We start from the raw sequence: 129943 nt of genomic DNA on the forward strand, positions 1-129943 counted from the left end.
CTTAAACGCTGTATTGCTTTCACAAACTTTCCGAAGCATAATTGAATTTGTAAACGCGGAATTACCAGAATACGTTATGTATCTCAATTCTGAAAATACACCATCCAACATGACATGGTCGATCCTATCAAGGGCAAGCTACTATTTCAATTCAAATGAATGATATAATATTTGTTTAACAGAGAAACTACGCAGAATAAATGCTAACAAATCATCGCTGTAAAGTAAGCGTTCTGTTAGTCGAAAGAGAACAAAGTTGACCTGTCCCTCTTTTGAAGGTCATTTTCGATCATTCGTCTCACTTTAATATCGCTGGCGAATTTTAATAACATTTCGATCGATAAGGCTCGATTAAACTGAAGCATTTAAAACACGATACTTTATTATCGATGGCTTTATGTCAAATTTTGTGTTATTCTAGCGACGCGTAAGGAATAAAAAATCCTTTCCAAAAATAGTTTCAAAACTTTTCAATTCCAATAACATGTACATATGTTACGGAGATAGTTTATCCCACACAAAGGTTAATGAACCTAGCGGTCATTGATACCAGTAAAACTATCAATTAAAACAACAAGATCTCAATTATAAGTCGATTTCCGTACAAACCATATTTGAGACAAACGCACAATAACGCTAATTACGTTTTACGAAGTTGTGTGTACGGAAGTCTTAAATATATATTAATTATATTAAGAATCATGAAGGTAGTCAATTACCTTTGCATATTAATGGTAACATGTCAATTTAAGGAAAAGACCTGTATTGATGTTTATGATTGGATGTATCATTTTATCTGTAATTTATCTATCCTTAACGTTGAAAATCCCATAAACAATACAACGAAGGGAGTTGCTCGAAAATAGTTGTTGGAAGATGGTTGCTCAACTGTCAAGCTTGTCTACAGAGAAATAAAGTCTCTGTCGTATCAACGAACACTGAATGTCTCGTGTAGTAAATGCACTGAGGATCCCCAGGTACCTCTCAGCAGGCCAAGGCGAGTCAACGAGACAAACACTTCCCCCTTTGAATGAACGAATAGTAACATGGTGGAAGAATCCTACGGGTATACAGAGCAAACAAAATGATCTTTGGAATTCGACTGGCTTAGTAAACTGTAATATGAACCAATACGATATATCTTTGAAGAAACTGACACCTTAAGCTGTAAAATCACGTCAACCGATCAACGTACACCGCACGACGAAGAACAATTCAGCAAGTTGCGAAAATCACCGGCCTCTGCAGTGAAGCAGCCTGTGAGTATTGTAATGAAGTCTGAAGCATCAATAACTCTGCGAACTCTGATTACCAATGAACTTTCGATGAACTCAAAATATGTCCTAACAATGAACATTTAATATAGTTCGTATTACGATGTTTAAACATTTTGTTGAATTATTTTACGGTGATAGGGTATTTTTTGAAGTCGAAATCAATTGGTTTTGGCTAAATATGGTATAGAGATTAAGATAGGGATTATTATTTTGGATGCTCAGCTAATTGTAACGGAATAATAGGAATTCGACGAAGAATTATATTTCTCAAAATCTTACAATCCAATCAAGAAAGAGTTGACTGTTCACTTCAGACTCCTTTTGATCACACAGCTAGCGACTGAGCAAAAATCACAGACAAAACAACTGAGAAATTCATATTTTAATTCACCACGGTATGGATTTACGGTATGAATTTACATGACTAATTGAGAGTGAGCATTGCAGCCGGCGCAGTGTAACTCACAGCGCGTGACGTACTCCTACCAGTTGAATTAATTAGAAACATTTTTACACAAGCCGACTGATGTCATATGGTATTACGAACAGAAATTAACCTCCGTTTCATGTTAACTACTTCTATCATTTACCATTTATGCTACTCATTTGTTTATGAAATTATTCTAGATTTGAATCGCACTTTAGCGATTGATACATTGCCTGTGTCTTGAAAAATAGAAAAATGTCTTGTTTTATTTTTGTATAATGTAGAAGACGAGTTTTCAAGAGATTTAAGTGCTTTACGATAATTTCTATAGTCACGATAAGTAAAGGTGACTTTTAAATACTAAGTTATAGGAAAAATCATATCGTACAGATGATTTTATATAAGTTATAGAGACGATGCATTTGTTGGAGCATCGGTGTGACGAAACTGAGATATTTTTGGATTAAGCATTATTTATACAGAAAGTGAATGCATATTACGATGCTGTGATTCAAGTTGCCTATTCTTTTTGCACAATTAAGCTCAAGAAATTGTTTTGTGATATTGTTCTATTCTTTGTTTCTTTAGAAGTTCAACAAAAAGGAAGAGAAACGAAAAAATGAGAATTTATGATTATTATGCCCCCTGAAAGGGAGCCACACGAGGTGAAAAGGACGGGAATATTTAAGCCGTCAATCTCTGAAACTGATATGAGAAATCGGCGATTATCCAACTCTGCCTCTTATAAGGATGAAATGCGCAATTAAGTTGTAGACAATATTTAAGTTCAATATAAGAATAGATGGTATTGTCATAATGAGAAGACGATGTGATGATGACGAATTAAATAAAAAATTAAACAAAGTGCACTTATTTTCTTCAGAGTTTGCGAGGATGGCCACCTTTACGCCGTTTAAAACTCGGTGTAAAAAGGAATTTCAATATGTAATTTTTCGCTTTTTTTAAAAAGATTTTACAACTTATTGTAAATGTACGACTTCTCACTGTCTTTACACTTTAAAATGTCAATGGATTATGAATTACAATACAGGACGCATTGCTTGAAAGACAGAGAGTCTTACGGAGATGGTGTATCTCACATAAAGGTTAATACGCATGGCGGTCATCGATACCAGCAGAATTATCAATTAAAACAGCAAGATCTCAATTATAAGTCGATTTCCGTTTTTCTAATTACGTTTACGAGGTTGTTTACGGAAGTCTGCAATATATTATATTAAGAATCATTAAGGTAGTCAATTACATTTGCATATTAATGGTAACATGTCAATTTAAGAAAAAGACCTGTATTGATGTTTATGAGTGGATGTATTATTTTATCTGTAATTTATGTCTATCGTATGATCAAAGCCACGCCTTAAAGGTAACGTTAACAATCCCGTAAACAATACAACGAATGAGTTGCTCGAGGATAGTTGTTGGAAGATGGTTGCTCGAATATAGTCACTCGAATCACAGACAAATAGAAGAAACAGACTAGCAACGCGGCATGGCTTTTGTTCCATGGTCGTCTTGGTTGACTATGGCCTTTCCATATTAAAATGAGCTTCACAGGTGTTAGATTTTTGAGACCTTTGTTTGTGGTTGATAATTACACGAGATTATGCGAAAAGTACGACGAGATAGCATCGTGCTGCCAGTCGTGTAGCAACCAGACTTACTTTTTGAGCTCTCAGGGCAGAAACACTGCTTCACGCCAATCAAACATAACATAACACGCCCGCAGTTTCATAAACACGTCCTTCAATGACCAACTTTTAATAGACGATATGACTGATTGTAAACAATTGAGTAAAACCAGACAGTATCGATAGAAGATTTTCAAATTTGGTTGAAACACACTCATTATATATTTATAAAAATGTGAGAGGAATTTTTGAAATGGTAAAACTCACTTTCCCGAGGCTCAAACCTTTTCCGTTTTCGCCAGCATGCCGATTCCACTCAGCACCACATGACAACAATAACACAAACTTTGCCGAGCATACTTTCGCTTAAAAATTGGTGAAAATCCGGAAACTACCGACAGGTGCATGGTCGGCACTCTTCGGAAAAGTGAGGCGAGAGCTACCTGAGGCGAGGCGAACATGGATGACTTACGTAACCACTTCACGGCCTTGAACAATACCCGTTGCCAATCTGTTTCTATTTGTCTGTGCTCGAATACAGTTGTTTGAAGATAGTTGTTTGGGAGAGGAGCACAGCGGACCCAAGACATTTAGACTATGGGAGAAGCGTATCATGGGCGATGGAAACTTTCAAGCTTGTCTACAGAGAAATAAAGTCTCTGTCATATCAACAAGTTCTGAATGTCTCGTGTAGTCAATACACTGAAAATCCCAAGGTACCTCTCAGCAGGCCAAGGCGAGTCAACGAGACAACACCCCCCCCCCTGAAAGAACGAATAGTAACACATGAATAACACCAGAATAAACATGTCTGATAAAACTGTTATGAAATTTTGGAAATTTTAAAAGAATGTGCTTACCTTTTATATCCTTAATTTACCTACCATATATATGCGCTTCATCAACGTCCTTCGATGAAAAAATGCTGTCGATTATATCTCCCGTTTTATATCCTTATGCCTATTTTCTCTGGTTTCCTCATGATAGCCAATGTTATTGGTTGGTTTAAATTGATGTATAAATGTTGCTCGATAAAGTTAATAAAATGGCCTGACCACCCTCGGAATGCGGATGTCTACAGTTTGTTCCAAGAAGTAGCATTATCAAGCTGTGCGGACTCAGGCTTATCACTCCCACTGCCACTGAAACTTTGAATCAATGCAAAACCATAGGAGATCGAAAAGTTTATAATGGCATAGACCCTCTAGGGGGGTTTATGATAAAAGGACGAATACCGAGAACAGTGATTGGATGAAAAAACGCTTCAATAACATTATTCACTTATATAATTATTCAACAAGTCGGATTGTGTGATTACTGACTACGGAGGAACACAAGGTATGCCAGTCTGGTCCCCTGTCCTATTTTTTGTGCGCAGCGCAGCCAGCGGTAGAAATGGGGCAGATGATCAGACTAAAGGTATAACACGATAAATTTGTTTGGCGTAAGCCCGTACGGTAAGTGAATAGCTTGGTCTATATTTCAAATTTCTGACAGCATTGTTTTGATAATCATTTGTTTCTTATTCTCCACTTTGAATGCAGTTATGATGCTCAGTTTAGGTCGATGAATAATGGACTCATCAAACGTTTATTTGCATAATGAAAAGATAGAATTTACTCTATTTGCATAAATAAATACTAATTTAGAAGTGTAGAAGTTCACGGCTTTGTATTTGTAATGCACCGTGTTGCGGTCCTTGTAGGCGTCATCATCAGTTTTTTCTCCTCATCTTTTGTTTTTATTCTCTCTCTCTCTCTCATCTCCTCTCATCTCTCTCTCTCTCTCTCTCTCTCTCTCTCTCTCCTCACACACACACACACACACACACACACACAACACACACACACACACTCTCTCTCAATCGGAAATGTAACATTGTGGAGTTGCTGTTCTGTTCGATATATAATAAAATGAAGCCATAGTATAAAACGCTAAAGGGGGATACCGTCGTCAGAACTGCGCTCAAAGGTCGTATGGGACCCATACGACCATTATAAACACTGTATCCAAGGTACGATGGTGATTGATGAAAGTTAAAACATGTCTGTCATAATCTACATCGTATAATGTAAATGTTGCAGCTATGATGATGAGGTGCATCTAGATATCGTGCACGAAATACATTGTTTGTAGAAAAGAAACTCGCACAGGGGCAGTTCCGACGACTGTTTCCCTTTCATTGATGGCAATATTGCACCGTTAAATGAAACTGGCTTTTCTGACCATAAACTGCAACGAGAGAAAGATTACTGTCAATGGTTTGACCTGTGAATACCGTAAACACGCTGAGAACGCAATCGTTGGTTGACCTCTACACTCCTCATTTTGAACCGAATGACCTACGTTGAGGGAGACTTACATTTATGTTCTCCATTTCTAGTACCATTGTAACATTTCGCAGAAGTCAAATATAAGTCAGAAGGACTTCATTTTCTCCAATAAATATACCACCACTCACAAGAGTATTTAGGCATTTCACACCATCGTTTTCAATGTTTTCGTTTTGAACTGTGAGTTTCGTTTATCTGTTTTGAACAATTTATAGGGCGGTTCATTCCTCGTTTGCCCTTTTTATTATCATTTTCTAAATTCCTTCCATTTTGTCAACTCCAACTTTCCCCATGGCCAAAGCGGTTAACGCAACAATGTAATTTGCCTAAAATATGATCCATACATCAATTTTACGTCGTTATATAGTCATCTCAACACCGGATTAAATTAATTACAAATTACATGCTTGACAGAAATTGTGTACACATATGTAAATCGCAAAAGATCAGTAAACCAATCCCCGTCAATCGAGTCAAGGTAGCATTCTGTGAGGGAAATGAATTCATCCGCGGAAAACCAAAGTACACAAAGAGTTGCTCCAGATATGGAGGTTCCCTTTACCAATGCAATGCTGTAAGTCATGGTCGTTCTATACCTGTAGCATCGTGAACCGATAGTGTAAGAGTATGTGCATGTGATGCACGGTGAGCGACATGATGTGCCCATTATTCATTTGAACTCTTCTAACATGAATGCACCTCATTTTTTGATGCAAGGCGGAAATGATTGAGGCAGTGAACGTCCCTGTGATCGGATGTAGCTGCACGCTGTTGTAGATCGACGTTTTGCCTAGGTATATGAGTCGACCCATAATACCCAGGCAAATCTCGAGCTACAGCACTGCTAGACTGAAAGATTCCGTGGCGTGCGTGCGCTCCGGCGCACAGCGACCTGCGACCCTTTTCGCTGTGCGCCGGAGCGCCCGCACGCGACGGAATCTTTCAGTCTACACTGCAGCTAGGTCCAGTAGGTCGGATGTATTCCCGGGATGTATTTTCCTGCAATTATGTACGTACAGGATAATGTTGCTCTAGGTTTTGCAAAAAGCAGGTCATGTCACTACCCCAAGGGAACGATCACACTTGTAGCTCAGTGTGCATGCAGGCATGGAGGAATAAGCACCTACGACCAACCACACTTTAGGTGATGCTGCAGATACATATCCTTAGAAAATAAAGGGTACCTTCTTTTATCGGTGTTGTATTTACCTCTGTGTGTTATCGGCTTTAAACATATATTTTCTTCGGTTGTTCTTTACTGTACATGTGGAAAAGATGCTTCGACACTGCTGACTTTGTACCATCATCATTCCATAGGCGTAGCCCAGTAGCGCAAGGACCAGTATGCAGAGTTTGAATACATTCTTTTCTAATTACTATGGTGAGTAGGTAATATGTATGTGAACTTAACGCCTATATTGAAAATTACTGAACACACAGACTATTTGCAGAATTGTAGCTCAACGTTTTTTGCCAAGAGCAAAGTTGGCTTTGCGGAGCAACCAACAAATGCCCTGATAAACTTTAAACTACTACAGTTCAAAGTTGCTTCTAGGATAGGTTCAAGACGGCGGATAGTCCCTCTTCATCAGATGGGCCGTCAGCCGTGCATCAAACCAAAAGTGATTACTACACTTCTGCAGCTGATAGCCGGAAGTGTGACTTGCCAAAAACTGCATTTACATCAAACTCTTGGCGAACTAGGTTTGTCACTGCTTGGTTCTTTGAAATTTATTCATTATTGGCAATCATTTGGATTGATCTGAAAACATATCTGAGTTTTTGGTAGCTCTCGAGGAAACTCCAGTTATACCTTTGAAGAAATTCGATATCATCTCATGTCAGCATCACACAAGTCACTCACAAGTACAGCACGAAGAGTAGCATCTGCCAATTAACGCGTGCAAGTAAGTAGTGGCCACTGCTTTCAGACCACAAGCCATTTATTCATAATGAGTATTAGTTAGTGAGATATCCAGTGTCATACTCATGCAATCACTGTTTGACATTCAGCTTTGTGCCTTCTTTTCAGTATTTTTCTAGCATGTTCGAGCTCTTAACTTATGGTTTGAAGTTTTCTGGTTTGATTACACAACATCACTCAGCCCTTGGTGCATGTTCCATCATGTTGTTTTTGTTTGAAAGGGCGCCCTCGCCGATCAACGTTTACATTTTCAGACGTGTTCAAAGGTTTATCGCATTGGAGAAGGACATTTGGTCCATGACAGTTGATCCGACGACTCCGATGATGAAAAATTTTAGTTCCAGTGTTTGCCTCTGAATGAGATTTACCAAAATAGCCTTACCCTAGTGTTATTTCATTGAATTAGATGTGCTTCTACGGAACTACAAGCAGACATTTGAATTAAACCCAGAGATAGATTTAAGATGCATAGATTTAATTTCTTGGTTGTGGCGATACTTTCAGTAAATCAAAAGATGGAATCATCATTCAATCGTTCTAACACATGTACACGTACATGTACATCTTCTACCACTTGGTTTCCAGTACTTTCTTGCAGCTTTGCTAGTTTCTTCATACTATGAAAATGAATCAGTCACAGGACCCCTGCTTCATCTAGTGTAATCCACAAGTCTCTTGACTAGATGAAGCAGGGGTCATGTGACTGATTAACCTATGTTTCTACTCAGAACACCACCTTTAAGGTTTAGCAGGTAGAAGAAAGTTTTGGTTCAATGTCACTGCAATGACTTTGAAGTTTTCTGTTTTTATTAGTAAACATCACTCAGCCCTTGGTACATGTTCCATCATTTTTTTCATACGTTGTTTTGATTTGAAATGGCGCCCTCACCGACCAGATAGGTTTATCTCACTGCAGAACGGTACTTAGTCCATGACACTTCATCCGACGACTCCGATGATGAAGAATTTCAGTTCAAGTGTTTGCCTCTGTACAAGATTTTTTTCCAAAAAGCCTTACCCAAGTGTTATTCCATTGGATTAGATTTGCTTCTACAGAACTACAAGCTGATATTTGAATTAGACCCAGAGACAAAAATTTACTATACATAGATTTAATTTCTTGGTTGTAGCGACACTTTGAGTAAATCAAAAGATGAAATTAACATAAAATCGTTCTGTCAATAATACATGTACATCTGCTGCCACTTTCCAGTACTTTCTTGCAGCTTTGCTATTGTCTTCATATTACGAAAATGAATCAGTCACATGACCCCATGCAGAATGTATATAAATTTTCGTAAATCCGACAAACAAAGGAAAGCATCGCATATGGCAAAATGTATGTTTAATGAGGATACTTGTGTTTCATTCTGATATGTTTGTATTTTTACAGAAGTCTTTTCCTTGTTTATTTGATATGATTGATTGATTGTTCGATCATTCACAATGTTTCCGCGAATTGAGATAATGCCTTGATGAGAATGGACCACTCGGGAGAGTTTAAACAACACTGGATATCCCTGCAGCTGTGGACGAAAGAGAAGATAATGCATACTGAGACATGAATAATGTCAAAAGGTACGATACATAGCAAACAGTGCATGTCACAATTAAACTATGAGGTATTGAATTACAAAGCACATCACAGATTTAAAAACAATACATACTGTTATGCTTGAATGTCATCTGTCAGTCATAGAATATCATTATGACATGTTGATATGGTAATACACTGTAATTTGATTTAACTATTTTGCAGTTTGATTATGAAATAATGTTCCATAACTAGCATTTTGATTTTAAACTTTGAATGATGTTTCCATGTTGATGAAATCTATGTGTGAGATCTTTTTAATGAATGATTTGATTTTACATGGTTGTACAATAACACGTGGTAATGCAGACATGCAATGATAGGATGATGACACAGTGACTAGATAATGACTTGCAAAAAATTGTGAGAATTAAGATATAAGTAACCTAAAAAGTGACATCTCAGCTGAACGAATTTGTAGATATGCAACACTAACATTTGGAAAGTGTCAGTGCATTATAGAGATGTTGTCCGCACCTCTGTGATGTATGATGTGTTTTATTATTGATAAGTCTACTTCTAGTTTTACTGAAGAGCTTTGGTGGTGAAGTCTGAATGTAGACTTCAGGACAGGTGCCATTTGCAGTATTTTATACCGTACACATTGTCTTTAATGGCCAGTCACATCCATAGGCATCTCAGACAGAGCATAACCACATTAAAACTCTACAAATCCATCTCAGTAGACTCCAAAAACAGTAGACATTAAGACTCTACATATCTACTATTTGGTAACTGACACACTGTTACCTGTATACTACATCTCAGAAGGTACTTTCGTAAATAGAAAAAAAAACTTTCATGTCTATACACAACATATATTTTGTAGAATTTTGATTAGGTTTTGCATGGCTTCTAATTACAGATAAAGACAGCGCATCACAGGTCATACTATTCTGTATTTATGATCAACACTGACATAATCATAATCATGAAAGCTGAGGCGCGTTCGATTAATACGATCATGAACGTGATTAGCCAATCATGATTGTGATCGTGCGTTAGAATACGCCCAATAACAATCATGATGGACAATCACAGCAATCATGCCCCTGGGCGTGATTGGTGTGATTACAAGATGGCAGACAACACAGCTGTCGGTGTTGAAAGCAGAAACGGCGGTAATTTTAAAGTTTCAGGTAAAATTTGATTTTTAAAGCAAGATTTTTAAGCGAATTTAATCGCAAGATGCCGGTTTAAATGCCTGTGTTATTAAAATGTAGAATACTTTGATTTACAACGAAACTTGAAAAAAAAATTTTGTTAATTTGTTCCGAACACAGTGCAGGCTAGCTATAGTCGCACTCTCAAATATAGGAGTGCATGCAGTACGTACAATAACTATTCTACATTAAGATTTGATGGATACGTTTACCGACAAACTTATAGGCGTCGCTACGTATGCTGCAGCTCTGCAGAAATGCGTCAACACTGAGGGCAGCCATGTCAACTGAAAACATGATCGTGATAGCCAGTTTTGTTTACAACCTCGATTTCGAAAATGATGTCACATATATCATAATCATGATCGTGCAAATCGAACGCGCCCCTCGTATATTTATCACTGATAGAATGGGCCATTGAAAATTAGCTGACATGTTATGAAAAGCCTATTTGATGCGGTATAATGAAAATTAAAAGGGTTAACGTATATCTTTGTGACGTGTTTAGGAATGTATTTACCCATTGAATACACACATCAAAGACAAACAGTGTTGTATGTTTTGAAATATGAACATTTTGCTACCAAATATGCACAAGTGACAACACTAATACTCCAATATTTGTGTGATTTAACGATCAAGGTGAGTATTTTGCAGACACATTGACACTGACTTAGTAAGCTTTGCATAGAAATTGTGCTGCGATGTGATTTGAATATTACTACAATACTTGGGGAAAAAAGAAAACTATAAACTGTTTACATGTCAGGTGCTCTGAGATCCTGCGAAAGTGAAAGCGAAAGAAATCAATTGACAATAGATTTACAGCATTTGAAGTTTGAAAGTCTTGTTCACAGAAAGTAATTCATAATATGGTCAATATGTTTACTCATATGAATTCTTGATTGGATAAAATGTGTTGTTAAATTTATCAAACTCAATGGAACATGAAAAGTGGTGTCTTTCACAGAAAATTGCACAGGGACAAACCAAAGAAACTTCAACCCACTCTGTAGCTAGTGAATCAGTTATGAACAACAAAGCAGACATCACAGGGGTCACAGGGTCACAACTTGTGTTGTCCTGACATACATGCCCTGGATATAAACACGACACACTCTGATACAAGCACCTAGATGCATACATTACTGTAGCTGCAAATGAAGAAATTCATCTCTTGCACTTTGTGTAAATATTCTGAAAGCCATAATATTAATTTCAGGTAATGTCATGAAACTTATTAAATTTGGAGTATGGATAATAATTCCCACACAGCCCATCATATTGTACTTAACAGTACCTGTTTCCTTTCTCTTGTTTATGAATTTTATGTCATGTGATTAAAAAAGTGTTGAGGCACTTTTTCAAGAGAACGCTTAAAATTCCTTGAGGTGTGCAACATTTCTGTTACCATGTTCTCAAATGAGGCTGCGTATCTTAAAAAGTATGAAAGTATTCCATTTACCATACATACATGTATTATACATGTACATGCATGTACGTGCACATACACACTTCATATGTACATATATACATACATAAAAATACACATGTATTTATAAGTAAATATATATAAATATCTAGGTACACATGTATATATACAAGTACACATGACATGATTTTATCATTGATATACACATTGTGTTATACCAACAGATATAAGTGTTAGCTGCTTGGCCATTTGTCATCTGCTGCCATATCTCTAACCGAGGAAGACCGTGAATTAAGTGCATTTCAGCATCAAATCGTTTTAAGACATAGGAAATGCCATAGAGTTTATTAAGGCAATTAAAGTCAATAGTACAAGGATCGTGAAACAAATTATAATGTACATGTGTGACTGCATAAAGGTAAAAACTTTATCTTAGTCACGGCATATACAATAACAATGTTTAGTAAGGTACATGTGTATGTAGATGAAGCATATGCAATTGGAATGGTTGCCATGTCTGTGTTACCTAGCTGCATATGCTTTTGGTTTACCTTGGAATTCCATATACCGCCATTGTATACCATTTCCAATCCATTTTGCAATTTGCAGTTTACTCATGCTTAAAAGCCGTATTTTCATCTCATTAGTGCAAATCATAAAACACAAGCCTACATTTGCAAACCACAGGCATTTCCATGGGCACAAACTGTATACTACTTCTTGCTAGCTTATTCTCGTTTCATATAAGGCTGAGTTTATACAGTGTCTTCACAATCGAGCTGTAAAGAGCTTTCCAAATGCTTTAATAACACTCGTGATCTCATAAGTTTCGACAATCCTAGTAAATCCAATTCTCTCCAACACATCTACCCAGATAGCATAGAAATCAAAGAAACAACTGAAAGTGCAGACCCAGCAACATATCAAGACAATATTTCTAATATTATACAAAACATTTTGACATCAAAACAATTTAAATTTTGAAATCATAAACGTTCTCTTTTTGTCAAATAATTCGCCAATTTCAGCTTATGGTGTAAACATTTCAAAACTCCTCAGACACGGTACGGTTAGTAACTCATGTGAAGACGTTTTGAGTGAAACACAGCCTACTAGCACACAAGCTGGTGAGACAGGGATTCTCAGCATGTAGACTGTTTAGATCATTCCAGAAGTTCTGTTGAAGATATGAAAATATGGCAAATCTGTTTCTTAAATGATGAGTGACAGCATTCCAGGCTTAGACTCACATTAGGTATTTGGTAGTTTTACTGAATAACACAGAATTTGTCAATTTGTGTCAATCTTGATTGGTGTAGCATGCCAAATCCAGGCACCTGGTACCACTAGGGGACCTCATTGCTATTACCATTTTCTTTTTGTTCCCTTGACCTGGTGGAGTTATTTATTTGCCTTAAATGATATTATTGAACATGTTATGATGTCGTATTGTATTGGCTGAGTGTGATCATGTTGAATTTGTATACAGCTCATTCTGATGAGAAATATCCTTGGCATTTAGAGAGAAAAAGGAAAGAGCTTTAAAAAGAAAGCCCCTCTTATCGCAATTTTGGATCACAGCTAACTTAACTGTGTAAAACATATCAAAATAGCAACAGGCTTGACATTGTTACCAGATTTATGAGTAGCATTTTAATGTACATGGACATGGCGTTTTTTGAATGACAAGATTTTGAAAAATTATGTTGTAAATATGCATGTAACCTACTACGAATTGTGTAACATGATGTGCAATTCGTGTACAATGTTTAGCCGAGGTCAACTCAATGGTAGAAAGAAAACAGGCATTAAGCTTTCCTTTCAAGCAGTATGTATGCTGGTAATTTTGCATTTGTGTCATTTTTTGCAATTTTTTATGCGAGTGTACATACCACCTTACATTTCTGTCCGGAACAAATTTTAGTGAGCACTCTAGTCTTGGTGAAGTCATGACACTGTTGTTATGCTAATGCAGAAAAATTAGTATGTGGCCATATGATATCGACTAAATGTCATGTGAAATTTAGATAGATTAAACCTTGCACTTACAGAACCAAGTACTGAAGTCAAGTTTCACATCATCAGAACAAACTGACTCCTTTTCTGAATGTATGTTTCATTTCAAATAAAAAAATAAGTCTTCTTCTGATTGGTCTAGGAGAAGGCAGCGGACTGGCTACATTCATTCACATTCACCAACATTTTCCAGAGGTAACATGTGTTACAAACAAATTGTAACCAGAAACAGAATTCATTTACTTGAGTAGTCCATGACACAGCATTCCAAAAAATACAAAATATCCTAATAATCTTTTAGCCCTTGAGTGCTATAATTTATCCCCTTGAAATTTAGAGGAAATTTTTGCCAATTTTAATTACATTTTGCTGTAATACTTCAATGATTTTGGACCAAATGGACATCATACTTTATTGGCTATAGCTTTTTCAAAATCTTAGAAAAAAAATTACTGGGTATATTTTATAAGGCAACAAAAATTGCCTTTGGCACTCAAAGGGTTAATTTAATTCTGGCCAATGAGGCAAAGGTTTAAGCAACGTAATCCATGCGCAGTACATGTAAGTATACACTGAGATACTTTTTGAGTAATTTTGTGACCGTGAAAACATGTTTAGCTCAGCTGGTACAGGATCATTGAAATTTATTTCCTTTTAGTGCATACTGCAGTATCATTTTAACTGTGATTCTGTGAAATCATGTTTGATCGTACACATTAAAATTGTGACATGATAAATTATGTAACTATATAAAATCTCATTATGACCTTATTGTTCTAGGGGTTGTCATGTCAAAGGTTTGAGCACATAATCGCCAAATTACATGTACATATCATTTGTATGTTAGTTTCAAAACAATGACTTTTCTCACTCTACACTTCATTTACAACATAGATTCTAGTACATACATAAAATGCACTTTTATTTCTAATCTATATAGGTGCATACTACAGCTGTAAAACTGGATCAATAAATCGTAGATGTCTCCATTAAATGGTTTGGATTTCTTGAAGATGATAGAATGAAAGTGTTTGTAGAATGGTCTGAAATTCATCGAAGAACAGGCAACTGAATCTAATCATATATTACTTTCAGCACTGAGATTAATGGCAAATTCAGTTACGCATTGATTGCACCCTGAAGACACATAAATATGCTTAATTACTAAAATAAAGTATTTCATTTCAAAGCCCTACCCAATGGATTATTTTCCCCTTCTGTTTTCAAATTTTACTCTCAATGTCAAATTACACCATTGATCCTTATCCTGGCAAGCTCATACATCACCTGGTGAAGTTGGTTAAAACAAGTGTTGCCAAACATCTCCCAAATTTTCCATTTGAACAGAGACCTTAACCTCGCCCGTAAGAACCAAAACACTGTAAACGTAATTTTTGAAAACTGTCCCATCGTGTAAAGAAGTGAAGATACTCCAGATTTTGGCTTAATGATTTTTAACTGACTGTACAGACGGGGAAGTGATATTGCCTGGTGGGGGGATAAGGGTTAAAACAAAAGAAGCTGACAGCATTGGCATGCTCCTCTTTGTGACCCTGAACAAGTTCAGTTTTATCTACGATACTTGCAATTGTCCAAGCGTAACGCTCTTGTTAACAATACAAAGCTGCGATTATACAGGGGGGGGGGAGGGGGAGGGCTTACACTTACGCAACCTGATGTTTTCTGCCACACAAGCATATATACATATATACATGAGCTGGGGTCATACTCAATCATATGTACGCTACGTGTATGATGTTAAAACAAAGATATCACAAGTACTATATTCAATGGTCACATGGCAGCCTTGTAAAGCAAACCAGTATGCTTAAAATGTAGGGTCAGTGTGCCATTCCAGAGTTTGTATTCTCTTAACTTAGCATGGTGTGGGTTGAAATTAATACTTTCTGCTGGCGACAACATTCTGTTGGCATTTCAATGACCTTTGATGATGTTGCAATCCATTCTTCACACGATGTCAGTCTACATGCAGCATGAGTATTACCTTGTCATATTCACCTTGGACACAAATGAGAAATCTAGTACAGGTTGCATTACATGTAGATATCTGCACTGTGTACACAGTACCCTTGATACAATATATGTATTTGATCATTATATTTAGTAAACAATGTTCTCAGCCCATTCAAAGAGATCCTCCACCATAGAAGCTATGGTTCAGATACAGCAATGGATGTAGTCCACAGAAATAGATAAATGTAGTTTACAGGACACGTCCTTTAGGCCTTGATTAATCCCTGTCTTTTTGTGCGTTTGATAACCCCTGTTACATCGTTATGTAATATTGATATGATTACAAAGCTGTTGCTTACTTACTTTTTCTCTGTATAATGCAGTGAAGGCAGTTGCTGTTAAACTGAGACATGAATCTTTCTTACTTTTCTTTTTTAGTTTCAAATTCAGGAATATTTATTGTGAACCTAGTAGGCCGTGACGCCACTCTCAAATCAAGTTTTCCATGATTTGAAATCAGTGTTTCCCACGATTTAATGCAAGAAGATTGAAGATCAAGTAAATGGATTTGTGTTTGCTTCCAAAGACGGGACTGACGACAAATCTGAACAGTTAGCTGTCATTAATAAACTGTGTAGAGAGAAGCTGGCAAGCTACAGACTGTTGACTCATGGGATAGCTCAATGAACTTGGCAGAGATTATTGACAATTTGCAGATAATTATTGAGTCTGGGTCAACTTGTCAGCTTGAACACAATGGCAGATTACCACACAGTGTAAATAAACTGGCTGCATCAAAAATGCAGGAATTTTTAATGAATATATCTGAAACATAGTAACATCATGGATCAGGTTTCCGAATACAATCACCATTTCTTGTGATACACCAAAAGGTTGATTAGGTGCCTTTGACAGAACAATTCTGCCAAATTCATGTAAGAAGTAATATAACTAATACTATAGTATTATAAAGCAAATCTTCACAGGTTCTCCAGGGGTAAGGTAGTATATGCCTCAAAAGTGAAAGGTTTAAACTCTTGCTGAAATTTTCCTTAATGAAACTTTCAACCATACTCTTACCAAATCAAGAATGTAAACAAGGAGTCACCATGCAAAATTTGGAAGTAGAAATACAAATTACTTAACATTAATTTTCGCATATCTGAAATTAAAAATGGCCACCATCCCTGTCTTATGAGGAAAATAGAAAAAAAGTTTTTAGAAAAACAATTATAGTTGAACATTTTCTAATCTCAGAAGCTTTAAACTAGGTCCCACAAGTGGTAGACCAGAAAAGTATCAGACAATTTATGTCTAAGTATCTGTCCCCTTTGTGTGTTTTACCTTACAGAGAGATACTTAAGTCCAATTCTGCATCTTTTATCATTCAACAAGAGAAATGCAGTTTCTAACTAGGTGGTCACAGCCACTGGTTTGTCTTTAAATACAAGTACACTATTCTGATTCACGTAGTCTAACCAAAGTGTAATCAGATTGCAATATTCAAATTGACGGTTGAACAATGCACGCAGTGTCTCAATCATTGATGCACTCAGGTTTATGATGTCAGAGTCACAACAAACTCATAATTTGTGAAAGATGTTTTTGAGCTGAGTCAAGTGATTTGCCTTTTCTGTTGAAAATTGAACAATATCCAACAAGATAGATAAAATGGCAAGTTAGATGAAGTGGCTGATATAGGTGATGAACTTATTCACAACTAAATATTACGAGTGTTTTCAGAATTATGTGTACATTTATTGCATGAAAGGGTCCACTCAATGACAGATCACCTAAATGCTAGTATTTATGTTTTGTGTGTATCCTGAAACAACAATCAACAAAGACTGTCATGATTTTGGATACAAAGAAACTTTTTATTTCTTCTTCTGGCTGTGTCCATTTACTGTCAAACTACATGTCTGATAAAACTACCTCTACAATAATGCCTTCAACGAAGAAGTGACTGCAAAAGCTCCCGTGAACTTGTGAAATGCAAGTTTTAGAAGGTTAGGAAAATACATGAAGACATAGGGTTTTTGCGCTGGTTTATGTATATATATTTCTAGCAACTCAGCACGTTGCTGTCGCAATGTCTGGTGGATGAGGTTGTACCACTTTAATGTACATAACTTTAGAGTCAAGCATAATGAATGTGCCCTTGATCACTCATTGACACGAAAGCTTATTACGCTTGAGTAATATGCACTGATAATGCATTTCAGTACTTTTTGCACCCAGTCTCAAAATAATGCTGGCGACTCTTAAATGAAATGCTGTATAGTCATTGAAAGGGACAAGGTTTTCATATCTTTACAATAATTTTGCAGAGTTATATTATTATTATTATTATTATTATTATTATTATTATTATTGTACTTGGGCCTCAGCCCAAGTACATTTGTTTTCATTCCGTGGGAAAAAACTCTGTAAGGTATAACCATTCCTGGCTGAGACCAGGGAGGGCAATGTCTTGGCTTCATCTTTCTTGGCATAATAAATGGCGTAATGATGTTAACTGAATGGAAGTGCTGCTCTCAGCCAGTCTTGAATAAGTGAGATGTGAATATTAATGCTTCTCTATCTGAGTTTTTGCCACAAAATCTTCTGAATATAATCAAAATGTGCATCGAAATGCAACAATTAATGCACCCTCCGTTTCCTAGTCGATGGCACGACCCTTGCTACACCCACTGGACGAGCCAAAGTGGGAGGGGTAATTTCAGTTTGGTCGAACAAGAGGGCTCGAGACCAGAATTTAACATTTAAACTTGAAACATGTTTAATCGCTGACAAGATGTGGACTAGTGTTAATCAAAGTAAAATTGTGAAAAGGAAATGTTTTATATCCAGGACACAATGAAAACCATTACGACTGGAAACTGTACCCCCAGTTGAGAATAGTAATGCCCACAGCGATGGAGAACACTTATCCTTGAGCTGAGAAAACCAGACCATCATTTCGAAATAGAGCTGCAGATTCGAGAAGCTCGCTCAAAATAGCTAGGTACACCCCATAAGGGGTGGTTTCGAGTTTGAGGGCAAATTTCGCCTCCTTCATATAGAAATCGTACGTTTGTTTTTCCAGGAGAACACACCATTTGACACAAAATTTGCATGTAAAGGGGTCGCCAGTAAGCACGTGGTCAAATCTGGCACAAGAAACAATATGAAATGTTGGGTAAAGCCAGTCCAAAATAAACTGATTTGAACTTTTGTGTTTTGTAATTTATACCACAGCAGTAACATTACCTTTTTTGACAACATCACACAATGTAATACGTTTTGAAACTGAATACTCCGACGTATTCTGTGTCTCCTTTGCTAAAAATACGGTATGCCGATTACCATGTAAGGAGATGATGACGTCAAGACAGATTTGTAGTGCGTTTGGTCCTGGATGGTGCACGAAGTTTTGTCAAGGTAGCTTGTGTATTTATTTCCTAAATGGGAGAGATTAGGGTCGATCTAAACGAAGGCCGAAGAATATTATGATACTCTAAGCGAGCTGAACTCTAACGCGAATGGTTGGATAATTTGGAGGATGTCTTGGGGTCAACTAGCCCTGCGTACGATGCTGTGTGTTCCGCTACAGCTAATCGCCCCGCTCACCACAGTCCTGCAAAGACCCGTACGTAGGGTCGGTGACTTCAAATCCATTTTGGGACTTGACGTAAAAAGCCAAATTACTGCCGAAATTCAGCGTTCTTGGGCCCAAGTCGTATCCCAGCCCACCTCAGCTACTCGATCGCTTCAAAAATGACAGTCTTTTATTCACTTCTCGTAAATAACCGTCGATGTCGGCAACTCTATCGCTAGCCCTGCGTACGATGCTGTGTGTTAGCTGTAGCACATAGCATCGTACGCGGGGCTAGGGGTCAACAACATGGGGTCGCAGCCAGCCATGCCATGTTGCCTCAAAACTTATTTCTGTCTGCACTCAAAACTCAAAAATGTCGGATATGAACCTGAAAAATCGATGCAATTTTGTCAAACTTCGGCGAAATTTCAGCCTATAGACAAAATTTCATCCAGGTAAGGTAAATTTACTGAAATTTGATCGACAAATAATCCTGAGCTTGAACTTGACAGCTCGCCTTCCTTCTCCGGGAAGTCACGCATCCAGCTGCCCATACACAGTTGCCCATATGGCCAGGTTTATGAGATTGTTTTCAAGCGACGGCGGCAGTCGACCGTACGTGGCTCTGGATATGAACCTACCGCCGGTGTAGCTGTAATAACTGTTGCGTTGTTTTTAGTGCCCACGGACGAAGTCCTGGGGAGTTATAGGTTTGGTCATGTCAGTCCGTCCGTCCGTCCGTTCACGCAGATATCTCAGACATGCCCTGGTCAATTTCTTTCAAACTTTGCACAAGAATAGTACCCAACCTCATACAGATGCACGTCGATTTGTTTCACAATGCGATCGAATTTGGCCGTGTTAGAGGACTTTTTAGTTTACACCTCCATAGACTCCCATGTATAAGGCAGTTCTCCATAGACTCCCATGTATAAGGCCAAGAAAAATAAAAATTTAGTTTCTCATCGTATTCATATTGCCTAAAGGATGCAGTGACACAGTCTTTTGTCCCCACGGATAAAGTCCAGGGGGCTTATAGATTGGGTCATATCCGTCCGTGAGTCCATCAGTTCACGCAGATATCTCAGACATTTTGACAAAATATCATGTGACCTTGGTGACCTTTGACCTCAAATATACATTATTGTCCATAACTCAGTAACCCAAGTGCTAAACCTTTCATATTTGGTATGATGGGACACCTTATAACGCCACATATTGTACTCATTAATTATGCGCATATCTAATTTTGAGCGAGCCAATAGAGCTAGAGGTCTGATTTTTGGTATATAGGGATAAGTTAACAATATAATTTGTTAAACAAAACGTCACATGACCTTTGACCTCAAATATACATATTTGTCCACAACTCAGTAACCACAAGTGCTACAACCCTTCATATTTGGTATGATAGGACACCTTATGACACCATATATTGTACCTCATTAATTATGCACATATCTTATTTTGAGCGAGCCAATAGAGCTAGAGGTCTGATTTTTGGTATATAGGAATAACTTAGCAATACAATTATTATGACAAAATGTGACGTGACCTCAATGACCTTTGACCTCAAATATATATATTTGTCCACAACTCAGTAACCACAAGTGCTACATCCTTCATATTTGGTATGATAAGACACCTTATGACACCACATATTGTACCTCATTAATTATGCGCATATCTAATTTTGAGCGAGCCAATAGAGCTAGAGGTCTGATTTTTGGTATATAGGAATAACTTAGCAATACAATTAGTTTGACAAAATGTCACGTGACCTCAATGACCTTTGACCTCAAATATATATATTTGTCCACAACTCAGTAACCACAAGTGCTACACCCTTCATATTTGGTATGATGGGACACCTTATGACACCACATATTGTACCTCATTAATTATGTGCATATCTAATTCTGAGCAAGCCAATAGAGCTGGATGTCCGATTTTTGGTATATAGGGATAACTATAGGGTAGAAATCTAAATATGCCCATCTAAATATTAGACACCAACCATCGAGAACAAAATAAATCTGCTGTAATTTGAATATTTAAGGAGTTAAAGCAATTTCCACTATAAATAAAGAACCCCTGCCTCAAACTCCACAAAAGTTGCTAGACATATTTGTCCGTTGTCATGCCATTGCTTCGTTTAATAACCAGTTAATCAAATGCCTAATTGACAGGAGGAAATTCCAGACCATATTTGAATAGTAGTATATATTGTCCTCAAAATTACTCTATCACGGCCCAAGTACTCATTGCCTTCAGCAATACTGCCTTGTTATTATTATTATTATTATTATTATTAAACAGATTCATCTTCCAGCGAAAATGCTGAATTTAGGTCTCACCAAACTAGTATAGGATTTTAAAAATTGTAATACCTTCATCGGGATTTTGAAATAGGTGGGAATAATTAGAAGCTAATACAAAAAACAATGGGATGTGCTTTCCGGTACTTCAAAAATAAAAGTCGCTATTAAAGAAACTAAACTTCGTTAAACTTAAAATCTCGGCTTAGAGTACAGTCAGTTAACAAAATATCCATTTTACTTGCATTTATGACAGAGACCATACACATTTGCTCGAAGATATCAAGAAGACTCGACAGACAATTGGCCAAAAGATGTCCGGATCACACAATCCAATGGCGGTCCTGAACAAAATATGACAGGGATAGAGACTGCAAAGCAATGTCATATGACCTAAGATTATTTGACACTCAGATTTTTTAAGAAATCCTTTTTATTTCGCAAACAAAGGCGTGTCCACTAATCCTAAGTTTTCCCCGCCATATTTGCTACTGTATTCTGCCTGTATTTTTTATCCCGTTTAAAGTATCCTTGGAAACCCCATGATGAAGGATAAGCGTACATACAACTTGATTGTCATATTAGGATACATTGACGTCTAAAGACCGGGTTACCTTGTAGGAATACAGAATCAATTATGAAAACAAATTTCCTGTAAAACTAAGACATAATTTATTGTTATACGACATTTCACGTTTTCGTTCCTTTACATTTTTATGTTAAACTTTTTAAATGTTAAATCCCAAAGATAATTCAGTTTGTGTGTATTTGTACGTGTGTGTGTGGTCATCGATAAACGATTTAAGTCATTTTGCTTTCGTAATATTTCCATATATTTCAACTTTCCCACTAACAATAAATCTCTGTTTGGGCTAATATATTTACTCACCGAGACAAAACAGGATGATCACGTTTAAAATACTATTATGAAAATAATGTTCACACTAAGCTTTCTATGTCAATCTACAGGCAGTGGTGAGACGGGAAGTCAGAAAGTAAAGGGACTCATTGCCACACACTATCAATATTTGTATAACCTAAAGGAATATGGAACCCTGCCAGAATCCCCCTCAGTTATACGAAGTACAACAATAACCCGACCCCAAAATTTATCCTAGAATTAGTCCCTCTAATCGGTCCGATGTTTTTGATACTACAAATTATTCTTCTCTCTCCGTGCCATCAATTGGTCAATCCAGAATCTGTTGAGGTTCCTTTCACTAGAATCTGATGTACTCTCCTGTAAAATTACAAAAGAAGATAAACGCACTTCTCTTTAATAGCAGTAACCTGTTGACTTTGTGTGGTCCTGTTGATATCATCAGTTGGTGAGATACATGTGGATCAATGGTGTAATGTAACCGTCATATTGGAATTTACAAAACTTACAAAAAACTCAAATAATATTCAAAATCTTCGCTTTAAATACCAACGAACCTTTTAAGCTCAAGCTTTGGAATTATCAACAACTATATAGTGTGACTATTTTGTGAGTGTATATTTAGTGTCAGGAAGTTAAGCCTGTCATGTAAAAGAACACCTTACAGGAAAGTAATAGCTCAACACATCGACTGCCGAGATGCATGCATTCACAGCAACGGTGACACGCTCCACATATTTCTGAGAACGACTTTTTCATTCTTGACAGGCCCTCATTTTGATTCTAGCGAGTCCGCTCGTATGCTTTAAGCATAACTCCTTTGATTATGATTATATGGATATTTACTATCATCTCTATCTTACCTGCGCTATAGGTGTCATGGAGATGACATCATTTTGTTGCACATCTACCAAGGGTGAACTACCAACATGACTCTGTGAATAGAGGTATTGCATGTAAATGTTGAGTATAAGATATCGGATTGGCTTACATGTTTGTAAAGGCACAATACATACATACAATGATACATACAATGATACATACATACAATGATACATACAATGATACATACATACAATGATACATACAATGATACATACAATGATACATACAATGATACATACAATGATACATACAATGATACATACACAATGATACATACAATGATACATACAATGATACATACATACAATGATACATACAATGATACATACATACAATGATACATACAATGATACATACATACAATGATACATACAATGATACATACATACAATGATACAACAATGATACATACAATGATACATACAATGATACATACAATGATACATACATACAATGATACATACAATGATACATACAATGATACAATGATACATACAACGATACATACATACAATGATACATACAATGATACATACATACATACATACATACATACATACATACATACATACATACATACATACATACATACATACATACATACATACATACATACATACATACATACATACATACATACATACATACATACATACATACATATAGACAGACAGACAGACAGACAGACAGACAGACAGACAGACATACATACAAACATACATACAGACAGACAGACAGATGGATTTTGATTCTACGCTATACAAATTAGAGGCCTACCTACCTGGTATACATATTCTCCCGTTCGTGGTTTCTGAACGCAATGCCAACATTTATGACGTGCCTCCAAAATTTGCGTTCTATCGATTTGCCTTGCACGAATCATTTTAACGGAAACTAGACGTGATAGACAGCAACCCATGGCGGTAGCAATAGTACTAAAAAGAAATAGTTTAATGTTAATTTCATGTGCTTTCGTTTGTTTTGGATGATAAATAGCTGCTGGGCATGCACCCTAGAGCATTTGCATTGCAGTTATAATTTAAGTACATTTCTGATTACTACATGATGTAACTTCATTTTGTTTCGTTCAAGTAGGGTTCACTTTGATGAAATTACTCTCTGTCAACGAATGTCGAATACATATCCTGCTACAGTAACATATAATTTACTCAATGTGTTGACATTTAAAAGCGATAATTCTTTTGGAAATAGATATATACATATAGATATGCCTCTAAGTCCTTCGATGTGGTCCTATACTCGTCTGATCTTATACTCCTGTCTGCACATTTTGAATACAACCGGTCATACTCACCTAATTTTCAAAATCTCCCTCGTATGGCTCTGTCTTCGTAATGGCCTTACGGTCATCAGTCAATTCCAACTTTGTCGTTATTTTGCGCAAAAGGGTTGAACAGTTTTAGTGATGTGGAAAGAATGCTAAAGAGTTGTTTTTTAAATCGGCAATCCGAAATTTCGTTGGGATGATTGGATCATGGACCATGCGTCCTTTTTCTGGAACACGGTTGAACCGCAAGCCTCACAAAAAGGGAATTCCCGCAGCCCGGTTATGCAAATAAAGAGCTGTTAGGCCTATAGCTTCCGGTTCAACAATCGACTCACGCAACCAACTTCAAACATTGATTTTAGAGTCCGTCTTTTATTCAATTTGAGAATAACACTATCTCACCGATTTTCATTATAAATATGTATGATTCCAACTTGTGTTGAGACTTAAACAGAGTGCGTTTCTGGAGAACTGATCATGTTATGTAGGATTTACCCTTGTTTCAGCGTGCTTTCTGAAACACTTACAATCTGGCTTAGCAACTAAACATGTATGCATTTAAGATGCAAACCCCTGATTATTTCAAGATATCATTGACCTTTGAATTATTTTCTTCCGTGTGATGGTGAATAGTGCAGGTCAGTATCGGTTTTTACTGCAACAGTCTGATTAAAGGATTTTTATTTAGCGTCCTCCACTGAGGAGACTGTTACCATCTTGGAGTCTTCTACTGGTAGTCAGATTCACCAAGGCAAGCTCTTATCAGCTTATGAGCATATCAGTGAATCTGAATTGAAGTACATTTAACAGTTAAATGCGTTTTGCTCAAAGCAGTGGCATCTAAACGTGAACACAGTGTGATTCATCTATCTTAGATGAGACCCAATGGGTATTCGATTTTTACCTGAGGCATATCCCCTTTCTAAGAATGAATAAGCAGCTCGCATTATAATTCCTCAGCTTGAGGAGGCACCTTGGGATAGTGGTTAGAGTACCGGTCTCACTATCAGAGGATGGCAAGTTCTAGACCAGTAAGTCCAGAGGAATAGACTCACTGTTGGAGGGTGGTGAGTTCGAGACGCCAGCTCGGTGTTATGCCCCTGAGCAAGGCACTTTACTCCATGTGCTCCATTGGCTAGCTGGTTATGGGTACTTCATCCTGTAACTGGGCGTTTGCGCGTTGGATGATGGATTGAATAAAAGTATAAAATAAACAAATATACCCAGTGATAAATAAACCCAGTGATATCCACAAGATAAGCGATTTGCCCTTAAGATGTCCCCATTATATATTCTCCTTGCATTTCATGATATAAAAGGTCAAGTCATAGCATTTTCATAGATTTGATTTTCTATGATAATGTCAAGATATTCGCTACAAAGTAGTCTGATGCCTTATGAATCCAGTATGTTATGGGATGTACCTGGAGTGGAAGATTTTTAAAAACTTTTTGCAACACACTTATAAAAAAAAACAATGCATCTAAGTAAAGTTTGGTAAACTTCCACACAATACGAAGATCGCTATACCATCCCGAATTGTGATCTTTTCCTGGCGACTTTTCAGTCAATGCCAGAAACCGTCCAAGTCTTTAAATTGCCATTATCTGAAAAAACAAAATCCAACGTGCATTGTGCAAATTTACATGCTTCTTTAAAATAGGGTGAATGTCGCCCGCTACGGTAGAAGTCCATTCTACCATGATCGCAAACTGCATTTGATTTTTTGGGGGAGTGCTGGAGGAAATTGGTATGGCAGCAAATTAGTCCGCCACTGTGGTAGCAACTATTTTTCATAAATAGCGTTTTGTTATATGTTTACATCATGAATACTGGCAAAAAGATATTGGACTTCCTCACGTGTTTTGAAAAATGTTCGCTGGCGGCGCTACGCCACCTCCAGAGAATGAGAGAATGGGAGAGTCAGATTTCCCCAATTTTGTGACAACTTTGTTTTCCCTTTTTTCTGCCATGATCAATTTTTTCTTAAGACATTACTGGATCAATTTTCTTTTTCTTCTTCAACGAAAAGTTTTTTTACCCAAAAGTCCTCCAGCCACGCCAAGAAATTAAATGGTTCTCCGACCCCTTAGCATTGTTTAACACCCCAAGTACAAATGCGCCATCAGACGAGGTCCAGAGTACTACCTAAGCATAGCGACTGTATATAGTGTTGATCAGTAAATGTAAATCACGATAACAAAGTGTGATAATACTATAGCAAAGCGAAAATGTAACATATAACAGTCAGTTATTTCGAATATACTTCTTTTAGGTGTCTTAAGATTTTTGTAAGAGCAGAAAATATATGAAGGGTCAGAAAAAGTAAACCTTAATTTGGATTTTAACTACGACGAAAAGAGAACAACTTCTCTATCACTGTTCAACAGAAGGTGAGAAGGTCACTCAGTCCATAGTTGAATCGAGTTCTATCTCCAAATCAGTATCTGAGAGACCTTTCGAACCATTTAAGACATACCAATAATTGCATGCCAAGTAATTTATTGAACGTTGGAAAATGGGTATTGTGAGCATTGTTATCATTACAGGCCCTCGCCCCTAAAGGTACACATGACCCCACGCGGAGTCACCAGATGAGGTCATACCTCTATTATATATGACCTCATAGCGCATGAAATCACCAATTGTTACCATTATCAACGAAGCTTTATTTTATCACCTGTCTAACTATTGGTCGGTGCCCTGTAGAATTGTAGAATGCTTCTTTCTAAAGAAATCAATTGCGTGTTAAGTTTTGACGGCCTGGCCTGTTAGCCAGGCAGAAACCAAAATTCCAATTTAAAACAATGAGAGGATGTAGGTCTTTTGGGGGTAATGTCTTAATGCATGGTAGACTTAAACACAATATGAAAGAAACGCAGTAACACATTTTTATGGGAACTATGTAAGTCACTAAATTAATCTTTAAGGATCTTTAATGTTTGTATTAGTCTATCATCGCGTCTGTGTACAGTTGTACTCATTAAATGAAGAGAAAAACATTGACAATTCAATACCAGTGCATTATATAGCTAATTGTTCATGAGTTGTGATCTAGTATACCTTGTTAAGTTGAAGTGTATTCCACCAGAAGGTAAACACGGTCAGTTGTCTGTCCTTCAAAATGACAGTCCAAAATGAAAGAATGGGCATGACATTTGGTTTTACAGCTACAATGAGGCTCACATATTTAAAGTCTCCCGCAAACAGAAACAGAAGAGAAAACGTCGATTTTCCTGAGAGTATTGTACTTTGACATATGGTATCATAAATTACAGATATACGCGCCTCGAAACAGTTTTATAGTCTTCGCAAACAAAACTTCCCTCAAAAGAAAACTGTAAATATTCTCCCTTTCATAATCAAAAAAAAAATAAGGAGTCTCCGTGCAACATTTTATAATAGAAAAAAATTACCTAAAATTCACTCATACTAAAAACTCACAAAGGCTGTCATATCCTATGGTAATTATATGCCAGATTTAGACAAAGCAAAGACCGTAAAGTATTTGTTTTTTCTACAGGTTAATAAATTAATCCACACAAGGAGCAGAGCTCAAACGTGACATCGTTTTTAGAAATGTAAAGAAAATAAGTTACAATCTAATACCGTTTTAGCATAAGTGTCACATCTCCATACCATCTCTATCTCGACAAATAATCATGATCTATGTATCCGTACTTGAAATTGAATTGTTTCAACAAATAAACTCTAAAATGCAAATTAGTCTTAAAGTATTAGTGCCACGCCCAATAGTCTAACTCTGTCGCAGGAGTGGGTAAGAATGATCCAATTGCAAAGCTAAGAAGCCCGATTAATTATAGTTGTCATGACTACCGCATAAATTAAACAACTGCTGTGGTCTATTGAGCTACGTTAATCATTTCAGTTAACCAATCACAACAAACGTCCCTTGAAACGCGTCTATTGGGTCACTGACGGCGCGGTGATAGCGTGCACCAGTCACGTCGTGACTTGTCGAGTCAAAGTTCCGTCAACCGAAGTAAAGTATCACTGCTGAAAATTTCGCTTGCTTGTAAAAGCATTGGAAATGTAACAATCACAACAACATTGGCTATGTATTCATTTCTCTAAGATGAACCAGTTGATCAGTAAAGCCAGTCTAAGGTATACATTCAAAATCATAAAATATTGAAATACACATGTCATTGACACATCTATATGCGGGCCCAGAGAGATTTCCTTCTCTAGCTTTCAGATAAAACTTATTCTTGACCGTTTCCCGTTCTATGTGAAGTATTTTAATTTTTCTAACACTCCCAGAAATATCATAATTAGAAAAGGTTATGTCTGGTACACCTTCAAAATGTTAAAATGTAGCCTCTGTCTAAAAACGTTTATAAACTTTCGCGGAAATCTACTGGTCCGTTGTAATATCTGTGCCAAATGTTGTAGCAAAGTATCGCAATAATGTCAAAATGACACTTTCTTCAGCTAGATATAGAATAATTATGTCGTACAGTAATTATTCTTCGTATCAGACAGCTTCAGACAGCAAAAATAAAGCTTGTTCTTTATACCGTTAATTGTCATTGAATATAAGTTGTTAAACTTTTCACTAACTTTTTTGATACATTTCTGAGAAGAAGACAACATTTTGAAAAACAAAAACTCACCGCAATCGTTGACTTAAGATAGATCCAATGATTTCCTTCGTCTTTTGTAAGAACTTTTCATATAATCCAGATTGCGTACAATTCCGACAGAATATAGCGAAAACATATAGTCCCACCTAGAATGACTGTGTGAGAATCTTCCGCCTGCACTACAAACACTACAACAGTATGTGAGACTTCGATGTAATGGCTAAAATAGAAGGTTTTGTGACATTAATTCGCACACAATACCTGTAGAGACAATTAAAGTTCATTCGATACAGGACACTTTACTATTGGCCAATTTCATCTCCGGTCCACCCTGTGTTTGCTTAAATTACACTGGGAGAGGTAAATCACAGTCGACAGGATTGCCCTCTACCCCTTGTCAAATTGAGAATGATGAAAGATAATGGCGTGTACCAATCACATGACCCTTGAAAGTCACAGGTCATGGTACTGAGGCCAACGCGTGCGTTGATCTAGACTATAGCACCTTTTTGTTCTCCTAAACACAAAACTAACTACGTGCAGGGTATACATGTATATCCTGTTAACTTAAAATTTGAAAAGCGCCAACGAACAAAAGCTACATAGAAATCGCGTCTCAACATTCCATTTGTGAGGAACCATGGTTGAAAAACAAACCTATACTTTGTATTGAGGCCTAAATGTCATCTTCAATCATTTATAATCTAACTGGCACTAATTTACTTATCAAATAACAATCTGCGTTTTTACATAACCAACAAACAGCCTGCAAGGTAACGTTGCTGTTGGTGTTGTTTTGACATGTCCGATGTAAATAATACACTAGCTTGTTTTTCACAGATTGAATTACGCACGCTGCTGATGGTGTGGTACTACATGCACATTGTTCACTGATATTAAAAGCAAAGTTTTGAACGAAGTCAGGGCTCGAGATTAGCGGTAGTCCCGTATCCACAGACTACCAACTTTTCTCTGGGGATACCAAAATCCATGAAATGGTAGCCCACACAGACTACCAAAGCGGTACATACCGTCGGCGATGTGAAAGACTTACAATATACTCTTCATCGCACTTTAGTGTAAAGATTAAGTACATCCCTGTGTGAAGTGGAAATTTGTCAGTTGAAAAAAATCAACAAACAAAAAAAAAACCCGAAAAACACAAATATATCACCCATTTGGACTATTTTATTAATATTACAGCTTCGCTCAAATTTAGTGTTTACAATCACAGTAATGGGCTGTCCTGTCGGCCCATTCAGTACTCTGCCGGTAGTACCGTCCGTAGCCACTGAATAACAAATGTTCAGTGTGAATCGTTTAATGAAGTTGTGTTATTATTTCGGACGAATTAAAATTGTTGATGTGCCGTTAGATTGAACTTGATGGAACTAATCATGGAGATCGCTTTCTGTCATGATAGCAGTCATGAAAATGATACAACTCTGCGGCTTTCAGATTCCGAATACTGTACACGCACTGTGAAATTATGGGTATTTTTAAGAATTGCTTTAATTGTGTGTCACAAGGTGGTAATGGTTAATTACTGTAGCTGTAATAACTTAATAAGTGTGGTTGATAAAGTTACTAAAATTTTAATCACTTTTGATGAACTTTGATGAAATCCTCTGTTGTTTTTCAAAAGTACTTGGTGCAGTAGTTGGTTTGGTTTTGGACTATTCTATAACACAAACCAAATAGACATGACACTGGTTTCAATTTGGTTTATCAGTTTTTAATCTTCAGGTGCTTTGTGCATTTTCATCACCTGCACAGAAATTCCCACTGATTCTCAGTAAAATTCACTCTCACATGTCACAAAAACTCCTTTTTCACTGTCATTTGAAATTTTGCCTTGCCAGAGTTGGGAGAACACCCCCCCCCCTCTCTCTCTCTCTCTCCATGTCGTTCCCTGTGCCACCCTGCCCGCAGCATTACCCGAGAGTGGCAGGCCTACTTTTCCCCCTCCTATATATAACATAATGACAACACTGAACGACTGGTCTACATTGACTCATAAAAGGGTTAAAACGACTTGTGTTTACCTTGCTTGCCTTGGTTTTTTATGAAAAAAATTTTTCGAGGAAAGATTTTGCTAGGAAATGTGGAACCGAGAGATAAAATTGTTAAAGAGCGACATTCTATGATTTTGTTTTTAAGCCATGTATGCTTGAAATATGGAATTATTGTCAAATTTAGCTATTCGATTTGGATTGTAATAGCAGCTATACTATTGCTCTTAGTAGTTGATAGTGAGTGTCAATTTTCTATTTTCCTTCATTAATAATTAATAATTTCATCAAGATATTGTTTTACAATTTGATCACGAATTGAGGCCGATGCTACGCTCCACTAAAACTTTGACAAATAAAATGTCAATATGTATATACAAAGTTTTAGCGTACAAAGTTCCGAAAGCTCTAAATGTACTTCATAGCATTTACCTTCGATTTTTTACACTTGCTCAAGCGTCTTGTCGCAACTAGGTAAGCGAATGATGCTACCTGTCAGGTATGATATGCGTTGGGAGGACTCTCTCACAAGTTTGGCATGCCGCACGTATGGTCAGGTGTCTTACTCCTATTGGTATACGGTAGGCTCCGTAACTTGGGAGAAACTCAATGTTTGAGCCACTAATTTCTCTGAACGACTGAACAAATTGCCGTCTTCCGTGTAAATTGTCATAACCAGGTTTCGTTTTTTTTCATTAAGCGTGACCTTGATATTTTTTCATCATTTAACTCAAGTTTCATCGCACAACAACAAAACGAGAACGCTTACTTGGTTTTTCGGACGCGGCTTTGCGTCCAATTTGACCCGACGGAATTGTTCGCCGGAAACAGTGAACATATCTGTGTTGGAGCCCAAACAACTACGTGAAGATTTGACACAACTTGGATTCACACAATGAATTTGTTAAAAAACTTAAACTTACTTTCTTAGTATCCTCGAAGATGAACGTTTATCATAATAGGATGTACGCATAGCACTTTTCATCGCCCCTGTGGTGGTCTTGAAATTCACGTATTATAAATGATAAGTGTTGTCGTTTTGTCGATTGACTCAGTCTGTTGCTATGTACCTTTCCCTTTCTCATATGTAGCTTTTATACCTCAGGACGCGAACAAACACATTAAATTCATTTCCAATTATAATACTTTCTACAAGAACAATAAGAGATATTAATTGCTTTTACTCAACCTTAACGCCGAAATTAAATATCAGCATCTCCAATTTTGTAACACTTCAACCCCGGACATACATATTCTTGATCATTACTATGGATATGACGGTTGAACTTCGTTTATGCAAACATTCTTTAGCCAGCTCATCCATACGTGAACGACCCTCTCGAACTCGTATTCTTGTCGTTCTCTAGCTCATACAGTGACAGTGCAACTACTCACTGTGAGGAAATACGGAAGAGACCTCCGCAACGCTGACTGCCTATGCTATTGATATTTGTATGTAACTTTTTAAAATTCATGCATATCACCTTCAGTAAGGAGTAATTGTGTCTCTTTGCGACATATAATTTAAATTACATGATTTTTGAGGCTACAAAATTATTTCAGATGTATATATACTTATACTGAACTACATCTAGACAGCGATACTCTATATGATTAGGCATGCAAATTACATTGTACATGAAAATTGTGCCGATATTATATTGCAGTGCAATTTTAAAATCGCTCGAAACTATAATATAATTTCATCCAAATCCGGAGAATGATGCGAAAGAGCATTTATCACATTAATAATGTGAAAGCATCTCAAGTCCAGACAGAAATGTACGCATGCCTTGTGTTATGCAAAGTTCCCAGGCTTTGTTGTGGTCCGTTAGGCGTTACGGTACTTTACGGCCCTGTAATAGCGCCACCATCGCGTGGAGGGACTGTCGCCATGGGCTCACACACCTATGAGCCGATGGCGAAAATGCTGCCCTCAACGTCGAAGAAGTCGCCCGACTTTACAAGTACATGACTATACATGGTGAACAGGTGGTATGATTAGACCATCTCAATTGCTAATAACTTTACCTTGGTGCAAAAATTAGCAAATTAACTGGTGTATTTTACAAATTACGTCACATAATGCCACAATCGATCTTAGTCCTGTTGTATAACGCCTTTGTTCTCCCCCATTTTAATTACTTATTGTATTGAGGTGTGGGAGCCACCTATCCAACATATCTTAATGAAATATTTGTACTTCAAAAAAAGATGATTCGCACCATGACCTTTAGTAATTGGACAGAGCACACAGCAGCACTCTTTTAAAAACTAGATATACTTCATATTTACAAACCATAAATTACAGTTTGCAGTCTTTGTTCATGATGCTCTTCACGCCAGTCTTCCATGTACTTTTCATGAATTTTTTACTCCAATTTCACATACATATAGTACAAGACAAAAGGAACGAAATGATCTGGAAATACCTAAAGCTAAACACAGAGTAGGTCAGTTTACAGTGAAATATACATCAACAAAATCTTGTAACAGCATACATATCATACGGAACATAACAAATAGAAATCGTTTTAAGAACGTGAATGTAGAGAACATCTCCAATCTCTTGTCTCAAGCAATATATCACCATAATATATTTCTGATTCTCTATATTTTTTTTTTCTTCCTGAGTAGTTGTTATGTAATTACGTGTATTTCCGAGGACCAGCTTGCCCACATTATTTTGTGGAAATATGTTAATGAGGCTGGAGGCGGACTCGATTAACTGCTGGACAACTATTTTCCGCACTCTTTTCCCCTCCTTTTGTGTAATCGAATCACTGTAAATTTACATTTGATCTTCACTTGGTTTTGGGAATAAACATTATTATTATTATTATTATTATTATTATTATTATTATTATTATTATTATTATTATTATTATTATTATTATTATTGGTAATTGTATAAATCTAGCACCTAAAAACATCGGCTTTTTTATGCATCGGACTCTTGAAATTGCAATATAGTCAATGATTTGGAGGCAAACTCAAGCGAACTTTAAGCAAACGATTTTTGGTTACACAAATCAAGTGTGGGTAACCTCAGTGAATCAGTGTGAGATTTCACTTTTGATGTGAGATGACTTGCTTGTAGGACTATTCAGCCTTAGCGAAGTCACCAAAAGTCAACAAAACTTCGATCATCTCTAGTTTTATGAAACAATACTGACATAATTACGTGATGGAATGGTAGATAGGTAAGGATAGGGAAGTAGGCTATATTTGTATGTTTAAACTTTCGTAGTTGAAATCATCAAAGACGTCATAAATCTTCAACAGTCGGATATTTGCCCTCAGCATGTTTGAATAGAAATGTCGTCGAGTTAAAGCAAGGCAATTACTTTTACCTCTCACTTCCCTGGGGTTTATATTACATTCAGTACTGATGGATCTATTTTTAAATTTTGAGCCAGGTGGCTGCAAATATTTTCTGCAATATATTTGTCACCGTGACTACTGATATTGAATATTTCAGTGCGGATATTTCGACCGTGTTAAATTATTGACAGCAACCGGTACTTACTACAAAGTCTGTTTTGGTTGACAGGAAATTTATTTTATGTTGAATAGTTTTCATAACAAGTCATATGTCCTCACTGTATGCAAAGTGGCTATCTGAATACCTGCGTTGTATCTGTTTCAGCCATAGGGAAGTGAGTTGACAGGAAATATCTTTGCAGTAAATAGTGCTAGGTATTGTATACTTACAATCGTCTATTTTCAGGTTTCATATACCCAACAATTGAGTAGTACAGTTTGCAGGAAACGATGGGATTCGATTTAAAAGTACGTTCCACTGTCCCCTCAGAATTTATTGGTCATTGACCAACAAACAATGGAATGATTTTACTGATATTTTGAACTTGTTTGCTTATCATTTTAGCATATACCTAGTTGATCATTGGTACCTGGTAGTTTTGTTTTCAAATTTTCACAGGAAAGCTCATCGTACTTCCAAAATTCTTAAACCTTACAAAGTCTATAAGAATTTGATACAACGAGAGATACGTTGACCGCTGTAAAATTGTAAAGTTGTAAAGTTTTCTTCACAAGATTTTGCTAAGTCGAATTAATTTAAAGCAAAACTCACCGAAAACCAGATCTTGTCACCTTCAAATGATATATAATAAGGATTTATCTTCGCAGTTTGTAATCCAGGTGTAATTCACCATCAGCTTTTAGTAGCTCTTGCTCTAACCTCCACAAATGTAATAATCTCCACAAATGTAATATCAACCACAATTGTAATAAAATGCACCCATAAATGTAATATCACCCATAAATGTAACAAAAATCAACCATAAATGTAATAAAAACACCAACCACAAATGTAATAAATGGTAACCATAAATGTAATAAAAAAACACCCATAAATGTAATACTTATCAACCATAAATGTAATAAATCTATTTTGTCGTTGTAATTGAGGAATTAGCCCTTAAATATTGATCTATGTAATAAGGAAAGCAACTCCACACATTATTCATTTCTTAATTGTTTGCGTTTAGTGTGTTTTGCATATTTGAAAGTGTATTTTACGTTTCCCTGTTTTGTGTACAGAACTGATTGGCAATGGCTAGACACAGCTGTAATCTGAACGTCAGTGCAGTCTCTACTCCAGAGTGGGGAAGACTGTATTACACTATGATCCTTTAACACCGTTTTTTTCGAAAATTGCCGTACTTTCTTAATCGATCGCCTCAAATTTGTCTTCAGTGGATAAATTGTGTGGAATAATTGATAGATTGTCTGTATTCCTATGTTGTCCCACTTGAAGTTTGTTCCTTCACTAGGATGCCAGGATGTCTAATTTTGTCTACTGTGTTCAAGGTAGTGTTCGTATTGTTTTTTACTAGATTGAAATATATGTTCTCGTCAACATGTTTTGTGTCGTAAGTTTATGTTATAAGGTTTATATTTCTCTGTTGTTTGTTCTGAGTCATCTGTCATAAATTTTGTGTGGTATCACTAATTGACGATCCGAGTTATTTTGACGCTTCCTTATTATGTAATTATCAGTGTCTAGAACTGCTGTTCCACTTCCATTATCTAACGGTTTGATCAGTACCTCGCCGTTTTCTGATAGCGTTCTCAAAGTATTCTATTCTGTGTTTCGGAAAGGAAACCTAGTTTCAGGAAAGTGTGCAATAACATTACACTAGTCTTATTAAAGTTATTATTTACTCAGGGCATTGATAAACAAATGATCACATATGCAAGTTCAAGTTTATTACATTTATGGTTGAGTTTTATTACATTTATGGTTAATTTGTTTATTACATTGTGGTTGCGGGTTGTTACATTAATGGTTGACTATTTTATTACATTTGTGGTTGATTTTATTACAATTGTGGTTGATATTACATTTGTGGAGATTATTACATTTGTGGAGGTTCAGCTCTTGCTCTAAACTAGACTGGCCCCAGTCGCCTGGCTTTTCTCGGCAGCTGAGTTACTGGCCGACCAAGCGACTGGTGTACCTAAAATGCCCTCTAGTGTGGGTCAAATGCATTCACGCCCCGATTGAAGCAATAGCCTACCACTTAGCACGACGGTCTGCTGATGTTTAGTTCTGCAATCATTGTATTTTTTGATATTTATATGCCCACAGACTTGGAGCAAGTCTAGCTCTAAACTAGAATAGAGTAGTTATAACCGAATACTACTAACACGATTGGAACTAATTTGGGATAATCGGATGGTGAAGTAATGTCGATTTAATCTACAAATGTTATCTCATCTGCTTTTCTTTTTATATTACACATTTGTTTTTATGAGTACTTTCCGATATTGCAACATTCAACTATATGGCATCTAACACTTTGAGAAATTTGCAAAATACGAAAATCCAATTCTCCTAAATTAGTTCCAATCGTGTTTAATATTAGCAATGCATATCAACTGAGGTATAAATAACCATATATGCAGGCTACATCAGTCGCGACCCTTAAAACCAATTAAATCAACATTACAACCAATTAAATGACTCAATATTATAAACGTCCTTTGACTCATTCTTATTTGTACCATCACAGCGTACACGATGAACTTCGGCAGATCTACTATGTTTAGAGAAGCCGCTAGATTTGTTACAGGGATTCTAAAAAACGGGTTCAGGCAAAGTGTTCTCCTTGCAATTGTTTGAATTTTTTTAAGAATTTAAAAACATATCAAGTATCATGCATGACTGAAAGATAGCACACACTATTTTCGTATAATTTTCACAGTAATAATAATGTTTAACGACTCATAGGGAATAGTTGGTATTGAAATAGAGCGACTGAAAGGATCTCGTTCAGCAAACAAAAATACTGGCCCTTTTTTCAAATAAAATAAAATTTACATGTTAACTATTATCACGTTGAGTAGTGGCAGGCCACGAGGTTTCTGTTACGTATACTCTGTGAGAGACACTTAGACCAGAACAAACAGCAACAGGCACGCATACATACTCTGAGTCGTCCTACTTCATTAGTGATCAAGCATCATTTACAGGTCACGGCCGTCGGTTGTCTTTGACATGACCTCTAAATTGGTCTCCGCACATTTTTGTATTATTCAATCAGTATTTCATAACGATGATTTCATTTACAACAATTTCTTTTTTTTGCCAGTGAACGAAACCCTCACTTCGTACACTTTGTGATTTGTCTAGCTCTCAATGCACAAAAATGCCATGTACCATGGTTAGTAGAAACTAACACCTGAATGAATGAAATTAATGCCCATATAGAACCAACCGTCGGTAGTCTGCAAATTTATGTCACTTTACTAGCGTACACAACTTTTAAAATTATTTTGGTCACCTCAAGGACATTCCGTCAGTGTTTCATTAATCCTTACGATAAAGCAAGATCAAACCATTGAAAATAACATTCTCGATTTGTCTCACTTAAGTTTTATTAATGTTCCTTAAATAAATTGCGCCATCTCCTTGAACTGGCCTTCACGCGCCTCGGCCTTGTGCAGTGAGGAAAGTTTCGAGATTATGAAACTGCAAGAGATCACCATCATCGTATCATCAAGCATGATCATAGGTCAAATAACTGTGAGCTGGGTTACTATTGGTAAAATTCTTTATCTGTCTTGACCTCTGAATTGTGATATTACTGTTATATAGGGGTTGACTTTCGAAGTTTTTCAGGATTTACCTCCCAAACGGTATACTTTCTGTGTACTTGCAAAACATTTTTATGACCATTTACTTGCAATTTTGGTGCTTCTGCTCTAATATGTAAACGCAGTTTCATTAGAGATTATGAAAAGATGGCAATTTTCAAATAGGCGTTTAGCATTGTAACCTGCATCTTTATAGATACTCTACCTGTTCTAGAACAGAAAAACAGACAGAGAGATAGATGAATAGACACCATAAAACAGATAGCCAGAGAAATGCAAGCATTCATTAATACCATCATACATACATACATACATACATACATACATACATACATACATACATACATACATACATACATACATACATACATACATACATACATACATACATACATACATACATACATACATACATACATACATACATACATACATACATACATACATACATACATACATACAGACAGACAGACAGACAGACAGACAGACAGACAGACATGCATGCATGCATGCATGCATGCATACATGCATGTAATATAATTTGATTTGTAAATGAATTTGGCAAGAGAAAGATGAATGACAGTGCAAATGTGTAAAGGAAATTTAATATTGTAGTCATCAAAAAATGTCACTGCACCATGCATGGTAGTCTACTAGCAAACTATGATAAATTGCTCCATATGCAACCAGCTATATCTGTACATTATATTACAGCTTTGTCAATACCAGTGAATTTTGTTACGTCATATCTACACATGATAATGTATTCCATTATTCGGCATTGCGGCCCCACAGCGAGCATCAATCCAAGTATTTTTTTTTTGAATACGTAAAAAGGACTACGCATTTAAAAGGAGGGAAAATATCGGATAAACCATGTGATACACAAAACTATAAATCTTGATAATGGTGCACAATATTGATAATAATGTCTTACTGTACGATTTATCACATTTTTTTTGTCCTCACGCATGCACTTGTCGTCTGTCTGGCTGGCGCTCAGCATGTCCCCGTCCGATACGCTGGTTGTACTACTACGTTTGTTTACAACATGGTTCGCTTCGTTGCCGTATAGGTGAAACAGATCTCAGTACGTTTGCAAACTCCTAGACGATACTTGGTTTGACACATGGCATATTATGTATGTCAGTGGCCATGTAAACTATGCAAGCGTGAAAGGCTACTCGAACCAGCCGTAACGCGGGCCAACAACGGCAGCTTGCTGTCATCAACCTTGACCGGAATTGGGAAGTATCTACGGAAATTACTACGGGGCCACTGATTCAGAGTCTCGGTCCTAGGTCAGCTACTACCAACAATCATGACGACCGTGGACTCTCCGTTGATCTAACATCTCGGCCACCTAATTCTGATACACTGACTGTAATCGGAGACAACTTTCATTCATCGTTTTTTTCTCCTTGTCTGTGGTTTTACCTTGCCTTGTTCTCGATATCGCGACGGTACGGAAACCCTCCAGTATGTTTGTCAACTGTACCTTTCAAGCACCCGTTTACGTCAAGTTTTCTCGTTCGCCGAAATAAAATAGCTCTTCTCAAGAAGCCATCGAAAATTAAATTTATAGACACCATTATTATTGAAATATAAACATTAGAATAACAATGTTGAACTCTGTTGATATCGTTTGCAATGAATGCTGTACTACTAGCGACATAATAATGATCGTATTGATCAGCTGATACCATGGCATGCAGCTCGCTGATCATGCTGATGTCGATGCATGAACATTCCGTTTTCTTCATCTCTGGCATTTCACCGTGTCGGCTTTTTGAATGGCATGATATTTTAAGGTGATGTTTCAAGTTTGATATAGACGGTAGGGATGCAGTTCCTTTTCATTTCCTTCGAAAATACATCGTTTTTCAATTCAAAATTGAACCGTGAAAGTGATGATCATTTTTGTGCTGAACGTGCGCGCGTGTTCAGTGCAGTGCAGTGTGGAGTGCATGTGATGTGTGCAGAGTCGGGACGCTCACTGGCTTCAAACTCAGTTTAAATTTCCTTTTTTATTCGTTTTCTACAACTACAAATTCACTGGCATTGCCAAAACTATAAAATAATAGCAATAATGCACACCCTCCCGGCCCATAATGGACTCAAGCAAACTTTGCACTCCATAATGTACTCGGCTTCGCCTCGTACATTATGTCGTGCAAAGTTTGCTTTCGTCCATTATGGGTCGGGAGGGGGTGCATTATTGCTTAAACAATCACAGTTAGTCATTGAATAAAGAACTAAACCTTTTCATCGGACAATTTGAGAACTTGATTCCTGAGAGAAAGATGTCTATGCTGTTCAGTTTCAACTCTCAAATTATAAAAACAAACTTAGTAATTCATCGTGTGATATCAATGACCATCGTTCGTCTTCTGGACATTGCCAGTCTTACATAACTGAAATCAAACTTTTACTTGGAAAAAGGTCAGTCCTAGGATTTTGGTTTTTCATCATGCCGGCCATAATCTCTCAGTTTGTGTTTATAAGTTGAGAGGTATAACACAGGACTGGTGCATTCGTTGTTGACTTTGTCAAAGTTAATCCGGTGATAATCTGGTGACAGCGTCCACAGATTAGTAAATTACCCTTGCTTGCTTTGGCGAATTAGGCAATCAAACGCATCAGATAATAGACACAACACAGTGACATGGCGCTCCTTTTTAGCTCCACGGCGAACTTGAAGGAGAAAAAGAAATCGTTACAAAAATTAGTGCTAACATAAGACAAAGAAACCAAAGATGCAAAGAAAGGTCGATGGTATAAATCTTTATGGCAATACATATTGCAGTCAAACGTATTAAATTAAAATAAACCATAGCAAGAAGAATCCTGTGCTGACACCCCTACCCCCACCCCAACCCCTGGGGACGGACTTTCGTGCTTTCCCCTATGGCTCAACTTCACAACATTTTCGAAAGACGGGGAAGGCTGATACGGTGCGAAATTTGCATGACCGTAATTGCATCCAAAGTCGAAGAATAATGCGAAAGAGCATTTATACACATATATCTGGTGAAAGCATCTCAAAATTAAACAGAAACGTACTCATGCCATTTGTTTTAGAAACTTCCAAGGCTTTGGTGTGGTGTCTAAACCTGCCGACAGCGCCTCACTTACTTGAATCGCCACAGCTATAGGCTCACAGACCAGGGTGAGCCCATGGCCGATACTGCCCTCAACGTTGAAATGATTTGCCCGACTGGACAAGTGCGAGACTAGTCTAGTCCCGAGTACGGGGCGAATGAAAAAGTGCGAGGCTAGTCCTGAGTATGATTCATAGTAAGTGAAATTACCAACAACTCTCCTTGATTTGTACAAACTGAAATCGGTCATTGAATCCTGACTGAAGGAAATTTGTTCTTTATTCAAAATAGCTTGTCGATTATCCGACTTCTGACAGCATGGTTATGATGATCATGGCTTTCTGATTTCCCACTTTGAACACTGAGAAGATCTTGTCCCCTTTCCATGCCGGAGAGACCAATTTTGTGATTTTGTCAACAGGTACTCTTGATAGACGTACTCAATGTTTCCAAGGAAACTAAGGGATTAAGCAGCATCTGTGTTGGCAAAAGAAAGGATATCGATTTTTGTCCATGACAAAGGAAATTTTACATGGTGGACATGTGTATGATAAGACTATATCAGTTGCTGATAACTTTACCTTGAAAAGTGTGTAATGTCTAGCACCCAAAACATCAACTTTTATTTCACTTTACTCTTGAATTTGTAACATAATGTCTTGGAAATACACTCGAACGAGCTTTAAGCAAAACAATTCTGAATTGTCTTTCCAGATAATTAGGAGTAAATGGAATTTGGAAAAAATGTAGGCAGCTAGCCAACAAAATTCCCTTCTGAAGCAGTGTCATTAAATTTTTCTTTTAAGTATTGTAATTTATAAAGCATTTATCCAACATTCCTTTAGGTTCCAATAACTTGAAACTTTGTCAGGGGCCATGTATTGATAAAGTCCTAAGGGAGAATCTTTTCAAAAAAATCCTGAAAGTCCAGAAGAGTCAGATTATAATTTTGCATTTTACATAAGATTGCTTAAACTTGCTTGTAGACTATTGAGCATTAGCAAAGTCACCAAAAGTCAACAACTTTCAGCATCTCTTCTGCAAACTTCCACCATCTCCATTTTACAGAGGAAACGCTGACGTACTAACGTTCTGGAAGGGTAGAAAGGCAATGATAGAGAAGTACACTTAGAAATGTAATTGAAATTTTACAGATGAAGCCATCGAATACGTCACAAATTTTCAACAGTCGAATGTTTGTTTACAGGATGTTTGAATAGAAATGTTGCCAAGTTAAAACAAGGCATTCACTTTTGCCTCTGACTTCTCAAGGATTTATATGTACTACTGATAGATTTATTATTCGTTTTGAGCCGAGTGGCTGCAAATGCTTTTCACATGCGCGTTTGTGCTAACCTCTCCCCCCTCCTAATAACAGCTGTTGCCATGACCAATAATATTGAATGTTTCAAAGCGGATATTTCGACCATGTTAAATTATTGACAGCAGGTATTTACAATAAAGTCTGTTTCAGTTGACAGGAAATTTCTTTTATGTTGAATAGTTTTAATACCCTGTCATATCCTCATTCTTTGCAAAATGGCAATTTGAATACGTACGTTGATATATTTGTTTGGGCCATAGGGAAATGAATTGCTTTGACATGTAAAGGCTTGCCTTGGAATGATTAAAAGAAAGTCTATATTATTAAATAGGCGTGCTATACATGTATTTCTTTTTCTCTCGAATCATATTCTTATGCCAATAACGAAATAACCATGAATTCGCATGGATTTCTTAAGTGTGGCTTTGTTCCGCCAAAGCTCAGCCTCGGCAGAGACTTCCTACAGCAGACGTCAAAGAATATGTGCTTTAGAATATACACCGTGGTTGTGTCGATGTAAACTTGCACATATTGCTCTGGCGACCAGGGAGAGGTTATAAGAGTTTTGCGGAATTTCTCCTTGTTTATATTTTACAGAACGTTTTGCGGGGTACTACATTTAATTTAGAAGAAGTTGCCTTTGGTGTTTCAGTATATACTGTGATATTTCAAAATATGACATTGAAGGTCAATAAATAGCATGTAGTTCTTTCATAGAAATGCATGCGAAATGGACATCAAACGCTCCCCTTTGCATGAATAAAGACTATAACAACTTATTACACCACACCACATAGTAGCTGTGGTGAGTTAATGTGAGAAAATCAGCTGTTTATTAGATCAATGTTCACTCACGTATGTTAAGGCATGCGTCTGAGACTTTAATATTTTAGAGTAAGTGGGGATCAAGTTTTACAAATTTCTCATTATATCCCATATGATATTTTGGAGGGAAAATATAGGCTGTTAGTCACGTGACTTGGTAAAAATCTAATGATTTGAAACAAGTATTTTTTTTTTATTTTGTTTATATACACACAGAGAAATATATTGTTGCCAACTTTAAAGTCATTTCGATGAAAAATTTCAACTTCAAGACAAAATTTTATTCAACGAAATCGTTAGTAGATTTAAAGTAGCATGGAACTCAGAAGCTCATGAAATCCACTGACCAATTCAAAATTATCAACGTTTCACATTTTTTTACACAAAAACCTAAAAAAAATCCAGCAATATTTTACATTTCAGGTTATGGTGTCTGTTATGTTAAATGATAATTGCTCTTTCAGAATATGCAGGAAGGCAGACAAAATTTTGAGCTAACAAGTTGAAAATTTTACTTTTTCTGTCAGCATTTTTTATATTCTATAAAGTAATTGACCAAATTTCAGTAAATTCTGACAATATCTATTGGAACAATCATTAGAGTCCGGCATGTTTCTTACAGTGACCCCAATCCTTAACTTACTTGCATAAAAAGATTAATTACGACTGTGTCGTGCATCCACTACGAATATGAAGTATCGTATAAGCTGGCGTTCATTTTTACAGTCATTATGATCGAGCATTTGTTTCTTTTTAATAGCCTAGTTAATGGTCCGAAATTCTTTTGACTCATATTGTCATTTCATTAGAAATTCTAAGGCCAATTGTTTTCAGTGTTTATTATTTATAGTCACCGTTCCTAGGTAACAAATGGGCGACCGAATTTGTTAATGTTTTGCTACAATTGATTGGAGCATTTTTTCTTTCGTATTCGTAATTATGCTATCGTGACTAATGGTTACATTGTGAGAACTGCTGGAGGCCCGTATGTTCTTTTGTTTCTATTTCAAAGCAATACGTCAATGATGTATAGCTATTGAGAAGTTTAGAATGCCTCGTTAGGTTTATTCACTTATTTTCGACACATAGGTTCCAATTGCACTATTGTCCGTATTGGCCCTTTAAAAACATGCTTTCATAGATCGACAAAGTATTCAGAATCGTTAATATTACTTTCTTTCAGTTTTAAAAATGACTGTGTAGTTGTTCGAAACAGTGAAAACCGTAATTCAAGTCACCATGCATACTATATTTTAGGTAATATTTTGTGAGTTTCAATGGCTGCGCCCCTGCAAATCGTCTGTGCAGCAATACCACAGCTAGACAAAGTCCTATTCAGATCATCTGTATAAATGTTAAAAAGCAGAGGTGATATGATTCCTCCCTCCGAAGCCCGTTTGTTATATTATAAGAGGAAGAAACGGAATTCTTTTACAGCTTTCGGAAACAAAACTTAATTTCTAAGCACGGAATTATCAGAATACGTTATCGATCTTACTTCTAAAAGCACGCTGTTCACCATTAAATGGTCGATCCTATCGAGGGCGAGCTACTATTCGAATTCAAATAAATGATATAATATTTTTTAACAGAAAAACTACGCAAAATAAATGCTAATCAATCATCACTGTTAAGGAAGCGTTCTTAGTTTGTCTAGAAATGTCGCCATGAAAACATATTTGACCTATCCTCTGTTGAAGGTCATCTTCGATCATTTGTCTTACTTTCATTGTTATGTATTTTCATATATCACTGGCGATATTTTTAATAACAATTCGATCGATTAAACATCAATTAAATCGAAACATGCAAACCTTGTACTTTATTATAGAAAGACAAAAATTGATTACGACAAATTATAGTTTTGTCATTCAAGCGAGTAAGAAATAAACAACCCTTTCTTACAAATAGCTTTCAAAACCTTTCAGTTTTGATAACATGTACATGAATACAATCAGAAGACTTAAACATGTCTTATAATATGGTGTTTTGAATAGAGTTTTAACTCACAACGTACGGCATCCAGTCACCTAGCGGAGAAGCAACGGACAGAACGCTAAGGCAAATCCCCACTCTGAAAACGAGTGGTCCAATAACTGTGCTAAGCTGTTACAATTTTTCTGACTGCGACCCCTCCACACGCTGTAGAGTTCATGAAGCACTCACACTCGTACACTCACTATCACACATCGTACACAAACATAATATAAATGTGCTTACCTTTTATATCCTTGATGGACAAATATTCATTATCCTACCATATATGTGAGCTTCGACAACATTGTTCGATCAGAAAAAATACTGTCAGTTATATCGCTGTTCTATGTCCTAATGCCTATTTTGTAGGGGTTCCTAATGATTGGTTGGTTTACATTGAAACTTGCTGTATTCGTTATGCTCGATACAGTTAACAAAAAGGCCTGACCATCCTCGGAATGTTGAGCTGTAGGTTTGCTCCAAAAAGTAGCTGCAGCAATATCAAATTGTGCGGTCACTCCAACTGTCACTGAAACTTTGAATCCGTGCAAAACTATAGGAGATCGAAAAGTTTATAAAAGCATAGACCCTCTAGGGGGTCTATGATAAAGAGACGAATACCGAGGACAGTGGTTGGACGAAAAAATGCTTCAATAACATTATTCACTTTTGTAATTATTCAACAAGTGGGAATGCATGATTACTGAGGCACACAAAAGCACACAAGGTATGCCTCATTTGGTCCCCTGCCCTATTTTCGTGAGCAGCGCAGCCAGCTGTAGAAATGGGGCAGAGTACCAGACGAAAAGGTATACCACGATAAATTGTTTGGCGTAAGCCCATACAGTAAGTGAACAGAACTGCTTGTTCTATATTTCAAATTTCTGACAGCATTGTTTTGATGATCATTTCTTTCTTATTCCCCACTTTGAATAATGAGAAGATCAACCCCTTTTCAACGTTGGAGATAGCAATTGTGTAATTTTTGTCAACAGATATTATTGACAGCCATACGCAATATTTTCAAGGAAACTAAGGGAATAAGTTACATCTGTGTTCGCAAAAGAAAGGGTGTTGATTTTTTTATATTCATGACAGAGGAAATTTGCATGTCTGGCAGGTGTTATGATGAGATCATCTCAGTTGCTGATAACTTCACCTTGAAAAGTGTATAATTTTTATCACCTACAAACATCGGCTTCTCATTCAATTTACTCTTGAAGTTTTTTTACAAGATTAATAAATTCTAAGTTTCAAATTGTTCGAAAATTAATAAGATTGAAGAAGCCCATAGCTAACAATGTCAGTGTGCACAAATCAAAGAGAATAGCGCCCTCTGGCTGCACGCTCGTCGTTTCGCATAACGTTACCAAGTGAGTTGGTTGACCCCGTGCATATAAAATTGGAATTCCATCCACAGTTAAGTATGCCTAGCGGTTGTAAGCCGGTAAAATAAGACTTCATACATTTTTCAGGCGAACACAATAACGGCTAATGAGCCTCTTCGGTTAAACGCCGAGGCTGCCTGTATTCAAGAACTTACAGAGACGGTGAAAACGATATATCTGAACACGTGCTGAAGAGAACTTTGGAGGATAAATTTCAGCAGTAGATAGGTGCATCAGGCCTGATTATTTATTTTATGAACACCTTTACTAAGTTGTTGCATATTAGAATTCACCCATGTAACACAAAATGAAGAATACGTATTTGCATTTCATTTACAGGCGTATTCCGTAAATTTCTCTTATCATAGCTCGACTCATTTTGTCTCATTGAAAAGGACACGATACCGTCAGAAGAGTCTCTCTTTTTATTTGTCCTATCTGCAGTGTTGCTGTATCAATATGAAACGGAATTGTGTAGTCCGTTTCCGTAGTCCCTAATCGGCACTGCAAACTAACTTAGTCAAGATCAGGTCAATCAACTCGGCCGAAACAACAATCTCGGTCCACATGGCGGTTTTATACATAGAACATAGACTTTACAACATCGAACACTACATCTGTTTTTTTTTCCCCTGGGCGAAAATTGGACTAAATTGTTTTGTTTTGCTTGTTTGTTTGTTTTTTTGACAGAGCTTGGTTTGGACAGCATTCGATTTAGCCACTGAGTACTGCGTCTCCAATAGTTCGATGACTTCCTTATTATGATCCCAGGTAAGATTAATTGGCCTTGCTTTTTCCCCAAGATACATTTACATAGCAAGGACCGTGTTAAAACGCCCGTGCCTGCATGGATGTTAATTCTTCATATCGTGGGCAAAACAAAAAAGTTCATTAATTTACTTGGCATCTACATTCAAAGATGGATACGTTTTCTTGTGAGCTGATGTTGTCGTCAGATGCGTTGATAATTCATTCTTGAAGTAAAGAATTGTTACAACAACATAGTTCACTGTGTATCACCATCTTTCTTGTTAAATGTCTTCAATGTGTTTAAAGGTCAAAACGGTTCGCAGAATGTGAAATAATTCAACCTCTACCCCCAACTGCATAATGTTCCCCATGAATGACAAATTAATCTTTCCCGCTTGAAAATATAATAATAATAATAATAATAATAATAATAATTAATATAAGTATTATATAGAAATAATAAGGCGAATAATAATAGGTTCAATTTCCGTGAAAATTTCACATTTAGGGTATTTTTGGTCGAAAAAACCAAATATGATATCGATTTCACTGCCCCATGTTTCCATGGTAACCATTTTAGGGGTTGAAAATTTCAATTTTTCTAATATCCCATGAAAAGTTACTTTGATTGATATGAAAATTATCTAATGGTGGGAGTTAGGGTCAGAGAACACAAAAACCAGACTTATTTTAATGTTTCAAGTTGCCATGGTAACTATTTTGGCATTGAAAATGTTACTTTTTCCCTAATTCCTATTAAAAATGTACTCGGACATAAATCCCGGTATTTTGGGAATAACCTGATTATTATACACCTTTTTAAATCCAATTTTACCTTGAAAAAATCAAAATTAAAGCTTTTTCGGGGATGCCTGTCCCGCACTGCACTGAGCGATCGCAAGCAAACTGAGAACGCGTTAAGCGCATCCGGTAAGCACACAGAACGAAATTTCAAACCCCCGCAGCGCAGTGCACGTGTTAGAAATTGTAGGTCGACAGCATAATTTCACCTGAATTCACAGGCTTTTGATTCACCACTACTAACGTTGTGAAGTACCGAATGTTTATAGAAGTTCCCCGCATTGACGTAATGGTGTTTTGAGGTCAAAGGTCAAATAGTGTCCAAAAACACCAAAAGTTATTGTACTCCGCGTCAAAGTTATTGGACTCTGTGTCCTCTGATACCGAAATTTACTGTACGAAGAAAACTCCATAGATTGCAGAAGCAGGTGTATAATAATAAAGATAATGTACCGGTATATTGGGGCCATTCTGGTCAAAATTATGTTTTCCATTAATTTTAGTGTGTTAGAATTAATTTTATATAGAGCAGAAATAATTGTTCAAGCATTCTTAATTTTGTTTCATGCAGTCATCTCAAATAAATGTTATATAGTATATTACTAACTTATTATGCATTCATCGAATCAAGTTGATGCCTTCAAATTAATTTTATGTGATAAAATTAATTCTACTAGTATCTCAAATTAATTTTATGAACCCAATTCCCCTTAGCACCCAATGTACCATTATTTATCACAAGCAGTAACAGTAGCGCAGTTTTTTTATTTAACACATGATTCACTGGTACTTATTTATTTTATGGATTTACAATTAATGATTTCTTTGCCTCATTCCAGGAAGAATAATGAAGACAAATTATATATTTCTGATTGTTTAACTATAGTAAAATTATGACCATGTAGTGGTGCATTATTTAGTGTGACCTGGCGTGACCCCATAAACTCTATGATTAGATCCCTTTCCATGGTAGCAACGGCTAAATTTGAAAATGGTGCCTAAATACCTTTAAACACTTTTTTAAATCCAGCAGGCCAAGACAAGGGGGAAATTTACAAGATAAATGTTTCACGTGTAATACTGCCCCACTTGACATAGTAAAGGGCCCTCACTTGTGCGAACGTCGTAGGAAACACTTATTACAACAATTTACCCTAAATATAAAGAATCGGCTGTCAATTAAACTGCAGTTGCTAACCGACCGGAGGTAAACAGTGAGAATAAACGTGCCCAGAAATACGAACGCAATAGACTAATCGTTTTGGCGTGTGCCAACTCACAATTATAGAAAACCGCGGCAAAGATTAGTCGTTTTAGCGTGTGCCGGCTAATCGGCTTACAAAAAACAGGAAACCGCAAAACCGCAAAAAGTGATAAAGAAATGTAAATAGCTATGGAATAGTTTCTATGAAAATCTCTACATATGTATATCAACCTGAGGAATAAGATTTTGACCTGTAGCACAATGCTCAATGAATAGCCAGTATTATTGTAAAAGGCGATAGTCATATCAAACTATTGACATGCGACAAAAATAATTAATCTTTCGACCTTTCAGCTTGGTGAAAAACGCATTTATTGATTCGCCAAATGCCTGTTGATTCGCTTATTTTTGCACAAGTGCTACATGGACATTATCCATAGGAAAAAGTTCGACTTACCGTCTCCATTGCTGTTTCAGTGAATCAGCCATGATGAGAGTTCTCGAATCAAGAACTGTAGCCGTGCTCGAATACAAATGTCTTCTCATTAAATTACGTCATTGTTATGCAAGAGTTAGCATTCCAAAGTCTGTCACCCTGTTTTTTTTCAAAGTTTGGAGAAGGGCGGCATTTCCATCTGAATGAGTGAACGACGTGAAACGCAAAATTCCATCGCATATGTTCCGGCAATATGTACAGTAGAAATACTGTATACGCTGCAGTTCCGTAAGCTTTAAGCTTATACTCCACAAAATGGCCAAAGGCGGCTTGAACTTTCTGGAAGGATTTCCTAAACGTCCTACTTGGTACCTCAACACTCACATGTGATATCCTGAAAAGTATTCTCGGCAGTAATTCCAGTTTCTGTCAACATTCAACTGTTCAACGACACGATAGCACGAGTATTACTGACACGCGCACATAGACTCAATTGCGCATGCTCTCTGAAGGGCGTGCGCGTGAATTGCGCGTGTTCCAACAGTGAAGAACGCAAATCGCACGGTCTCTGCCAGGCTACTCTGGCAGGGCGAAACATGCGAGATGCAAAAAAATGTTTATTCTGCAATGCCAATATGACGCTTACGAGGTTTGGTGGTCGCAGAAAGGAAATTTCACTGCAGAGAGAGAGAGAGAGAGAGAGAGAGAGAGAGAGAGAGAGAGAGGTTCGTAATTTATGTTGGAAATCTGTTTCATAGTCGTGAGTTTTGATGGAAGAAAACTAAAAACAAAATTAAATTGAACTGATTGAACGTGTATCCATGAAGTTCGCACAAAATTAAAAAAGTCTAGGCCTGCTGGTATCGCTTAAACTGCTAAATGTCACTTTTCCGACAAGCATTACCCCTTGTGTTAATGATATCCCCCTCTCTCCGAACAGTATGATGCATAATTCTGCACTGCGCGTACAACAATTGGAAGTCACCCCATTGACAAAATTAAAATAAACAACACCTCTTTTTCAGAATTCCAACACAGCTTCAATAAACTGTTATTAGATTTCTATATAATACTTATAGCCCCTAAACTTGTAATAATAATAATAATAATAATAATAATAATAATAATAATAATAATAATAATAATAATAATAATAATAACAAGGCAGTATTGCTGAAGGCAATGAGTACTTGGGCCGTGATAGAGTAATTTTGAGGACAATATATACTACTATTCAAATATGGTCTTGAATTTCCTCCTGTCAATTAGGCATTTGATTAACTGGTTATTAAACGAAGCAATGGCATGACAACGGCAAAATATGTCTAGCAACTTTTGTGGAGTTTGAGGCAGGGGTTCTTTATTTATAGTGAAAATTGCTTAAACTCCTTAAATATTCAAATTACAGCAAATTTCTTTTGTTCTCGATGGTAGATGTCTAATATTTAGATGGGCATATTTAGATTTCTACCCTATAGTTATCCCTATATACCAAAAATCGGACATCCAGCTCTATTGGCTTGCTCAGAATTAGATATGCGCATAATTAATGAGGTACAATATGTGGTGTCATAAGGTGTCCCATCATACCAAATATGAAGGGTGTAGCACTTGTGGTTACTGAGTTGTGGACAAATATATCTATTTGAGGTCAAAGGTCATTGAGGTCACGTCACATTTTGTCAAAATAATTGTATTGCTAAGTTATTCCTATATACCAAAAATCAGACCTCTAGCTCTATTGGCTCGCTCGCTTGAAAACAATCTCATAAACCTGGCCATATGGGCAACTGTGTATGGGCAGCTGGATGCTTGACTTCTCGGAGAAGGCGAGCTGTCACGTTCAAGCTCAGGATTATTTGTCGATCAAATTTCAGTAAATTTACCTTACCTAGATGAAATTTTGTCTATAGGCTGAAATTTCGCCGAATTTTGACGAAATTGCATCGATTTTTCAGGTTCATATCCGACATTTTTGAGTTTTGAGTGCAGACAGAAATAAGTTTTGAGGCAACATGGCTGCGACCCCATGTTGACCCCGGTATCTGCTAAAGTGCGGGTTGCGGGCTACGGGCTGCGGGTTTTTAGAATTATGGCTAGATTTCTAATATATGTAATATGGCATTTAGTATATAAGAAATAAAACCTTTAGAATGTGTCTATTATAAATAATGATGATCAGGTCTATCGTACAGTATCCCTTTTCCTGCGAAGTCCATATTTCACCATCAGGTCAAGATGGTTAAAATTAATGAAACACTACTATATGGTGTATTTTAACGTAATACTGTATATTTGAAGGCTGTTGAAAACATCAATGCTGTAAACTTGATTTTTTGGACTAAAGATGCTATAACAGACCAAACCAAATGGGTGAAAATACGTTATGTTTCTGAAAAAAATCAAAATCTGCTAAACTAAAAGCGGCGATTCCGAGGATTCCGAGGACCAATTTATTTATTCCGAGCTGCCTGGCCATTACAAATAATTAGGGATCTGAATCACTTTTCTTTCTTGCCATGGATGTGAGTGAGAAATATACGTAATACCAGACTGACAAAAAAAAATCGCGCCTCGGAAATGTCGCCACTTATCGCGGAATGAAAATTGTTACATTTCTAGTATCAGGCCATAGGAAGTAAATTCTTTGTAATGCATCCATTCACAATTCGGTTCCAGGGCAACTCATACAGAAAATTAAACAATGCCTAGTTAAATGCAATGCATAAGGAAAGATTTGACTTAAAAAAGCGTAGAAGTGATGTGTATTGTAAATGCCGTGTATTTTTCATGAAATCTTTAAAAAGAAAAAGACGTACAACAAAGGACTTAGTTTACTTTGCCGTTTCGGTTCAAGCGAGGTCGCGACCTCAGAGAACGACATTCTGCTAACATTTTACGCGAGAATTTCAGTGGGAAAAACACGCCGGTGCGTTGCCTTATTTTCAGGAATCGATCTAATAGGAATATTTTTGGATGAGTTTGTGTTCTGCAGCTCTCAATAATTTATCTCCTAATATCATGAACGTATGACTTGCACCTGCAGTATGATAGTCGCTCCATGCCGGTATGCCCCCTTCAAGCATTTGATCCAGCGTGACTTTGAAAAGTTTCCTAGGACTATAATCGTGTTCACCACAATAAAATTATTTGAAACGGCGTTGAAAACGATTTCGAAAATTGTGCTTTTATCGGCGGTTGAACTAATCTGAAGTGTGAGAAGGGCGAAAATGATATCAAAAAACACACATTTTTTCATGCCCGCATCCCGCAAAATAGCGCATCCGGTTGACCCTAGCCCTGCGTACGATGCTATGTGCTACAGCTAACACACAGCATCGTACGCAGGGCTAGCGAGAGAGTTGCCAACATCGACGGTTATTTACGAGAAGTGAATAAAAGACTGTCATTTTTGGAAGCGATCGAGTAGCTGAGGTAGGCTGGGATACGACTTGGGCCCAAGAACGCTGAATTTCGGCAGTAATTTGGCTTTTTACGTGAAGTCCCAAAATGGATTTGAAGTCACCGACCCTACGTACGGGTCTTTGCAGGGCTGTGGTGAGCGGGGCGAATTAGCTGTAGCGGAACACACAGCATCGTACGCAGGGCTAGCTGACCCCAAGTGAAAATGTGTTCGCGATTAAATCTTCCTATATTTTTTTCAGAATTTTCGACAAAATCATTGCTTCTTAAATCTTTTGTAAAATATAAAATACTAAAATAAAAATGCGATGTGCCATGTCTCCAGATTTCTAAAATATCGTTCGTTGACCGTTCGACGGAATACTCATTTCGCAAACTTGTGACGCAGTTGAAATTCAATACTGACCGCCAAATAATCTTAATGAGACGAGATCATTCTAGACCCCGGTTCTAGACATCCTCCAAATTATCCAACCATTCGCGTTAGAGTTCAGCTCGCTTAGAGTATCATAACATTCTTCGGCCTTCGTTTAGATCGACCCTAATCTCTCCCATTTAGGAAACAAATACACAAGCTACCTCGACAAAAACTTCGTGCACCATCCAGGACCAAACGCACTACAAATCTGTCTTGACGTCATCATCTCCTTACATGGTAATCGGCATACCGTATTTTTTAGCAAAGGAGACACAGAATACGTCGGAGTATTCAGTTTCAAAACGTATTACATTGTGTGATGTTGTCAAAAAAAGGTAATGTTACTGCAGTGGTATAAATTACAAAACACAAAAGTTCAAATCAGTTTATTTTGGACTGGCTTTACCCAACATTTCATATTGTTTCTTATGCGAGATTTGACCACGTGCTTACTGGCGACCCCTTTACATGCAAATTTTGTGTGCAAATGGTGTGTTCTCCTGGAAAAACAAACGTACGATTTCTATATGAAGGAGGCGAAATTTGCCCTCAAAACTCGAAACCACCTTTATGGGGTGTACCTAGCTATTTTGAACAAGCTTCTCGAATCTGCAGCTCTATTTCGAAATGATGGTCTGGTTTTCTCAGCTCAAGGATAAGTGTTCTCCATCGCTGTGGGCATTACTATTCTCAACGGGGGTACAGTTTCCAGTCGTAATGTTTTTCATTGTGTCCGGGATATAAAACCTTTCCTTTTCAAACTTTCAGTTTGATTAACAGTAGTCCACATCTTGTCAGTGATTAAACATGTTTCAAGTTTAAATGTTAAATTCTGGTCTCGAGCCCTCCTGTTCGACCAAACTGAAATTACCCCTCCCACTTTGGCTCGTCCAGTGGGTGTAGCAAGGGTCGTGCCATCGCTTAGGAAACGGAGGGTGCATTAATTGTTGCATTTCGATGCACATTTTGACTATATTCAGAAGATTTTGTGGCAAAAACTCAGATAGAGAAGCATTTATATTCACATCTCACTTATTCATGACTGGCTGAGAGCAGCACTTCCATTAAGTTAGCATCATTACGCCATTTATTATGCCAAGAAAGATGAAGCCAAGACATTTTGCCCTCCCTGGTCTCAGCCAGAAATGGTTATACCTTACAGAGTTTTTTCCCACGGAATGAAAACAAATGTACTTGGGCTGAGGCCCAAGTACAATAATAATAATATTGGGTTCTTATATAGCGCACATATCCACAAGTACATGTGATCAAGGCGCTTTACAATTATTATTACCCCTGGTCACTGGACCAATATGATACCACTCAACTCCTGGGGAGCAAACTACAGCTCACATGTGCAGCCAATAAGCGCAGCAGAGCTAAACGCAGACATTACAACCACTGTCCTACCAGGTACCCACAGTCACTCCTGGGTGGGGAGAAGCAATTGAGGAATAAAGTGCCTTGCTCAAGGACACAACACCATGGCCATGCCGTGGCTCGAACTCACCATCCTTTGATAGTGAGTCCACTGCTCTAGCCACTGGCCCATGATGCCACCTTTATTAATAATAATAATAATAACAAGGCAGTATTGCTGAAGGCAATGAGTACGTGGGCCGTGATAGAGTAATTTTGAGGACAATATATACTACTATTCAAATATGGTCTTGAATTTCCCCCTGTCAATTAGGCATTTGATTAACTGGTTATTAAACGAAGCAATGGCATGACAACGGCAAAATATGTCTAGCAACTTTTGTGGAGTTTGAGGCAGGGGTTCTTTATTTATAGTGGAAATTGCTTAAACTCCTTAATATTCAAATTACAGCAAATTTCTTTTGTTCTCGATGGTAGATGTCTAATATTTAGATGGGCATATTTAGATTTCTACCCTATAGTTATCCCTATATACCAAAAATCGGACATCCAGCTCTATTGGCTTGCTCAGAATTAGATATGTGCATAATTAATGAGGTACAATATGTGGTGTCATAAGGTGTCCCATCATACCAAATATGAAGGGTGTAGCACTTGTGGTTACTGAGTTGTGGACAAATATATATATTTGAGGTCAAAGGTCATTGAGGTCACGTCACATTTTGTCAAAATAATTGTATTGCTAAGTTATTCCTATATATCAAAAATCAGACCTCTAGCTCTATTGGCTCGCTCAAAATTAGATATGCGCATAATTAATGAGGTACAATATGTGGTGTCATAAGGTGTCTTATCATACCAAATATGAAGGATGTAGCACTTATGGTTACTGAGTTGTGGACAAATATATATATTTGAGGTCAAAGGTCATTGAGGTCACGTCACATTTTGTCATAATAATTGTATTGCTAAGTTATTCCTATATACCAAAATCAGACCTCTAGCTCTATTGGCTCGCTCAAAATAAGATATGCGCATAATTAATGAGGTACAATATATGGTGTCATAAGGTGTCCTATCATACCAAATATGAAGGGTGTAGCACTTGTGGTTACTGAGTTCTGGACAAATATGTATATTTGAGGTCAAAGGTCATTGAGGTCACGTGACGTTTTGTCAAACAAATTATATTGTTAACTTATCCCTATATACCAAAAATCAGACCTCTAGCTCTATTGGCTCGCTCAAAATTAGATATGCGCATAAATAATGGGGTACAATATGTGGCGTCATAAGGTGTCCCATCATACCAAATATGAAAGGTTTAGCACTTGTGGTTACTGAGTCATGGACAATAATGATATTTGAGGTCAAAGGTCACCAAGGTCACATGATATTTTGTCAAAATGTCTGAGATATCTGCGTGAACCGATGGACTCACTGATGGACTCACGGACGGATATGACCCAATCTATAAGCCCCTGGACTTTATCCGTGGGGACAAAAAACTGTGTCACTGCATCCTTAAGGCAATATGAATACGATGAGAAACTAAATTTTTATTTTTCTAGGCCTTATACATGGGAGTCTATGGAGGTGTAAACTAAAAAGTCCTCTAACACGGCCAAATTCGATCGCATTGTGAAACAAATCGACGTGCATCTGTAGGGGGTTGGGTACTATTCTTGTGCAAAGTTTGAAAGAAATTGACCAGGGCATGTCTGAGATATCTGCGTGAACGGACGGACGGACGGACGGACTGACATGACCAAACCTATAACTCCCCCAGGACTTCGTCCGTGGGCACTAAAAACAACGCAACAGTTATTACAGCTACACCGGCGGTAGGTTCATATCCAGCGCCCCGTACGATCTGCCGCCGTCGCTTGAAAACAATCTCATAAACCTGGCCATATGGACAACTGTGTATGGGCAGCTGGATGCTTGACTTCTCGGAGAAGGCGAGCTGTCACGTTCAAGCTCACGATTATTTGTCGATCAAATTTCAGTAAATTTACCTTACCTAGATGAAATTTTGTCTAAAGGCTGAAATTTCGCCGAAGTTTGACAAAATTGCATCGATTTTTCAGGTTCATATCCGACATTTTTGAGTTTTGAGTGCAGACAGAAATAAGTTTTGAGGCAACATGGCTGCGACCCCATGTTGACCCCTAGCCCTGCGTACGATGCTATGTGCTACAGCTAACACACAGCATCGTACGCAGGGCTAGCGAGAGAGTTGCCGACATCGATGGTTATTTACGAGAAGTGAATAAAAGACTGTCATTTTTGGAAGCGATCGAGTAGCTGAGGTAGGCTGGGATACGACTTGGGCCCAAGAACGCTGAATTTCGGCAGTAATTTGGCTTTTTACGTCAAGTCCCAAAATGGATTTGAAGTCACCGACCCTACGTACGGGTCTTTGCAAGGCTGTGGTGAGCGGGGCGATTAGCTGTAGCGGAACACACAGCATCGTTCGCAGGGCTAGTTGACCCCAAGTGAAAATGTGTTCGCGATCAAATCTTCCTGTATTTTTTTCAGAATTTTCGACAAAATCATTGCTTCTTAAATCTTTCGTATAATATAAAATACTAAAATAAAAATGCGATGTGCCGTGTCTCCAGATTTCTAAAATATCGTTCGTTGACCGTTCGACGGAATACTCATTTCGCAAACTTGTGACGCAGTTGGAATTCAATACTGACCGACAAACAATCTTAATGAGACGAGATCATTCTAGACATCCTCCAAATTATCCAACCATTCGCGTTAGAGTTCAGCTCGCTTAGAGTATCATAACATTCTTCGGCCTTCGTTTAGATCGACCCTAATCTCTCCCATTTAGGAAATAAATACACAAGCTACCTTGACAAAACTTCGTGCACCATCCAGGACCAAACGCACTACAAATCTGTCTTGACGTCATCATCTCCTTACATGGTAATCGGCATACCGTATTTTTTAGCAAAGGAGACACAGAATACGTCGGAGTATTCAGTTTCAAAACGTATTACATTGTGTGATGTTGTCAAAAAAAAAGGTAATGTTACTGCAGTGGTATAAATTAGAAAACACAAAAGTTCAAATCAGTTTATTTTGGACTGGCTTTACCCAACATTTCATATTGTTTCTTATGCCAGATTTGACCACGTGCTTACTGGCGACCCCTTTACATGCAAATTTTGTGTCAAATGGTGTGTTCTCCTGGAAAAACAAACGTACGATTTCTATATGAAGGAGGCGAAATTTGCCCTCAAAACTCGAAACCACCCCTTTATGGGGTGTACCTAGCTATTTTGAACGAGCTTCTCGAATCTGCAGCTCTATTTCGAAATGATGGTCTGGTTTTCTCAGCTCAAGGATAAGTGTTCTCCATCGCTGTGGGCATTACTATTCTCAACTGGGGGTACAGTTTCCAGTCGTAATGTTTTTCATTGTGTCCGGGATATAAAACCTTTCCTTTTTACACTTCAGCTTTGATTAACACTAGTCCACATCTTGTCAGCGATTAAACATGTTTCAAGTTTAAATGTTAAATTCTGGTCTCGAGCCCTCTTGTTCGACCAAACTGAAATTACCCCTCCCACTTTGGCTCGTCCAGTGGGTGTAGCAAGGGTCGTGCCATCGCCTAGGAAACGGAGGGTGCATTAATTGTTGCATTTCGATGCACATTTTGATTATATTCAGAAGATTTTGTGGCAAAAACTCAGATAGAGAAGCATTAATATTCACATCTCACTTATTCAAGACTGGCTGAGAGCAGCACTTCCATTCAGTTAACATCATTACGCCATTTATTATGCCAAGAAAGATGAAGCCAAGACATTTTGCCCTCCCTAGTCTCAGCCAGAAATGGTTATACCTTACAGAGTTTTTTCCCACGGAATGAAAACAAATGTACTTGGGCTGGGCCCAGTACAATAATATAAAGTTTGATGTCATGGACAAAGTCGTTCTCTTTATTTGAAAATTCGGTTGTACAATTTGGTTTCATGCTGGAATGATGGTCAAATAAAGCTTACCTACAACCCTGCTTACAGGAATACGAAAACAACTACAACAACAAAAGATCAGCCGTCATGTTTCGTCTTCAAGTAATTATCTAATAAAGTTAAATTTCATTAAACGTGATGACGATTTCTTTTGAAATATGAATAATGTCAAATAAACTATCTTTGCTGATCAAAAGGACCATGCATGTCTTTCGTACCACAACTTTCAAAAGTATGAGTCCCGTGCCGGTCGCAACCTTTGTTTTACGTCGGTGTCGCAGCTACTTAGCCCTATGGCGTCTGCACTCTTGGCTTGTTAGCTTCATTGGAGTCAAAACGTACTTTGGTTTGCAAGAAGGAAGGAAGGATAGCTCATGTGAAAACAAATCATTGATTGTTTTATCCATGTAAGGCAATTTAGTTTTCATCCAGAATTTTCAGTCCATTAACTCATAAAAATAGAATTCGAATGCCTTGTTAAAATCTTAATGAAGCATTTTTTCGGCTTAGAATACGTGTAATCATCAATTTCTTTCACGTCGATTATTTCATTTAAAATGTGTAAATGTATATCATCCCTATCCCCGTTTGTACAATGAACTCTCAATGAGTCTTTGATGTGTTCTGGAATCGTTGCATATATTTTGCCCTAAATTACATTTGTAAGAGTCTTTTAGTACCCCAAGCAAAGTTTAAGAAGTTCCGTATTATTTTTAGTTCTCGTCCGTATGAATTTTTATTCTTTTTATCGACTTTACTACCCTTTTCAGTAATAGAGCGCGAAGCTTTTTTTAAGCCACTGCAGTGAACTGCAATAAAACTGCCCACACTAATAGTTTCAGCTGTAGCCAGCTGGCAAAGTCGACAACATTGTATGTCCCATGCAGACAGTATGTCTGGGAAGTTGAAATAAAAAAGATTTGTACATGGACCAGTGCATGGTAATGGTTACATTGTATCTTGATCTTGAACACAGGGTGCTGATCGTAGACTCTCATTTACAACTCGAGCCTCAGACAGAGCCAGTTTTGCCTTTGTACAAGCAGACTTTTTGGTCTTTATCAAGTAGCCTTGTTCAAACACCAAAGTGGCCACGGCTACAGCTGAAACTAATTAGTGTAAGCAGTTTTATTGCAGTTCACTGTAGTGGCTTCGCGCTCTATTACTGCAAATGGTTGTAATAGTTTTTCTATTTCTGTACTATATCATATGTTTATGATACCATAGCACTTGCAGTTAATGAAGATACATAATGCTAGCGCTCAATTTAAGTCAATGAATATTCTCTGTAAATAATTGATTCATACTTAGGATTGAAGAAGATCATGGCTTCGTTTGTAATGCACTGTCTGTTCGGTCCTGGCAGACGCCCTCACCAGTATATTCTTTTTGTTTTTAATCTCTCTCTCACACACTCACACACACTCTCTCTGTCGTAAATGTAACATTGTGGGGTGACTGTTTTGTTGCTTGTATTTATATAATAATAATAATAATAAACTTTAATTCAGGATAAAAGCACAATAAGTATTAAAAATACAGTTTGTTGCATCCCATATAAAAAAGAATAAACAAAAAAGGACATAACATAGTACATAGACAAAAAAAAACTTGCAACAAAAGCTAAAAGAGTCAAAAGTTACTAGGTTAAAATATACATCGACTTTCTATATGTCGCGTTAAAGCTAGAATAGACAAATGCATCCGAATTTCGAATTGTGGCTAACACGCTATTGTCACTATTTTGCAATCGGTCTGAGAATTTGAACAAGAACTTGCGTCGGCAGAGCTTGGAAAGATGGAATTGAATTTTCAACAACCATTGCACTTGCACTACAATCACGAGGCAAATGCATGAGAATACGAAACGCATTGTTGTAAGACACTCTGAGGTTGTTCATACACTGACGGCTGAAATTCCACCATAATGTGAACAATACATGTTGGTACAGTATGAACGGAAAAAGAGTCACCTTAACAGCATTATTACAACTATGAAATTTACGTAGGAGTGAATTCGCATAACCATAAAATTTACGTGTTTTTCTCTTAATGTCATAGTCATCACATAAATTATCAGTGAATATATATCCCAGGTAAGTATGTTTTGAAACGGCATTCAGTTTCTTGGCGCTCAAGTAGACAGGTGGAACCAGGTCAAAAGAAAGCCCAAATGAAGCCATATAAAAGCTTAGTTGATGGCAAAATACAACCCTTAAATGAAACTGGCGTGTTTGACAACAGGAAGTACGGGGAGGAAAATTACTGTCTATGTTTTGACCTGAGAACGCATTCGTTGGTTGTAACTCTACACTCCTCATTTTGTACCAAATGACCAACGTGTTGAGGGAGGATTGCATTTATGTGGTCCATCTCAAGTATTACTGTAACATGGGTCAGAAGTCAAAACATAACTTGTATTATGATATGATTTTCTCAAACAAATATCCCATTACTCACAGGAGTCTTTCGATATTTCACAACACCCTTTTCAATGTTTTCATTTTGAAGTGTGAGTTGCGTTTATCTGTTTTGTACAAGATAAAGGGCAGTTCATTCCTAGCTTGCACTTTTTATTATCATTTACTAAATTACTTCTATCATAGACCCTCGAGTTGTATGTTGTCAACCCCACCATATAATTGTCTAAAATGGAATCCCTACATCAATTTTACGACGTTCATACATATGATCTCAAACACCGGATTAAATTAATTACAAGTCATATAATTGATATAAATTGTGTATACATATGTAGAGCACAAAAGATCAGTAAACCAGTCGCCGTCGATCTTTTGACCTTTAGTCTCAGTGGCATTCTGTGGACGAATGAATGACTTAATCAGCGAACAATCAAAGTATACAAAGAGTTGCTCAAGGCATGGAGGTTCAGTCGCCTGTGCACCCATGCTGTAAGTCACTATACATTATTCCTACCTGTGGCATCGTGAACCAATAGTGTAAGAGTATGTGACGCACGTTGAGCGCGAAATAGTGTGTCCAGTACTCATTTGAAATTTGCGATGCGGAAATGATTGAGGCGGTGAACGTCTCTGTGATCGGATGTAGCTGCACGGTGCTGTAGCTCGGGTTTTGCCAAGGTATATGGGCAGATCCACATACTGGGCAAAATCTCGAGCTACAGCACTGCAACTAGGATACTGTTGCAAGAGGTTTTGCAAAACCAGGTCACTGTGTGTCACTGACCCAAGGGTAACGATCACACTCGTAGCTATGCGTGCATGCATGCAGGCATGCAGGTATAAGTCATGCAGACCTATGCATGTGTGTATTGCGTTGTCACGCGATGGCTACGCCTACGACCAACCACATTTTACTTGATGCTGCAGATCTAGTCCAGTCAATCTACGAGATTTTGGCACCTAACCCACCACAAATTGCAACAGAATTTTTTTCTTCGGAATGCATTTTAATGAGGTACCCAGAACAACATATTAAAAGTTTACTCGAATCCACCTTGGGGAAATATGTCTAATTTGCATAAATCAAATATGGCGGCCAACCATCCAACAAAATAACATAATTGGCTATATATCACATATTAAACTAGCTATTTCAGATATTTCAAAGACTGACACTAGTTATTTGGCTCAGGGAATCATTTTGGAGGTATAATGTTTCATATAGGCACCTCGTTAATTTGCATAATTCCAATATGGCGGCCAACATTCCTACAAAGACATTTTTGGTCTTATACCACGTACTAAACAAGCTATTTCAGTGATTTAAAGTTAAAAGTATTTTCTTAGCATGGACAAACGATTTTCGAGATGCTATGATTTGCATAGGTAATTTGTTAATTTGCATAATTCCAATATGGTGGCCAACATACCTACAAAAAGACATTTCTGTCATATACCACGTATTAACCCTTTTGGCGCCAAAGTCTATTTTTGTCAACTTTATAAAATGTACCACTGTCAATTTTTCTGCTTTTTGCCAAAATTTTGATTAAAATCTGTAGCTGCTGAAAAATGATATCCATTTGGTCCAAAATTATGAAAAAACGTACAGAAAAGTTCACAGAAATTGGTAAAATATCGCATTAAAATTTTGGTGTAAAAATTACAGCAGTCAAAGGGTAAACGAGCCATTTCTGTGATTTCGAAGTTAAAAGTGTATATCTTTGGCATGGACAAACAATTTTCGAGATGCAATGATTTGCTTAGGTACTTCGTTAATTTGCATAACTCCAATAGGGTTGCCAACATACCTACAAAAGACATTTTCTATCATATACCATGTATTAACCCTTTTGGCGCCAAAGTCTATTTTTGTCAACTTTATAAAATGTACCACAGTCAATTTTTCTGCTTTTTGCCAAACTTTTGATTAAAATCTGTAGCTGCTGAAAAATGATATCCATTTGGTCCAAAATTATGAAAAAACGTACAGAAATGTTCACAGAAATTGGTAAAATATCGCATTAAAATTTGGTGTAAAAAATTACAGCAGTGAAAGGGTTAAACAAGCTATTTCTGTGATTTCAACGTTAAAAGTATATTTCTTTGGCATGGTCAAATGATGTTTGAGGTGCAATGATTTGCGTTGGCACTTCGTTAATTCGCATAAATCCAATACAAAAGAAATTTTCTGTCATAAAATGTATTGAACAATCTATTTCAGCCATTTTGAAGTTTAATTATATTTCTTGAGCATGAAGAAACACCTTTTGTGGTTCAATGTTTTTAAAAGAAATTTTGATGATTTTCAGAAATTAAATATGGCTGCCGAATTAATGCCCAAATAGCTTCTAATATAAATAAGGTTATGGTATAGTTTTTAGGAATAGGAATATCAAGAAAACACTGTCAAGAGGGCACAGCACCCAACGCACTGTATTTTGAAATATTCTTCAAATTTTTATTAATTTGTTAACCCAAGATTAAAAATTGGTTAGGTTCATCTTTTAGCTTGGCAAGCAGTCGTAAGTTGCATGATATAGAAGGGTTAATGTATACAAATGTATGTAAATCACCCGAATTCCTGCTTCCCTTTTATCCGAATTTCAAGATTTCCAAAGAATATAACTCTGTTCTAGCTGGGTCATATTTTCTGAAATTTTCACATTATGTTTTTAAATGCTATATAACAAAACAACTATTTTGTTTTGCAATAAAATTCTTACATTTTGAATTAGAGGCATTTTTATTTTGCTAACCATGATTTTAAGCACTTTTTGAGTGTCAGTCGTTCAGCCCATGCCATTTTAGAATGAAGATATACTCTTGTTTCAAGTGAAATATTACATTTCACAAAATAGTTTGTAAGGGTTTCCTTGTTATCTTAGATGAGAAATATTCCTTCGAAAAAAATGTGTTGGCAACGTGCAGCTCCACATTAAGGCCTTGAACATTTATTTTTAAAAAGAAAATTTACGTACAATACGATCCATTTACGAATAAAAGTTTACTTTAATAGATGTCTGTGATACTGAATTCGTTAAAATACCCATAAATATATTGTATTTTGAAAAGAATGTTAAAGCAAATTGTGTAGACTTACATATATGACTTCCGAACGGATTAAAATACGTATATGTTGATGTGCGTTTACTATGAGTTGTAAGAAAGTCATGCAATTTTAATTATTTGTGATTTTTCTAAATATGACAACCGTTAATGATTGTTAGTCATCTAATAATCATCTCTTTCTGAATATAACATTGGATTCATCTGTGTAAGGCATTATTTGTGTTTTTTAGGTGCTTTATACTCTACAGTGTTACAGCATGTAATCTTTAATGTTTACTGTTTTAAAAAAGTCGTGGACAAAACCTTTAGTTTCTAATTTAAACTGAACCCCTTCCTTATGGACGAGTGCATCTTTGGTACATCCCCCTAGATGATAGGCAAGAAGTCATCACATGTAACAGCAAAAATACAATAAACACAACAAAGATAATAACAATGCAAAAAATAAAATAATGTGACCAAAAATAACACATGCCACAATAGAAACAAATTAAAACTTAGCGCTGATGCAAACAATGTCAAACTCTTAAAAACTTGATCAACACACAAACTCACAAAAATTGAAAATTGCATGCTTAGCAAAGACTTAAAATTAATTCAAACAACTCATTAGCCCAACAGAATCCAACTGTTACACGATACAAACATGCAAAAATGACACTTGTAAAAATGACTCGAGATGTACTTCTTTGTATTGTGTAATAGTTGAATTCTGTGTCTGGATTAATTATAAGTCTTTGCTAAAGCATGCAGTTTTCATATTTTTTGAGTTTGTGTGTCCAGAAAGTTTCTATGAATCTGACATTGTTTGCAATAGTGCTAAGTTTCAATTTGTGAGTAATACGACACTTTTTATTTCCGTCATATCATTTTTTCTGGGTTTTTTTAAGCTTTGTTGTTATTATTGTATTTTGCTGGTATGTGTGATGACTTCTTGCCTATCATCTAAGGGATCTTATAAAGATGCACCCATCCATAAGAAGGGGGTTCAGTCTAAATTAAAAACTAAAGATTTTGAACACCCCTTTTTTTAACAGTAAACATTACAGATTACATGCTTTGACACTGTAGAGTGTTAAACACCCTTACAAATTACGAAAATGCCACACACAGATGAATTCAATGTTATATTTAAAAAGAGAACATATCATTCAGAAGACTAACATTCATTAACATTAACAGTCGTCATATACAGAAAAATCAAAAAATTTTAAAAATGAATGTCCAAGGACTTAACAGTTTCTTCTTGATAGTTTCCTAGTGCTATAAACTATACCAAAACCGTTATTTATATTAGAAGTGGCAACAGGGCATTAATATGGCAGCCATATTTAATTTATGCAAATTATCAAAGGGCCTTTGTAAAAATTGAGCCACTAAAAGTGTTTCTTCATACCCAAGAAAAATATTAAAACTTCAAAATCAAAGAAATAGCTTGTTTAATGCGTGATGCATGACCGACAATGTCCTTTGTAGGAATGTTGGCCACCATATTGGATTTATGCAAATTAACAAATTACCTATGCAAATCATAGCATCTCGAAAATCGTTTTTCCCTGCCAAAGAAATATAATTTTAAGTTTAAAATCACTGAAATAGTTTGTTTAATACGTGGTATATGACCGAAAATGTCCTTTGTAGGGATGTTGGCCGCCATATTGGAATTATGCAAATTAGGAAAGTACCTATAAGGAATCTCCAAAATAATTCCCTGAGCCAAATTACTAGTGTCAGACTTTGAAATCACTGAAATAGCTTGTTTAACATGTGATATATAGCAAATTATGTTATTTTGTTGGACGGTTGGCCGCCATATTTGATTTATGCAAATTAGACATATTTCCCCAAGGTGGATTCGAGTAAACTTTTAATATGTTGTTCTGGGTACCTCTCTGAAATGCATTCCGAAGAAAAAAATTCTGTTGCAATTTGTGGTGGGTCTAACCCTATTTTGACTGGACTAATCATCCTCGGGAAATTAAGCGTACCTTCTTTTTGTCGGTGTTGCATTTACTTCAGTGCGTGTCACCGGCTTAAAAATTTCTTCGCTGTTCTTTACTGCAGATGTGGAAAATGATGCTTTGACACTGTTGAAGTTCTACCATCGTCATCATTCACATAGGCGTAGCCAAGTAGCACAAAGACCTGCATGCAGAGCTTGAATATATTCTTTTCTGAGTACTATGGTGAGTAGCTATATTGATATGAACTCATCGCCTATTGAAAATTACTGAACACACAAACTATTTGCAGAATTGTAGCTCAACGTTTTTGCCGAGAGCAAAATTGGCTTTGTAGACCAACAAACAAATCCCCTGGATAAACTTTAACTACTATAGTCCGAAGTTGTTTCTAGGCTAGGTTCAAGACGGACAGTCCCTCTTCATCAGAGGGGCCGTCAGCCGTGCATCAAACCAAAAGTGATTACTACACTTCTGCAGCTGATAGCCGGAAGTGTGACTTGCCAAAAACTGCATTTACATCAAACTCTTGGCGAACTAGGTTTGTCACTGCTTGGTTCTTTGAAATTTATTCATTATTGACAATCATTTTGATTGATCAGAAAACACATCTGAGTATTTTCAGAATTTACATGTCAGGGGTAAAATCTTTACAATGATACTAAATCACAGTGGCAATTGCTATGGACAGCAGAAGGCTACATTTACTATTGATACATGTAGGCTTACAGTGTAAGCATTTGGTAGCTCTCGAGGAAGCTCCAGTTATACCTTTGAAGAAATGCGATATTATCTCCAGTCAGCATTACATAAGTCACTCACATGTACAGCACGAAGACTAGCATCTGCCAAATAAGTCGCGCAAGTAAGTAGCTGACATTGCTTTCAGACCACAAGCCACTTATTCATAATGAGTATTAGTTGGTGAGATATCAAGTGTCATACTCATGCAACCTCTGATTTACATTCTAAGTTCACAACTGTTTCAGCTTTGTGCTTTCTTTTCAGCATTTTTCTAGCATGTTCAAGCTCTGAACCTATGGTTCTACTAAGAACATTATCTTTACGTTATAACAGGTTGAAGAAAGTTTTTTGTTCAATACCGCTGCAAAGACTTTGAAGTTTTCTGATTTGATTACAAAACATCATTCAGCCCTTGGTACATGCTTCATCATCTGTTGTTTTGGTTTGAAAGGGCGCCCTTACCGACCAACGTTTGCATTTTCAGACGTGTGTTTATAGGTTTATCCACAGTCCCTCCACAAAAGGACTGTGGTTTATCTCATTGCAGAAGGACACTTGGTCCATGACAGTTCATCCAACGACCCGATGATGAAAATTTCAGTTCCAGTGTTTGCCTCTGCACGAGATTTACCAAAATAGCCTTACCCTAGTGTTATTTCATTGAATTAGATGTGACTCTACGGAACTACAAGCAGACATTTGAATTATACCGAGAGACAAAGTTTATTATGCATAGATTTAATTTCTTGGTTGTGGCGATACTTTCAGTAAATCAAAAGATGGAATCATCATTCAATCGTTCTAACACATGTACACGTACATGTACATCTTCTACCACTTGGTTTCCAGTACTTTCTTGCAGCTTTGCTAGTTTCTTCATACTATGAAAATGAATCAGTCACAGGACCCCTGCTTCATCTAGTGTAATCCACAAGTCTCTTGACTAGATGAAGCAGGGGTCATGTGACTGATTAACCTATGTTTCTACTCAGAACACCACCTCTAAGTTTTAGTAGGTAGAAGAAAGTTTTGGTTCAATGTCACTGCAATGACTTTGAAGTTTTCTGTTTTTATTAGTAAACATCACTCAGCCCTTGGTACATGTTCCATCATTTTTTCATCCGTTGTTTAGATTTGAAATGGCACCCTCACCGACCAGATAGGTTTATCTCACTGCAGAACGGTACTTAGTCCATGACACTTCATCCGACGACTCCGATGATGAAGAATTTCAGTTCAAGTGTTTGCCTCTGTACAAGATTTTTTTCCAAAAAGCCTTACCCAAGTGTTATTTCATTGGATTAGATTTGCTTCTACAGAACTACAAGCTGATATTTGAATTAGACCCAGAGACAAAATTTACTATACATAGATTTAATTTCTTGGTTGTAGCGACACTTTGAGTAAATCAAAAGATGAAATCATCATAAAATCGTTCTGTCAATAATACATGTACATCTGCTGCCACTTTGATTCCAGTACTTTCTTGCAGCTTTGCTATTGTCTTCATATTACGAAAATGAATCAGTCACATGTCCCCATACAGAATGTATATAAATTTTCGTAAATCCGACAAACAAAGGAAAGCATCGCATATGGCAAAATGTATGTTTAATGAGGATACTTGTGTTTCATTCTGATATGTTTGTATTTTTACAGAACTCCTTTAACTGTTTATTTGATATGATTGATTGATTGTTCGATTATTCACAATAATGTTTCCGCGAATTGAGATAATGCCTTGATGAGAATGGACCATTCGGGAGAGTTTAAACAACACTGGATATCCCTACAGCTGTGGACGAAAGACGAGATTATGCTTACTGACAAATGAATAATGTCAAAATAGCAAACAGTGCACGTCACAATTAAACTATGAGGTATTGAATTACAAAGCACATCACAGATTTAAAAACAATACATACTGTTATGCTTGAATGTCATCTGTCAGTCATAGAATATCATTATGACATGTTGATATGGTAATACACTGTAATTTGATTTAACTATTTTGCAGTTTGATTATGAAATAATGTTCCATAACTAGCATTTTGATTTTAAACTTTGAATGATGTTTCCATGTTGATGAAATCTATGTGTGAGATCTTTTTAATGAATGATTTGATTTTACATGGTTGTACAATAACACGTGGTAATGCAGACATGCAATGATAGGATGATGACACAGTGACTAGATAGTGACTTGCAAAAATTTGTGAGATATAAGAGATAAGTAACCTGGAAAGTACAGACTCATCTCAATGCATCTATAATCAGCCATATTATTGGACATGCCAGATAGTTTAGAAGCCCCTAAGAGTGCCACTCGATACTTACGTGAAGTTATGTAGTCCTGATGGTAGCTCCAGGGAATCGGCTACAGCCTAACCACACTGACAGAGTGTCAGTGCTGGTTTGATCATGAGTGTGCAACCAAACGTGCTTGTACTGTTACCTGTGGATGATAGTAGATAAAATTGCATGTATTGATCTGTACAATTACACATAGAAAGTCTCCTGTCATGCTAATGTTTTTATGGCTTTATTGCAACGAGGTTTTAAAGGTGTTGAAGAATCTTCTTCATTTTTAACTATGCCACTACTGGGGATGTTTATCGACTTTACTGTGTACAACAAAGCTGTAAAACACTATGTCTTGCCTTATACAGACTAGAAACCTAAGCCGTATGGACAACGGCAAAGTTTGTGCAGGCACGTTTGACATGTATAGAAACTAAACAAATTATTATACCTACTTTTTGAGTGTATGACTGCCATATGTTTTGCCCCTATACTGATGACCTCACAGAAATGGCATGACGTTTTAGATATAATGGCTCCACAGTGTAAACATTGGTGTTACACGTGCACCCCAAATGCAAGTAAAGAACAGTATGTCTATCATAATATTCAGTATGGCTTCGAATTCCTTGCAGACAACAGACTAACAGACAAATATCCTCGCAGGAGGACCTTGACTACAGTGATTTATTAGTGATCTTTACTGCTGTTCAGAGTGTTTGCAATAAAAAACTCAAACACCAGCAAATTAAACGTTATACAGAAAAAAGAAATTCTTTTTCATTTCTGGTGGTAAACTTTAATTTTTGTGACGTTTGTGTAGGTATATACATGTAGTCAACACATTTTATGGGCAGACCAAAGGACCCGTCTGATGATTATTCCTTTATGTGTGTGTTATTGCACTTTGCTAAATAAGCACTCATATTTTGCGTAGCACAGATTGTAATAGGAAGAAACTGACACTTTCTTGCTTTTTTGCGTAAATGTGCAAGAGTTTATTTTTCTGAAACCTCCCCCGTCAGAATACTTTTCTAGCAATCAATCAGCAAGAAATCGGTTTTCTCGCTATACAGCAGTATATCTGCAAGAAATTGTATTCTCACTGTCAATTTGGAATATAGAGGGAGAAAACCAGCTAGTCGCCAATTGACTGCGAGAATTCAATTTGTCTTAGATACACAATAAGAAAAGTAATTTCTCACCAAATGATTGCAAGAATACATTATTCTCGTAAATCAAGTGCGACAAAAAATTAATTCTCGCACATTTCTCTCAAAAAGTGAGAAAGTGCCCGTTTCTCGCTATTTACTCACCAAATGTTGTACCAGTACGTAGAATTCATTGTTTTAAACCGAGTATTCATCAGTAGTGCTGAGTAGTTTTCACAGTGATCAATCATATCAATGGTCTATATGTTCCAGGTGCCATTCTGTTAGTTTATGATGGCATTGATCAGCGAATCATTCAATATTGAGGTTACAGCGACCTCAGTGGTGACTTTATGATGAACGATGTTTAAGTCAACAACAAACAGCTTTTCAGGATATTAATAGTTCAAAGCAATCAGAATGTCGTCCAATCAGAAGCAAGACTTACAATAGGTGAGTTAGCATATTTAAAAAACATGCTTTTCGATCCCCAGGTGTAGTAATACTGATTTTCACTTAGCGAATTTATTTTTGCAGTGCACGGATAAATCAAAGATACACCTTCAGGATTCAATGTGTCTTTGTTCTTTGTCAGATCATAAATATCAATTTGGAATACTTAAAAAGTCAATAAAACAAAACTTTCTCTCAAATGAAGCAAGCATTTTTCATAAAAAGTGACATCTCAGCTGAACGATGCTGTAGATATGCAACACTTACAAAAAAAGTGTCAGTGCGTTCATAGAGATGTTGGCCGCACTGCTGTGATATATGATGTGTTTTATTATTGATAAGTATACATGTACTTTTACTGTAGAGCTGTAGTGGTGAAGTCTGAATGTAGACTTTGGACAGGTGCCATTTGCAGTATTTTATACCATACACATTGTCGAATGGCCAGTCACATCCATAGGCACCTCAGACAGAGCATAACCACATTAATACTCTACAAACCCATCTCCGTAGACTCCAAAAACAGTGCACATTAAGACTCTACATATCTACTATTTGGTAACTGACACACTGTTACCTGTATATCACATCTCAGAATACACTCATAAATAGAACAAAAATTTCATGTCCATGCACAATGTATATTTTTTTAGAATTTTGAGAAAGTTTGCAGTCCTATACAAAGACTACACACCACAGGTCATACTGTTCTTTAGTATTGATGCTCAACACTGACAGAATTATAATCATGAAAGATGGTATATTTATCACTGATAGGGAGGCTAGGGCCAATGAGAATTAGCTGACATGTGATAAAGTGCCTATTTTGATAGATCTTTGTGATGTGTTTAGGAAAGTATTTACCCATTGAATACACACATCAGAAACAAACAGTGTGGTATGTTTTGAAATATGAACATTTTTCTACCAAACATTGCATCTCCAAGTTTGTGCAGAATGACAAGTGACAAACGCTGCAATATTTTTAAAATTTCATAGTCAAGGTGAGTATTTTGCAAACAAATTGACACTAACAAAGTACATTTTGTGTAGAATTTGTGCTGTGATGTGATTTGTATATATCTAAAAAACTGAAAGTAAGAATATCGCAAACTGTGTGCATGTCAGCTGCTCTGAGATCCAGTCTGAAGTAAAAGTGACAGCAATCAGTTGACAACAGATGGAACATTTGAAGATTGAAAGTCTTGTTAACAGAAATTACTCATAATTGGATCAATATGTTTATTCATACGTATTCTTGATGGCATAAATCTGTTGATAAATGATTGATTCAACTTAAAAGAACATGAAAGGTGGTTGTTTTCACAGAAAAGTGCGACAAAAAATCCGTCCGCTCTATTCCCGGTGAATCAGATGGACAAGAAAGCAGACACCACAGGGGTCACAGGGCCACAGCTTGGAATTTTGTATTGTCCTGACATACACGCCCTAGATATGAACACATCCTGCACACTGTGAAAACTTAAGATAAGTTATGTAACTATCATATTTCATGGTGACCTGGTTGCGGGGTTGTCATGTCAAGAGTTTCAGTAGATCATCGCTAAATTACATGTGTATACCATTTGTACACTAGTTTCAAAGCAATGTCTGCAAGTGTATGACTTCAGATGTTGCTGAAGACTTCTCATTCCACACAACAGAAACAACACAGATTCTAGTGCAGTTCATGTACATGTGCTATCCTTTATAATTTAGAGGTACACGGTAGAGTTGTAGAACTGGATCTAGCGATTACAGATGTCTCCAAGAAATGGTTTGGATTTGTTGAAGATGATAGAATGAACGTGTTTGTGGGGGACGGTCTGAAATTCATTGAGGAAAAGGCAACTGAAGGTAATTTTGAAACACCTTCATCATTAATTGCAATTTTCAGTCACTCATTGCTTGCACTATGAAGAGATATGATCAGCATAAATCAGTGAAATGATGTATCAATTTATGCTAATTTATGCAAAATTATTCAACACCACTGGAACATGCAATCATATTCAAAAAATCTATTTAGATCCAAAAAAATTGTAGAGGACAAAATGATATACTGACAAGATTTGATTGAGTATTCTCATAACAAAGATATGTCATATGATGCCCACAGTGTGATGCATGCATGCCCTTGGCTGCACATGAATGTAACTCAACTTTCAAAGATCAAACGGTCAGATCTTAACATGGCGGTGAATTCATATATATTCACTGTTATAAACTCTAAACAGATGAAAAAAAATTCAATGCTACAGACAAATGAAATTGCATATTCAGAGAACAAAGCCAATGCCGTGGATGTGAATAGAAATAAATAGTAGCATATTTGACCTCAGAGTAAGACTGTTCCTTTAGGTACGGGGCCACAGGGGTTACAGAATGAAACGCACGGGGAAAACATTACCATCATGGGTTCTTCTATGTCCCATTTTTTTACTAATCCCTTTTGCCCAAAAATAAATTTACCTACACAAACTGTAACTGACATTTATATTGTTGGGCAAAATAAAGCAGGGGGCCATGAGCAGGCGGTTTACACTCAGACGAGTACAATAACAAAGTTTACAAAGTCAAATCAAATTATTAGTTATGATATCATATACACATACCAGTATATTTGACGATAAATTTTGATGTGCAGTACAAATTATACAACCATATATTTATTTACTTACCAGGAAATTAAAAATATGACAGATCATGCTGAACGCCGACAGTAAGATTTATCAGTCAAATGAGTTGTACACTAGCAGGCTTTGTGGGAAAATAATTTTTACAAAAAGTTTCATCAGTCTCGAAAATTGAGATGAGCAAATTTACATTTTCAGGAATTCTGTATTAAATTCACTCTTTTAATTACACAGCAAGAAAACTACAGGCAGATTTCAGCACATGCCTGTATTAGGGTCTGATCACTACCTGTAACAGTCCCAAAGAAATAACCTCTGTTACAGGACCTGTAAAATTGGTCAGATATCATGCGTGTGTGAACAGGTCTGTATCAGGCCTGGTATTACAGGAATGTATACAGTGATGTAATTTCTGAGTATATCCAGTGCTGTGACCACATGACTGAAATACTGGTTTTAGAAACAGTGGTGTGTCAGTGTTGAATTTACAGGGCCTGGTGCAGGGTCTGAAAACTTCTCAGATTTCAAGGGTCTATATTTTCGGGAAAATGGGCTAATTTTGATGACAGAAATAAATAAAACATAATTATGTGCACAGAGAAAAAAATTATTGACCCTGTTTCACATTACTGTGTACCGACCTGTAGATGAAGTGCTTAGACAGACAGAAATTTCAGACCCTATCACAGGTCCGTGTCCACAACACTGTACATATAGTCCTATCCTATCAACCCTGGATACAGACCTGCACATCAGCCCCTGTCACAGCAATAGGACGTCTTTGCTGACACAGACCTATACCACAGAGTTGTGTCAGGGTCCGTCATAGGGCCATTTTTTTTGCTCTGTAGCCCTGGCCTATAAATCAAAAACAAAACCAAAAAAATTTCAAAAGCCTGAGATGACAAATATGTACAGCATTAAAAATCCACTGTGTATCATATGACATTGTACAAGTGGTATAAACGAAAATATGTGCGGTTAGAATGGATGCTTTTAACCGCTGTAAACAACATTCTGTTGACATTTTCAATGACCTTTTGATGTTGTTGCAATCCATTCTTGAAACAAGGCCAATCTACAGAAACAGTGTTTCATTCAACTTGTTATATTCACTGTGGACAAAAAGAAAAATCAAGTTATACTGGTTACACCAGATGTCTGCACTGTGCACACAGTGCTTTCGTCATTATATTTAGTTTACATTATTCTGAGCCCATTCAAAGACTTAATTCATCATACAAGCAATGGTTTTGATGCAGCAATGACCTGTAGACTCAGGCAGGGCTGAAAAATACACTTGCCCGATGCCCGGGACAGACGTTTGTTCACTTGTACTACAGTTAGTGAACATAGTGGGTGAACCTAGGATAAAGCTGCTTGATGACATGTTTACTACTAGTATCACCATCAGTAGCACCTAGAGGGGCTTCTTTGAAGTCAATGTGATCAAGGCAGGACCACCATGAATCAACATAATTTTCAAAGACAACTTTTGTAATGTCAAAAGGTCCAAATCTTGAATCCTTCAACCTTGATACTGCAATAGCAAGGTGGCTAGTGAATTGTGAGGCCCAGACATGCAGAGGGTTACAAATTGCCTGGCCCGCGTGTTGATTACACAATCAAATTTTGAAATCTAAAAATCTGCAAAGTGAACCAACGTCATGATTCAAATTTGCATCATATGATACACATCTACATATGTATGATAATGGGTCAGGTATGTTATACTGAAATAAATCAAAGATACGTTTCTGTGATACTACCAGGTAAGAGCAGAATTAGTTTTAGAAAACGTTCAGAGCAAGTGAGTTTCTGCCACTGACAAGTAGAAAAATGACTACTTGTCCCGGACAAGTGGATAAAAATTATATTTTTCAGGCCCTGAGTAGTTCACAGACACATTTAGATTACAAGACGTGTCTTTACAGGCCTTGATCAGTCCCTGTCTTTTGGTGTGTTTGATAACCCCTGTCACATCATATGTAAAATGATATGATCTCAGTTGTTGTTTCCTATATTAGGGTTCTCTGTGTAAAACTTCTATGTGTAGTAATTTGAGGCGTTCTGTTACATGAGTGTAGCTTATACACAGATGCACACAAAAACTTCAGACTTTGTCAGATGTCTCTTTCAACAGAACTTTGTGCAGTGATGTACCATATGTGGTGATGCTGCATTTGTACTGCATTTGCATCTGTACTCAGATCTGAGGATCTGAGTACAGAAATAGATATTCCTGTAACTGTACTAAATGTCAATATTAATGGTTTGTGTGCATGTTGAAACAACATTACAATCAACAGAAACTATCATGATTTTGTGACACAATGAAAATGTTTTTATTTCTTCTATATACAAGCTTTGTTCAACTACTGTCAAACTACATAGGTGATAAAATACCTCTAAAATAATACTTTGAAGTTCGGTGAAGAAGTGACAGCAAAAGCTTCCATGACTTTGTGAAATGCAGGTTTTAGGAGGTTAGGAAAATACATGAAGAGATTTGATTATTGGGCAGCTGCAGGTTTATATAACAATCATGGTACCTACACGACAGAAGAACGAAATACAGCATTTGATACTCTCTGTAAATCTTTCAAAATTATCACAATTTGTAACTTGTCTGCCCAATAGAACTTTTGCCCCTCTCCGGAAATTTTGAGTCCCATTTGTTTTTGTTTATATTTATAATATTATAAACACCATTTTACTACCATTTATGACAAAGACCATACACCTCTGTCAGAAAATATCCAGAAGACTCGACAGACAAATTGGCCAAAAGATGTCATGATCGCTCAATCCAAAGGCAGTCCTAAAAGAACATTACAGGGAAAGAGACTGCTAAGTAATGTCATATGGGCAAGACTGAAGATTATTTGACACAAAGATTTTTTTTAAATTGTTAGTAACTTAGGGAGTCCACACTTACCATCACTTTACTTAGATCCCTTAAGAAAATCCTCTTTTAATTCGCAAACAAAGGCGTGTCCACTAATCCTCAGTCTGCCCGCCATACTCAAGTAAGTTAATGGATGGGGTGTTTGTACCCATCAAGCCAAAAAGCAAGAAAATGATCAATTATCTTTAAAAACCACCAATTTGATTTATGTTTGGCCTATTTATTGAAATGTCTGCCTACATCTTGACAAGTTTGAGTCCCCGTGACCAAATCTGATATTTTCCCGCCAAAATTTACGTCTTAATTAATTTTAATATTGAAACGTAACCCATTAAAATTTCTTGATTTTTCTCTGCACTTTCGAAAACAACAACTATCATATTCTTTCAAAAATACATGGCACTCATGAAACTCAATCTACACTTCTTTCTGACATTCAAAATATTCAAAATATTCATGTATTCTCTGCACTTTCGAAAACAACAACTATCATATTCTTTCAAAAATACATGGCACTCATGAAACTCAATCTACACTTCTTTCGACATTCAAAATATTCATGTAAAACGTCAAAAATATTGTATTTGTGTTTTTTGTTAAGAAATGTTATTCAAAATTCAATAATTTTGCATCTGCCAGTAGTTTTAACACAAGTTTCTATCCTATTTTACATTAATTGGTCATAATATTTTAAATATTTTGATGTTTAGCGGTTGGAATGTTCAGTTATTTGCAATATACAATTTTGGCGGTAAAATAACAGATTGTGGTCACGTGACCTGAATTAGGTAATATATTATGATAAATTTCAACTTAATCAAATGCGAAACATATTTTTGGCAATTTTCACAATTTTCTGACCAGGTCTGATTAAAAAGTATGTTCAAACTGATTTTACATGTAAGTAAGTCTGTGCCCATGCATTCACATACCTGAGTATGTGCTACTGTATTCTACCTGCATATTATTGCAGTTTAATGTATCCCTGGAAATCCTTGGATAAAGGCTAAGCGTTCATGCAACTTTGTTGTCATATTGGGATACATTGACGTCTAAAGACCGGGTTACCTTGTAGAAATACAGAATCAATGATGAAAAAAAAAATTATGTAAAACTAAGACACAGTTCATTGTAATACGACATTTCACGTTTCTCGTTCCTTTAAATTTTTAGGTTAAACTTATACGATGTTAAGTTCCATAGATACTTTCAGGGTTTTTTTTGTATGTGTGTGTGTGTGTGTGTGTGTGTGTGTGTGTGTGTGTGTTTATCTCTAAACGATTTAAGTTGTTTTGCTTTCATAAATTTTCCTGATATTTGAACTTTACACTAAAAAAACGAATCTCTGTTTCGGCTAATATATTTACTCACTGAGACAAAAGAAGATGATCACGTTTGAAACACTATTATGAAAATAATATTAACACTAAACTTTCTATGTCAATATACAGCAGTGGTATGATGAGGGTGTCAGAATGTAAAGCGATTCATTGCGAAATACTATCAACACTTAAATAAGGAATGTGGGACCCTGTCAGAATTCTCCCTTAGTGACATGAAGTACAAAATCAACCAAATTCCCCCACAATTATCCTAGGACGAGTCCCTCTAATCAGTCCGATGTTCTTGATACTCAAAATTTAGTAGTCTTCTCTGTGCGTGCCATAGATTGGTCTCGCCAGAATCTGTTGATGGTCGTTTCACTTGAATCTGATGTACTCTCCTGTGAAATGACAACAAGAAGCTAAACGCACTGAAACGCATGGGAAACAAAACATCACCCAGTACTTCTCTTTAATAGCAGTAACCTCTTGACTTTGTTAGGTCATTTTGGTATCATCATTATGCGTACTTTCTAGTTTGGGAAATGCATTTGGATCAGCGGCGTGATTAGGCGGTCATATTGAAATTTACAAAAACCTACAAAAAACATAAAAATAATATTCAAAAATCTTCTCCTCGAGAACCAAATGTCATCAACTAGTGTGAATATTTTCAAATTTGCAAAATTGTTTAGATTGGTCACATTGTCACATCGGCCTTTTGCGAAAAACCTGAGATTACTTGCCAGTGACATTTAAAAAATTGGCTCCACGGGAACGAACTTGAGATTTGAGCTCAAAACTTTGCTCATATTATCACTAGTGTGAGCATTTTCAAGTTTTGCAAATATCGCCCAGATCGAACATGTGGTTCGGCGGCCATATGAGCATTTAAAAACTACTTTCTAGGTTAAGTGCTCATATCAGAGTTATGTCAGCCTCGGGCAAGGACATGTCTGAGTGTATATTTTGTGTCAGGAAGTTAAGCCTCTTAGGCAAAAAAAGATTGTTTCAGGTCATCGCATCATTTTTGATTCTGCGCGTCATAAGTGTTTTTTGTCATATAGTCATCAGTAAAGCTATCCTTGACATCCCTGTTTTCATATCCAAAATGCTAAAAAGAAAACGGAAGTATTATGGAGCCAGCCTGAGTAATAAAAGACAATAACTGTTGCATCAATAGTGCCAAACCAGCATTGTTTGGAATAAAAAAAAGAAGGAAAAAAGAAAACCGTGTCGCCGCATCACTTTTGCTGAAAGTCTAGGACCATAAGCAATTTTTTAGGGGCCTAATGTTAAAAATCACCTTATAGGCCAGTAATCGCTCAACACATCGACTGCCGCGATACATATCATGCATTCACTGCAACGGTGACATGCACCACATATATCTGAGAACGACTTTTTATTCTTCACAGGCCCTCATTTTGATGCTAGCCAGTCCACTCGTATGCTTCTAAGAACATCACATTTGAATATGATGATATGGATATTGACTATCATATCTATCTTACCTGCGCTATAGGTGTCATGGAAATAACATCGTTTGGTTGCACATCTACAAAAGGTGAACTACCAACATGACTCTGTGGATAGAGGTATTGCATGTAAACGTTGAGTATCCAGATATCGGAAGGGCTTTTATATTTGTAAAGGGACAACATACATACATACATACATACATACATACATACATACATACATACATACATACATACATACATACATACATACATACATACATACATACATACATACATACATACATACATACATACATACATACATACATACATACATACATACATACATACATACATACATACATACATACACTGAGAGCTAATAAAGGATTATGTACTATGTACAAAATAGAAGCCTACGTGACCTACCTTGTGTACATATTCCCCAGTTTGTGGTTTCTGAACGCAATGCAACATTTATGACGTGCCTCCAAAATTTGCGTCATATCAATTTGCCTTGCACGAATCATTCTTCCGTAAAAGAGACGTGATTGACAGCAACCCATGACGGTAGCAATGCCACTAAAAGAAACAGTTTGATGTTAATTTCGTCGGCTTTCGATTTTTTTAAACAACTGATAGACATGCATCTTAGGGCATTTGCATTGCAGTTATAATTTTAAGAGCATTTTTGATTACTACATGATGTAATTTTATAGTCTTTCGTTCCATTGAGCATTCACTTTGATGAAACTACTCTCTGTTAACGAATGTCGTATACATATCCTACTACATATGATTTACTCAATTTGTTGACACCTTAAAGCGATAATTCTTTTTGGAAATGAGTAAATAAATATGCCTCTAAGTACTTCAATTGATATGTAAAACCGATGAAGTGTTATTCTTGCCTGACTGATACTCAAGTCTACATGTTTTCAATACACCCAGCCATGTACTCACCTAGTTTTTCCAAATCTCTCGGTTTGTATGGCTTCGTGTTTCGCAATGGCCTTACGGTCCTCGGTAAATACCAACTTTCTCGATTTTTCGCGCAAAAGGATCGACAAGTTTTCGCAATGTTGAAACAATGCTAAAGAGTTGTATCTTACATCGTTAATCCGAAATTTCGTTGGGATAGACCTACTATGCCTTGACCCGCAAGCGTTTAGTTACCGCGGTTTTTTGCAAAGGGAATTCCCCTTAGCGCAGCCCAGTTATGCAAATATAACGAAGATCTGCTGACCCTATAGTAGACTTGGTTCAAGTCTGTGATTTGTGAATGTTTGAAGTGGGGTGAACACGATGATATGTGATCGGTTTTCATATAGGTTTGTATGAAATAGGAGAGACACATGAGAAACTATTACAAAATATTTTTTAGAAACTCACCGACTTGAACCAAGTCTAGCCCTATAGCTTTCAGTTCAACAATAGACTCTCGCAACCAACTTCCAACAGGATTTTAGAGTCCCGCCTTTTATTCAATCTACGAATAAGGGAGCATGTTTTTACAGGGAGGGGTCGGTGGAAATCAGGGGGGTGACTTTTACGAAACGGTTTTTAGGGGGATAAAATTTTACAATCAATGATTGGAAGGGGTCAAATTTTACAAAAGGTTTGTATGGAGTTATGAAAAAAATTGACTTTGGAATTTCAACGAAATGTTGCTTGGTCCTACATACATAATCTATGAGTAGTCTATGAGAAGCTATGAATTATTTCTTTTAAATACAAAACCTGTTAAATTTGTGTATTTATGTACTCTTGATTATTGATATTAGTGTACTTGATTTGTCTAGGGCGATTACAAGTTCATGTCTGTGCAAGAAATTTGTTTTTTGAATTTCACCAAAAAGTCGACTCTGTTTACATCGTGGCATATGAGGAAACTTTGAATATGTTTTTACAACACAAAATTAGCTATTAAAACCAGTGCTTTAAAAAGTTTGACAATTGATATAAATGTACGTGACGAGAATATTATATTTGAAAGAGCAGATCTTGAAAACCAAAATAATATTGGAATTTCACCCAGTGATTATTTGTGAAGTTTAAAAAGGATTCTTGAAAGTTCAAAGGTCAAATGGGAAATCATAATTTAATTAAGATATTATTGATACGGACTGTGACATCTTGGGAAGGTCGCAGTTTTTTGCGCATGAAAATTCAAGGTGGGTAACTCTTTTTCTTGCAAACACTTTTGAAAGGCTTAATTTTTCAGCCCAGGGCCATAGGGTGCTAAGGGTTAATGAATCAAATCTGATAATTTTTTTTGGGGGGGCCTGGTCACATTTTTACAATTGATGAATTTGGGGGCGTCAAATTTTAGAAATTTGATTTGGAGGGGGGTCGCTCTTTACATTGCATTTGTCGCTCAAATTCCACCGACCCCTCCCCGTAAAAAACGAATGCTCCCTAACACTATCTCATCGATTCGCATTATACCTCTGTATGATTCCGACTTGTGTTGAGAGTTATCCTGAGTGTATATCTAAAGAAATTGTCATATAACATCTCATCATCACTCAGGGTTTAGACATGTAGATGAAGTAAAGGGCGACGAATTCGGACGTGCACACGCTTTAGAACGTTTCTGCGCAGATTTAACTCCAGCCTGTCGCAAATGGGTTACTTTGTAGCGCATGTATTTAATATCACCTGTCATTGTTGAAATTGCGCTTTTACCTAATTTTTTGACCCAGTCTCTTAGAAATACATGTGACCTATAACCTTGTCATATTTTGACCCCCTAGGAAGCTGGTTTTTATTCAATATGAGCGAAAAATTAACATTTCTCTCCCATTTACAAGGCGCATATTACCCATTCACCTGGAGATATTGTGAAAAGTAGCGTGGTGACACCCTTTTGTTAAAAGTGTAAACTAAATGGTATTATGTCAGGATTTTATTCGCCACGTTTGGTCAAAATGACACCAGTCAAAGCGACAGGAAGAAAGTTCGAAAATTATGTAGAGATATAATTTCGATATCGTCATTTTGTAATCGATACTTATGTAAAAATTTCTTTCAAACATCATGAAAACTATACATTCAATAGATATGGATCTTAAGTCTTGGTATTTATTAAAATTAACTCATTTGCTAAGCTTTTTATAAATGCTTTCTTTAGATTAAGTGAATTATATCATTTTTATTTATTTCTAACGACGCCATTTTAACGTCCATTTCCATGGAAACGAGCGTGGTGACCCCCATTTTTTATTTTATTTTTGCACTTGCACAACTTCCAAGAATATTTGTGCAAAGTTTCAAGAAAATGACACCACAACTTAATTTGACGTACTTCGTAGTACTTCACCTTAAGACGTTTTATTTATATTTATCACTGCAATGTAACCCACGAATTACATCGAATTGTAACGAATCATATTTAACGTGTACAAATTAGGTCTATGTACATATTATCCCCGGGTTCGTCGAGTTAACCCGATATTAACAGTCAGGGAGGGTATTTTAGTAATACTCAATATTATAAATAAACAAAAAGGTCTTGCGCCTATCCAAGGGAAGGGTTTATCATCTTCCTACATAAAAGCAAGTTGCAACCGTGACGGTCATATGAATGTTCATATTATCGTTCTTTTATAACATTTTTATGGGTTCAGACTCGAGTTCGCCCCCCCCCGTAACTTCTCATCGTCAATATTCGAGCTCTTATGATTTGACTCAGTAGCAGCGCCTATGAAGGCATGTCGAAAAACGCCACCATGCGGCGAATTTGGGGCATATTTTTGAGGTGACCTATAGCCATTGTTCAGTTGTCGTTAAGTTTAACCATGGCAAACGCACGTGTCATACCCAGGCGGATGTGTTAATAATTGTTCTGAAGAGGAAGTAAAGCTATTGCTTGCCGTATGGCGAGAAGAGAGGATCCAGAAATTGATGGACGGCACTTCAAGAGACATTGAATGCAGTTTATCGAACCATAGCAGACATAGCAGCAGCAAGCAAGCTCCCTGGGGTGATACTCCCATAGAAAAGGTGTACGGGCATGTGCCTCCCGAATGGGTCAAATTTCACAAAAGTATCCTAAACATGGATCGAGTCTTCATCCTTAAAACCCCTAACATGGGTTGATAACAAAGCAATGTCCCTGTTCTTAAGGAAAACCTTCACATGCAACAGAATAAAGATGAACATTTCTAGAAATTGTTAAGCAAAATCCCTAACAATGAGTCATATTTTTGAAATATTCATAGTAGATGTTTTCAAATCGGCGGCATACCTCCACATAAAAATATGAAGAGTACCATGGGGCAGCCCGGAAGGGACCTTAAAGAGAAGCCCTCAGCAGTGTCAATGAAAAATTAAAACAATGAAGGTAAAATTCAAAGATAAAATCGACCACAATATCAGAAGTGGTTGGGGAAGGAAGACCATACTATTCTTTGATGAACTTTGTGAAATCCTGGTCCATGAATCGGCAATAAATACATAAGCCATATTTGTTGTTGCCGTAATGCCCAGATAAACGTAGAGGGGGTTTAGGTCGGTGTCAGTTTCAAAACAAAGACATAAACTTAAGCGTGTTGACGCACAGAGTTTCCTCGGGCTAATCCCCTGCAGTGTAAGCTTATTTGCAAAGCGGCAACACTGACCCTGCACCTCCCAAGAAACTCACAGTTAGTGCAAGACTTTAGTGACGTCATGGACGAAAAGAAACATTGCGTACGTGAGAAAATAACAAGAAGCTTTCGATGACTTTTCCTCTATATTTGTTTTGCATGTCAATGGAAAGTTCTTGTTCTACCCAAGAAAGCACGCTGAAACACTTACTATGTAGCTTGCCAAAACAACATCCATACGTTTAAGATGCAATATTATTGCTTACATGAGAGATCTAAAACCCTAGATTATTTTAAGATATCGTTTACCGTTGAGTTCATTTTTTCCGTGTTATGGTGAATAGTGCAGGTCAACATCCGTTTTTTAATAGTCTGATTGAAGGATTTTATCCAGCGTTCTCCATTGAGGAGACTGTTGCCATTTTGAGGTCTCCAATTGGTATCAGATTCACTAAGGCAAGCTCTTGTCAGTCTATGAGCCTATCAGTAAATCTGAAGTACAGTGAAACGCGTTTTGTTCACAGCAGTGGCCTCTGGACGTGAACACAGTGAGATTCATGCCTTTTCTATCAATAGCGCATATCTGAGATGAGACTCAATTTGTATTTGTATTCGATTTTCACCTAGGGCATGTTCCCTTTCCAAGAATGAATACATAGCTCGTGTTATAATTTCTCAGCTTGAGAAGGCACCTTGATACAGTGCATGTTTGAGGTAGCGGTCTCACTATCAGAGGATGGTGAGTTCTAGACCGCTAAGTCCAGAGTAACGGACTCACTGTTAAGTTCGAGACTCCAGCACGGTGTTGTGTGCTTGAGCAAGGCACTTTACTCCATATGATATGATCTATTGTATTTGCGTGGTAAACTTTGACGGCCTGGTCTGCTAGCCAGGCAGTAACGCAAATTCCAATTTAAAAGAAATGAGAAGAGGAGGATGTAAGTTTTTTGAGGGGTAAATGTCTGAATTTGAAAGAAACGCAGCAATACATTTTTATGAGAACTGTGTAAGTCACTAAATGTAATCTTTAGGAGTTATTACACGAAGTTTGGGCGATACCGCGTCGTATTCGAGTGATGTGTCCGTATTTTGACGAGTTGCGCAGCAACGAGTCAAAATACGGACACATCACGAGAATACGACGCGGTATCGCCCTAACTTCGTGTAATAACCCCTTTATCATACATGCATGCTTTGGTTATGACTGTTTTCCTACGGACGTTCCGAAATTAGCGACGAAATCAACTTGAAATCGACCTTGCTTCCTCCAGGCTGTACTTATAAAAAGTTGGTTGCTAAGGAGTGATGACAACCGCATCACTTCTTGATATTATTCCGCTATTGGCCCATTCCACTTCAAAGGAGGGTTTATGGAGCACTTTTAAAGCCAACAATTTAGATATTACGATGTCGACACAGGTTTTCACAATTTGAAGAAGATTTATTTTCAGTTTAAAATGACGATGGATGTAAAACATAGGCGGGAGTTTGTAAAATGGGTGTGTTTTCGTGTTTTGATACATAACCTCATCCCTGCGTGAAAGTTATGAGGCCGCCAAAATAGGGTCAAAATACTCGCGCCACGCTCAAACTTTATCGAGTATGAACGGCTGAGAGCACAGAGAGCAAGCAGCTCTGCGATCTATGAATGCACATACAGTGGATATTATATACCCGTACCAGTCAGTTTATCCACAGGCGACCCAATAAGTTCTGACTTTTTCACACTGTTTTCTCTATCATTTTCTCTTCTTTCTTCATGCTCTGAATGATCGGAATAAATAAAATAAATGGTTTATATAACCTAACCTAGCCTCTGTGACTCTTTATTTATTTTACACTCCATTACAAGGACGTATATCTCTCATACACACATGCTGTAATTAATTAGTCAACACAACTAATTATACTCAAATGCTCCAAATCTGTGGGCATATAAATATAAAAACAATAGTACATTCAAGGGGAAACAGGTAACTGAAAAGCCAAGCGGCGGTGGCCAGTCTATCTTTTCTTGCACAAAATCTATAGCAACTGCAAGCAACTGTGACCGTAGAAAAGGCCGGGTTGGGTCCTACACTACTATTCATAAAAGAAGAACGTACTAACTTAGTTTGTCGTCGCACCGAACGTACTCCCAATTTGCATATTCTTTTTTTCCGCACCAGAACATACTCCTCATTTGCATCTTAGTTTTTTTCCGCACCAGAACTGATAGTCTGGTTCCCTGACCCATTTCCCCGGTAGAGGGCGTGGGGAAATATAGGGTCAGGTACCTGCTAATGTAAACATGGACGCTATTGGGTTAAAATAAAACAAGCTGTGATTGGATGAAAGTAACACTTGTAACTTTTTCTCATCTTTCTTGGGTTTTGCACTTTCAGGCTCACTTGACACCAACTTCTTGTTTGTACCACAAAGCCTTGGAGGTAGAAAGAAAGACTTTCTACCTCCATGATTTAGCCACTGTGACTTAGCACACCTCTTAATACTTTTAGAACGTCGACATGATGCCTGGCATTTTTCACGAAATTCGGACACCATTCTATCCATCGAAATCAATCGTCGTTCACAGTTCCAACAAAGTTTGCTTTCAATTAGCTGTGATATCACAGCAGTACTTGTGGCGTGTATCGAACGTGCTCGGTCATTGGGGTCACGCCACTGTCGGCGATGACCTCAATGACCCTAGCGCGTTTGAACACGCAATTGCAACAAGTACTGCTGCGATATCACAGCCAGCCTTCAATCACCTCTATTTCCCCGTACTTCTGGATTAATCTTTCAGTTTATGTTTCCCGTCTTGTGTGCCAATGTTTTTGGTTCGGATACCAGTGTTCAAACATAATTCTGATCCAGTCGAATTTTGACCGGCGTTTTCAAGGTAGCAGCCATATTTGTTGTAGTTGGCTGGTCCCCGCCTCAGTGACAAGCACATAGAGGCAGGTAACGGGAAACCGCCATGTATCGAATTACGAAATCTGATTGGTTGAATCATGGGGCGCTGTCATTGGCTGTTCAATTTTACTTTGAAGTAAAGCTAAAATTATCACAGCGAACGTGGCTAGAATTTAATCGAGGATTTAATTAACATTCTTACAAGTTTTGAAATATTGGCAGGTACCAGACTAGACTAAAAAGCACGCGATAAAAAATGATGCACTATGTGCGGGCATGCGCAATGAACAACTTCCGGGAGACCAAAACTGTCTCATTTCAAATGGCGGTTTGCCGGTATCTGCGTCTTACTTGATAGAGGGAGTACGCGCGTTTGGGAGTCCTGTCATCTGGTTGTAAATATGTCATGTGGTTGTTGGCTATGACACACCCATATTTGGTTATGTTTCGATGTCAAAGATCAGAGTTGAAAGTCCAAGCATGGGTAATTCCTTGCATTCTTGATACCTTGTGCTAGCTCTGGTTGTCAAAGCACGTTTTCATTTGTGCGATTTCGAAGCAAGTGAGTACAAGTATAGTAGTCTGTTCGATTCTTGATCGTAGGCTTGTAACACAAGGATACGATTTCTCATATATCTCTGGTGTTAGCATGCAGGCGGTTTTAAATTCAAGGGTCTTTAAAATTCAGAGGTCAGACGAAACCAGGTCTACATGACAGTTCGCCTCTGACTGTGTCTACATACATCAGTCGTCATGATCGACCTCGACAGATTCAGCACTTTAGTGTTTGATCGTTATGGTCCAAAGCCGTACAAAGCTACTGTGCTTGCTTTTGTATTCATGGCACTGCTTCAGTAACAACGGTCGAAAATGCTCAAAGCATTATAAACCTGGTTGCATGGACACTCCGGCGCATCTCTCTTAGTGTGCTATGGCTGTGACTTCTAAGTTTTCCCAGTGGTTTATCATCTTTCTATGCTATCGCCAACTAATTTAAGTTGTCTAATCAAATATTTTTGCAGAATCTGCATTTGGAGTATGCTAGTCACCATGTGTCACCTGGTTGCACGGACACTCTGGTGCATCTCTCTTACTGTGCTAAGGCTGTGACTTCTAAGTTTTCTCATTGGTTTTCATCTTTCTATGCTATCGCCAACTAATTTAAGTTGTCTAATCAAATATTTTTGCAGAATCTGCATTTGGAGTATGCTAGTCACCATGTGTCACCTGGTTGCACGGACACTCTGGTGCATCTCTCTTACTGTGCTAAGGCTGTGACTTCTAAGTTTTCTCATTGGTTTTCATCTTTCTATGCTATCACTAATTGATTTAAGTTGTCTAATTAAATTATTTGCAGGAACTGCATTTTGAGTATGCTGAGTCACAATGTGTAACCTGGTTGCATGGACACTCTGGCGCATCTCTCTTAGTGTGCTAAGGCTGTGGATGCTAAGTTTTCTCATTGGTTTTCATCTTTCTATGCTATCGCCAACTGATTTAAGTTGTCTAATCAAATTTTTTGCAGAATCTGCATTTGGAGTATGCTAGTCACCATGTGTCACCTGGTTGCACGGACACTCTGGTGCATCTCTCTTACTGTGCTAAGGCTGTGACTTCTAAGTTTACTCATTTGTTTTCATCTTTCTATGCTATCGCCAACTGATTTAAGTTGTCTAATCTAAATATTTTGCAGGAACTGCATTTTTAGTATGCTGAGTCACCATGTGTCACCTGGTTGCACGGACACTCTGGTGCATCTCTCTTACTGTGCTAAGGCTGTGGATGCTAAGTTTTCTCATTGGTTTTCATCTTTCTATGCTATCGCCAACTGATTTAAGTTGTCTAATCAAATTTTTTTGCAGAATCTGCATTTGGAGTATGCTAGTCACCATGTGTCACCTGGTTGCACGGACACTCTGGTGCATCTCTCTTACTGTGCTAAGGCTGTGACTTCTAAGTTTTCTCATTGGTTTTCATCTTTCTATGCTATCGCCAACTGATTTAAGTTGTCTAATCTAAATATTTTGCAGGAACTGCATTTTGAGTATGCTGAGTCACCGTGTGTCACCTGGTTGCACGGACCTCTGGTGCATCTCTCTAACTGTGCTAAGGCTGTGACTTCTACGTTTACTCATTTGTTTTCATCTTTCTATGCTATCGCCAACTGTTTTAAGTTGTCTAATCTAAATTTTTTGCAGGAACTGCATTTTAGTATGCTGAGTCACCATGTGTCACCTGGTTGCACGGACACTCTGGTGCATCTCTCTTACTGTGCTAAGGCTGTGACTTCTAAGTTTTCTCATTGGTTTTCATCTTTCTATGCTATCACTAATTGATTTAAGTTGTCTAATTAAATTATTTGCAGGAACTGCATTTTGAGTATGCTGAGTCACCATGTGTCACCTGGTTGCACGGACACTCTGGTGCATCTCTCTTACTGTGCTAAGGCTGTGAATGCTAATTTTTCTCATTGGTTTTGCTCTTTTTATACTATTACAAAGTGATTCAAAATCAAAATTTTATGCAGTCGTCTGCTTTAGGAGTATGCTGAGTCACAATGTGTCACCTGGTTGCACGGAGTCATGTGGTACATCTCTCTTTCCCTTATAAGGCTTTGTCATCTAAGTTTCTCCTATGTTTTGCTCTTTTCATGCTATTAAAAAGTGATTCAAGTTTTCAAATCAAAATTTTATGCAGGAATCTGCTGTTAGATCATGCTGAGTCAGAATGTGTCACCTGGTTGCACAGAGACTTTGCAGTGGTATAAAACTTGCTAATTAAGGGGCGCTGCACCCAACACAGGGTATTTTGCACCAAAATCACTTTTTTGTAGACATTCATTTAATTTAATGAATTTGTTAACCCAAGATTAAAATATTATTATTTGGGTTCATCTTCAAGGCTGTCAAGCAGTCGTAGGTTGCTTGATAAAGAAGTGTTAATTTTTGCAAATGTTTGCAAATCACCCAATTTCCTGGCTTCACTATTCTTCCAATTTCAAGATTTCCAAACAATTTAACTCCATACTGACTTGGTCAAACTTTCTTAAATTTTCACATTATTTTCTTTAAATGTTGTTAAACAAAACTTTTTTTGATTGGCAATAAAGTTCTTACATTTTGAATAAGAGGCATTTTAATTTGTATGAGGATTATGTACTGTAAAATATGTTCAGATGTAACCTGCCAAAAGAAGGAAATGACGACCATGTTAAAAGTGATATTTTATTCAAATCATATGTGTCACTGCCCATTTGGGGCAACTGTTGTCAGCTCCACTTATACATAACCATTGCAAGACTAATATCATTTTTATATGCAAAGTAAAACATAAACTGTGTCTTTTGAAGGTTTATGGCATGTCTGTTGAAAACAGAGAGTATTAAAAAAAGAATACTTTTTAATATGAAACGTCTGTTAACAGTGTTTATTCATTCTGATGTAATAATGGATTTCTGTTTGTTTTGACAGTATCTTTGAATGATATGACACTGCCTTAACAACAGATGGAAGAGGAATGTGAAAGAAACGTCAATGTAAGTAGGGTATTATGTTCATATGTTGCTACTCACATTGGTGTACCATTTTGTAGTTACAACTTGAGCTGTATCCTGTGAATGGTTTTGGGATAATTGTGTAAGTTATTATATTACAACTCTCAAAAATTTAGAGGGCCTGTAATGCTTACTTTTGATATTATTTTCATTATTTATATTTGTCCACTGTAAGTTGTTATTTTACTACAAAAAGATTGCTAAAAAATCAATATTTAGCTTGTCAGCATAGCATTTGAAATATACAAAAATGCATTAATAGTATATCTATATTTCTATTTTTCTCACTCAGGTTTGTTGTAGACTACATCACAATTGTGTTGTTGGAGGAGGCTGAAGTTTACCTTATGTCAAGGAAAAGAATGGTTATGCTTGAAGAAGCAAATAAACTCTAGTATTGCCACAGAAATCTAAAGATACTGTTCTGCAGGGATAACCTTATTGACATTTGTTCATATTGTTATGAAATATTTTAAAACTTAAATTTTAAGGCAATTATTGTCATATTTAACCAAAAATATCATTCAAAAGTTCTGGTCAGACACATTAATATTGATTATACATGTCCCTTAGGATGGCAGCAATAAGATTTTGTAAAATCGTGCCAAGATATGCAACTTTGTATTTTGAGATTATTTTTGTCATTGTAGATCTATTTTTTTCTTCAAAACTCCTTGTCAGACTTTTTGATATTCAGTATACAGGTCCTTAGGATGACTTAAGTCAGATATTTTTATACAGTGAGAAAATGCAAAACTTTGTATATTTGGAGCAATTTTTGTCAATTTCGGTCAAAAAGTGCTTTTGTCTCATTGGTGTTTATCTGATAGCTTTGCATTTTCTTATAAAAATCCCTGGAGACTACCTAAGCCAAATCATTTTTCAAACTGGGGGAACCAATGATTTTTTGTTTATTAGTCCGCAAGCTTGAATGACCTATTCCAACCCGGAATACCTTGTAAATCAATTTTGAAGACACTGAAAATAATGTAGTTTTATTTGATGCCAATTTGTAGTGAAATATGATCTAGAAAAAAGTTGTGAGCTTATGTTTTATGTAGTGGATCAACTTTAGCAAATATTTCATGGAGGAAACCCCATACACTGATGAGGGATTTCAATCCACAAGAAGGCATATGGCAAGATGCACCATACCAATAAAACAGACTCCAGTTTATTTGTATCAGTTCCAATCATTATGTTACATAAACAAAAAAACCTGCCATGGTATCACTTAATTAAGTAAATCTTCACAAAGATGAAGGCAGCCGAGTGAAATCATGTGTAGATTGAATAAGATGAGTGATGAATGATAATATCAGGTAACTTCACCACACAAACTTACTTACACAAACAAACTTGTGTATAACTTGACTCTGAGTAAATCTTAACATTTCAAGGACCATCAAATTTTTATTGTTGATCTACAAAATTGAAAAGTGGCTGTTAAAACGGAATTCTGCCCATGAAAATTGAAAGTTCAAACTTTGCAAACACAATAGTATTTTGAGTGAATAAGTGGAAATAGGAATACCTCTTTTTGTTTGTCAGATAGGAGCAATACTGTGCCCTTGGTGGTATATTTTTAAATGACTTGCAGAAATTGATATTTATTACTGTTGTTATTATTGCTAACTGTTGTTTTGCCTGATTGAGGCACACACCTAGCTATCCTATGGATTCTCTTGAACATTATCACAGTACAGCTACATGAGATACCAGGCCGCTGCTAGTTGAAACGCCTATTTGTAGGGGTTTTAATGACTGCTAAGCTAGTCGAATTAGTAATGTAGATATTGTGAGTTCAAGCCTCATAAAATGCATCAGCAAGACTGCATCAAAGTTGACCACTTTTACTGTACATGTTGTTCACAAATTAAAGGCCATCAAGAATATTTTTATGGGTCTTTTAGAGTAATTTAACATAAGGGCCTGGGGGGTCAGAGGAATGTGAGGGTAGTCACTCAAAAAATTGAAAGCTACAAGGAGGTTGTTCAAAATTGGAGAGAAAGAAGGGGGTTGCTCAATTTTTGGTACAAAATGAATTGAAATACCTCTCAGATTGCACCATTTCATCAATTTCTCAAAATTCTTAATGCGACCCCCTGTCACTTCCTCTCCCCCTGGGGTGTTCTGACAGTTTTACTTAGTAAAAACAAAATAGAAAACACCTAATATTGCACCAGACTGCATCATTGAACTCATTAATTTCTCAAAATTTCCGACGTGGCAGAGATGACACGCCTCTCACACTTTTCCCCTGTTGGGTGTTCTAACAGTTTTACACAAATTGATAACATCTCATATTGCACCAGACTGCATTATTGCACACATCAATCTCTCAAATTTTCAACATGAGAGGGTACAACTCCTCTGACACTGCCCCACCCCCAGCCTCCTGACTGTTCTCCTGTACTTTCAAATTCTGCCCTGTCAGATATCTTAGTGGAAACCTTGTCATGATATACCCATCCAAAATAAACAATACTGTATGGTAAACAATACTATATGGTTGGATAGTGGTTACAGCATGAGCTTTTGTATCTACATTTTATTGTGACTTTGAATTTTCTTTTGCCGGTCACATCTTTTTCAACTGTCATGAGGTAACCGATGATATTCCAGCAGGATATGAAAGGTCTGTACTATTGCTGTAGTTTTGTAAATGTTACAAATACATGTCTTGGTATTTAACTGGTCTAAGTGGGGGGGAGGGGAGGGATCAGTCAAAATTTCTGTGTTAGAGACTGGGTTACTCAAATGCATTTGGGTTGGCATGGGGTTTACTCGAAATTTCAGAATACTATGAAATTCCCAAGACTCCCCCCCCCCAAGGTCGTAAATAATTACAACTCCCTAAGTAAGATTTTTACCACAGGAAAACGTTAATTTTATTCACTCTTCATCCTTTGTTAACCTTAGAAAGTTTGATTATGTAAAATTGTGTTGTTACTTGTTGTAATCTTGAATTGTTGAAATGAATAAAATCTTGGAAAGTAAAACATGATCCTGTGTCACTGTTGTTCCTGTCTTGTTTCACCATCAGAGAAAAAAAAAGATTCTAATAAATTCACACCCAATTGCTCTACCAAAACAGAAAAATTATTGAAATTTTCAGGCAAAACACACGCCGTCTCACCAGTATACTTGTAAGTTCAATGCAACTCTGCATAACATGTTCGGACGAGAGAGGTGACCATAGAGGGCGAACGTCCTACTGGTACTCGTGTGACAGGCGTGCAACCACATGACATACTCCGAGTGCGCGCGTACTGGTCTACAGGCTTACTTCGTGCTGCGTCTAGCTAGTCACGTGAGACGCAGTGATCAGCGAATTGTTGTAGGTGACTAACCTCCGCCATCTTGAAACAAAATTCTGTTCAAGATGGCTACCCGGTACCTGACCCTATATTTCCCCACGCCCTCTACCGGGGAAATGGGTCAGGGAACCAGACTACAGAACTGACTCCTCATTTGCATACTACTTTTTTTCCGCACACAACGATCGCTGGCAAGCTTACTGTTTTGTCGCACCAGAACAAACTAGTTTTTTCCGCACTGCACATACTCCTCATTTGCATATCGTTTTTTTTCGCACCAGAACTGACTCCTCATTTGCATACTACTTTTTTCCGCACCAGAACTGACTCCTCATTTGCATACTACTTTTTTTCCGCACAACAATCGCTGGCAAGCTAACTGTTTTGTCGCACCAGAACGAGCTAGTTTGTCGCACCGCAGGTATACTCAGTAATTGTTGTTCCGCACCATAACAATGCTCATAGCATATGATATTTTTCGCATCACCCGTGTTTGCAACAGACTGTGTGCAACCAGAGTAGAGTTTGTCGTAGCTTCAACTTGTAGTTTTTTCCGCAACGTCTGTACGCTGTAAAAGTTTTGTCACACCGCAATGCGAGTATATGAAGTTTCCGTACCGGTTTCTATAGGTTTCATATTAACAGCGTCTACGTTTGGTAATGAGCAAGTAGAGATTTTGCGGCCTCAAAAGACGATAAGATTTCGCGATGGCAGTTCAGTGCGGAATCGTTATCATAGAGTTTCTGCGTCCGTATGTTGATTATGAGCAGCAAAAGATTTCGCGTCCGCACGAGCTTTTGTTTTTTCCGCAATCGCAGTTAGGCATTCGCCGCCAACGTTATCATTTGACATCTCACTAAGTGCCTCATAGATTGTTACCGCTGCGGCCAGTGTTCATCCAAGGTCAAGTTGCATAGTGTTAGCAATGTTGACGCTGACTGATATTTTGTGGTCGCAACATAATGTGGTTTGAGTTGTTGTTGTCGCATTTGAAGTTGACGGCGCCGCTAAAAGTTATGTTGTAGCCGGGTGGTATTTTTTTGTATATTTCGACGGAAAACTTTTTGTTTTCTACCTATGCATTTTCAATGGGGAAAGAGTTTTCGCCGAGGGGTCCCCAACGGCTTTCCATAGAAACCCGCACCGTACCGATGCATCAGACACGATCATGACCTGTGCACTGACAGGTACAAATCGGAAATATCATGTGCACCTTCAACCTTGTCTGTCGCGAGTATTTTCAGTGCGGTTGGATTTTCGTGGCTCATTTACGACTGTAAACGATGTAATTCACCGCCCAGATACTTTAAGCTCATCAACAGGAAACTTGTCGTAAAGCGATTCTATCATGATGCTCTGTCAACCGATATCATTACGTGTAATCATACATCCATGGTGTAATCTTCAGCAGCGTAGACGACACGAAAACACTGCACCGTGCACCGCCACGGGACCGGCCGTGAATTGACAGGTGTCGGCAAATTATACAAATTTTCAATACGTTTGTTTGTATGTTTTTGGTACAACTGTACTTGTGCCTAAGTGCAATGCCCATGAAGTGACTGCAAACAACAGAATTTTGACCATAATCATAATGACGTTTCGGATTGTCATTTGTCTTATTCGCTCAGCTGTTTTATATGTACATATACCAACGGAGGTCATGCATACCAGCGAAGGTCACGCGTACGCGTCGCTGTAAGTAGTTCGGTTACAGTGAAAATATAATTCGTATTTTCACTAGTTAAAATATGGGCTCATATCAGTACCGTCTGAACAATAGAAGAATGGCAATACAGGCACAGCATGTATGATAATTAAGGATCTTTAACGTTTGTATAAGTCTATCGTTGCGTCTGTGTACAGTTTTACTCATTGAATGAAGAAAAAAACATTGACAATTCAATACCAGTGCATTACATAGCTAATTGTTCATGACTTGAGATCTTGTACAAGTAGTTTAGTTGAAGTGTATTCCATCGGCAGGTAAACACGATCAGTTGTCTGTCCTTCAAAATGACAGTCCAAAATGAAAGAATGGGCATGACATTTGATTTTACAGTTACAATGAGGCTCACATATTTAAAGTCTCCCGCAAAAAGAAAACAGAAGTGAAAACGTCGATTTTTTCTGAGAGTATTGTACTTTGACATATGGTATCATAAATTACAGGTATACGCGCCTCGAAACAGGTTTGTAGTCTTCGCAAATAAACCTTCCCTCATAAGAAAACTGTACACATTCTCTCTTTATAATCGAGAACAAAAATTAGGAGTCTCCGTGCAACATTTTTATAATAGAAAAAAATTACCTAAACTGATACTAAAAATTCGCATAGGCTGTCATGACCTGGGGTAATTCTATGACAGATTTAGACAAAGCAAAGACCGTGAAGACTTCGTTTTTTTCTAAAGGTTTATAAATTAGTCCACACAAGGAGCAGAACTCAAAACGTGACATCGTTTTTAGAAATGTAAGAAAATAAGGTACCGTACAGTCTAATACCGTTTTAGCATAAGTGTCACATTTCCCTACCATTTCTATCTCGACAAATAATTATGATCTATGTATCCGTACTTGAAATTGAACTTTTTCAACGACTAAACTTTAAAATGTAAATGAGTCTTAAAGTATTGGTGCCACGCCCAATAGTCTAACTCTGCCGCAGTCTAAGATGAACCTTTTGATCAGTAAAGCCAGAATCTAAAGTATACATGCAAAATCATAAAACTATTGAAATACACATGTCATTGAAACACCTATATGCGGGCCCAAAGAGATTTTCATGCCCAGAAATATCACAATTAGAAAAGGTCATGTCTTGCACATTTCCAAAATGTACAAATGTTGCCTCTGTCTGAAAAACAGTTTATAAACTTTTGCGGTAATCTACTGGTCCGTTTTAATATCTGTGCCAAATAGTGTTGCAAAGTATCGCAATAATGTCAAACTGACACTTTTTTAAGCTAGATATAGAATAATTATGTCGTACAGTAATTATTCTTCGTATCAGACACCTTCAGACAGCAAAAATTAGCCATGTTCTTCAATACCGTTAATTGAGTATAAGTTGGGTAACTTAGTCACGAACATTTTTTGGAAACATTCTGAGAAGAAGACAACTTTTTGAAAAACAAAAACTCACCGCAATCGTTAACTTAAGATAGATCCAATGATTTTCTTCGGCCTTTGTAAGAACTTTTCATATAATCCAGATCGCGCACAATTCCGACAGAATAGAGCGAAAACGTGTAGTTCCCATTACACTGTCTGTGTGAGAATCCCGCCTGCACTACAAAAGTATGTAAGATTTCGGTGTAATGGCTAAGTATAGAAAGTTTTGTGAAATTAAGCCGCACAGAATACCATATAGAGACAAAGTGCATTCGATACAGGACACGTTGCTATTGGCCAATTTCATCCGCGGTCCACCCTGTGTTTTCTTATAAAACTACACTGAGAGAGGTTAATCCCAGTCGACACGATTGCCCTCTAGGGTGACCCTTTGTCAAACTTAAAACGATAAAAGATAATGGCGTGTACCAATCACATCTCCCTTGAAAGTCACAGATCATGATACTGTGGTCAACATGTGCGTTGATCTAGACTATCCCCGTTCATTCAATAGCACCTTGTTGTTCTCCTATTACATAGAAAACTAACTGTAGACATATAGGGTATACATGTACATTCCGTTACCTTAAAATTTGAAAAGCGCCAACGAGCAAAAGCTGCAATAGAAATCGAGTCCTATTGCATTTGTGAGTAACCATGTTTGAAAAACAAACCCATACTTTATATTGAGGCCTCAACGTCATCTTCAATTTTCATTTCTAATCTAACTAGTGACTGGCGCTAATTTACTTGTCAAATTAAAAAAACTGCGTTTTTACATAACCAACAAACAGCCTGCAGGGCAACGTGGCTGTTGGTGTTGTTTTGACATGTCCGATGTAAATAATACACCAGCTTCTTTTTCACAGATTGAATTACGCACGCATAAAGATGTGATATTACATTCACACTGTTTGCTGATTTCAGAAGCAAAGTTTTGAACAAAGTAAAATAAAACGATGCGCAATTTAAACATATAGGAATGGATTCTTCACTCTTTCGTCTCTTTATAGTCAACTAATTTGAGCAGTACAGCAAGCAGCTACAAAACTTTGTTGTGGTGTCCACATTGTACTCTTATCGATGTAGCTCAATAAAACCTGCCCTCAAAATTAGGACCTCGTGTGATGATCATGTGGTGATGCCGGAGTAGCTAAGGCCAAAGTAAGTGAATTCTTGTTTTTCGTCAACTCAAACTTCCGAGAGAGTAGGCAGATGAGGAATGAAATATACAAAAGAGAAGTTTAGGACAAATCAATCTGTCATTTGACAGTGTTCTAATACAACATGTACATTCGACGAAATGTACACTATTATTGATGCTAGCGTTTTATATCATAGCAAGGTTCAAAGATTGTTATAGTACTGTTATAATAAACGGTTTTATTATATTGTAAAAAGTAACGGCTTTGTGCATGCACTTAAAGCTTTCACATTTAGGCCAGACGATCACTTTTCACAAATTAAGACGGGGTCACGTTTAATAAAAGAGTATTTTGGGAGGTCAAGTTTTACATGATTGACCACCCGAATTTCCTTCGACAAACCCTTGCACAGTTGCGGAAAACCTCCCCCACCCCTATGATAACAGCAAAGCATACTCGGTTCGATCGCGACAAATTTGGTCCGCCAGATAATTTTCCTTAGGGAGCCTCCAGTAAAGTTTGTTTAAAGTTAAAGTTAAAAAATACTTTTGGGGAGTTAAAGTTAATTAAAGTTAAGGGTTTTTTTCAAAAGTTAAAGTTTTTTGTTCAAAGTGTTTTAAAATATTTTACTCCTAAATAAAGTTTCCCGTACAAAATAAAAATTTCGCGGTGGAGAAATAAAATCTCTTACAAACATTAAAGATATTGTCAAGAAAAATTAGAGTTTATATTTAAAAGTAATAGAGTTCCGTTGCGTGTAGGGGCCACCGTAAGAACCTCTATCTTGCAACATAATTGCACGCGCTTATGACTACGGCGTGACGAAAAGAGAAGTTGCAGTAGACAACATTTATGAAAATAAGCTCGGAATTCCTTGGGCCCGAAAGGCCCCTCACGGGAGGAGCGTGCGTGACGTCATCGGCGATACAACGATTGGAGCTTGCAGCTGGATTACTGTGAACAGTTCAGCGCGTTCGTAAGACGACTATGTAGAGTTCGGACAGCGATATTTCTGACATCGAGTATTACTTTACCCCTATTGAAATCAAACCAAACTAATTTGAACCAAGATATGTAATAATGGGAAAGCATACATCGTTCATATCTTGATTATTTCCTTTTTGTGTATGATTCCATGGAAGGAGTCACTGTGCTTGTACAGACGCCGAAATGGATTGGAGACACTGAGTGACCCTACTATCGCCCAACGCTACGTTTCTAAAACAGTTTTCTTCATCAGTCGCTTATTTGGTTTGTGAAAGATACGAAATTATTTACTGATTGTATGTGTTATCACCTAAGTCGCCTGAGCTTGGCCAGATCTTTGAGGTTGCGAAATCTCAAATATATAATATATAGTACTTCCTCTGCAATCTTGACATGTCTGACGCTAAAATAAATGGATTCGCCTGTGCCCAATGAGTACCGTTCAGTCTAACGAAGGAACCTTTCGTACTAAAGATGTAAGAGGTCGACAAAAGTATCACATAAAAATAAAATTTACGAGATATACGCGCGAGGAAAAGTTTTAAAACGTGACAAATAAAACGGACAAGATTGAAACCAAGATTGGTCGGTTTCGATTCTTGAACTCACATGAAAATTTAGTACTTTCGTTACGCACAAGCGCACAGGGTAACTATAGCAACATTCACTAAATATCAATTAAAAATGGATAAAAGTATTATTGAAAAATAATCAAGGGCATACATCACCACAATATGAACATAACTGACTACACTTCAACTACACGAACACCCTTGCCAGACATCAAAGTGATCAAATCAGGTTTGAGCAAAAGTTGAAAATACTGATTTTCAGAAAAAAAGCTCAAAAAGGACCTTTAAAATGCTTCAATCAATGAAACAAAAACGCTGTTAGAGATGTTTCCTTTGTGACTATCTCACTCAATTTCAAGAAGTTAATCAGGGTTCTGAGATATCTCTGTCCACGGCAATCGCCATGTCCGACATTCGCCAAGCCATCACATTTTGGACCTCCGGTAACTAACCCCCCCCCCCCCCCAACGGCCTTCTTTCCATTTGACCCTAAAGCATTTCGGAAAAACTGATGTCAGGGACCAAGACACAGTCCCCAATTGTCTTCTTTGTGGTGCCGCATTAAAGTGAGCGTCGTCCAGCATGATCGGCCCTGACTGTACATATTACATGCACTCCACACTGCACTGAGTGCACTGCACTGAACACGCACGTTCAGCACAAAAAATGACCAGCACTTTCACGGTTCATTTTAAATTGAAAAACGATGTATTTTCGAGGGAAATGAAAAGCTACTGCATCCCTACCGTCTATATCAAACTTGAAACATCACCTTTAAATATCATGCCATTCAAAAAATCGACACGGTGAAATGCCAGAGATGAAGAAAACGGAATGTTCATGCATCGACATCAGTATGATCAGCGAGCTGCATGGTATCAGCTGATCAATACGATCATTATTATGTCGCTAGTAGTACAGCATTCATTGCAAACGATATCAACAGAGTTCAACATTGTTATTCAAATGTTTATATTTCAATAATAACTGTGTCTATAAATGTAATTTTCGATGGCTCCTTGAGAAGAGCTATTTATTTCGGCGAACGACAGAACTTGACGTAAACGGGTGCTTGAAAGGTACAGTTGACAAACATACTAGAGGGTTTCTATGGAAGACCGGTCACGACATGCGACATGCAAGTTTTTGAAACTGCGATCTGCGGTTTATAGGGTTAGGGTTAGGTGTTAGGGTTAGGGTTAGGGTAGGGGTTAGGGTAAGGGTTAGGGGTTAGGTTTTCTCTGGTAAAAAGCCTTACTTCGCTCTCAACCCTGGAGGTTAGGCCAAGGGAGGGAAAAATTGTAACGGCATAACTTAGGGTTAGTTAGCGTTAGGGGTTAGGGTTAGGGTTAGGGTAGGGTTAGGGTTAGGTCGCAGATCACAATTTAAAGACGCAGGACGTATGTCGCAGGTCGTGACAGGTCTTCCCTACATGTCGGAGTCCTAACGTGGCCGCTATTTCTCCCAGGGTGTATCCATTGTAGAAGTATGCAGAAATAAGCTCGTCTCTACCTCTGTAATCCATTGTTAGGAGGAGAACGAAATGACATGTATGCAAATGCCATATTAGTTTTGCAACTCGCATGTCGCAGTTTAAGAACTCCCAGGTCGCAGTTAAAAAAAAACTCGCATGTCGCATGTCGTGACCGGTCTTCCATAGGTTTCGGTACCGTCGCGATATCGAGAACAAGGCAAGGTAAAATCACAGACATGGAGAAAAAAACGATGAATGAAAGTTGTCTCCGATTACAGTCAGTGCATCAGAAATAGGTGGCCGAGCCACGGTCGTCATGATTGTTGGTAGTAGCTGACCTTGGACCGAGACTTTGAATGGCTCCGTAGTAATTTCCGTAGACACTTCCGGTCAAGGTTGATGACAGCAAGCTGCCGTTGTTGGCCCGTTTACGGCTGGTTCGAGTAGCCTTTCACGCTTGCATCGTTTACATGGCCACTGACATACATAATATGCCATGTGTCAAACCCAGTATCGTCTAGGAGTTTGCAAACGTACTGAGTTCTGTTTCACCTATACGGCAACGAAGCGAACCATGTTGTAAACAAACGTAGTAGTACAACCAGCGTATCGGACGGGGACTGCATGCTGAGCGCCAGCCAGACAGACGGCAAGTGCGTGCGTGAGGACTCAAAAAATGTAATAAATCGTACAGTAAGACATTATTATCAATATTGTGAACCATTGTCAAGATTTATAGTTTTGTGTATTACATGGTTTATCCGATATTTCCCCTCCTTTTAAATGCGCAATCCTATTTTCGTTTTCCAAAAAAAAACTTGCTCGCTGTGGGGCCGCAATGCTGAATAATGGAATACATTATCAGTAATAATGTATGGATATGACGTCACAAAATTCACTGGTATTGACAAAGCTATAATATAATAGTCCTCAAAGTCTCTGTCAGGCCAACTTTTGTCCAATTTGTATATCTTCGTTCGAAATGGCATTTTTAAATTGTACATGATAAATGATTGATGCTAAATCGCTCGGTATTCATGCCTTGCCAAGCACACAATTGTATACGATCTATAATAAAACGAATGAGTAATGAATCTTGTCGGACAGGAATTCAAATTTTGTCGACACACGAAACGAAACGTAGTCACACTGCTGGGCATGCTCACCCACATCTATTGCAAGTTTGCCGCGGCATCAATAAAACCTATACTGTTCCAATCGGTCTGGTCAACCAAAGGATTTGTCATACACGGACTGTTCCGACTGTAATAAGTTGTGCAACGACAAAATATCTCTAGCATTTCATGTATTAAACGCCGCGCACAAGTACTTGAGCGGCGTGTGCGAAAGTCAAGAAAAGCTGACTTACATTCTTGTGCCAGGTATCATGACTGGGAAAATTCTATGAAGCGACGCTGCATCTTCTTTTTTTCCGCCCTTTTCCAATGCATGACACCCAAGGTGAACAACAGCTTCTGGAATACAAATTACAGTAAATATACGATGACAATATGGGTTTATTGGCGTTGGTTTACTAAAATGTATAACTCCGCTTGCTTGCTCTTTCACTCGCTCACTCAGTCATTATCCCTCGTATCCATTCACTCACTTACCTTTAAAGTACACCGCAGGCTTACTGAGCTATACATTATTATAAATTTATAATATAAATAATAATATTTCGCTGTGCTGAACTACTTTCTTGGTAGTGCGCGCACTTTAGCATCATCGATTAATTTAAAAATTCTTTGGTTTTCTCTGAATAAATATTTAATCATTTTGCGATAAAAAACTTCTCAATACCTCAGTTCTATTGTACACAACATGTTTAAGGCTGCGTTCACAAATAACGATTGGGGGGCTGGAGGAATCGCCATTGAAATCTTATTTTTTCAGATCCCCCCTCAATACCCTAAAACATTTTCAAATGCCCCCCCTCTAATGATCAACACTTTTCAAGTCCCCCCAACTATCACATGCCCGCATATTTGTAAAGGATGTTCCGCTCACAGGTGTTCAACACTACCTGTGATTAGCACTTTGTATAGTCATATTCCCAAGGCAAGTTCTTTAAACGTATCAGTGATTTTTTTTTTTGGATTTATTGGTCTAAGCCAACTTGAGTTAATGCAACTCTGGCCAGGTCAATTACTCCTGCCGAAGAGCACACAAAATGACGATCATGAGAGAGTAGGCAAATTGTGAATTCTGGCTAAATGCCATATTGTAAAAAACTGAACACAGTGACCTTCCAAAAATTTGTTTCAAAAGTACAAGACATATATGAATTAGATGCTACTCAAATAGACTATACTGGAAGTTTAAAATATTCCATAAAGTAAATGATTTCATGGAGTGAAAGTGATTGACATCCCCCAATCATTCCGAGTGTGTGCTTATCTATGCATGTGTTTGTCTTATCTTATCGTCCGGTAGGTGTATAGATCAAAAGAGACAGAGATTTTGCCTGCCAGTGGATCATTGAGACGTAATAAAGATTTTCGAATAAAAATTACACTCAAGTAAAACAATGATAATTATAACTGAGCGTCAATTTATGATTCCTGCAAAAATACGAGCGTGTGTCGCTAAGCACTGTTCAAAATGTCCTCGATTCTCACAAGAAAAAAAAACCTTCGTAAAGTGAGACTCACCAAATATTTCACCCTTTCTTACCAACAACTCCAAACTGGACGTCTCCACATTCTATGAAACTGTTTGAGGCTCTTTATAAAAAACCCATGAAGATCGCATAGAACATTTACCATGGCTATTCCTTTAAATTAGCCGGCAGCTTTATCCCTTTTGCGAACAATGTGAAAGAGCAGACAGTGCTCTTCGTAATTGTCGCATGCCCCTGAGTCACTCTTGTGAAATGTCTACAAAGTAACTCGAAGAAACACAGGGAAATAACCTTAGCTGACCTAAGATATACCGCACTTCATTACATCATGAATAGTCACGAATGAGTGATCAAAAGACCTGCTGCGTCAAAAGCAAAAGTGTGCTTCCTGTGTACCCAACTACGGTCGCTCTTAAATTATATGCAGAATTTTATTTCATTTTGTATTCATATATTCTCACTTAAAGTCAGAACTATTAATAGTGAAATGAGTGTGATCATGAGACCCAACAGTCGTGACGATGTACAAGGAATACCATTCTTTTTATCACATGCACAAGCCAAGTTTGTCGTCTCCGATAAAAAAATACGGGATTTATTCTCTGGTCTTTCTACGTCACGACAACCCGCGTCTATGTCATCATTTTGGTGCGTCGGACTTTTTTTGCGTCGATCTTCGGTGTGCTCCTCAATGTAAACAAACAACATGGCGACCGTATTTCTCCTCGAACAAAATGTGTCTGACGTGAAAATGTCGTAAACATTAGTCTGATTACTAGAGTCTGACAAAATACATCAACTAGACAAACGTTTGATTCCTCGTGTTTTAGTTTTGTCGCCAATATGCATAGGGGTTCGTATAAGACCATCGGCAGAGGGAATATACGGCCAGTACCATTAAATCAAGCATGTCCAAGAATTCTCTCCGCCGTGGCTGGAGATCAACCATTACTATTGAGTAAGTTTTCTGTTTAGTTTTTTTATTTAATTTCAAACACCCCAGTGCCACATACTTTTTTCAGTTTATCTCTTTGAACATTTTCTTTTTAGGGTCATTACAAAAATTTAGCCTGTTTTTTATCCCAACAATTTTATGAACTCGTATTTTGTAACAGCTTTCACATTTTTAATGTCTATTTTATTTTCCACTCTTATTTTGCTCGTTTTGGATCCCTGATGAGTGCAGGATCGAAACGTTAGTCATCGAAGTTTCTAGTAATAAAACTATTTGTGAAACCTGACGCTTGTTTTTTCCTCATAATTCATAAATTTCCTTAAGCCCGAGTTTCACAACTGGACAGTGAATACACGGTAGTTGGACTGATCCTATTTCATTCAAGGAACCGATGTGTCATTATTTTCCGATGTTACTTGCGTGAGTTCGGCGGAGACTTCTTATAACAGTGCAACCACTATGCCATCGAGTATGCAGAGTGAAAGACATTCTAATGACATTCCCGCGAGCCAGAGCATAATTCCCGCTCCGCTGACCAACGAAACGGGTATGCGCTGAGCTGTTGCCGTAAAGAGGCGCGTGTTTTTACGACGATGCGTAATGAATGTTTACTGCGCTAAATCTGTGAGATCTCGATAGAGTGTTATCAGACCTTTGCGTAAATGTGTCGTGACACGGATGAAGGAACTGAATATTTAGTAAAATTAAAGTAGAATGGAAAAGCTCAAACGTTAGGTTCAACTGTAGGGAAAGGGCCTAATGCTCAGAAACAAAATTCAGTTAATTATATCACCCAGACAATGTGTACCGTTTGTTTCTCTCCTGGGAGATATTCTTTTCTTTTAGGCACTCATTTTCAAAAAAATTGCTCGCTTTTTATCTGCGATAAATATGCTCATACTACAAGCTGTTGTTCATACCACAGCTAGCTTCTTGCTGGGCTAAACCTTGCGACAAATTGTTTATTCTTTTTCCTTGTTCAAGTATACATATGTTGTACCAATTTTGTGAACGTTTACCAATCCTTGTCATGCTTTCCCCACAAATGCCCCGAAACAAAGATCTCAAAGTATTTGTAAGGACCACAAACTCCCCATTAAATGTTCACACTTTGGATATGCCGCATGGTAGCAAGTAACTTTTAACTCAAATGGAAACTTACCTTGGACCATACCACTTTACGGAAAGTCAGACCGAAATGTTCTAAAATCATCTTGCAAAAATAAAATCAAAGGAAAATCCGGCATCGCATACATTATTAATAGTATAACAAAGTTTCAACCCGGACACAGGAATGTTTTACAGTAAAACTTGCAGGCAGTTTTGTCGCAAAGCGAAAATGTTTGGCGTAGGCTCAAGGACCCACAATCATTGTCCAGCCCTGGTTTATACCATTTATATCAGGGGGCTAAATGTAGAATCTGACAAGAAAATTATCAGCCAATATCTGCAAGTAATAGTTTTCGCGAATCCCTCCCACTAGTCAACTGTCGGAGCAAAGCGCTGATGTCAAATGATAGTGTAATGCATTTTAGGTACAACGCCGTTCGATATCATATTATGATACCACCACGCGAGCTCCCCGTCCAAAATGAGTTGGACTTACACAAACAGAAATGACCTCTGACTTGTTACGTAGCAAAACTTAGCAAACAATACGAACCTAAATTTGGGCCAGCTTGCTGCGTTTTGGAAGCTGTTATCCAATTGCTTAGGGAACCTTCAGTAATTACAGGGGGCGGGGGAATTTCGCGCACACCTGTACCGTAAAATGTGATCCTCCCCTATCCTCCCATCTAAAATGTGACCCTTCCCCTTGTCCAACATTCTAAAACTTTACTCTCCCCAACCACTGCAGTATTCTCCCCAGGAATAACTGAAACAGTATCAGCTAATTTATATAACAATTGGTTCAATAGTTATGTTAGTTAGGGACAAATTACAGAGGGGAGGGCTGGTGTTTTTGGAGGGACAGTCGCACTTTATCGCGCAAGAATTCTTGAAGAGATATGGTATTTCATCATCACATTTGGGGGAAGGTCACCATAAGTTTGTGCAACTATAAGAAGGCAAGATGTGGCTGATATAGTGCTTCATCCAGAAATAACAAATCATAATACCATCAGGCAAATTATTGACAAATTTGCCCCACAAAACATGCTATATCTGTATGCTTTATATTTTGATAATGTATTTACATGTACTTTGCTTGAATTGGGAAGTAAAATGTGCATTTGTGTACAAGAAATTTATTTTGAATTTTATCTAAAATGATGGTTCACTATACATGCTAGTCTATGATGAAACTATGAATTTTTTTTTCCAATACAAAACTATGTGCATTTGTGTACGCTTGGTTATTGATATTAATGTTCTTGATTAGACTGGAGTGGTTACAAGTCAATGTTTGTGCAAGAAATGTGATTTTGGAATTTCACCGAAATGTTGATTAACACTGATTCCTACTCACCATGCTGGTTATGACAGGTGCTTTGAATGGGGTCAACCTTTCAAAGGTGATGTACAACTTCAGTCATATCGCCATTTGTGTCACATGACGCGATTTTTTACGCAATTGTTTTGTGTCAGAAAAAAGGGCAGTGCGAGTCAAAAACCTGGACTTGACTCCTGGACTGTACTTGTGAACTCAAAATTTTGAAGTCCAAAATTGTATTTCTAATAGAGTTCTGCATGGATGGAATCGTATCGTATTTTCAGCGTTTATGCTAAATCCAGCTAGACTTTTCAGCAACAAACCGTTAACATTCAGAGGTTTTGTGTGCAAGGCTTAGACTTAGTTCAACTCAATGATTATGTGAAATGAAGTAATTTCACAAGATATTGTAATACTTTTTGTTTGAAACGCTTTGAGTGAGATGACTGTTACAAACAGTGGTAGCAGTCCCGCTTCCGTTTCGCTGCATTCCCATTTTCGCGCGTGTGACATGAGTGTGTAAAGGCGTGCACGTGTGGGCTGCAGGCTGCAGCTGTACCACGGTGTTCTGAGTGTCAGTAAACTTCGTTGTATCCAGCAATCTATTTTGACTTTTGTCAACAAGCAAAGACAGGTAAGCTGTCACTGCTGTCAGTTTAGCACGCTCAAAATATTGACTTGTAATACGAAATAAAAAATATATTCACAGCCCTGAGGTAGTTTTTTTAATGAAGAATCAACTGGAGAAAATTATTAAGCTAAGTAGGTATTTAGAAATTCGACTCAGAAGTTGTGCTTGTACACTGATATTCAATATCTTTTGTTATCATTTTATTATGAGGGGTTAGGCCTTTCCTTTGAACTTTTTCATGCAAATATTCTAAAGCACTCAGATATTAAAAAGTTGCAAGGGACACCAAGATATTGAAACAATCAGTTTAATCTGAGATCATACAACCACTATTGTTTTACACTTTTAAAAAATTTACTCGTCACTAAATCTAGCTGTGGAAACGCAGCTATCTGTTGGCGGGTAGCGTGCGTCGCTATGCGGTCATCAAAAGGTCAACGGTGAACTTTTGATGACCGCATAGTGACGCACGCTACCCCGCCAACAGATAGCTGCGTTTCCAAAGCTACATTAAATCCTAATCAGAATTGAAAAGAAAGAAACAAAAATCATAATGAACATGTTATAATCATGATAACCGTAGAGGAAAGATGCCAGGTCAAAGTCGTTGAAGTGTGATTTTTATAAACTTTGGACAAAAATATTGAACTCGAAATGTTTTTTCATTTGGTATTATTATAGGCGTTTACTTTACATCACACAAATAAACTATACCATTGTTATTGTTTAGTTTTCGCAATGACCAGGACCTATAATCAGCTGATGCGTAGATATAATAATTGCAACATTGAATTTAATAATATGCAAAATATGTAAATTTATGCAAAATACCCACATTCTCGCTCAGTAAGGTTCTGCCTGGCAATTTGGTATGGCTACGGCCATCTGTAACACAGACGAATCTCCTTCGTCAACGAGAAATTCGCCTTCCTCGTCCTGCCAAACTACCTGCCGCACAGACGAGACGCAAAGTGGGCTGTAGTCGTCCCTTGCCTCCACACCAGCATCGACTGCCATATCAAACAACATATACATAGTGGACGTATTGAGCATATTGTTTGTAAGGACGTTTACAAAATCTGCTGAAACTGTCGCAGAAACACATAGAATCTTCATGGTGAGAGGTCCCGGTATGAAGTACGAAGTGCAGAGAAAGTGAGCATCAAAAGCGGATACGTTATGCCACACCCACAAATGACATTTTAGATAAAAAAGACACAGGTATCACCTTGTGACACGCAGTTGACTGGCAACCCTTCAAATAATACACAGAATACACAGAATACATTATTGGCAATGGGAAAGAGAGAACAATCTCAACTATTAACATTAATTAATTAATTAATTTACTTATTTATTTATTCACAATGAAGGATTTCACATTTACAAATATGAATCGGGGAAAAGGGATCGATAATTAAGGATTTAATCTTCCATAGAGCACTCTAATCAATAAAAGCAAAATATAAAAGTTAAAGTGTAAAAAAACTGTATAAAGCACTATTAATCATAGAAATGCGAAAAAAGCAGTACAATAAGTTTTTTTTACAATTGCCACGAAAGACGTTTTCAATTGACCTTTTCAAAACATTGAGATTAGCTCTATATCATATGGTGTTCGGCAATAAATTCCCGTCACGGTTCTGCAGCACGCATAGCAACCTCTGAGATTGCACCAGACTGTACTATTGCACACATCAATTTCTCAAAATTTTCCATTCAAGACAGGGGATAGCCCTCTCTAACACTTTTTCCCTAAGCCTCTCGTGTGTTCTCCTCCTGTACTTTCAAATTCTGCCCAGTCAGATGCCCTAGTGAAAACCCTGTCATGATACCCATCCAAATTAAACAATACTGTATGGTTGGATATTGTTATAGCGTGAGTTTTTATATCGGTAGTTTGTTGTCACTTTGAATTTCATTTTGTCAACCGTCATGAGATAACAGACAATAATTTGGCAGGGTACACCAGGATTTGAAAGGTCTTTACTATTGCTGTACATGTATTTTGTAAATTTTACATATACTGGAGGTATTTAACTTTTCTAATGGGGATTCAGTCACAATTTCTAAGTTAGAGAGAAGGGTTACTCAAATTCATCATGGTTGGCGGGGAAGGGTACTCAAAATTTCGGACTTTCCGAAGAAATTCCTCCGACCCCATAGGACGTAAATAATGACGGCTCCCTAATGCCAATTTATCATATGGTTCAGAAATCTGTGGATTTCAATACTTTGATGCTAGAGTGAGAATTCAGAGATGGTGGTGCAGAAATTATTGGGAGTCCCTAACTATACAACAAAAGAAACTGTCGTTGGCCTGGGGAATGTAGCCGTCTTCCTATTTATTGTCATACTTTAAAACGTTTTATATCATACCAGTATTGATGGCGCAAATACAGCGGATCTGACCGGTTGAGACGCGAAAAGAACCGTGGTATATTCGTGATATATCACGGTTGGCATACACGCGAGCTCTCGGTTTGAGCAAATATTCAGTTTAAGAGTCTTTTGGGACCTGAAAAATATCTTTACCTTCAAAGTTATAGACAAGCCGTTCGAATGTTTACAGTCATGGTTGCGATGTTCAGTTCTTCCTCTAGCAGTAGAGGAAGGCAGAAGATACAACATCTCTCAGCCGACAGGCTCTGTAAAATTTGTAACGTGAATAAGATAAATATCACTTTCTTGCTTTCTTGTTATTTGCCCACTGTACAACAACTTGAGACTACAATACTTACCTATGGAACTAAATTATTACAAATTAGTAAAATTTATGAGTTCATCTGCCTCCGAAGTAATACCAAGTGTTACGTGCAGAGAAAACGAACAAAGGGTGAACTCAGCAGTTACGTTTAAACAAAATTTATTACGAAAATAAAACTAATTGCTAAGTCAGGGATAGAGTACAAGCTTTAAAAGTGTACAGACTACTTATCTCAGCTGGGACGGCAAAGCTCCAGTCTCAGAGTTGTAACAGTCAGTTGGATGAATGAACAGTCCTTGCAGGCTTGAAGCTGCACAAAGTCCACAGTATAAATCCAGCGTTGGCAGTGAAGGTCTTGAAAAGTCTTGAGAATGACTACTGCTGGAGTTTAGTAACACACAAGAGACACGATCCCAAAAGTCTGACTGGAAGCTGAGCACGTCCCTTTTATAAAGGCATATAAGAACAATCTAGAACTTTTATTGACATGCTAATTACTGTTCTAAAATTATCTCCCTTACACAACTAATCAACTTTCCAGAACATTCCAAACATGACTAATTGAATCCAAGGTTGTGAGGTCATTAAGGGCAGTGACCTTGAGAATGTTCTAGACCAATTGAACTCAGGTCATGATGAGTGTGGGGGAATGACCTACATAACACACCCCTCTTCAAAAAAAGAAAATTTTTCAAAGAAAATCTTTCTTTGACAAATGTAATCTTGAAAAGGATTTAAGTACTCAAATTTGTTTTACTCTAAAGTAAAATTTCTTGAAAGTGAACAACAATAAACTCTAAATACGAGAGAGACAGTCTGCAATTAAATTGTCTCTGCCTTTGATATGTCTAATGTCAAGATTAAACTCCTGTAACATTAAACTCCATCTTAGCAATCTCTGATTTTTGCCTTTAAATTTCTGCAGAAAAACAAGAGGGTTGTGATCAATATAAACCACTATTGGCTGATTTGAAGAAGTAACATAAACTTCAAAATGCTGTAAAGCTAATATCAAAGATAAACACTCTTTTTCAATTGTAGAGTAGTTTCTCTGGGATTTGTTAAATTTGCGTGAAAAATAGCAAACAGGATGATCTACACCATGACTATCCTCTTGCAATAAAACAGCACCAGCAGCCGTATCACTAGCATCTACAGCTAATTTGAATGGCAAAGTGAAATCTGGTGCAGACAACACTGGGGCACTTTGCAGTATGGCTTTAAGTGTATGAAATGCCTGTTGGCATTGCTCTGACCAAACAAACTTTACTTTCTTTTTAAGTAAGTTAGTCAAAGGCTCAGTAATTGTGGAGAAATTTGGACAGAATTTTCTGTAGTAACCAGCCATACCGAGAAAGCGCATCAGTTGTCGTTTGCAGTTTGGTATGGGAAAACTTGAAATGGCACTGATTTTGGCATCAACAGGTTTTACCTCACCCTGTCCTACAGTATGTCCGAGGTAAGTTACCCTCGCCCAACCAAACTCAGATTTGGCAAGGTTGACAGTCAACATTGCTTTACTCAGTCTCTCAAAGAACTTCCGCATGAGCTTAATGTGTTCCTCCCAGGTGTCACTATACAGGACGACGTCGTCAACGTAGGCTGCACACCCGTCTAGCCCGGATATGACGTCGTTGATCATCCGTTGGAACGTTGCCGGAGAGTTCTTCATTCCAAATGGCATCACCTTGTACTGGAATAATCCGTCTGGAGTAACAAAGGCGGATATTTCACGAGCACGATCCGTCAGAGGGACTTGCCAAAATCCCTTCAGTAGGTCAAATTTCGTCACATACTTGGCTTTTCCCACTCGGTCGATGCAGTCATCAATCCTCGGGATTGGGAAAGTGTCTGTCTTTGTTAAAGTGTTGACCTTCCTAAAGTCCGTGCACATACGATAACTGTGGTCTGATTTGGGAACAAGTATGCATCGGCGAACTCCAGTTACTTTTACTGGGTTCAATAAAGTCATTGTCCAGCAGGTATTTGACTTCTTCCTGGAGATATTTCGCTTTTGTTGGATTCAGTCTGTATGGATGTTGTTTTACAGGCTTACTGTCCCCAACATCAACGTCGTGATAGATGACGTTTGTCCTCGTTGGAACATCTTGAAACAGGTGTTTATATTCATGGAGCAGTTCTTTCACCTGTTGTTGTTGTTCTGGCTGGAGGTGTGCCAACTTTGTAGACTCCAGCTTCTCCAGGATTTCTGAGTTCTGAAGCTTGACCGAGCCCAGCTTTGAGTTTAGAGTATTTTCACTCAAGTCAGTTTCAGTATCACTATCTTCATAATGGCCAGAACTGACTGTACTGACAGGCTTTGTTTTAGTAGGATTATCCCTATCCAAATATGGCTTAAGCATATTTATGTGACATAGCTGTTTTTGTTTTCGCCTGTCAGGTGTTATTATGATGTAATTTAAATCACTCAATTTCTTATCGATTAGATATGGCCCAAAGTAACGAGCATGGAGTGGTTTGCCAGGAATTGGAAGTAGAACAAGAACTTTTTGACCTGGTTTAAACTTCCGTTTTGAGGTGCTTTTATCATATTTGGTTTTCATTGACTGCTGAGATGACTCAAGATTTTCTCTGGCTAATTCACATGCTTTAGAGAGTTTTGTACGAAAATCTGACACATATTGCAAAATATTCAGACAATCATCATCGTCTGATAGGAATTTCTCTTTAACGAGCTTAAGTGGGCCACGGACTGTATGTCCAAATACAAGCTCAAATGGGCTAAAACCAAGAGACTCTTGAATTGACTCTCTAACAGCAAAGAGCAAAAAATGAATTCCTTCATCCCACTGCTTCTCTGTGTCAAAACAGTAGGTCCTAATCATGTTTTTCAAAGTTTGATGAAATCGCTCAAGAGCACCTGACTTTCTGGATGATAGGCGGATGACCTATACTGTTTAATGCCTAGCTGATCCATTACTTGTTGAAAAATTCCAGACATAAAGTTCGAGCCTTGATCGGACTGGACACATTTAGGGAGGCCAAATAAAGTGAAAAATTTGACTAAAGCTCTCACTATAGTCTTTGTCTTTATATTTCTCAGTGGTATGGCTTCTGGGAACCGAGTTGATGTACACATTATTGTCAGCATGTACTCATTTCCTGATCTTGTTTTTGGTAGGGGCCCAACACAGTCTATTAGTATCCTACTAAATGGTTCTTGAAATGCAGGAATTGGCTGTAAAGGGGCCTTTGGAATGGTCTGATTTGGCTTTCCTACCATTTGACATGTGTGACAAGTTTTACAGAAATGTGCTACATCCTGCCTGAGATTAGGCCAATAAAAGTGACTGAGAATTTTATGATAAGTTTTCCTGACTCCTAAATGACCAGCCCAGGGGTTTTCATGGGCCAGGCGCAATATTTCAGCACGATAGGGCTTTGGAACCACAATTTGATGTTTTATAGCCCAATCGTCATCAACCAAGACATCTGGAGGTCTCCATTTAGACATAAGAATACCAGATTGTGTGTAACAGGAAGCAGAGCTATCTGAAGTTTCACCTTCATCATCTACCCTGTCAAACAAAGACAAAATATCTGGGTCTTTGTGTTGTTCTGCAATGAGATTTGATCTAGAAAATGTCTGACCTTGGTCAGCAGAAGTTTTACTGGAAGTTTCAAATCCACGAGGGATAACGGAATGATCCGTGCCAAACACCTGACTGAGAAAGGTGTCATTCAAGTCAACATCTGTGACATTATTTTTGAGAATATTTTGATTCTCAGAAGTTTTCTTTGACATGGCTCGAGTAATAGCACATGAAGGAAATAAATCGGGTATCTCTTGTTCAATTGGCTCTGGATCCTGATCTAAACTAGGATTATCAGTCACAAGTGGATTAGTAATGACCTTGTCCCCAGCAAGGTCGTTTCCGAGAAGAAGGTGAATCCCTTCAAAAGGCAAACAAGGCCTAATACCTAAAGTCACAGGTCCAGAAACAAAGTCCGAAGACAAATAGACATTATGGAGAGGAACAGGAATGTAGTCATTACAATCTACCCCCTTAATAAGAACTTTAGAACCTGAAAATGACTTTTCAGAAAACGGCAGGGTATCTGCCAACAAAAGAGACTGGGAAGCCCCGGTATCTCTTAAAATTTTGACAGGGGTAGCGGAAGAGAAATCACTAGAAAGTGATATAAAACCATTATGAATAAATGGCTCGAAAATACCCATAATGCTATCTTGAGAAGAATTGACCTTGACCTCATTAATTGGGGATAAGAGGGGTTTAACCTCAGAAAATGTGTTGCACACATTATTAGACTCTAATTGAGTTGATGAAGAAATAAAGCCGGTGGGCTTAGATCCACTTTGACCACTTTGACCTTCACGTTTTCTTTTCAATTTGAAACAATCTGACATTAAATGGCCGTCTTTCTTACAATAATTACAAGAAAGTGTACCGAACTGTTTGTCAGAAGGAGATTGAGACTTGGGATCTGATGATGTGGAAGTGTTACTTGAATTTTGTGAACTGTTGTCATTTGATTTCCTACTCTCCTTTGAAAAATTCTTGGATGAAAAGGAGGAGTTAAATTTACCTGCATTGTTTCTGTATGGAAAGGACTGGGATGGTTTGCTGAGAAATGAAGATTTGTGGGTCAATGAATAATCATCGGCCAAACGTGCAGCAACCTCCAATGTATCTGCCTTTTGTTCATTGATAAACGTCTTGATGTCACTCCGGATGCACCTTTTAAATTCCTCAATCAAAACAAGCTGTCGTAATTTGTCATAATTCTGACTGACCTTTTCAGAAGAACACCAACGATCAAACAGTTGTTCTTTTGTTCGAGCAAATTCAACATAAGTTTGATCCTTCACCTTCTCACAATCCCTAAATTTCTGACGGTAAGCTTCAGGCACCAACTCATAACCCTTGAGAATTAATTCCTCACAGAATCATAATTTGAAGCCTGCTCTACTGACAACTGAATGTAAATTTCTCTGGCTTTACCCACCAAAGCACTCTGCAAAAGCATAGACCAGGACTCCTTAGGCCAATTCAGACTCTGAGCAATTTTCTCAAAATGAAGGAATATTTATCAACATCCTTTTCTTGGAAAGGGGGAACTAACCTGAAATGCTTAGTGATGTCAAACTTGTCTGAAGGGAAGAATTTTCCTGACTGTCCAAGCTCTAAACGTTTTATTTCTACCTGCAATCGCTGTTCTTCTAATCGCAATTCTTTTTCTCTCTGTCTTTCTTCCATTTCTAATCTTTCCTGCCTTTCTTTTTCTTTCATTTGTAATCCATTTTCTTAATTTCCAATCTGCCTGTATTTCTAGTTTTCTTAGTTCAAAAGTAGACTCGGGCTCATAATCTTTCAAGGTGGATTCCTCAAATTGGCCTAAATCAACTAAATGTTTTGCAATAATGTACTGTATTTCCCTCTTGCGCATGGATCTTTTGACTTCTACTTTAAGGAAATTGGCCAGTGCTATGAGGTCATCTTTTCTGAGGGAATCAAATGTGTCCTGATCAAGGTCATCCATTTCCTCTGGTTTAAATTCCGCCATGATTAAATTTTGCTGAGTTCACAGTATACAGTAGTTTTGAAAAGGCTGGCAAAATGTTGTCAAACGGCTCAAAATGTTCGTCTCCCGGACGAGCCCCCAATTTGTTACGTGCAGAGAAAACGAACAAAAGGGTGAACTCAGCAGTTAACGTTTAAACAAAATTTATTACGAAAATAAAACTAATTGCTAAGTCAGGGATAGAGTACAAGCTTTAAAAGTGTACAGACTACTTATCTCAGCTGGGACGGCAAAGCTCCAGTCTCAGAGTTGTAACAGTCAGTTGGATGAATGAACAGTCCTTGCAGGCTTGAAGCTGCACAAAGTCCACAGTATAAATCCAGCGTTGGCAGTGAAGGTCTTGAAAAGTCTTGAGAATGACTACTGCTGGAGTTTAGTAACACACAAGAGACACGATCCCAAAAGTCTGACTGGAAGCTGAGCACGTCCCTTTTATAAAGGCATATAAGAACAATCTAGAACTTTTATTGACATGCTAATTACTGTTCTAAAATTATCTCCCTTACACAACTAATCAACTTTCCAGAACATTCCAAACATGACTAATTGAATCCAAGGTTGTGAGGTCATTAAGGGCAGTGACCTTGAGAATGTTCTAGACCAATTGAACTCAGGTCATGATGAGTGTGGGGGGAATGACCTACATAACACAAGTCTTTGTAATTTTGTTTACAGAGCATTCAAGGTCAGACAAAATGCTTGAATATAGTTTTATACATGTGTACTACTGTTTTCACTGAATCGTTGCTGTGTATTGTAACTTTTACAGCACTTTTATATTACCATGCCCTGCCCGTCGCATTTGATTGGTTGAGCTGAACCACGTGACTGGCCACAAAAATACAGTAATGGTTTGTTTACATGCCCGTGAATATGAATAATAAGATTAACAACTCAAAGTATCGTAACTTTACAGCTCAAACGTAAATCATAATCAATCACAAAATAAAGTGGAGCACTTGTGGGTCAAGTTGAAATACTTTTTTCTGAAAACATCTCCGGATTTGCCAATTTTTTAAAGCGCGCGTGACAGTGCGTCGCGTATTGTTCAGTTTGTGGGGTCCAGTTGTCGTTCGCTCCTGAAATTTTCGGAAATTTTGACTGTTTTCTTGGGTTCGCTGATACATCATATTCGGCTATATCATAGTTTTGGGGACTTGAAAATTTTGTTCATATAGATGGGGGATTTAAATTTATGGGGGGTATTGAGGGTGGATCTGACAAAAATAAAGTTTCAATCGCGATTCCTCCAGCCCCCTTCACCAATATTTGTGAAAGCAGTCCAGAAAACCCAGCTGTTTGCGTATGGTGTACGCAACGTTAACGGGGCTAATTAGCAGGAGGCATTGAATTCGCATACGTAGCAAGGGTGGGGAAACTTTAATTTTGGGTATCGTTGAAACTGGAACGAAAGGTCTATGCACGAACGGAGACAGAGAGAAGGTTTTTGTTTTATCAGGGTTTTATGAGGTCTATGAAGGCAAACTCATTTAGTGGAGAGAGAGAGAGAGAGAGAGAGAGAGAGAGAGAGAGGAGAGAGAGAGAGAGAGAGAGAGAGAAGCGGGGAGTGTGGTAAGATGGTGGGCGGTATTTATAATGAAGAGCAGATGAGATTATTTTCTACTAGATGAAGTGGACTTTGTCAGCAGTGAAACCGTGGAACTAGTGGGGAAATTCTTCAAATCACTATTGGAGGGGAGTTGCAATCCGGCTTTCACATGGCCTTCAATTTTAATTTTGTTCAAAATACCATACACAACATGCACAATAAACTATAAACATGGTTCATGTTCTTAAAATCATTTTCTTTGTCCTGTTCATACTTCGTTAAAGTCACCGGCCTGAAAATAACATGAGGGAGGGCTGGTCCGATTTGGGAGAGGGCGACCATTTTTCATGCCACAGTTTCGGGGGGGGGAATATTTTATTTCGTGCATGAATCATGATTAAGATCACCAATTTTTTGCAAGAATACGGAAAAGAGAACTAATAGGCCTATAATTTCAAGATACTACACTATGATACTTTATTTGATCCTCTGGCATATATAGATCATATAGATCATGAAGCACTCTATATCTGATTGTGTAGTTTTACTGTCAATACATCATCAGTGTAACAGTTCAAATACACATAAACATTCACATGACTTTTCAAAAAATAAATATTACTTTATATAAAACATCTCTTATAATCCATAGTCAAACATAAATATTGACAACAAACATGAATAGCTAAGCCTCAAAAAAAATGTCAAGTTTATTTAATGAAAGTAAAATAATCTCTTCTGTGAAGTCTTAACCATATAGAAATAATAATTTATGATTTAATGTTAATTAACTTAATATTTTGACATTACTTAATAATGTAAACCTCACGAAAATTTATCTCAGCGCGTGTTCCCCATCGTCGTAAACCACGCGCTCTTTTACGGCAATAGCTCAGCGCTGATTTTTGCGTTGGTCAGCGGAGCGGAAATTATTGCTTTGGCTCGCGAGAATGGTGTTCCGGACTTTTTTTGAAAAAGATAAATTTATTTCCACATAGTCACAAATAAAACAAATCTACATAACTGTGAATGCATTAAAATTACAATGCGTCTTGTCTGAAAACAAAAAACCAAATAATTAGCTGTTTAATTACAAAGATCATCATATGAATGCATTCAGGATGCATTCTTCTCCTTCAAGTCTTACAAGGCTTGAAAACTTTGTGATAAAATCCTCAGTTTTGTTCATCATCTTATAAGTGAAATACAATGTATTCATCCATGAGGAGAGATAACATTTCAATTGCATGACATAGGATTGAAGGGAAACTTTAATCCCATCAAGAGTAACCGAATTTCGAATATTCCAAACTGTATATTTTACAAAGGAAGTAATACAGTAAATAATGTCAGATGTTGCATTATTATCATTTTCGATTCCTGCAATTGCTAATCTTTTGATATTGATATTATTATCAAAGTTGTGTTTTCTGACAAAGAAAGAAATACATTTCTGCCAGATTTCTTTAACATATTTACACTCAAATAAGAAGTGTTCCAGTGTTTCTTCTTGGCAACAAATATGGCATTCCCATCACTTAAATTGAAATTTTTGGCCAAGCTTCCTGTGACTAGGCCTCGATGGAAAATCTTCCAAATTTAAAACATTTACTGAATTGCTGACAATTCCTGTTGAAGTAAGACGGCTGAATAGAGTAGCTTTGTAACTGTCAGTGAGACTTAGATTCTCAACCCATTTTTGACCAATCTGACCTATGACTGCATGCCAATTTCTTATCAACTAATTTCAATAAAGTGACTTGGTTTTGACATCACTTTTTGTCAGACCATAATTCTCTAAGTCTAAAATATCATAGTTTTCTTCATTTTGGATGTTTGAAGAGATGATTTGTTTCCAGGAATCTGGAATAGCATTGAGGAGTGTTTCATACTCTGTCTTGATTTCCTCTTGCACATGTCTATTTGTACCTCCTCTAATTTTTGCAATTATTTCCCATTGTTGAAGCCAGTCATTTCTGTCATCATTCCAGATGTCCTTAAGCCTTAAAATTCCACTCTTTGACCATTTTTCATAAAAGAGGACACTTCCTTCATTCTTAATATTGTCATTATACCACAGAACTTCTCTAAGAATATTCTGTTTTGATGTTGGTAGATTCACTCTTGTAAGTCTAAGTGACTTCCAGGTATTTAACATATCCCCATACACCATTGGGGTTCGTTTGTTGTTGACTTTGAAATTGAGATGGAGGTAGTGATAATCACTATTCAGTTTATTGTCATAATTCGCTATGAAATATTTTGATAAGCTGGCCCATTTAGGGGTCCCTTTATCTGGATTTTTCTCAAATAGTTTCATAAGCCACTTTAATTGGAGTGCATTAATTTTTCTTCAATGTCGACAACTTTTTTTGCCACAGCCATCATATCTTTGAATGAAAATACCCCTTTTATAACTTCTCGTTTGCCTCTCCAAATAAAATTCCATAATTTACTATTTGCTTCATTAGTAATTTCCTTAGGTACGTGATCAAATGATGCCAGGTACCATAATTTTGATGCAACCAGCATATTAGCTACTATTGCCCTGTCTTGAAACGACAGATTTATAGTATTCCAGATCTTAAGACAATTCGTAATTTTTTCCATGACTGGTTTTCCAGTTTTCTCCAGATGTGTTACTGTTTCCAAACCCAACTCCAAGATCTGTAAGACCTTGTTTGAAAAATCGATCCCTTCCACTGAATCAGTGCAGTTTTTAAAACTACCAGCCCATAAACCTTTGATTTCTTTTTGTTCAGCTTTGCACCTGTTGCTTTTTCATATTTGTTGAACATTTTCAACGACTGAGTAATGCTTTTCAAATTTCTCAAGTAAAGAGTCGTATCATCTGCAAAACTCTTAATTTTTCCTCTTGTTTGTCTGGTAGTATGAATCCTGATATGCTGTCATCTTTACGAATATTTTCAGCTAGCACTTCTGCTGCCATATAATATACAGTAACGGTGATAAGGGGCACCCTTGTCTCACACCCTTATGAAGGTGAATACTGCGAGAAAGAAAGCCATTACACTTAATTTTGCATTTAGTATTATTATAAAGAATTTTTATCCACTTGATAAAGTCAGTGCCAAAGTTGAATTTGTCAAGGACTTGAAAAAGGAAATCTCTGTTTAACCTGTCAAAGCTTTTTGGTCAAGACTTATGACAATAAGAAGTTTATCAGTAAAATTAGAGTATTCAATAATAGCGAGCGCAGCGAGAGCGGCCGAAGGCCGCTCGCGAAGCGAGCATTAAGACTAATGCGTGTACAGAAATTTAGAATGGAATCTCTATATACCTACGAGTTTGAAAAGAGAGCACAGTTCCATGGAGGCGGCCATTTTGAATACTTTTACACGGATTGCGTGAAATTAAAGATATTGTGATGTAGCCACTCGATAGTTAATATTATATGATATTTTATGACTTGAATTTAGTTTGTATGACTGACAGTGAATGACCGACAGTGACCTATAGTAACCCCTTCTGCACGTGGTGCATCGTGAGAATGATTCCCTTGTTTATTTTCGTGACCTTTGATGTAACCGTCCATCCTCTCTTAGTGAACGTATTGTTTTGACAACTGTTTAAGTCATTAACGTTGACCGGACGCTATGTTGACAGATAGTCTCAGCCATGCTCGGCGTTGAGAGATACTTCCATCCTGTTAACCTTGTACTTAGATTTGAGTGACGTTCCTCATTATAGACGCATACCAAAGTCATGACAAAGTCAGATATTCACCCAATATAAACTCTGCATTTTAGTGTGTTAAAGTAGAGCCTGTTTAGAAGCCGTTCAGAACCTGTTGAAGCCGTTCAGAACCTGTTGCGACGCTCGAGACGACGTTGACCGAGACAGACGCCTACTATTAGACTAGTGTGAGACATAGAAGATTTAACGTGTAACTTATGTTACTCAGCTGAATAAAGTGCTACGACTTAGAATATATTTCGGTGTATCGTGCCGTCTCTTATATTTTGAGGGCGCTTCGCAAGATGGTTGACAAATATCCACTGTGGTAAAAATCCAGTTAAATCATCAAGAGAAATAAGCCATCCATCCTGCCAAGTTATTATATTGGATTATGAAGTACTTGTGAGTGCCAAGAAGAAAGCACATCGGATTCTTTGCCGTATTCTACCATCTATTGTTCTCTGAACAATTGCTGCTTTCCACACAATGGCTGCCATGAAAGACCATGTGAGTACCACTAGTAAATCAAGAGCAAGGCGAGATGTCAACAGCCGATTTATGACTGATGACAATGGCAAACTTCAATATCAAAACTCTGAAGACTCTTTCTGCTTAGAAGACCTTGACATGGAGGGGGAAGATATTAAGAAGACTTGGCTAGGTATTTGGTAGACAAACATTTTGAAGGATTAATCAATGTGGAGTGGGGCAAAACAATGAGGTCACCAGTACGTTTCAAATTTTGCACTGAAGGAAATGACACCCACAAAGCTACAAGTTTTAGTGATGCTTGGATTCATGCTTTATCAGCTACTAGACCAGAATCTATAAATAAGATGAAAGATCTTCAGCAATTCAAATTCACACTGGACGGATCTGAAGGGCAGGTCACTGTGAATGTATACAGTTCTACTGGAACTATCATGTTTCAAGGTCACCACGTAGACTGGCTGTCAGCTAAGCTTGATATGTTACTGTTGGCGGTAAAAGAGAGACTGACTTTAACAGAGGGGATATCAGAGACATGTCTTAAAGAGATCAATGACACAACCACGGAACAACAAACCGAATCATCAACTCAGCCATCATCAGTGAACTTGATAGTCCAATACCTGCCTTGTCATTACATCATTTGACCAACACCATTTCTGATCACACAACACAAAGTAAATCAACAGGCAATTCAGTGTCACTACACAAGACAGTAGCAAATATGAAGAAAACAAAACAGCTGCAAAATTCTACACCGATGAAGTCCAACAAAGAAACACGCCATCCAAGATTCCAAAACGGCAACAAGTAACGAAAACAAATACTCCATCATCAGTGAAATCACGATCCAACCACAATATAAATACTCAGGATCTGGCAACTACCTTATCAGGCATGTTCAAAACTGTTCAGCAAATTGACCATAAGTATTGTGAACTCATCAGAAATGGGCATAACATCACTGACATTGCAAATAAGTTAAGATCATTTGAATCAAATCTAAATCAGCAGAACACTCATATACAACAACTTCTGAAGATGACAGAAAAACATCACCAAATGTACACAGAGATAAAAAGACGCAATCATCACAGAAAGCAAGTGAGTGTGTCGACTGCAGAGATGACATCAAGCAACTGGATAAGAAAATTAATCACCTTAACAAGTCTATCCAAGGATTACAGGAAATGATGCAACAATCTCAAACCAAGGTGGATACCATCCTACAAAACCCAGCAGCAACAACAGAGACATTTTCAGGACACCATTGAAGAGATGCAAAAAATGAACGACTCACTGCTCAAGGCTCAAAATGAAACAGAAGCCAGAATGAAAATGCTGATAAAGGAAAAAGAGGAGAAGCCTCAGCACAACAAAGGGAAATATCAGGAACTATCAACCAACCCTTTCGCACCACTCATGAATGCAGAGAGTGTTCATGGTAATCCATTTGCAAGGGAAGATGAATCATCTGAAGAACAACAGTGGAAAACACCCAGGGTAAAGTTTGTAAGAAAGACTCAGACACTCATTGTTGGTGACTCTATGCTGAAGGATATCAATCCTTCCAGGGTGTACAGAAATACTCATGTGAGAACTCTTAGAGGAAGTAATATTCCTCAAATCACAAGTTATATTCAATCTGTGTCAGCTTCCAACATAAATAATATTGTCATTCATGCTGGTACTAATGATATTGATAGTGGTATCCCTGTAGAGGAATGTGTAAACAAATATTCTGAGTTGGTTCAGGTAACATTAGATAAATTCCCAAAGTCAACAGTTTTTATCTCATCAGTCATTCCAAAACAAAACAATTCATTATTCCATGCTTTAAACACACAACTGCATAAAATGTGCAATATGCATAATAATTTAGTGTTTATCGATCACAACAATATCAATGCAGCAACACATTTGCATGACAATGTTCATTTAAATGACCAGGGTACAGCTCTGTTAGTAAGGAATATTAAGGATATGCTCGCTCCAAACCTTGGTGTGAACCGAAACCTTTTCAGGAGAAGACAGTATTTTCAACATCCTGTTAATCCGGTGGTACAGCAATACGGGGACGCAACACAAGGTTTTCATTGGTCTAGAAATCACCCCATTTTGCCAAAATATGTTGATACACCTCAAAGCCATAGGCAAATGATACCAATCAACAGATATGAGTAACTTTACATTTCAGAAAAACAGCAATATACAAAGTTCACTGTCAATATCCTACTGGAACATACAGGGTTACCAAGAGAGAAAGTTTCAAGACAGTGACTTTATAAATAATATTACTCAACATGACATTATTGGTATTGGAGAAACTTGGCTCACAGAACAATTGAAACATACTTTTCACATTCCTGGGTACTATGACTATTCTGTTGTCCGAAAAAAGAAAAAACAGAGGGGTGGTCTTTCACTTTTGGTAAAAAATACTATAAAGAAGGGTGTAAAAATGGTTCATTCAGATGTTGAAGACATGGTGTGGTGCAAACTTTCAAAAGTTTTTTTCAGATTACAACAGGATATATTTATTTGCTTTGTTTACAACGCACCAGAAAATTCCAAACATAAGTCTGAATCATTTTTCGAACGTTTAGAACAGTTGATCACAAAATATAGCTGTTCTGGATCTGTCATGATTTTAGGGGATTTTAACGCCAGAGTAGGATTACTGCCAGATTTTATTGACAATGATTTCTCAAATCATATACCAGTTCCACCAGGATATTCTGTTGATGCACATCTTAATCGCTGCAATATGGATAAGATCGAAAATAAGTATGGTAGAAACCTCATAGATTTATGTAAAACCACAAATACAAGAATTATGAATGGCAGACTACCTGGAGATATTACCTGGAGATATTTTGTGGAAAATTTACATGTTACCACTGGAATGGAAACAGTGTAGTAGATTATGGTCTTGCAACAACAGACATCATCGATAACTTTGAGTATTTTAAAATACACAATTTCACAATTTTCTCAGATCACTGTCAAATTTCTACTCTTCTCAAACTAACAAATTTTAATCCAAGCAGTGTTAAAGATACTGTGAATTTGTTACAAATGCCCCAAAAATGGAAATGGGATAAGTTATGTGTTTTTAATTACACGGATAGATTAGCATCAGATGAGCTACAAAAAGATTTTGCAGAATTTTTGAATACTAATATTGGTAATAACAAATCTGACATTAACTCAGCCACTAAGCATTTTAATGACATCTTAGATAAGCCTGCAGTGGAATTTTTAATAGACAAAAGCAGAGAAAGAAAAATTTAAAGAGAAAGAAATCAAAATGGTTTGACAAAAACTGTGATGCAGCAAAAAGGGACCTAATAGCAACAGCAAAACTATTAAACAAAGCTCCATATGACAGTCAGTTAAAAATTATCTATTACACAAAGAAAAGAAGTTTAAAAAACTTGTTAAAAATAAGAAATTGCAATTCTGGCAAAACAACTTAGACAAACTAAACAGTCTACATGCCAACAATTCACATGATATGTGGAAATTGATCAAGTACTTAAAAAATAATGATAAAGATAATAATACTGGAGATTGTGTCTCAGCAGCAACATGGATGGAATTTTACAAAATTCTTGCTCAATTGAAAATGACAGGTATAGTGATTTCCAACAGCAAATTATTGATAGTTTAACATCTGAAGAAACTAAGAATCAGGCTAATCAGCAGCTGGATAAGTCAATAACAACTAATGAAGTGTTATCAGCAATTAGAAATTTAAAAAGTAAAAAAGCAGCAGGGATTGATGGGTTTTGTATAGAGTTGTTAAAACATGGTTCCCCCTTTCTCTGTAAACCCTTAGCTAAATTATTTAATGCAGTTCTAGATACATCCAACTTTCCAGACATCTGGAATACAAGCATTATGACACACTTATTTAAAAAAGGAGATAAATATGACCCGAAAAATTATAGGGGCATTTCTGTCGGAAGCTGTGTAGGAAAAGTTTTCTCTTACATTCTAAATGAAAGGCTAAATAGTTTTTTAGATGACAATCATATTATACATAATAATCAAGCTGGATTTCGCAAAAACCATCGCACAATAGATCACATATTTACCCTGAAGACAATAATACATAAATATATTAACAATAAGCAGAACATTTATGTTTGTTTTGTTGACTTTGCTAAGGCTTTCGACTCGGTATGGAGAGTTGGTCTTTTCCATAAACTTCTCAAAAATAACATTAATGGCAAATTATACAGACTTATAAAACACATGTACACCAACACAAAAACACACATCAAAACAAATAATTTTATCTCGCCCAGCCTGAAAGTTGAAAAAGGAGTAAAACAGGGCTGTGTTCTAAGTCCTAGTCTGTTCAATTTATATGTCAATGACTTGAAAACAAATCTAGACAAAGTAAATACTCAACCACCAGTGTTGAATAATACCCCAGTTAACTCATTATTTTACGCTGATGACCTAGTCTTAATCTCTACTTCAAAAGAAGGTCTGCAAAGGGAGTTAAATACACTACACACATTTTGCTCCAATTGGAAACTTGATGTTAATTTACAGAAAACCCAAGCAATTAATTTTAGTAAATCTCCTTTGGTAGATAAACACTTATTTAACTATGGTAGTACATGCATCAAATCTGTTAAGAGCTATACATACTTAGGACTGACAATTAAATCAAACGGTAGTTTTAGTGACACAATTACAAATTTGGCTGATAAAGCAGCAAAATCTTTGTATAGTTTAAAAAGGATTTTATTGCACAACAAAAAGATAAAATTTTCCCTACATCTATTCAATGTTTTCATTAAACCTGTTTTACTGTATGGCTCAGAGATTTGGGGACAAGATTTCATGGATTACAAGAAGTGGGATAAATCAGCAATTGAAAAAACTCACCTCAATTTTGTAAGAACATTTTACAGTGTAATAGACAAGCTTGTAATGCCGCTGTGAGGGGTGAACTAGGACAATTTCCACTTCTACTTGAGATCAAACTTAATATTGTTAAACACTGGCTTCATATCGTACAACTGCCACATTGTAATCTTGCTAAAGAAGCTTTTCTGGAGCAAATGGTAAACAACACTAACAATAGATCCTGGTTTAACTGTTTAAGTGCTTTAATTAAAGACAATGGAATGGACTTTCTCCTTGATAAAGCTCCATCACTTAAACACCACAAAGTTATAACTGGTTTAATGAAAACAAATTTAACAAACAATTATGAAGTCTTTTGGAAAAAGTTGATCACTGATGAAAATAGTAAACTAAGAATGTATGCCAAAATAAAACGTAATTTTAGATTAGAACCCTACTTAACACAGTTGCAAGGTGAGAAAAGAAAATTGCTCACCAAACTTCGCATTAGCAATCATGATCTAGCAATTGAAAAAGGGAGACACACTGTTCCAAAACCCCAATTACTGAAAGATACTGCAATCAGTGTAACACCAACAGTATTGAAGATGAAACACACTTTTTATTAGTCTGTCAGAAATACAAAGTCCAAAGAAAGTACTTTTTCAGTAAAATCAATTTCCCAAACGACGATACTGAAAATCAGCTTATTTCTCTACTAACAAAACAAGAGTTATCTTTTAATGAACAACTTGCTGATTATATTTTTACTTTATATAAACAAAGAAATACCTAGTTATATTTATTATTAGCTACTATTATTATACTGTAATACTTTATCTGTATTAAAGAAAATTTTAACTTATTTTTATATCACACTTTTATTGCCACAAATGTGATGTAAATCCTATATTACAAGCAAGCAATAAAAATATTATTATTATATTATACGTCTACTGCTATATCAAGCCACGCTACGTGACAATATCATCTACCACAAAAACCACTCGACAATGTGTATTGCCGACAAAAGAATCTCTCTGTTACAAAGAAAGCGTGAAATTTGTTTCAAAATGACTATTTTCGATCACTTTTGATAGCCCGGTTCGGTCATCACTAGGCGCCGCCATTTTGAAACCAGCCTATTCTCGCGAGAACGAACGGTCAACTCACGCGAGAATTAAAAATCTTGTGCTGAGAGCTACCGATGGGAATATCAAGTACGTGTTTTACATTAGACTGCCTCTGTTCCCGCCCCTGTTTAATATAATAAACTGATCGGAATCATATAATTTACCAGTTTTAAATAATTTTCGCTAGTGAACTTGGCATTTCCGAGTTAAATTGCTATAAATGTTATTCTAGAAAACATCAAACACAGAAATTAGCATGCTATTGCGTGAAAACATCAATGACGATATACCCTACGCTGCGCTCGCTCTCAGGTCAGACCTGTTACATATTATCTCTAGTAAAGACAATATTTAGGGGTTATTACACGAAGTTTGGGCGATACCGCGTCGTATTCGAGTGATGTGTCCGTATTTTGACGAGTTGCGCAGCAACGAGTCAAAATACGGACACATCACGAGAATACGACGCGGTATCGCCCTAACTTCGTGTAATAACCCCTTTATCATACATGCATGCTTTGGTTATGACTGTTTTCCTACAGACGCTCCGAAATTAGCGACGGAATCAACTTGAAATCAACCTTGCTTCAGGCTGTACTTATAAAATGTTGGTTGCGAAGGAGTGATGACAACCGTATCACTTCTTGATATTATTCCGCTATTGGGCCATTCCACTTCAAAGGAGGGTTTGTGGAGCACTTTTAAAGCAAACAATTTAAATATTACGATGTCGACACAGGTTTTCATAATTTGAAGAAAATTTATTTTTAGTTTAAAATGACGGTGGATGTAAAACATAGGCGAAGGTTTGTAAAATGGGTGTTTTTTTCGTGTTTTGATACGTAACCTCATCCCTGCGTGAAAGTTATGAGGTCGCCAAAATTGGGTCAAAATACTCGCGCCACGCTCAAACTCTTATCGTGTATGAACAGCTGAGAGCACAGAGCAAGCAGCTTTGTGACATCTATGAATGCACATACAGTGGATATAATACCCATACCAGTCAGTTTATCTCGAAGAATTATACATGTTCCCAGACGTCAAATATGCCGAATTTACCTTCTTAGTAAGCAGATTAGGGAAAACATGAAGTGAGTACACTGTAAGCTGTAGTGATACTAGTGTCGTAACTCGTTCATGATTTTGTTGTTGTACGAATAAAACATTTCAAATGTATTTCCGTCGTCTGCTCGTATATTTTCGTTCCTGGCTTGCCTAAATGGAACTAAACTTCCTTAACAACCTAAGCGAAAGTTTCACTTTCCCTAGATGGTACACTGTTATCTGAAACCCGCACCGCATCCTGTGGACTGACAGGTACAAATCGGAAATATCATGTGCACCTTCAACCTTGTCTGTCACGATTATGTTCAGTGCGGTCGGATTTTCGTGGCTCATTATGACTGTAAACGATGTAAATTAATTCACCGCCCAGATACTTTACGCTCATCAACAGGAAACTTGTCGTAGAGCGATTCTATCATGATGCTCTGTCAACCGATATCTTTACGTGTAATGATACTTCCATGGTGTAAATCTTCAGCGTAGACGACACGAAAACACTGCACCGTGCACCGCTACGGGACCGGCCGTGAAGTGACAGGTGTCGGCAAATTATACAAATTTTCAATACGTTTGTTTGTATGTTTTTGGTACAACTGTACTTGTGCCTAAGTGCAATGCCCATGAAGTGACTGCAAAC

At 37.3% G+C, this 129943-nt stretch overlaps 4 long non-coding RNA genes across 6 annotated transcripts; 1 reads left to right on the forward strand and 3 right to left on the reverse strand.

Moving 5' to 3' along the window:
* Positions 1-8499: 8499 nt before the first annotated feature.
* On the reverse strand, positions 8500-106490 carry LOC139114217 (uncharacterized). The gene is made up of 4 exons (XR_011547827.1): positions 106331-106490; positions 102960-103065; positions 70041-70158; positions 8500-9136 (listed from the first exon to the last, which is right to left on the reverse strand). It is a non-coding gene; the product is annotated as an uncharacterized lncRNA (long non-coding RNA).
* LOC139114203 (uncharacterized) lies at positions 22404-28718 on the reverse strand. The gene is made up of 3 exons (XR_011547820.1): positions 24234-28718; positions 23431-23502; positions 22404-22927 (listed from the first exon to the last, which is right to left on the reverse strand). It is a non-coding gene; the product is annotated as an uncharacterized lncRNA (long non-coding RNA).
* LOC139114916 (uncharacterized) lies at positions 77750-81443 on the reverse strand. Its single transcript, XR_011547995.1, has 3 exons — positions 80367-81443; positions 79989-80060; positions 77750-78875 (listed from the first exon to the last, which is right to left on the reverse strand). It is a non-coding gene; the product is annotated as an uncharacterized lncRNA (long non-coding RNA).
* LOC139114204 (uncharacterized) lies at positions 87783-91894 on the forward strand. 3 transcript variants are annotated; one of them, XR_011547821.1, is made up of 3 exons: positions 87783-87986; positions 90895-90959; positions 91270-91894. It is a non-coding gene; the product is annotated as an uncharacterized lncRNA (long non-coding RNA). The 3 variants fall into 3 exon arrangements; XR_011547822.1 differs by having other exon boundaries at positions 87783-87908; XR_011547823.1 differs by lacking the exon at positions 87783-87986 and adding an exon at positions 89820-90227.
* Positions 106491-129943: the final 23453 nt, after the last annotated feature.

Source organism: Ptychodera flava, chromosome 16 (assembly GCF_041260155.1).
Source record: "Ptychodera flava strain L36383 chromosome 16, AS_Pfla_20210202, whole genome shotgun sequence".
Lineage (NCBI taxonomy): Eukaryota > Metazoa > Hemichordata > Enteropneusta > Ptychoderidae > Ptychodera > Ptychodera flava.